A 144,179-nucleotide genomic window follows, 5' to 3' on the forward strand; every position below is an offset into this window, starting at 1 on the left:
GCGTATTTTTTGTTTTATGTTATTTTTATGTTTGCATTAACATAAAAGTAAGAATGATAAATGTTCATGTAAAATGTGGATGTGTACTTAATAAATGTTAATATAACTTTCTACATCAGAGTAGTGAACATAACAATTCAAATAGAAAGATCTAAATATTCTATAGTTACGCATTAAACACCTTAAGTTTTCAAAATATCTAGAAATTGCTTTTTGAAATAAAATAAACAATCTAAGTTTTGATGGATTTTGTGTGTATGCTTATATGAACGTGTATATACATATGTACATAAATATATACTTAATTATGTGTATATAATTTCTATATATGTATGTATATAAACTATATATATATATATATATATATATATATATATATATAATATAGATAGATAGATAGATAGATAGATAGATAGATAGATATCTCCAATTCATTTTACTACAGAGTATGGGTATTTTCTGAAGCTGCTAACAAAGACCCTTCTCCTTCTTCTAGCTGTTTCACTTTCAATATTCAGTTGCCTTAGTATCTAGAAAATATAGTCACCCATTTATTTATATTAGGGCTGTACCCCATGTGCACACATCATATACCCAATGGTGATGATCAATGTAATTCTCTAAACTAAACCATCACATATCTTCAAAAAATAATTTTATAAATTTCTTAGGGACAAAAGCAGAGGTCACATTTTGCCCATTCTTCATTTATATTTAGAGAAACTATGGTTTGATCAAACATTCAAAATATAGATTTAGACTTTAGCATTGTCCTGCTGAAAGGAGTAAGTTTAGTGCTTGTCACGTAGATAGATCTCACATGTAGACCTTTGACTCGTCATCTCTGGAATGGAGCTGAGAGATGGCAGAGTACAACAAATCATTTTTTAGCATTTTTCAGACTAAATTCACGTTAACAGATAACAAGAAAAAACGCTCTAGATGGCATGGCTTCAAAATGATGTTTTAAGATAGAATGGAGATAATATTCCAAATGGTTGCAATTTTTTAGACCTGATGTTAGAGTAAATAATACATTATTAACTGCAGTTAAATAATTTTTGAACACAGTAGAAAATTACAGGGTTCTAAATTTGGAACAAAAAAATACTAGTTCTGAATTATATGTCTCTCTTTAAAAACATGAATTCAGAATAAATCTTTTTTTCTGACATTTTAAGTTATTTCTGAACAATAAAAAGCATTATTTTTGCAGGTAGAAGTGTGACTTTTGTTTCTTTAAATAAATGATGTCCATTCAGTTAGAATCATGACTAGTATGTTTATTTAAAACTTTAGAAATGCTAAACATAAAATGATTTGTAAAACTTCAATCTTTAAAGTCATAATTCCAAGATTATTGATAGACATCAAAGCCTTACTATGACAAGATATATACATTATATGAAAGAAAAGGGAGGAAAATTATTTGTATATTATAATATCATGTATATATATATAATGCTAAGCTTCTGGTATTGTGTTTTCTACTGACTGTTATTATTTTCTCAAAAACAAATTTGTAATCTTTCTCTCTCTCTCAATTTTTTAATCTACAGAATGATATTGATGACCTTAAATATTGCTTGAGATTTCTTGAGATCCTTTCTTCTCCTCTGCACTATGGAATTCTGATAAGTTTAGTGAGCTAAGAGTTGAAAATTTCTCCTTACTATGTCAATTAGGAATTTGGAGGAATCATCAAACAACCTTTTCCAGGACATATTTCTTCTCCAAAAAGCAAAAATTGATTAGAAGGCTTTGTTTTTGACCTTCACCTTCTTACTTCACCACTACTTTTTTTTTTCTTTCCTCTTTCTTATTAAGAAACTAAGAAATGTGAGAGAAAAAAAATCTATCTGAGCACATGAGGTGTACAACTTTGTGTACAATCCTGCCTGATTTTCCTTAATCCTGGTTAATTTTCTATCATTATGATAACTCAATTAGACATTCCCCTCTAACAAAGCTAATACAAATAAAGATTCTTTTAAATGCCAAAGCACCAAAAACATGAAAAAATAATCAGTCATTTTTCAATGTCTTAAATACATCAATTCAATTCACTGACCATTTACTAAACTCATTATTTGTCTACAAAAATACTTTTTAAAAATATGCTAGGTATTTTTAAGTACCTAAGTGGGGCTTTTCTTCTCCCCCATTATTCTCAAGTTTTCAAAAGAAAAAACTGAAACAGAGAGGTAAGTTCTGTGAATGCATAAGACTAATAGAATCAATAATTGAACCAAGGAAAATTCACTTTAAAATAGTATTAAGCATCACTCTCCAATATGTATCTAATGATCTGCAACTCCATTTGAAATGAGCTGAAAATACCTAAACTTCATTTCAAAGAAGATATAACTTTGAACCATAGAATGAATATCCACATATTCATATTTGTTCTTATATATAATTATTCTTACATAAAGGAGACTTAAAATTTTACTAGTTCAAACTACATAATTATTTTTTATCCAAAGAAAATAAATAATTTACCACAACACATTATACCAATACATTTGCTAAAGTGAAGACTTACACAATATCAGCCTTTTTTTAAATTCCACAAATTTCCCTCCTAAACTTTAAATCACAAACTATTCTCTCTCTCTCTTTATACATATAGGGAATTTGCACAAAAACCTGTATACATCATACATAGAATTCTCTCAGACCATGTTTCTCATCTTCAGTGTTTTCCAAGAGAAAATAGCTTTTAAAATCACAAAATGAGAAATACTTATTCATTTAAATGTATGAGTAATGAATGACCTCTATAAAACAATCATTTGTAATTAAATATGAAAGTTTTCATATGTTTAAAGCTGTTTTTAAATAATCTATGATAAAAAAAACCTTTCCAACCAATAAATATTGGAGAAAAAAAGAAAATAAGTTACAGGATTCTAGAAATTACTTCACTCCCAGAAAAAAAAAATGTTGCTTTACATTTGTACATAAAAGAACATGGATTTTTCCAAAGAGTAACCATGGAACATAAGAGAAAGCAGAGGGGTCAGTAGGAAATTTAAAGTAATGATGAAGAGAAGAAAATACAAAGAAGTATATACCTATTTATATTTTAATTTTATGCTGACATATGTTGTCCAGTATCTTCTGAAGTTTGTAGGATACCTTGATTAAAATTTATTTTTCAAGAATGTATTCTAGAAGTTCAGGGACAGTATATTTTCAGGATTAAAATTCATGCTTCTTAAGTTAATTTTTTTTTTTAAAAAGCAGTCCTTAAAAGAGCTCACTTTAAGTTGTTCTGATACATGAAAAAAGATGAAACATAAAAAATCTTCTTTACTTCTTGTCAATTCTTGACATTTTCTTAAGAGATATTTCATTCAAAACTAACAGACAGAGGTTTAGTTCTACCAGTTATATATATATATATATATATATATATATATATATATATATATATATATATATATATATATAAATCAGGCTTCAGCAATCCTCAGTAGCTTGTTCTCTGATCTTACATTTTATCATCCTAGTAATTATAGTGTTATGCTTAAGAGACAACTACTGTTTTTAATTTTATAATTAGTTAAAATTATGTTTCCTTGTTTGTTTTCTCAAGAAGAAAGAGCGATGATATCCATAGATTTAAACAAAACCATTCTGCCATTATTAGCAACTAAAAATGCTTATTACTCTGCTAACCAGAAAGTTTCTTTAGCGCATCGAAACCATTCTTGAAATTCTGTAGTGCAGTCCCTACAACAATATAATTATCTTACTGGTTTACCACCATACTTCTTCACTAACATTTGGCCTTTTACTGATGAGATTTTCTGAAATTGATATATACAGTTTCTAATCATTTTTTGTCAGACACACTCATGCAAAAAAGGATCACATTTAATATATGATAACCAATGAAAAGAAGAGTGGTGTTATATGGTTTTTTTTTTTGGCTTGCTTTAATTTTTATCTAACTTAAAACACATTGGATTTTTTCGTAGTACGATTCTGAATCTAGCTACCAGGAGGCAGAGGTTCAGAGGGGAGCAGGATCAATTCAACTAATTTTAAAGCACTTGAAAAAAATAAGAGAAATTTCAATGGGATACTTTTGTTGCATTTCAGTTTCAGAAAGATCTCTCTGATCACAATATAGACAGAAAAGTAAGTACCTAAACTAAGATCAAGAATGATATATAACATGAATAAGGCCAAGTTTGAGAAGGAAAAAAAAAACTATTTTTAGTATTGAGAAGATTTATGACTGATAAAGGCAGGGGATGAGTGGCCAGACGACTTGCACATATTTATTTTAGATGACTCGAGATATTGAGGTACCTCCAGTTGATATGAATGGGCAAAACACAGGAAATATTGATGGAGGGTCAAGATGATCAATAAACTTCGGTTTGCTGAATATGATGTTCCTACAGAAAACAAGGCAAACAGCCCACCTTTGGGAGTTGATACAGTTTAATTATTAAGAACATAGATCTAGAGTAGAGTCAACTTCAATCCTTAGCTCACCTTTCAGTGTGTAACCTTGGGCAGATTCTTTAATTGCTTTGTACCTCTGTATCTTCACTGGAACAATATGCATAATCACAGTACATTCCTTATGGAGTTGTTCCCTAGATTAAATAAGATAATAAAGCACATATAACACCTCATCCAGTATTTGAACATAAAACGTACAAAGTATTTAACAATTAAAGCTACAGAAGCTTATATGAAGAGTCTGTATTTGCAACATATATTTTGGAAATTTAGTATATACGGGGCAACCATATATACATCAGGTTAGATGAAATAATCTAGAAAAAATACATAGAATATGAAGCAAAAGTGATTTTTCTTTTTTTACCTTTAAAAAAATAAAGAAATGAGCCACTGTAATATGTAAAAGAAAACTATTCATAAACAGGCACTCTGGTTGTTAAAGCATATGTCAACTAGTGTATTAACTAATGTCAAATAAAACATGATGTAAGTTTATCTGTACTATAAAATAGTTGGATTATAGGTATATTTTGAAAAGTGAGAAAATTAGGAGAGATTAAATTATCAGGTATTACTATAAAATATAAAGCTTCAAAGAAAAGTAATGGCATTTACTAATATAGAATATGCAAACCTATTAAGAGAAAGCCAAAGAATGTGAGCTTTAATTTGAAAGATGATGCTAAGTATGTTAAACTGAATATTTGTATCAAAGTCAGAGTCAAGTCTTTCTAACAACATAAACATATGCATGTACACACATACAAAATTAATTCCTAAATAGCCTAAATAATTATTTAAAAAGAAATAGGGAAAGAACTAGAAATAACACCAATAAACATCTGCTGTTAATTTTGAAATATCTTCTAGTGAGAGATATCTCCAAAGACAGAAACTAAAAAGAAAAAGTAAGAAATTTGACAGCACACACATTTTTATAAACACCAAGGACAAAATTAAAGTAGAAATATCATAAATATATGATAATGTTTCATTTATATGATATATAAAGATAATGTTTCATCATCTATTTATAACATCTATAACAAGTCTATCAGAAAGAAATTTTAAGCACAGGACACAAACAAGCAATTCATGCTATAAGGAACACATCAGAAAAATAGTAGAAACAATGCAACCTGAATCAAATATGTCATTTCTCCTGCCCAAAACATGGCTTTTCAAAGGATGGTCACTTATACCACTGTTAGAAGTAGTGAGAGTTATAAGCTATTGTTGTATAGTGGTACAAAAAATGATATAGTCAACAGGGGCCATTGGAACTGCTTACATAAAGTTTTAAAATGTCCTCCTAGCAGTTAACAATTAAGAAATTATCTTTAAGTTATGTTAGACTAATGTAATGTCCTATCTACATTCAAATAATTATACAATGAATTGCAAATAAATGTATATGGTTCTAGAACAAATGTATGAATGAATATTTGTGTTTGTATAGGTGCCTCCAACAGTATTTTATAGGTTTAATGAGGTAGATACACCTTTAAATTGTAATTGTATTAATTAACTATCAGCAAAAAAAAATCAAGATTTAGAAAATTTTAGTGACACTGAAAATGTTTGTTATTGTTTAAATTTCATATACCATTTTATTTATATTTCAATTTCATATACAATTATGAGTTTATATTTCATATACCATTATATTTAATATACCATTATGTCAATTCATAATGTGTATTTGAAAATATATCTAACAACTATTTTTTATCTGTATTTTACCTATTTATACATAAAAACTTATAGCAATATGTATGTGTATACATTTGTAAATGTATACATGTGTGTAATTCTGATTTTGGGGGGGTACCAGTGAATCTAGGGGTTCTTAATCACTGAGCCACATCCTCAGCCCTTTTTATTTTTATTTTGAGGCAGGGTCTTGCTAAGTTGCTTAGAGCCTTGCTCAAATGCTGAGGCTGCCTTTGAACTTGTCATCTTCATGTCTCAGCCTCCTAAGCCTCTAGGATTACAGCTATGCATCACTGCACCTGATTGAATTCTTACTTTTAAAATTTTCTAGTAAACACAGTTTCTTTTTTTCAGTCATAAGATAGAGTGATCATATTTAACAACAAATATCTATTTCAAAATATCCAGATGAGAAGATTTCAAATGATCTCATCACAAGAAAATGACAAATGTTAAGGTGATAAATTAATTACCCATATTTCATCATTGAATCATTGTATCATTATATATTATATATTATGTGTGTGTGTGTATTGGATGTGCACATTGCTCTACAAAAATATGTCCACTTTTTGTTCACTAACTTGAAAAATATCTTGAAATACTTTAGAAAAAAATTAAGAACTCAGTTTGAAATTCTTAACTTATTTCCTCTTGTAGCCACAGTCATTCCTCCAGTATGAAATAGAAGAGATTTAACATTTACTTGAAAAAATTTGGTCTCACCAATTGGTAGAGTGAATTTGAACAATAAACAGTTTAACTTTATGTAGTCCAAATGTAACTTTAAAAATACTCTGTATGTGCATTATTAAATAATGAATGGCCTCAAGAAGTGTCAGAAAAACATTATTGGAACATATATATTCTTTTGTATTTGACTAAGGTTGAATGTAAATTCCTAATGTAATGACGATTGAATTCTACTTTGCTTAACTTTCATTGACTCCTTGTCTTCTAGATAGACCACATCTGAATGATGACCGTAGTCATCTCTGGAAGTTAGGAAAATGTAGATACTTGAGTTACTTCACAAAGAATCCTAATAGATTAGAACAAGATTAACACTTGTAAACATGGAAGCAGTTACTTCTATAGATGTAATCATTTCATTTGCAAAACCAAGAAATTCAAAATGGTAGTAGAGTTTTTAGGCTACTAGTTTTAAAATTAGAATGGCTTTAATATTTCTATAAATATTCTTTACTAGATATGCTACAAATAGACACCTTACATATATTAATGAAGGTGTCCTATAATCATCTATTTTTAGAGGAAGTGCACACATCCTTCTTGAATTTCACAGTTTTGAGAGAATCTGTTCACAAAAGGGTAATTGAAGAGAATATTTTTTCTATAGAGTTGAGTACCTTGAGTCATTTTGATATGTAGTTAATATTTTCGATAAGAGTTATGGATAAAAAAGATTTTGAAACTTGCACAATGCATGTGAAAACTCTCTTTTTGGTGATACGCATGCACTCTAATGAAGGTTAATAATGTGTCTTTGTAACTATGTTTATTTTAATATAATCCTATCTTTAGACAAAACCATAAGAACAATGGCAATGACATCCCATAAAGTATAGTGCATACTGGTGGTCCATGTCTAACATTCACTTACCTTCTTTACAAAACTAATAGAGAACCACTTTGCCATTCAAATCCTTTTTCTGCCTACTCACAGTCATGTACATCTGAAGAAACTTGCTTTAATGACAGTTCTGTCAGCTCCAGAGGTATGGCCAAGAGATCTAAAGATAAGTCCATTCCTGTTACAAGTGAGTGATTCATAAGTGGGTTTATTACCCAATTTCAGCCTCTAAGATACTGTAAAATTTTACTAGGATTTTATGAAAAAAAAGTTTTAAAATTGCTAATATAGATTGTGTGAAGAGTTGTGCTCTTCCTTGTTTTATGTTATAATGTCTCATAGTGAATTCTGAAGTAAGATTGACCATGTTGCTACAACCTGAAGATACTGAAAATAACAAAGACAACTAAAGAACTGGAATTTTGAGAAGTCTTTTCAGTGTAAATAGCCAGCTTTAAAATCAGCATTACCTCTGAAATGCCTACAAAATTTCATTTATTTTTTAAATCAGTGTAAGAATAATTCTCATTAGTTATTGACCATCTTGAGCATATAGTTTATATTTGGGGAACGTTCAATTTAATGGTTCAAGGAAGAATCACCACAATTAAAACTGTAATATAAAAAATGCAGGTTTACTGGACATTGTAAAATTTGGGTTATTGCTCAGGAACAATTCATTTCCTTTTCCTTTTGTGTTAAACAGCTTTTCATCCTCATGACCAACATGCCCAACAAGAAAAATTTACAGGAGGAAAAGTTTATATTGATTCACAATTTCAGAGGTTCAGTCCAAGGTGTGCTGATTCAATTGTTGTAGGCCCTTGGTAAGGCAGAACATCATGGTGGTGGGGCATGGCAGTGAAGCCCTGCTGTGCTCATGGTATCCAGAGAGCAGGACACTCCCCCAGATCCACCACCTCCAGCTACAGCCTACCTACTTCCCATACAGTTAGTGCATTCAAACTAGGATAAACTGATTAGTTTCCAGTTCTCACAGTCTCATCATTTTAACCATTTCATTAACACAGGACCTTTGGGGAGAACATCTCACATTTGACTTCTCAGTGCAGTAAAAGTATATTTTTCTACTCCAGTGATTTGGGCTTGGCTTAGTAGCTTTTTCTGACCATAACATGTGTGCTTGTTGCAGGATGAGGTCTCAGGAGACAGTGTGCTTCTGTTTGCCTTCATAAGCTTTTACAATAAGAAGAACATCCCATGATAGACTGTGGTTCTAGAAAAATGAAAGAAATGAGGAGCAGATATAGACAAAGTAAATTGAAACCCAAACTAGATCAGCCATTCCTCAACTATATTTCCATATAAGTGAGAGATAATCATGTACGTTGTGGTTACTAAGTTTTAAAGTTTACTGAGAAGCATTCTTCCACTCGGTGATATAACTGGAAGTATGTTGGTTTTAGCATAATAGCATAAAATTAACAGGCAATAATAGAAATCTCTTCAAGATCAACATACTAATTTGGGGACTAGCTTGGAAAGTGCAATTGAATGCATTTGTCTGATAATCAAATAAATATCTATTGGTTTCAGTTACTGAAAACTTTTAAGCATTCCTAGTGACACTGAGGATATAAAATAAGTTTAGCACAATTCCCAAATCTACCTTATTAAAAAAAACCTAATATTACTGAACAATTTAAACAATTTATACAATCATGCACAAGAGAAGACTTAAGTCCAAATAATGTAATGATGATATTAGACAATCATGAACGATAATGGCTTGGCTCCATCTGTGATGCTTACAATTCAAAATCTTTGGAAAATAGTTGTTAAAAAATTTTAAATAAAAAAATCAGGATCTACTGTTTTAACACCTTAAAAAATATACTACAGAGAATGTGTTTAGAAAAATATTATGAAAATAAAGTGAAATCATACATTTGAAAAATGAAAATGGCATAAACTGTGCCAAGTTTAATAGACTATGCCATTGACATTTCTAATGGACACAAAACCACCAGAAGCCCCATTAATTTACTAATATAGAAGGGAGATGCAGAAGGGTAGAGCATTTCTAAGATTCATATAAAAAGGTAAAAATATTCAATTTCAGCGACTTGTATACCCAGAGGGGGGTTGAGTGTAATTTTTCATCTCATGTCAAGATGAAAGAAGAGGAAAACTGAATAAAGCAGAATTAGTTAGGTTGATTGGTGTGACAAAGACCTAAATCACAAATATTTAGTGAGAGAGGTAAAGAATTTTCTTGGTCTGGTTTGTGAGTTGTGGGACAAGTGAAGGGAAAGAAGATCACTTTCCTTATTATTATTATTAATATTTCTTTGGTACCATGGATTGAATTCAGGAGCACTCAAACACTGAGCCATATCCCCAGCCCTATTTTGTATTTTATTTACAGACACAGGCTCACTGAGTTGCTTAGTTCCTCACTGTTGCTGAGGCTGACATTGAACTCGCAACACTCCTGTCTCAGCCTCCTGAGCTACTAGGATTACAGGCATGCCCCACTGTGCCAGGCCACTTCCCTTAAATTTTAAGAACTCTTCTGTGTACTACAAACTCACTCTCCCTGATATTCCAATAAAAGGTACAATTATTTCATGTCATGTTTGATGGAAAACTGATATTAATTTGTATTATTTGGTGAGTTAGATATACACAGATGTTAGCCTTCATTAGGGTTACAAACACACACACACACACACACACACACACACACACAAATATTTTTAGACACATATATATGCCTTTTAACATAGCAATATGTAATTCAGGTAAGAGAATAATGTGGGTTAAAAAGAAAAACCAGGTGTTAAGTGCCTGATTTCCTACCTGTAACTAAAGTCATATTAATTTTCAGAGAATATCACAGGAAATTCCTTTACCTCCATTTCCTTTCCAATTTAATTCCCATTCTGGACCAGGGAACCTATTGAAATCCATAATTTGTTCTTTCCACAATCATTCCTCCTGATGTATTCACAACCCTTTACATTCTTTATATACTTTAAAAATAAATGGGATAATAGTTAAAGTACATTTTTCTTAAGGTACCTGTCATAGAATCTGAAAAAAAAGGGACAGGGGCAGACATAAGAATTATCATATTAAAAAAAATTCCAGGGAAAAAACAGAAATAGAATAATATATTATAATTTATAAAAAATCTTCTTCATAGTCATGACCTAGAAATGTCATTTTATTATACCTGCTGTTCTTAAATGTTGAGTTTTAAAGCATACAAAAATATCCTCCTATAAGCTATTAAATTGCCTTCAAAAACTCTGAAATCCTCTCCTGTATTTATTAATAGATGATATATACATAAATCACCATGTCAGGAATTAATGTTGCTTATAACAGATACAAGAGAAAGCTATGACACAGACAGAGATGAGGAATAAGGAGAGATGGTGACAGGAAGACCAAAGATAATCAGATAACAGAGAAAATCAGTGAGGCAGATAGACAGTAGTGAAGCATCTCCCTGAGGATTCCACTGAATTCTTGGGTAAAAGTACTGACCTTCTTACATACTAATAAAAATTATTCATCAAAATGTTTTTTAAAAATGCGAATCTAGGAATTTGAGAAACTTGTAATTGAGCAAAACATAATTATTTTCTTAAACTAATCTGATTATGCAACAGAGTGAGAACCAGGTACAACACACTCTGACAGAAGGAAAGAACTTTAGCTTTGAAAAAGTTTGAGAGTCATAGATAACAGATTTTTTTTTAAAGTTCTCTATTTGAAATCGATTTTTACTTGTTATAAAATTCACAGAAACTTCTGATGTAGTTTTTACTCTACCAAGGGATCCTCTGTCCTTGATGCTAAGAGAGTTTACTTCCTCAATTCTGATCCATTATACTTCTGTAATACTGTAGTGTCCACTCAAATGAACCTTAATCACATTACCCAGAATTCTAGCTTAGTTTCTTGTCTTCTTTGGTACTATATTTGCTTTGTCTATATGGAGTCGTAATTGCAGATGTTTGTCTAATTGCATTGGCAAATAATTATCTGTAGACATGAATTTATCTAAAATTCACTTGCCATCAGAATTTTTTTTTCATAAACAGGGCTATTCTATGCATAGTATTTTCTAGATAGATTTTTTGTTTCTTAGAGAAAGCAATTGCAAAAACTTGTAAAAACTTTCTTGACAGGTTATTGAGACTAAACTCAATGAATGTGGAAATAATCATATTAGTAATCAAATAATTATAAATATATTTATTAAATAATATAGTGATGGAGTATTTTATTCTGTGCAAATTCTAAGAATAAAACAATGTATGATATTATTAAGTTGCATAGAACATATTAAAATTGAATTTAAGAAAAACATGTACACAAAATATAACAGCAATATTAAACATCATGCTTCAAATTATATGGGTGTATTTACTTGACATATATATGTGCCATCGACAGAATTTATGCAAAAATACAAAAATCAATAAATTTTTCATGTGACTATGGTTAAATATGGATGCCATAATGAATCAATAATATTTTAAACTATTAATTATACAACTGTGATTTGATATGTATATTGATCAAAATATATAAAACTTAGCAATCACTTTTGGTTCAAATATTCCACAGAACATTTTAACTTTTAAAAATAGTTGGTAAATCTGTTCTTTTTCACTTTTTGATGATCAGTTTGTGAAGTGTGCTAAGGAGCTAAAGTTGTAGTTTAAATGGCATATATAATTAAGACTAATATGTCAATTCAGTGAATTATAAAATTAGTCAAAGATACAAATGCAACACAACTAAGCAAGATTGAAACCCCATAACTCCAGACCACAGTCTCAGGTATGCATTTATCCCCCTGTTTACAGCATACTGTCTTTTGCAGGTAAGCATTTCTTAAAGAGATATGAAGAAACAAAATGTTAAACATCCATGCACTTACCACATATTTATACACCCTGATTAGAAAAATAATGAAAGCTTTCTTATTTAGGCCAAGATATTTTTACTCACCCAGCTTGATATTTCCAATACTTAACTGTTAGAGTCAATGCTACCAGTAATGGTCTAACTCTAAAGAGGTACGTTTTTAAATTGTTAATTTCAAATAAGTTTTGTTTCTTAGGCCATGAATAATACGTCCAATAACTTAAATTAAGCATCTAAAATTCTATATGTAATACATATTTTATCAGCAAGCATTTGAAATCTAAAACAGGATAAAAATAATATTTTGCAAGACACATTGCAGTCAAAATGTAATAAATTAGTAGATGCACCAAATTTTATTGAAACTCCTTCTATATGAGATGCATTTGTTTGCCTAATCCAGTAAGTATCACTGTACTGAAGAATGTAATTCTAATTTTTCACAAGATCTCTTGAAATGTAGGTCAAAATTCTGAGATATTCTAACACATTAAAATTTTGAAACAAAGTACGTATGGATTGTATTATCAGTATAATAATTGCAGAAAGTAATACATATAGTTTACATGTAAGAAAATTACCTATACAATATACTGACATCAATTCTTTCAAAAGTGACACAACTCTTCCTGATCCAGGTTTGTTTGATGATTCTGTATTTATAAATCTTTTGGGACAATAGTTCTCTGATTCTATTTTGGAGTTACATTCTCTCCTCATTTAATAATAAAAGTAAATAATTAACTTCACTCAGTTAACTTATGCCAAAGTATTAATATATTTTACATTTAGGAGGAAAAATCAACAGAGGTAAACTATGAAAAATACAATTCTTTGCAAAAATTATGCTTTTAGAAATATAAGTAAAGCTTTTATATAGAAGTTGGTGATACAATAAGCTGGGGTTTTGTTTGTTTTGTTTTGGTACCAGGGATTGAACTCAGGGGCACTCGACCCCCAGCCCTATTTTGTATCTCACTAAGTTGCTTAGCACCTCACTAAATTGCTGAGGCTGACTTTGAATCCTGCCTCCGCCTCTGGAGCCAGTGGGATTACAGGTTTGCGCCACCACACTCAGCCACAGTAAGGGTTTTGTATATTATCAAATCAATTACTGCAGCTTGTCATAAGACAATTTGAAAAAATAAAAGGCATTGTTAGTCTGTTGTTCTAGAAAAATCTCAAATGTTTGCATGCTACACTAAGAAAGAATATCTAAACTGCTTTTAAATTTAGTATTGAGATAATAAGGCCCAGAGAAATGGCATTTGTGTTGGTGATAGAAAAGTAAAAGATAATAAAAGGAATATTATAATGCTAGGATCAACACTATTTAGAAGTTAAATAATTTTATTAAAATTAGGTATACAATGAAAACATGAAGGTTTCAAGACTATGATCTAGAGATATTATAAAAATATTAAAATGAATAATAGTTTCAAGAATAAGATATTGAAAATATTAATTTCAAACTGCTCATGCAGAATGTGACTTCCTAAAATGCACAATTTATGGAAAGCGCAACATTCTCTCATACCTCAAGCTGCTGATTGATGAATGGGTTTATTATTATTAGCAACATAAAAATTAGTCTTAAGATAGGGGAATCCTTTTTTAATAAACTATCAGATGTAAAAAACCTTGTGAAAGTTCCCCCTTATTCTTTTACACATGTAATTTTACTATGCAGATTTTCTTCTTGTTTCGTGAATAGGTAGAGTGCAACTTGCCATTTTGCTTGTGCAGATCAATGCACCATTGGTATATATGACAGAACTGTAGGCTGGACTCACACTTTGCACTATGACTTGTCATTTGTGGCTGCTGGGAATCTTCAAACATGGTATGAATGAGCCAGGAGATTATTTCTAGCCATCATATATCCTATTTGAAGCCATGCTCAATTGTCAGCTTGTAACAAGCTCTCCCCTGGAGCAGAACTACTCAGATAACCATAAGTATCCTAAGAGATAGTAAAAGATTTTGTTTTGAAACAATGTTCGTTGAGGTTGCTTATTTCACAGCAATTGCTAACAAATATGTAAATTGGGGTCTACAAGTGAGATACTCTCTTAACAAAACCCAAGTGTATGTCCTTAATTTGGGTCCCAAGCACCAGCCTCATACTAGACAAATGATGACAAATACATTTAAAAGTCTAGAACACTGGCAAGGGAAAAGTTAGCAAAAACTAAAAGGTAATGAGGTAATAAAAAGAAAAGTCTGAAAAAATAACATCTAGGCTAAGTAGTAGTAAAATATCTGGCAAAATATTGCTTCAGTGTCATGCAAAATAGCGCAGATATAAAAGACCATTTGCTTATTAAAAAATTATTTGGCTTTTACTAGCTAAATATGATCATTACTGCAAGAGGGAACTAAGCAAAAAGAAAGAATTGTTAGTTTTAAGGAGTTTATAAAGGCTTTTTCACTTCTGTTATTTCTACTCAACACAATTTCCAAATAGGGAGAGCAAATTTATAATACAATGAATTATAAGCTTGTAACATGCTTGAGGCATTTAAAAGATTTAACATGGTGTGAAGTTGACAAATTTAGCTGGAGGAAAAAAGATTTAAGACTCTAAAAAATATCATCTGATTGTAATTAGGCATGTGATCCAAGGTAAAAAATTAAAAAAAAAAAAACTGTTTCATTAAAATATGTGAAAGTGGCTTTTGATATAGGGAATATACTCAAACATACTTCATAGTTGTTAAGAGATTACTATGAATGGATGTAATGACAAATTGTATTACAAAATACTAATTTGTTTAAGTTAAAAAATTGAATCTGAGCCCCAAATTTCTACAGAAACTAATTTGGATGGAATATTGCCAACTAAAATCTTGGGACATTATTATAAAAAGGGAACATCAAATCAGTAGGCAAGTTCAAGATTTTATTTGAATTTAAAGTAAAAAGTCAGAAGACAATAAACCAGGAATCATGTAGAAGGTAGCTGATCATATCCCAATGATTTCATAATTGCTTCTTTTTTCTCCATTGTTTTAAACAAATGTGTATTGTCATTATTTGCTTCCAATCTCACTTTCTGTCTTACTTTTGCACGTTAAAAATATGCAAGTTGGATAAATATGACTTTTCTTTCACTGCCTTGAATCAAGAGATAGTGATCATAAGGACTTACATGTAATGAGCTTTATCTGTTCCTGGACCTAATAAAGTACATGAGATTATTAATTATCAGCCCAGTGCCTGAAATGAAAAATAATTTTGATGTTATTGAGAACAGGGTGAATGCATTTTAATGAGGGAGTAACTTACATTGGGTTCCTGGAAATATACTTAACAAAACTCCTAAAACTCAAAAATAAAACAAAGAATCAATAAGTGGGATGGCATCAAATTAAAAAGCTTCTGCACAGCAGAGGGAACAATTAAGAGCATGAAGACAGAGCCTACAGAATGGGCAAAGAACTTCGCCAGTAGCTCCTCCAATAGGGGATTCATACCACTAATATACAAATAACTCAAAAAATTTAACATCAAAACCACCACTAACAGCAATAAGAAACAACTCAATCAACAAATGGGCAAACAAGATGAACAGAAATTTCTCAAAGAATAAATTCAAGTTGCTAAGAAATATATGAAAACCTGTTCAACATCCCTACTAATAAGGAAAATTAAAATCAAAACTACATTAACATTTCATCACATGTCAGTCAGAATGGCAATCATCAAGAATACAAATAATATTAAATGTTGATAGGATGTGCAGAAAAGGGTACACTCATATATTGTTGGTGGGACTACCGCTCTCTTTCAGGTATAAACTGAGGAGTGAGATAATTTGGTCAAATGGTGGTGCCACTCCAAGTTTTCTAAGGAATCTCCATACTGCTTTCCAGTGTGGTTGCACCAATTTGCAGGTTTCACCAGAAATGTATGAGTGAATCTTTTCTCCCACATCCTCAACAATATTTGTTGTTACTTGTATTCCTCATAATTGCCTTTCTGACTGGAGTCAGATGGAATCTCAGTGTAGTTATTTATTGCATTTTCTAATTCCTGGAAGTGTTGAACATCATGTAAATGGCTGCTGCCATTGCAAGTTGAATTAGCCACCTTTGTCATGGAACATAATTTCATGTTATGTTATTTAGATGGAATGATGGTTATTTTGATGGGTATTGGAAAAGCTTCTTCTTCTTCTTTTTTTCAGCCACAAGAACAAGATTCTCAGTGGATCTGTTTCTTCCATAGATATGCTTACGCCACAGACCAACCCCTTTATGTGTGCCATTGAAGACACTTATCTATCCAGATTTAACCTCATTTTTGGCCATTTCTTTACCTTTGAGACTATAATCACACCCCACAGTACAGTCACACCCCAAGACCATAGTCACATTCCCAAAGTATAGTCCTGTCTCTAGACTGTAGTCATATTTCCAGAGCATAGTCATGTCTCTAGGCTGTGATCACACCCTCAGACTGTGGTCACACCCACAGACTCTGGTCACACCCCTGGGTTACGGTTTACACCTCTAGACTTTAGTTACATCTTTACCAGTCATGTCCTCAGATTGTAGATCCAGGTGGCAGTCACACCTTTACACTGTAGTCATACACTCCTAGGCTGTACAGATACCCCTATACTGTAGCTACACCCCTAGATAGTAGTCATACCCTTAGTCAGTAGCTATACCCCCATATATTATAGTCACATTCCTAGATTGGTAGTCACACCCCTAGACAGTTGTCACATTCCTAGATAGTAGTCACACCCCCATCTACTATATACATACTCGTAGATTGTAGTCATACCCGTATAGTCTGAACCCCTAGATTGCAATTACGCTCCTAGATTATAGTCACATCCTTAGACCCATACCCTTTAGACTCTATTCACACCCCCTAGGCTAGAGTCACACCCCTAGACTGTAGTCTTAACCCCTAGACTGTAGTCACACCATTTCCTGAAAATGCCTTACATGAACATATCTTTCTTCCACTTTTTTTTTTCTGGGAAACCTTTCTAAAATCTGTTAAAATGAATGACTCCCTCTTTGGGCTGTCATAAAACTTAATCAGATAATTTGTATAGAAATTGTCATTCACTGTAGTCAATTGCTTTTTTGTCTTTCTGACCCACTGTGTCACCTGTGGCTGTGAGCATGGCCCTGATATCCTCATGCTTGTTTTTCCAAGGACTAAGGGGGTAGCTGGCATCAAGGTCAGATTGGGGTGACTGTTGTGCTGAGTTACTTACAGAACAGAGATAACAGGTACCTCTTCCGACTGAAGTGCGTAGCGATACTGTGATTTCAGACGTGGGGGCTTTAGGGAAGGTAAAGGCTCTGAGTGCATCAAGGGGCCTGGTGCATAATACACGCACACGTAGAACTGATCGGGCTCTTAGACACTGCAAACTTCGTGATCTCTGAAACCGTCCCCACGTTGGCTGCCAGTGGCGCCTGCGGGACACCATAGATAAACTTCTGGGCGTCAGGCCATCCTCAGTGACTGCCACTCACCCACTATCGGTGCTGTCAGTGGGCCAGATACTCCACAGCCCTCTTCATAGAGACAGGATCTTTGTCCTGGCATGTTAAGGTGTTCTTCACAGAGTCTCAGGGATTACAAGTGTTACTTGGAAGAAGAGGAAGAGCAGTGGTGCCCCTGGGCAGCCAGTCACATTCTGGGTATGGTCCTGTGGCCAGGTACCACACAGCCACTGGTCCACTGGGCAAAGTCATGCAGAACCGCTCTGGCCGCCTCGCCAACTCTGGGAGATCTATGATCCTTTCAAAATAAAAAGTTGAATAAGGAAGTCAGGCAGAATGGTGGCTTTGTATGAGGTCTGGACATGGTTCTGTTGGGTATGGAGAGCCCTCCCTGGTCTGTCATCTCCACCTAAGCAAGTGCCTGAGGCCGGCTCTCAGGTGGAGGAGGAGGAAGGCTCTTATGCTGGATGGAGACTCTGTCCCCAAGACCTTGACGCACCTCCCCTTGACCTTTAGCCTCTGCTCCCAACTCCCCTTGTCACTGAGGAGTCCTTGGACCTTCCTGCTGAAAAGGAGACACTAGCTCCTGCCTGCCTCCCTTTCCTGCTGAGGTTTTCTCCGGCACTTACCACCTCTGACTTGGTACACATATTTTTTACTTTTGGTTTTTTTGGTTTCTATCTCTTCCCACTAGAATGTGGGCACGGCAAGAAGCGTGTGTGTGTGTGTGTGTGTGTGTGTGTGTGTGTGTGTGCACGTTGAGTCTGTCTATCCTCATGTCCTAGAACAGAGTTGGGCACCTAGAACACACTCAGCAAACGCTTGTTGAATGAATGACTTTCTGTAGAAAATGAGATCTTGAAAATAGCTGTTCCCTGAGAGAGAGATAGCTCAAATCTGCCCATCCTTGTACGAGAGCAAACCTGCCTTTGAAGCTAAGACCTTCTTCCTGTGTTCATACTTCAGAAAAAGAAGACGCTACTGATAATATCTGAAAGGAAGGAGATCGTCATTGTGCTGGGTCTGAGATGTAACGCCGTACAAATTGTTTTTTTTTTTATGCACCAGCCTCCCAAGCAGTTTCCAGAGATGGATTATCTTACTTTCCTTTTGGCTATTCTTCATGTACACAAAGGTAAAAAAAAATCTTTTTGTCTTCATTTAACAAATTAACTCGATTTTTGGTATTTCAGTGTGATATGTGCAGGATTTCTTTGATGATTTCTCACTTGTTCCAAGGACTAGAGGAACTGCCAACATGAGCAGTAGAAAACGGCCAGTCTTCCCAAGATCTCAGCTTCCTTCCTTCCTCTTGTTAGAAAGCTGAAGGTATTTATTTGGTATTCCATTATCAAGTCTAACTGAATTTATGTCATGTTGTATATTTCAGCTCTATGTGAAGAGACATTTTGGGACACGACTATTAAATTTGCTGAGAATATGACTCTAGAATGTATGTACCCATCAGTGGACATTACCCAGGTGGAGTGGCTTAAGATCCACGATGTGCAGAAGTCCATAGGCTTGCTCCACCCCATTTACGGTGTGGTCATCCATGACCCCTATGTCAAGAAGGTTCACCTTTTGAACTCAACGACGGCTCCCAACACTGTGATCCTCTCCTTTTATAATGCCTCTGAGACCGATGTCGGCACCTATTCCTGCTCTTTCCTGACTTACACACATGGAACTTGGAAAAAGACAATCCGTGTGGTTCAGTCAGGTAAGGGCAAATTTCGTTCTCCCTCTCCCCACCCCACAATATTGAATTCCACAATACTGAATTCTGTCAAGCCCAAGTGGAAGCTGCAAATGCTTTATCCTATTCTTGGGGCTTTCCCCAAACCCTTTTCCGGGCTGTATGATCTTACTGTTTCAAAGGAGTGATTCTGTGGACCAATTTCATTTCTTAGTGGGCGGTCGTTTCCGCGTGGAAGTGGCTCATTGATTTCAATATGGAAGCAGAAAGCATGGGCTCTAGGTGTCTTCATGAGAACACGAGCCTAGATTCGTGGATGAGGCCACACGTGAGTTCAGGAGCCGGCCCTTGGGCTAGGCACTCAGCACTGGCTTCAACCTCTGGATGGCTACAGGTCCTTGTATACGACGTCATCTGAGATTATTAGTGAATCCTGGCAGAGTTCAAACAGTGGCCCTGTCTTCCGCCCCTTCCAAATTCACCTAGACAGGACTCTTCCTTCAGAAGTCACTAGCTATCATGTGAGAGTCTAATGATGTCTTGGGATATTTTTGCTCTGTCCCCCTGTGGTTGTGGTTTGGTCCTTCTGTAGTGGCCACATAGAGTGGATACGCTTTACTGAGAAAGCTTGGGTGTTGTAGCCAGTACTTTTATATAAATTTGTATCAGTGGCACTCCCTCTCTCTCTTAGTCTTGGGTTTCTGAAATGGTAAATTGAGTTAATAACAGCACTCTCTTTGTTGAATAGTTTAGGGAGACTATAAAGAACTTGGCCCATGGTCATCAGAGAATAGAAAGTATTACTACCATCATTATTACTAGCATTTCCTGTGTTTTTGATACAAAATGATTAATGTTGACATTTTTATATATAAGTGACAGTCTAATTTTGAAACCATGCATTTCTTACCTGGTGACTTTCAAATCAAACTCCTTGAATATATAGAGGAGAACACTATATGATTTATTTTTAAGAGAGTCATGTTCTGTGCTTCAAACACACACACGTGTGCTTATTGCTTTGTGTATGTGTGTGTGTGTGTGTGTGTGTGTGGGTGTGTGTGTGTGAATGTTGCAGATAACTGAAGCCAGAGCTGCTCACATGGCAGGCGAACACCCTGCTGTTGAGCTACAACTCCAGGCCAAGCAAACCATGTTCCAAAGCATAATTACAGTATTATATGAGGAATATAAGGTATTGCAAGGAAAGAATGTTTATGTGCTTAGTTTCCCTTTCTCTTTATGTTTAACTCAGGACTAATTTTGTGTATATAGCTAGGACTTAAAGAGTGTTAATTGGCAACACCACCTTAATTACACACTAATTTTTTGAAAGATTCCATCTTGCCATACAGAACCCATTTGCTGCTGTGTGCAGACATCTGTTCAGTGCTGTTTGCAAGTATAGTCCCCTTCTGACCAGTCTTTCAAGTGAAGGTGTGGGTTGGTAAGGGTCTTGGGATTGCACATGGGGCCTGAGCCTCCAGGGCTGGAAGGAGATGGGCCCGTCTCCCTGCCATGCGTGGTTCTGCCTCTGAAATTTTAGCAACAAGTCAGGTATTTCGATTTCTCTTACAAGGCAACCAATTGAAAACAGGCAGCCTGGCCTTTTCCGAATGTGTAGGATGCAGTATGGAGCTGAATTGTCAAGGTTATTGCTGTTCCACGGTAGGATTTTTAGCATCATGTGTGAACAGCTTTGGGAATAGTCCTCTATTCTTATCATCTAAATTTGTTGTTCTTCTTATATTTTGAACAGGGTAAAAGAGAGCTCCCCGCCTGATGGGCTTTTTCATGATCAAGGGTGAAATATTCAGCTAGTTGCCAAAGAGGTACCAGTCCTCATCTGGCTCCATTCCTTGTGATGGTAGCTTTTTATATGTTGGTCTTGATCATTTTTATTTTTACAGAACAGTTGACATCGTGAACCAGTCAGGATCTTCCACCTCACTGGGAGATTTGAGGGCTTCCTTGTTTCAAACTGAGGATGATAGAGACTTTAAACTGAATATTAGTTGTATTTCAAAGTTTACGTTGAATATAACAAAGATTTTCCTTATGTGTTTTGTTCACAACATCCAGGATCTCTAATGATTGCGTTTTGGGGATAATGTCAAGGGGAACTGATTATCTATTTAACAAGAAAAACTAAAACTTGGAATCTGAAAATTCTAATTTCTATAACAGATTATAAGAACTTCAAATGGATGAAGGAATCAAGTCCCTGCCCTCTAAGTGTGTTGACTTCTGCTACTTCTTGGTAGCTTTTCAGGTGTAGGGGATTGCACGTGTCAGTGTTACACAGATCTTCTCCCTTAGCCCCTATTACACACTTGAGTGTGGGCATTTCTTTGATTTTACAAATGAGGGCACTGAGATCTAGTGGCCTTTCCAAGGCTTCAAGCTCTGCCTGGGTCCCACTGGGCAAAGTTGTAACTAGACATAAAGTGACAGCTTGGGGGACATGTTCCCCCACCTGGGCCCTTCCTGGGAATCATCAACCAGTGCCCACCTTGTACCTCCTCCTTCCCCTTACACTTTCTGCCTAGAGTTGGGCCAATTGAATATCTTATTCTGGATGAACAATACTGCTAATAAAAAAAAACATTCTTAAAAATGTGTGTTAGTTTAGGAATAGACATTTGTGAATTAGCAATGGATTTAGACTATTTTATAGTAATAACAGCTGCATGAATTTTAGTTAATTCATGGGGAAACCTGTTGAGGTGACTTAGGAGATAACATTTCAAAAGCAGCCCTTTTGTGCATGAGTAGTGATGGAAGTAGGGTCCTGGGGAAAATTTCTGCCTCCCTGAAATCTCTGGCCTTACTGGTCAAAGTAAAAGAAAATGTAGTTTCTGTTAAAGAAAACATAATTCTGTTTATGAAACTTACCACCAAATGGGTGACCCACTCAAATATTATGCTACTTAACTTTCCCACGGTACCTACTTGGTATGAGGTATCCAAATGTCATCTCATTTAACATTTGAAAAATACCATGGAGTGATCATGTTTTCCATGTCATGACTGAGGGCACTGAGATTCAGGGTCGTTAACCAAGACGTGGCACAAGACGTGGTCTCAGGATGGGGAAGTGACTCTCTCCCTGCCCCATCAACAAATGGGCTCAGGTATTTTCTATATTAAAAAAGAAATTTAAGACTATGTGGGCAGCAGAATATTAGATATAAACCTGGAAAGTTACCGTGACCCAGATCTTGATGTGCTGAATGGAGTTTGAACCTCTCTAATCTAGACCTTGCTGAACATTTTTAGAGAGAGAGGGACACAGAAAAAAGACCAGTTTGTTTTTCACTTCCAGCAAGATTAAACTGGGTTCAGGTTAAGTCCCAAGCGATCTGCTGGGGTGCCTCCTCTTACTGGGGGAGGCCAGTCTTTTGTTGTATTCAGGTTTTCACTTGATTGGATGAGGCCCATCCACATGATGCAGGACCATCTGCTTACTCCTAAATCACTGATTTAAACATTAATCTTATCCAGAAACACTCTTCAAGTTTACTCAGAAAATTACTATCACATCTATTTTGGAAAATCATATGGCATTAGTCAGGTTAAAGAATCACATATCCTATTATCCAATAATTCTACTTTTGATGTTTTAAAGATTGCTCCAATTGGGAGAAGTGCCCAACAATATTTGCAATAGTGACCATAAGAGAAAACAATTGGTAACAAGCCAAGTACCCATCCCCAATAGGATGGACAAAGACCTTGGCAGCATACATACAGCAGTGTACTCTGCATCCCTGAAAAGCACTGAAGTGTGACTCTGCTCACCAACAGGGATGAATCCCAGGAACAACGCGTTGACGAAAGCCAGCGTTACCGAAGGATACACAAGGCATGATTCCTTTCCTTTAAAGTTCAGAGACATGTAAAATCCAACAATATGTTATTTATGTGTGTCAAACGCAAATGGTGAAACTACAAAGAAAAGCACAGCTTAAAAGTGCGAGCGGGAAGGAGACAGAGTCAGGAGGGGCCACAGGTTTTCAAAGCTCATACTATTGGTTTACACTCACCTAGAGTGTTTTATTTCCCACTTGTCTCAAAAATATTTCATAACATTTCTTTCAGAACTACTGAATTCCGATAAAAATGTTGAAGAAAGATGTGATTCTGATTTTTGAGCAGTTCAAAAATAATTGTCTAAGTTAAGGATGAGATTCTCATTTGGATTTGGCCTACAGGTCAAAGAGAGGGAAGCTGCAAGAATAATTTTGAAATTTTATGATCCAAGGAAAGAAAAATGATAGTTTCAATTGAGAAGATGGGAAGTCAGGAGCCCACCACGGCTTGGAGGAAAGGAGAGATGTCAGCTCAGGAGCATAAATTGTCAAGTTGCCGCAGTCCGGCTGCAGCAAAATAACTGGGGGGTGACGAGCAACTTGTGTAGATTGATACAGCAGGAGTGGGAGCCGTTTACTGTAGGACAGGAGGGGTATTTATACATTGCACACAGCTTATCTTAATTAGCATAAACTAGATACAGCAGTCAACCAATAAGGAATCTCCACACTTAATGACTTGGTGGCGTTACTTCACAAACCACTCCCTCTGGCATTTTGCCAGGTGCCATCCAGACTTGTTTACAGACTCTAACATTTCTCTGGCAAAATGCCAGGCACCATCCTGACTTGTTTACAGACTCTAACATCAAGTAGCCTGTGATTGGCTGACAAAGGAACTATTGAACTAATAAATAGGAACTGGTATTGGAAATAAGTGGTTTTCCAGTGATTGGAGTGAGACTTGATGTTAAGAAAGAGGGTTGGTGAAGTCCTGTGGACCGAAGCTGCAATCCAAGTGGAGCTCGAGGAGGCTGGTGACCCTGAAGTGTGGAAGGGGTTTCTATCACACACAGAGGACACAGGGGAAGCAGGGAGAAAGCGGGGTAAGGAGAGCAGACGCGGAGCAGGTGTGCCACTGACTTGGAGCAGCGGACACGTTTAACTGGGGTTGCAGGGAGGTGGCCGTCTGTCCTGCTCCACACAGCAGGTGCTTGGTGTTGGCCACAGTCGCTCTGCTCGTGTGATCTCCTCCTGTGATCCTGCATACGTGTTTCTCCTTAGTGGCTCTTTAGTATCAAGGGCTCCAGAATGGATGGCAGGTCCGAGGAATCCCATGACAGAAGGGATTCTCCAGATTGTGCTGGCTTCCTGCTGGTTGGGGCCAGCACAGTCAGCCTTTTCCCCAACGTGGGTGTGTTGTCAGGGTGCAAAGATGGGATCTGGCTTGTATGCATGGGCTTGCTGATTTGGGGGACATAGACTCATTTATTAACTCACTCATCAAGACTTTACTAAAAACCTTTGACGTTCAAAGTAATATTTAGTGGTTGGAAGAAAGGGATAAAATTGTATATTGTAAATTATAATTTAAGGCAAATAGCAACAAGTATTACTGTGATTTATAGGACAGAATTCACTCTGTGTATGTGTGTGTGTGTGTGTGTGTGTGTGTGTGTGTGTGTGGTGCTAGGGATTGAACCCAGGGCCTTGTGCCTGTGAGGCAAACACTCTACCAACTGAGCTATATCTCTAGCCCCAGAATTCACTTTTAATTGGAAATTCAGAATAGATTCCCTGAAACAGTGAAATTGGAACTTAACCTCGAGGGAGGTAGGTCAGAATATTTGGACACTAAGATGGATGAAGTAACATTCCGAGAGAATTGCTTTAGAAAATCCTCTAGAAAATAGATAGCTTTGGGTCTAGCTTAACCAACTCTGGAAGATTATTTTCATTTTTTTAAAGAAGACTCTAACAATAACCCCAAACAGTGAAAACCTCTAAAATCAAATGAACACATAAGATGGATCAATAGATCAGTGAAGTTTCTTCTGGTTTACAATTCGTGGCTTGGTTTATTGCAATGTTGCTTCAGAAGGCATAGGAAGGCTGATGTATTTTGCACTTGTTTTTCACCATCTACCTTAAGATATTCGTGTGCTTTCCTTACTGCCTGGCTTGGCTTATCCCAAGTACAAAATGAAGGAAGAAAATGTACACAGATGACCTCCTTTGCCATCAGTGAAGGGGCAGCTGGGCCTGGAAGGTCTTTCCTGTCCAAAGTAGTTCCAATGGGAGACGAATGGGCCATGGAGGAGCCCCCGACTTTCCTGATATGGGGGTCACCAACAACACACTCCAGCTACACTTTTGACTTTACTTTTTATCATTTCTCTCTCTCCTTCCTTCCTTCCTTCCTTCCTTTCCTCCTCCCCTCCTTCAGGAATGAACCCAGGAGCACTTTACCACTGAGTTACATTCCCATCCTTGTTTTTTTGTTTGTTTTTGATTTTGAGAGAGGGTCTCACTAAAGTGCTGAGGCTGGACTTAAACTTGTGATCCTCCTGCCCCAGCCTCCTGAGTCTCTGGGATTAGAGGTTTGCATCACCACGCCCAGTTGTTTTTTGACATTTCTGGATGATGTTGCATTCTTTATTTTTATTATGCTTTTGTCTTTTTAATTTTAATTTTAGTTGACAGATATAATGGAATGTATTTATGGTGTATAGTTTGATGTTTCAACACATGTGTACATATGTTTTGTCCCAGTGTGGATTCATTGAGTTGTGACCATCCTAAGCATCTCTAGTGCTTTTAATTTTTTAAAAGTGGGATGGAATAATGAAAAAAATGCTCTAGATCTATGGTTTAAAGAATGAAACCATAAACCCTTCTTACGGCCCATCCTAGCAAGCTCAGAAATAAGTCATAAAAGTTTTCCCTTTTCTATGTTTATGTGCTTGTGTTTATACATACATATATAAGACTAAAAAAGCGTGTGTTAAAGGATACCTTTCAGTAGTTTTTCATTAAAAGACAAAGAGGAAAGGTATTTAATGGTGCCTATAAGTAATAGTCAACTGGTGAAACAGGAACACTTTAAAGGCTTGGGAATTGCAGGCCTTAATGAAATAAAATAGTGTATAGGAAGCCAGATAATAAAGAGCATTTTAAGACCCACAGAAAGCAAGGTTATGGTCCCTGAGCTTCTCAAGGGCACAGTAAATAGGAATCAGAGTGAGATGGTGACGATGTCCTGTGCCAAGGCTGTTGTTATTGACTTGCTCTCCCTGTGCCCAGCCTGGGAGGAGACACTCCAGCAGACGTGTCACCCAGGGGCACAACCCTCTGGCAGCTCTGTGGCCAAAAACCAAAGTGGGGAAAATTACAAGCTGACGTTGGTGATTGTAGCCGACACCTGAATCAATGTACATGCTCAGGTCCAGGTGTGGGTTTTGGAGTGACGTCTGTCTGGATTCTTCAGTTCTTGCTCCACTTTCTCTGTCTCTATGCTTATGAGAGAACCCCGACTTCTACACTCATTAACGGTAGCAAAATACAGAAAGGAACTCATAATTTAGACTTGTTTGAATGCACCCAGGCCTCCTAGAGCAGGGGACGGAACTGGCTGTGATCTCTGCTTAAAACCCTTGTGTCCACTGTACAAGACCGAGCCTTGTTGACACATCTATTAGTCCCAGGATGGCCGTGGGGTAGGGCACACTGTGCTGAGTTGCTGGAGAAGGAGCCTCGGCCGGGGGAGTCTTGCCCAGCCCCCACATCCTCAGGGGCCCCTGAATGTTTCTCAGCTCAGCCGGAGGCTGTGCGGCTCTCGAGTTTTCTGCTTTTAACTCTCAGCGATCAAGACACCTCGCGCCTCTTGCACTGGTTTCCACCACAGCTGCTCTTCACCCAGCACCCAAAGGTACTGCCAACCACAATCTCTGGAAGGCGTTTCCTCTGCAGAGTAGGTGTCCGTGTGTGGGCGCTCTGCCTGAGGACGGTGGAAATGTGGCTTCGTGCCTGAGCAAGAGCTGGCATCAGACAGTCGTGGGTGTCCACGCGGGTCACCGTGGAACATGTCCATCCCACGCCCAGTGCGACGGGTAGGCTTTCCTTCTCTCCACGATTCGTGTCATGCAAGCTTGAAAACTACAGAGGGTGGGCATCCATCTCTAGCACTTTCTCTCAGAAACTTCTCTGTAGGATGAGGAGCAGGTGTGAGTGGCCTTCCTAGAAACCTTAAAGGAATTTACAAATGGACACATATTTGTGACTGAAAGTTAAAGTTTGCATTTTACAAAATAAAGAGAGCTAGATTTTCGAATGTGCAAACAAACAAGAACATAAGTAGCTGAAGAAAGAGAGAAAGTAGAGTTTTCAGCTTACCCTGCTTGGGCTTCGGGGAATTTCCCTTAGAGCCAAAGCTGCCCCTGACAGTTGTTCAGCATCTATAAAGAGACTCGGCTCCTAAGCTCTGCTTTTGATGCAGGTCTTTGTCTTTCCTGGGTTTTATGGGGAGTGGAGGCTGCAGGCAGGATGACTTTCCCTTTCCTTCTAGAACATGGTAGGAGACTATTTGTGAAGACATTAGAGATTTTGAAGCTGTTAAGAATTTTAAGACCATCAAGTCAATCCTTCAGGGATCAATGCAAAATTACTCCCCCAGGCAACATCACTTCTACTTACTCTAGAACCGTTTTAATTAAATAACTCAGCTGATGGGGCTGCTGGCACTTCCCTTGAGAGATTATTTGCAATCCAATAAATCTCAATGTGAGAAAATTTCCCCTGACTTCAGCTATTTAAGCAACTTACATTAAAAAAAAAAAAACCTTCATTATCTTCCAAGAGAAAAACTCCAATGTTTCATAGAATATTGACAAAAGAAGGTTTCTGAGGACAGAGGTGCAGTATACAGCATTCATGGCACTGGCCCATAAATAGCTATGTGCATCTTACCTGCTGAGTTCAGTGGTGTGCTGATTGTGGCCTGTAAGAATGAAGTCTGGTATGAGTTCTGTATGTGAATGCTCCATTTAACTAGCAGGATACGGAAGAAATGTAACATTCTCATTTCAGATGACTAGTTCCTAAGCACAAATTGTCCCATTTCTTGGCAGGTCACATGGATTCTTTATGCTACCAGCACTGTCATTTCAGAATAGCTTAGAGAAGGGTGTGTGTGTGTGTGTGTGTGTGTGTGTACACATGCATTCTGGCAGGCAAGGTAATTTCCTTCATTTATTAAATAAAGAGCATTTACTTATAGAAAACTTTAGATCCTATTCCTAATTTATTCCATGAATGCATAAATTCATTGTTCCTTACAAACTGGATGCTACAATTGGATATATACTCTTTTCATTTAAGAAACAGTCAGTAGATTCAATTATCATCTCTGAGACAGAGCTTGGGTATATTAGTGCATGTCCACAAATGAGACCATTTAGTGTGTCCCATTAGCTCGTGAGATCAGATTTCTTAAGATATCTCTTTATATTCTTTTAAGAAATAGAGTTGTCCATTTAAATTAAATAAAGGTCACTTATTTAACATAGGACTTGTAGCTTCCTTATTCTATTTTTATTAAGTCCTAGAAATGGTTTCTAAAAGAATGAGCATTTAATAAGATGGAAATATTTCCAACTACAGGTGTTAAATTTCTTTCAGCTGCCACAGTGTTTGAATTTTGATTCTTAACATAGTCTGACCTTTATGATTTTAGTGAAAAAAGAAGAACTAATCTTAAGGGAAAATCATTAAGCCCTGTTCCTGAAATGATACTTTGGAGTATAGAATTCACTTTATTAGATGAATGTTGACAACAGTAATTGAAACACTTGTGTGAATTTTGTGAATCCTTTCTAAATTAATTAAAGAGACATTTATTTTATGCCATGAGGAAATGAAGAAAAAAGTAGAAAGGTCTCTGTTTTTGAGAAGTTTATAGTCTCAAAGGGGAAGTACCCACCTATATGCCATGTGAACTTGTGACCCAGGTGACCATATGGCTGGGTGGAAGCTGGTAGAGAGTACAAAACAAAGTTTGGGGAATTGAGAGGTGGCTGCGATTGCTCCTACTTTGTGGAACCATGACCTACAAATCGGGGTAAGTTTGGGTGGGTGGTGGTGAAGGATGGCAGGAAGAGGGGGGGTCCAACAGGAAGAAGCATTATCAGAAATATCACATACAAGGGAAATTCTCTGAACTTGGGGCATATGAAAAACACATGGGGTTAGAGGCCTGAGAGAAGGTTGATGGATGGGAGATCTAAATTTTGGATTTCACCCAGTGGTTAGTGGCCAGGTTGGCCATGTCTGGAGTTCTTACCCTAGCCACAGCGCGTAGGATGATAAAAGGTGAGAAAGCAGAAATACCGGCAAGAATAGGGGGGGTCTGGAGTCCCCAGTGAAGCAGGGCCGTGTCCCGGGCGTGGCAGGTGATGCGACCTCCACAGTGTCCTCACTCACCTTCCTCAGGAAGAAAGCTCTCCCCAACTTCCTCCTTTCCATTTTCCCTTCTCTTTCAGCAAATACTAATAGAATGTCTGTCAGGTTCTGGGGAGCTGTGTGAGGTTGGGGGCACTCAGAGCAATATCCCAGCCCTGATCTCAGGCCTAAGGCCAATGACAAGGCCAGTCGTGCTTGTTGAATGACTGTGGAGGCACAGGACAGTTGATGGTGATGCTGGGGGTGGAGGTGGCTTGTGTGTGTGTGTGTGTGTCTTGGAAGGATGGTGCTGGGAGGAAGGAAGGGGCATTCAGGAAGCTTCAGAGACCCAAAGACTCTTGAGTTTACTCAAGAGAAAGGAGATTAGAACTTCCTGGGTTAAAGGGGGTTGTGCTGTCAGCCGGGGGACAGTCCTGCTGGGTGGGGGACGTGAGCATGAAGGGCGACGGGAGTCTGGTGTGCTTGGAAATCTGAGGCTTCAGAAAGCTTGAGTGGAAGTTTGTTTCGTGGTCATCGCTGCCAGGTAGTGACCTTGGAGGGGTAAATAGAAGAAATTTGGAAGAAGCTCCAAATTTTTGTTTGAAGAGGGGAGATTGAGAACCCTGGGTTTGGAACCGCGTGTGCATGACAAGCCCACCTTCTTACTTAGCTGCGTTTCCTTTGCAGCAGAATGGGTGTGAACTCGGGTTCCCTCTAGTGACATTTTTTTGTGCCACAGCTCTTTTGACTTATTCTTTAGGCAGTGGGGCGCTATTAGGGAACTTGACTGGGCAAGTGAGTTGCGATTTGGAAAGCGTACTCAGGCAGGAGTCTAGAAGGGGGATCAGATGCAAAGGAGACAAAGGGAGATCGAGTCAGGAGGCTGTGGCGGGGGGTGAATTGTGTCCCCACAAAATCATATGTTGAAGTTCCAACTTGTTGTATTTCAGAATGTGACTTTTTTGGAGGTAAGGTCTTAAAAGAGGTAATTAGGTTAAAATGAAGTCATTAGGGTGGGCCTAAGACAACTGCACGGCTGTCCTATGTCTCTGGGGCACAGAGAGAAAACCAGGAAGACGTGGAGAGGATGGTTTCCCGTGAGCCAAAGGGAAGCCCTCCAAGGAAAACAGTCCCAGGGAGCCTTGAGTTTGGGCTTCCAACCTCCAGGATTGTGGAAAAAGTAAGCGTGGAACCTTGTTACGACAGCCCTCTTCACTAACTCAGAAACTTGTTGTCTGGGCTTGATGCTATCAAATATGTCATACTCACTTGGTGGGGACAGTGCTTGACACTTCCAAGACACACTCAACAAAGCAGCAAGAGCCATGAGAATCATCAGCATCAACCCTGATGGGACCTGAGGAAGGTGCTGGTTCCATTCGCACTGAGGTGGAACAGAGCAGCCTGCTGTGTGTATCTCCCAGGAGGCGAAAAGCGTTCCCCCAAGGGGTAACCTGTGTTCAGCACATCACGTTTACAGAGGGGTTTTGAACATCAGGGGGATATCAGATTGATGGCCTTGCTCAAATGTGAACAAGATTGGAATACAGCCAGTGGGGAGGTGTCTATTTGAGAAATAAGGTAGGAGAGAAGATGATTTGGGCCAGGATGGAATGGTGGGGACAGAGTACATGTTTGAGAAAAAAAAATTATAAATCAGATTGAAGGACCCCAAGACTGATTGGAGTAGCGGGTAAGGGAAGAGAAGTTCAGAATGACATCAGTTCCTCTACAGTGCCGAGAAATGGGAGGGAACCAGTCTGGAGAGGGAAATATGGCTTTGGATACCTGTGAGTAAAAGTTGGAGAAAAGTATCTGAAAATCTGAGGAATGTCATGGGGTTCTCCTTTGCCATCTCCAAGGAAATTCTAAGAAAGTGGTTAGGTGTTGTTTTTCCTTGCAAGATCGTGATGCACTCCCCAAACTGTATTGTATTCGAGATGTTCTGACTGCCAGAACATACCCCCAGTTTTCTAGATGAAGTGGGTGAAACTTTCTGGCCTGTCTAGAGCTCCCAATTGGATGGCACCCGTTGAAAAGATACTTGTTCTGAAACATGGTGTCTGTTTGCAAATCCCAGATGTGCCTCTTTCAAATAAACAGGAGGTTGCCTGTTTCTGGCAAGAGGATCTTGCCCATTTTCTAAGTTAGATCAAGGGCTCCTCATTTCTTTTGAGCAATGTACGTTAGTGGTTCTAATGGGAATTTGGGGATTCTCTAATAGTTTCCTTCACAGAGAGGAGAACAAATAATTCACTAAGTGTCCTTGTCAGTCTCTCTTTATTCACTGAAACATTGCTGTGGTCTACACAGTTTTCAAAAGCTATCAAGTTTCTTTCACTCATTTTGTCTCCTTGATATGTGGGAAAACTCTTTATCATTCACCTGAGTGTCTTTCACGGATATTTTTCAGATTCTCCTTTGGCTTGTTGCTCATTGGCAATTCTGGGCCTATGACTCTTCCCATTTGAACATTCTTTTGCAGTTTCTGGTGACACCGCCATCTCACTGTGGCACTTTGACTTTGCCATGTAGCCATGAAGGGTTTTATTTAAAGCACCCAGCCCTTTAGATCTGTTAGAAAATATGTCTCTGGACTTTCAAAATATGTTTTTCAGTATTCTGGGGGTTTCTTTTGGGATTTTTTTGCCTTTTTAACTATACTTTTTATTGTTTAACCAGAATATTTGCATTTTATTATAGTTTCCATTTGTAACTTTGCAAAAATTTCCAATGAACTCTTTCGACTTTGCCTTCCTAGTCAGAGTTGCCTGTAGTCATTTGATGGCGGCAGGTACTTCAGAGGGTGTGATGTGTGTATTTGCTCCACTCCGTCATGTGTGTAAAATTCAACATGACTTTATTTCTGCGGGTTCAGTCACACAGTTACAAATGTAACCTAAATGGGGTGAGTCCCAGGCTATTTCAGAGAGGGATTCAAGATAGAAGGTAGTAATTTAAGTAGCCTACAGACTTTCCTCGTTTAATTCTTCTGTCTGCCCCATTTTACATAATACTTCTCTCCAGTCTTGTGGTTTGGGGTAGGTGGTCTGCAGTGTGTCACAGAGGCTAGTTTCCACCTTTTAAAGACTTTGAGGTTTTGTAGGAGCTGCTGCTTAGCTCTGAGCTGAGCTCTCCTCTCTAGGCAATGTCTGTGGTTTTGAATTCTGACAGCTCACTACTCTGTTGTTGATCTCTATTGACTGACCTTTCTGCATCTGAATTGGAGAAGTCATTTATACCAAAGCTGTCCCTTTCTGCAAGTGTCATGATCTTCAGGCCTCTGGTACTCATGAAGATAAAGTCATGAATTTCTGTCAGCCAGTTCTTGGATAAAAAGGCCAGAATGTTGGCATAAGGCAGGGATAAAAAGAGAAGGACTTTTTAGCAGCTGGTGCTGAGACTTGAAAAACTGTGAGTTGGGAAGAGGGATAGGTTCCAACCAGTCCAAGCCTCAGTCCTCCTGGCCCCCAGCCCCAACCTTGCCTTCCTGTAACCTGACCCTACTCTCCACATCGCACTGCACTTTACTCTTTTTAAAAACATTTTGAAGCTGTATCTGCCCTTCAAAACTGCTCTCGTGCCATTTTTCTCAGCTCTGGCCACTTCAGAGCTGTTTGAGGATGAGCTGGGTGGACTGTGAAAGGCCCCTTTGCCATGAGTTGCTCTCAGCACTGACTGTCCTCAGAAGGGCCGGCCCACAGTTTCCTGGATGCTTAGGGTTAGTGGGGAGTTGAAGTCCACCCTGTACCTCCGGGGAGGCCGCAGGCCCCTCATCACTGATGTTCTGCGTAGCCTGACCCATTAGAGACCTCCAGCAATCGTCCAGGCCTCACTTCCCGACACTGAGGACTTTCCCCCTCTTATCCCAGGCCTATTATTAATGTTTGAAAACTAACAGCTATCCTTTTTACCAAGAACAAATCAAAATCTTGCAATGTATTTGCCACCTGTCCAATTCTATTCTAGACACCTTCTGTTTTGCTGCTTGGTGTGTGGCTCAGTGATTCATTCATTGAATGGTAACTGGTCATTTTTCATGGGTGGATTTCCTGTGTTTGAAGAAGCTGGTAACAATGGGTAATCAAAACAGTGAAGTTTTTTTTTTTATTATAAAGAAAAAAGGCTTATTTTGGTGTGGGGGTCTGGAGGTACCAGGTCTAGAGGCTGCCTCTGGCAATGGCCTTCTTCAATGGCAGAGTCCCAAGGCAGCACAGAGACAGGGAGCAGGTGCCCATGTGTGTCCAACTCTCAAGATTTTTGGTGGTCCCTAAGTGTAGTGATCCAAAGATGGAAGTGGGAGTGTTTTTAATTTCTATGAAAACAAACAAACAACAATCCAGAAAAGCAACAGAATATCTCAAAGAAAAAATATCCAGACTAAAACAAAGCATAACAAAAGTCTGGAGGAAAGGAATCTCTAGGGTAAAAAGCCTAAGAATAAGTAACAATACCCCAGAGACAACTTTCGCCAAACGGCACTGGAGAACATTCAGAGTGTGTAGATTTGCATCCTTGACTTTGATGTATAGTTACTTAAATTGGGTGAAGACAGGCAAGGCACCTTGGTCATGTTCCCAGAGTGACGGGACCCAGGAAGCGCCCGTGAGTCCCCTCCAGGCACACGCTGCTTTTCCTGGGTGCACACTGTGGAGGCAGGGACATCCCCTTTCTGATGGCATGAGGGCAGTAGAAAGCAGGGTGTCCTTCTTTGATTCAGAAGCCACCCTTCCAGGAGGCACCCACAGTCGGGTGGCACAGAAGATATGTCCTTCTGACAGATGGCCGCGAAGCGAGAAGGTGAGGATTGCGCCCTCAGAGGAGGCAGCGCCGGTCACTTGCGAGCAGGTTTCATGGTGAATCAGTGATGGCTCCATCACAGTGGGGCTATGTAGGTCTTGCTCATCTTTAGAGCCCATGAATGTTGCCTCACAGCCTTTTCACAGTAGACCCCTAGGGTTGAGTTGTTTAATTGGGATTAACTCACCTTGGTGTGAAAACTAAACCACTGGGGTGTAGGGGCAGCCTTGGGTTGGGTGCACCCTTCCCTGTGCTGGGATTGTCTGGGAGCATCGCAAGGTCACCTGGCATTGTCTGGTTCATCAGGCTGACAGTCCTGACTCGGTTTCAGGTTTGAGTGCACAGCTTCTTGGAACATCTGCAGAGTGAATCTGAACGACTCCTTTCTTCCTTCCCCAGCCTTCCCCTGGCTCCCTTAAATGGAGGGAAATCAGTGGATTAATTATTAGGCTGGAGACTCCATTTTTGATATTTTTCAATGATTCTCCCTCCAAAAAAGTTGTATGAGAAATTAAATATAAATTATGATCATTAAAAATAAGTTACACTGATTTCAGGGAATATCTGATGTTTTGGATGATGAAACAGAGATGAAAGTAACATTCTTGGAAAAGTGAGCTCAGACGAGAGAAATTAAAATTGGGCAGGAAAGCATGTACCTTCTGCTTTATTAAAAACATCCACAAGTCTATGGAACACCTACCCCCAGTAGGAGACCGCTGTGAAGGAAGAGGAAGTCCAGGTTAAGGTAGGAGCTCAGAGCGGGGTGTGGGGGGTGTGCGGCGTCTGGAGGAGCTGTCTGAGAGTCCTAAGGGACTCCACAGGGCAAGGACGATCAGCAGGATGGGGGGCATGGAGGAAGGGGTACCAGGAGGGGGTTCAGAGGCCTGGAGAAAAGTGTGTCTCCTGGGAGGATCTGAGAGTAAGCCCAGGGGCCTGGTGAGCATGAGCCAAAACTGAAGTGGGGAGAAGCTGGGCCCTTAGGACTCTGGGCACATGCTGGATCCTGTCCTGAACGTTCTCGGGATGCACCGGATCTTAAGCTAAAGACTTACAGGATCAGGTTCATTTTGTTGGAATTTCCCTGGCTGTGTTATGGAGACAGGTGGAAGTGAGGTGCTCATGCATGGGGAGAATAGTGGTCTCCCTGGGGAGAGGTGGTGGTGAGATCTGCTCAAGGGGAAGAGCAGAGCAGCAGGAGATGGGAGGTTACTAGGAGGGATGAAGAAGAGACCTACAACTCAGAGTTGAGTTAAAGGAAGGAGTGGTCAAGGAAAGAGTGAAGACCAAGTTTTGATCTTGGTGGCAGGGCCTCTGGGATGCTGCTTGCCATGACAGAGATGGCCACAAGGATATCATGTCACTGAGTTCAGAAGGCCACATTATTATTTCAACATCCCTTAAAGCAAAGTTGAGAATAGGTGAATGCTCACCAAGCACCCATAGGAAGGAGAAGAACCTCCTGTGTTCTTACATACGAAAGAACAGAGGTAGGGTTCAGGGGCTGGGCTTGTAACTCACGGGTGGAGCACTTTCCTAGCATGCATGAGGCCCTGGGTTTGATCCCCTAAATAAAAAAGAGTTAGAAAAATAAAGAAATTGATAAAAAGTTTGGTTTCTCTACTTAGTGGATTTATATTCTAGCTAATGAATGTTTTTTTCCACAATAAAAGATGAGGATAAGGTCTTTAGTACAATGACTCATCAGAAAGTATTATTCTGTGGTTCAGCTCTTGTCTAAACATTAAGAAAACATCCTTTTTGTATTACTCTATGAATCAAACACATCATCGTTTCTTGCTTAGACGATAAATGTTTGGAGTCATAGCTTTCTGGAAAACATTTTATTTCATACAGATTAGTCTGACAGCTTATTTTTTACTTTTTATTTTCAATTTTTTAAGGAAGACATATTTCATTTTCAGGGTCCAAACTATATTTTGGGAAAGAGAAAGTGGGCATGAACAGATGGTGCACGTCATACTAAATTATTCCCTAGGGCTGGCATGCTCTTAAATTCTATTATTTAACATTGACTTTGTTTTGTTTATCTTACGTGATTTTTAAAGTAGCTATGTGCCAAATTAATCCTTTCTTCTAACATACAGCCAGGCTTGTACTTTTGTGAGTGTATTTTGCAAGGAAATCACCAATCACCATCTTGGTGTTATCCCTGCTTGTTGGAGCCACGGGTGATTTATTTCTATGCATCACTTAGATACCTAATTTAGACCAGTGAGTAAATTGTTTTTGCTGTTGAATACAATTGCAAAGATCCTTTGTTCTCCTATTATTCTATAGCAATAAGCTTCTGCACTGGAACGGCCTACTGTGATAAACCTCACCTTGATTGAAGCACGTCAGGGTGTATTTGTAATTGCTGGACTGGCTGGATACATCCTGTGATTAGGCTCAAATACCCCAATTTTATGGCTTTTTGTTTTGCTTTGCTTTTAAAAGGCAAACCCATAAATGTGATAAATGTAATTCCAAGATAATGGAGTTAGGAAGGCATTACTGAAGGCAATTTTAGAGGAAAACAGAGAGTGTAAAATGATGACTTTAAAATATTTAAAATTATGGAGGTGGACATTAAATTGCAGACTTTGAAGGGAAGTGTGGACGGTGGAAAGGAAATGGAAGTCATTCCTAATTCAAAGAAAGAATTTACAATGAGATAAAAGAGCCAGGGAGAATGGCAAACACTGAGTTTAAATATTCAAAAGGAACCATTTCAATTAGTTTCTTCATTTAAAAAAATGGCATGTAGCCATAGATAGGACTTATTGATTCATAGGAGGCAGATTTGTCTAGCTCTGACTAACTGTGATCTCAGGGAAAAAAATCTGTAGCTTTTATTTATTTCTTCTTTGCTTCTACTGTTCACAATTTTAATGTGGCTCTTAGATGGGTTCTAGCAAAGGGAAAGCCACAGCACCACAAAAAGGACCCAGGGATTTGGGGTTAGTTGCATTACCATTGGATTCATTCATCGGATTAAAAATACATTATATAGACTTTTTGATCAATTACTAAAATGTCCACGCATTTCTGTATATTTTAGCTTTTTCTACTAATAAATTAAAAGCAAGTGGTAGCAGTTCTCAACCCTATCAGATCCAGTTCTCTTTCATGATAACTATTGTGTAAGTCCCCTTAACTGTTTTGAACTCCTATTCATAGGGAAGAAAACTAGCTACTCACATAATTTCAAAAGAGTAAGTATGTGATCTAAGCATGATATAAAGAAGAGATAAGAAGGCAGCCACTTGTGTTGAGATGGTTTGTATTTTAATGTGTCAATGTCAGCACTGGTACATGAGAAGGCAAAACGAAGAGGAAAAGTCGTCCACCTCAGGATCCCTGTGAACCAACCACCCAGCTGGAGACCCCGACGCCTTGAAGGGTGTCGTCACAAATGACGCTCTTTCTGAAATGAACCACTCCTGGTGGCAAGTGCCAGTTCTGCAGAGTGAAATCTTCCCTTGATTTAAACTGAACAGGAGAATTCCTGGAATGGTCAGGATATGTGAATACCGTTTAAAAGCATTTTGTGGACTTTTTCTCATATCATTTTCTTTCAGATGAGTCAGGACCTTTTTCCATTATTATTTATACTTCCTTTGAGGGCTGTTAGGTTTGGCTCAGAACTCAGACTATTATCATAAATAGCGTAGGCCTTCAGTTGATGGTGTGCTGGTTTCCTCAGAGCAGGGAGTTTCTGTTTTGTTGGGAGAGACAGAGTGACAGCTGAATGCACCTGAAATGGTTTTGGTTGTCATCCTCAATTAGAAGAAGGGCCAGAAGTCAGCTCTGTCTTGCCCTTTCTTCTTTTTCCAATTTCTTCCAGTAGAAATGCTTTTGTAAGAGAGCAATCTTCAGGACTTGGCAAAAAACACTGAACTCTGTAGCTCTTCAGTGAGAAAATTGGAATCTGGCAGAGCCTTAGCAAAGAACTGCCAACCACAGGTTCAAGTCAACTCTGAAAAGAAATATTCTCCCCTTGGCCCAAGATCACAGTGGACTTACTGGCATAGGGGATACATTATAAGTTTCTTTTCTGGTGGTGCTAAAAAACTTGAGTGAAGTCTCCCCTGTTCTTCCTCAAATGGCCAATGGATGCAATCAAAGAAGCTCTCAGAAAACTCAGAACTTGCCAAGGGTCCCAGGGCTGTTTTGCATGCATCACAAGAAATATTGTATAGAAAAGTAGAATATCAGACCCAGAGATCCTCATTTCCTGATGTAATATATAAAAACCAAATTCTTAGATAGTATTGCAAATACTGAACATTTTAGATGATTGCTCTGGAAAAAAAGTGCTAATATTGATCATAAAGACGTTACTTTCCAACCTTTACAAATATTTGTGGGAGATCGGATGCATGTCCCCTGCTCACTTCGTGTCCATAAGGCTCGTTAGGAGCAATGGAATGATGGAGAAGACTGGGGTCCAGCATTTCCTCCATGCTTCTCTAAGAAATGTCTTTCTTTTGCTCTTTTGTTTGTGGTGGTCTGTAATTTTCCAGTTCTTCTAGCCTGTCTGAGGTTTCTCCCATCTCTCTTTGGCTGTCCCTTGCTTGATAGCATGCACACTGGACATGGATTAGGACACCTGAGCCCTGAGTAGATTCTCTACCCACAGCAGCTGCTGCCTGCCCGTGAGCTCTTGTTTGCAAAATGACCTCCACCACCTTTCCTCAACTGCCCCTGGTGCTTAATCCATGGTCAGAATTTAAATGGTGGATGCAATCTGCCTTAATAGATTTACTAAGTTTGCTCTAAAGCTTTGTGCTTTAAACAACAATTCACACTCTACTGCATAAACGTAGATTAATGAAACTCTGGAGTTGCTTTTGGCAGTTCTTGCTTTGATAAAAGTACCACATTTTAGAAAGTAAAGTGTTTATTTTGTTTTCCCTCTGTGGCCAAACCAGTCCTTTCCCACAGTGAGAAATGAGCAACAGAAATTGCCAAATCATCCTGTCTGTGATCTGTGACAGTAACAAATGCCTTAGGAGCATTTATCTCCTCAATTAAGGACTTGCTTTGTTTTCCAAGCCCTGACAGCCCATTTTCTAAAACATCCCATGATCCTTCTTCCCCCCTAGCTATCCCTGATACTCTCAGGATGCCTCTCCTCCTCCCCTGTCTTCATGAAGGTCGGGGTAGAGCCAGGGAAGATGCCCAGCAGGTCCAGGGGAGAGGCTGCTGGTGGCTGCCTGCAGGCCGGTTGGGAGCGAGGAGGATGGCATGCTCCACCCTCCTTGGATCTCCATCTGCTGCTGGTGCCGGAGGCAGCCCCCCCACCACCGCAGGTGGTCTTTCCTGCTGCCTCTATTTATAACAAGAGAAGCAACATTTAAGTCTGGGATAACCTCACTCTAATTAGGAAGAACCAACCAACAAATCCAACTGTCCCCTAAATACCCTCTAGCTCCCAGCTGCTTGTGCTATGTCCCACCCTGGGGTTTGGGGGACATAGCCAGAGACTGCGTTTCTCACCAGTGGCTAGGGGCACAGTCTGAGTCTTCTCTGGCCTGTTTCATAAAATGATGTGACAATGTAAGTGTCCATGTTAAAACAGCACGTGCAGAGTGTGCGCTCAGTAACAGATAGTAAGTACCATCAGGTGAGGATCCTGTCTCTTACAGAGTGTGGGAGCTGAGACCTCAGCAATGGGATGACAAGCATTCCAGCCCTTGGGGGGAGGAGCTTTATGTCCAAAAATTTAAAGAAGTTCGTGATCTAGACATTTCGGTCACAAAATTTATGCAGTTTTATTTACCCTGTCTTGGATTACAGAGGAAGAAGATGTGCTTATAAATACACAGAAAGACAGAGGAAGAAGATGTGCTTATAAATACACAGAAAGACAGAGGAAGAAGATGTGCTTATAAATACACAGAAAGACAGAGGAAGAAGATGTGCTTATAAATACACAGAAAGCCCGGAATGGGTTGCATTGGAAAAGAGGCTGGCCACTCTCTTCAGCATCACTGATTTTGTCTCTAGATTTGGACAACATCCTTCCCATAATAGGGCTTCACCATTTTATGTTAAAGTGAAGAAATTAAGAAGCACTTTGTGTGGCTTCAAGAAAACGAAGAGTTTGTTGAACTCAGTTGAACAAAAAGTTAAGGTCACAGCCCAAATAGGATTAGAGACATCTTTTGGTGGGCAAAGGTTCTTAGTTTAATATAATTATGACCTATCTCTCTAGCTGTATGGGCAGATCTGATTATATATTAAAGAGTGTAAAAATTAAGTGACAATGTTTTGGACTCCCTTCTATGTCATTTCCCATTCAATTCTTATTCAGAGGCACACATATTTTGGCATTAGGCAAAGCATAGATACCATGGATAATTTTTTCTGTATATTATATCATAAAAATTCCCAATGTTGACACACTGACATCTTTATTCCTCATAATTCACTTAACCTTATTACATTGCTGGACATTTAGATTATTTCCAGTATTCACTATTTCAACTAATGCTTGATAGCCATCTTCACATATATAATGCTTTATTGAAAAGTATTGCTTCCTAGGATTGATTTGTAGACCTTTCCTCTAATGTATAAAGAACAGAAATTGAATGCTGACTAAACATATTATTTCCTTTTATTTTACTTCCGTCCTCCCCATCTCTCTCTCTCTCTCTCTGTCACACACACACACACACACACACTCACACACACACACACACACACACACACACACAATGTCCTTTTAAACTAAGGTTAAGAGACATGGACACTCCTGCTTGCTTTTTTCTTCTTGCTGCTCTTTCCTTGATCGCTTCCCTGCTGGACAGATTGATGATCATAGCTATCCCTACCATGGTCACATTCACACTGGTTTTTCAATATTGTTGTATTTTTCATTTTAACTTCATTATAGCTTGAACTAAATAACTTCAGCCTCTCCTCCCTCCGAGAGTTGTGAGAAATATTGTCCATCTTTCTTTGGTTTGAACAGCACCTGGAGCTTTTGTAGAGAAGGTATTAAAGCCATAAATACTGTGGTGGGGTTGGTGCTCCAAGGGACGCAGTATCAGGAGGGACAGTTTCTGGGTGTGTTTCCCTGTGGCAAACCTGGGAATGAAGCTCTGAACTCCTGCAGAACCTGGTCTCACCCACTGAACTCGATAGGATGTCCTCTTGGGAGGTGATTCCTCCGCCATCTTTCCACAAAACTGAAAGTGCTTGGTATTACTAAGAGTGGGCGTGCTGCCCCCAGGGACTCAATATCCAAGGCCAAGGAGAAATGGCAACAAATAAAACATTTATTTGTAGCAGGTCTAGAAGTAAAACAGAGGAGGGGGTAGTTAGGCTATCTTGGGATGAGTAATAGAATATTCATCCACGGAGGTGCAATCACAGTTGAGTTTACAGGTAAAGAGCAATCTTCCTGGAGTGAGGAGACAGGAGTACAGGAGGGCTCTCGGCAGAGGGAAACTGCAGTACATGGGAGCTTCTAGTAGGAGACAAGACTGGCAAAAAGGAAGGAGGAGAAGCATGAAACGTTTTTGCTAAAGAACACGTGCTTTGTCCTGGAGTAGCAGCGGGGAGCAAGGAACTTTTAAATAAAGATGTGTCAGGATCTGATGCACATTTCAACCATATAGTTTGGGTTGCAATGTGGATTGGAGGGGGAAAGGGCTAGAATCAGAGCATTCATTTAGATAACCATTTCAATCGTCCTTAAAAGAAACGGCTTACAACTCTCATGTTTTCATTCCTTTTGGTTTAGAAGTCATACTTTCTCCTCTGCAGATCTCTCTGATACTGCTTTTAATTCCTGCAGATGAAATAAATGGAGTTAGCAAGTTGTTATTGATCATAACCTATACGCAAAGGTTAACGTAAGCTTTTTCCTGAGGTTAAAAGAAGCACAATTTACGGCATGACCACATGGAAGCCTTCAGAACATGGTGAAGTATCAACCAACAAACGCATATTTTAGAAATTATTTTTGCTTGCAAAAAGCTCATGATAATTAAGAAAAACAAAAAATCTACAAAAATTTAGACAACACAGCAGTTTATAGTTTGCAAGTGTGGTCATTTCTTACACAACGGTTATAGAAAAGTGTGAAAAGAAAATTAAGGCTATTGGGCTCAGTGGCAGAGAAATGGCTCTGGGCAGGGCCAGGGAGAGAACTGAGAGCAGCAAGACCTTGGAGACTAATGGGGTCAGACGGAGTCAAAGAGGGAGATCTCAGCTGACTCAACCATGTTATCCTGAAGGTGACTGGAAGGCCTTGGGGGCCTCCCCTCCAGGTCTGACAGTAAGGCATGGTGCAGTGCTCAGTTCCAGGTAAAACTGGAGGAGTTCCAGCACCGTGTCTGCCTTGAACTGCATTCTCCAGAAACGGGGCTTTGTAGGACAAACGGGGAAAATATGTTTTAGGGATTATTCTCAGGAAAATCCACGAGGGTCACCAGTAGAAAGGGAAGGAGATGGGGCCGGGCCTGGAATTCAGCCAAGTTCAGGTTGGTGAACTTCAGCCTGATGGGGGTTCAGGCAGAGGACTCTGAGAGTGCCCTGATGAGCGGAGGGAACCCTGCTCCTGCCAGTCGCGGGGTCAGGTCTCTGTGGGTGTGTAGATGACTGGGAAAGATGGGTTCCTTCAGCCTCAGGGGGCCTTCCAACAGACACGGCAGGTGCTAGCAGTTGGGAGAGAGCAACAGAAGTTGGGGTGCCAGAGAAGGATGAAGGGATCCCAGGGTGTCCAGGTAGCCCTGGGAGCACCTGCTCAGTGTTCCCATGAAGCCCAGCCTCTTTTGGTGCAGGGTATTTGGGGGCTCATTAGGAAACCCCAAGCTAGGTTCTAGCCTTCCAATTCTTCCCATTCATCATTTCTTTTTCCTCTACAAGGAGCACACATGTTATATGGAAAGCTAAGCCCCCAAGAAATCCTGGCCTTTCCTACCTCTGGCCTGTTCAGCACCAAATGCTTTGCTAAGTGAAGTGGGCACCTATCCATATGTTCAGGGAGAGCTCTCCAAGGGTGAATTTTTAGCTTGCTTTTCACAAAGTGTTCTCTGTATTGCTGACTGGAGATCTATGCAATGCTCAGTGAGACCAGAGGGTCTTATGCTCCCTTTCTTTAAAGAAAGTGTCTTGTATTTCTTGTATGTTCTTTTTGCAGAATTTTTCAGAAATTGTTGCAGAAATTTCAGGAAAAATTAGTTTAACTCAGTGTTAATTTTGAGTAAAAGTAATTAGTTAGCAATCAGATTGGAAAGATTCATGAATCCTGGAGAACAGTGTGATAACTTTACGAAATCATTTGTTTCCATGGAAGCTGATGTGTGCAAGCCCACACCTATGTGTGTGCACACCTTATGGATAGGTGTGTCATTTCTTTGTTTTCTCATTTTAACATCATACTGATGCCTTCATCATTTTTCAAATTTCATCAGAAATGCTACCTATTTGTTCTCTGTTTGTTCTCTCTTGTATTTCCAAGTGGAAATATGAAATAAATATGATAAAGTAGTTATAAAATGAACAGTGACATGGGCAGGAAATGTGCAAAGAGGAAGGGAATTGAACTTGGACTGGATGTGCTCGATGCACATAGGTAATCGGGTGTCTTGAGTTCAGGGACCTAAGCAGAGTTGTTTCTGGTAAATACTTCCATTTGGCCAGAGAACCTTTGCTAGTGTTGGTGAGCCCTGGTCAGCATGGCCACCCTGCGGAACTTACAGAAGCCCATTCTGGGGTCTCTGTGGACTCCAGCACCTCTGCGAGGAAGTCCTGGAAGCTCGGTGGTGCTCCTGCCACTTCATTCTTCTGGAAATTGTCATCTTTATCCCAACCACCACACTGGGGTCTCTTCCCTAACTCAGAATTTTTTCCTGATTTTTCTTTATTTCAATAACTGCTGTGATCTTTGGGAATGAATGAATGTGTGAATGTGGAAGGAAAGAAAGAGGAAGCCAAGAGATGAGATTTCACTGCTGCTGCTTGTGATCCATCCTCCTGCATGAGTCTCCCCACCCAGGTCACAGGCACACCCAGCTTGTCAGCCTGTTGCCCTGCACACACTCACCGGGAGGCTTCCTGTCCTTCCACTTGGAAAACAGTCAAATGGACGACATCACACAAATGTGTTGGTGCCTGCCTGGAACGGAAATTGTTGTGTGCATTCCAGCAAGGACAAGGACAGAAAGCAGTTTCTAAGTATAGGATTTAGGTTATCAGAACATAAGATACCTAGGAACTGGGGCTTCCTTGGGGACTAGTTTGCTTCTGTGAAATCCAGCCCCACTGCAGGGGAAAAGAAACCTCTGGGTCTGTCTCAGCCGCTTTGTGGGTGTCAATGATGACAGGACTGGTTCCTGTGGCCCTGCAACCCCCTGCCTAGTGTGAACATCTCTGCCATTCACCAGCTGGTGACTGATCTGTGGAGATCAGTTGGGGTAGCACATGTCATGCTGGCTCATAGTAAGGATTAATTTCAAAGTTTGTTTTACTTTTAAAATATATTGAAAGTGTCTTCTAAGTGTCTGAGATAACCTGCTTAATGTAGTCTTCAGGGACATAATCTACCCCCTTGATGGGGATGCTGGCTCATAGTAAGGATTAATTTCAAAGTTTGTTTTACTTTTAAAATATATTGAAAGTGTCTTCTAAGTGTCTGAGATAACCTGCTTAATGTAGTCTTCAGGGACATAATCTACCCTCTTGTGGGGATGGTTAGAGACTCTTACTCAATGTATCTTTTTCCATTAAGAACTTACTATGAAGAAAGTCTGCATTATCTGGGGGCCCTGCTGGTAAGAATTTGGTAGGAAAAAAAATCAATAGTCTTGGGCGGTATTGTCATCTTTTAGCTTTATAAGACCTCAGAAATATACTATTTAAAATTTGTACATCCGATTCATTAGTTGTTTTTTTGGTTGGGAAAACCTCAGAATTGCTCAAAAGTCAGACTTTTTTTCATGGGCTTTAGCAACTTTATGGTACTGGCTTAAATGAAAAGCGTTGCTCTAATTGTGTCAGGGCAGAAAGACCAAAACTTACTTTTGCACAATTAGAACCTGAACAGAAGTTACAGTGAGAGGATCCCAAGTGTCGGGAGCCCCCAGGGAGCTGGCTTGGGAAACAGCCTGGGCAGTGCCCTGGAGTGGCAGGTGCCGGGAATCGTGAATCTGCCCAGGCTGCGTGCGAGTCTCTTGCTCTTTTGTGCGTAGACAGGTGTGTGGCGTTGTGGACACACTGCACATCTCCACTGTGTATGCAGGTTTGGGGCTGAGTCTCTCTCTGCGTCCGGGACGGCCCTCCTGATTCTAGTTACTTTCTTTCATTTAGACAAATGTCCCTGCCTGGCCTGCCCTTGTGGCAGCTTTGTCAGGCTACTTTATCTCTAGACTGTGCTTTCATCCTTCCAGGTTTATCTGTGCCTTTCAGGCAAGCAACGCTTTAGCTGTTTTATCTTGTTTAGTTCCTTTACCTTTTATCTGCACTCTGCATGAAGGATGGAGACGGCAGCACATGACAGGGGGCTGCTGATTCTCCTAGCAGGGCGGACTTGCTGCTGCTGACTGGAGCCCCCAGACATCCTGAAACGTGAACCTGGACCATCCTTGGAGGGTGAGGTCCTGACGCCTGGATTGCCGTAACTAGGCGTCACCATCTGGGTGGTGCACACAGCAGAGATGCACTGTCCGGCAGTTAAGGAGGCTGAGAGAGAGTCAAGGGGAAGGTTGTCTCAGGGCTTTCTCTGTTTCTGCCAGGTGCTGGTAATGTTTGGCATTTGCTAGATGTAGACAGAAGCACCCCCAGTCTCTACCTTCATCTTCTCATGGCCTTTTCCCTGTGCCCTGCCCCTGTGCTTTTTTTTTGGAACTGAGAATTGAACCCAGGGTGCTCAATCACTGAGCCACGTCCCAGACCTTTTAAAAAAATACATATTTTATTTAGATCCAGGGTCTTGCTGAGTTGGTAAGTGCCTCACTAAGTTGCTGACGCTGGCTTAAAATTCACAACCCTTCTGTCTTAACCTCCCAATCTGCTGGGATTACAAGTGTGTGCTTCTGTGTTCAGCTGAAGTTTCCCTTTGTACAAGGAGATCAGGCACCTATGCCAGCATGACCTCATCTTAACAATTGCAACAGCCCTATTTTCAGATTAGGTCACATTCCCAGAAACTGGGGTGTGCCATGTGTATGTAGGGACATGTTCAACTCATCCCCCAATCTGGTCATCATGGAACGCTGCAGCTTTTTAGAGAAGTGTCATCCATTGTGTATCTATGCCCCCTTTTCTTATCCACTCATCTGCTGATGGACACCTAGCCATCTGACACTATCTCTGCCTCCTGTGTTTAGCATGAGCACATCACAGGGAGTTCTTAGCAGTTGGCACGTGTGTGGCTCGGCTTCCTGGTCGCGGGCCGACCTACTGAAGGTTACAGGCTCTTATTTGTTCCCATTTTGTTCTGCTTGGTGCTGCCGCTGACTTCTTCACTTTTGGCTGTCATAGGCAGAACTCTGAGGGAGTCAAAGCAATTCTGGAAAAATTTAGGCTGCCCTCAGCACAGCCTCCGTACTGCATGCCCTGTGAGCTCCAGAAGTGCCCCTTCTCCACGCTCTGGACCTTGCTTGTAACTGCTTTATTTGCCTGCTTATTTTTGAGAGCTCTGTCACAGGTCATTTTAGAATGCTTCCTTAATCATTATGCATTATAATTAATCACTATGCAGTCAACATTTTATTATGCATTTATATGGGTCATTCTTAAGAGTTTTTGGAAAGGTTCTCAACTGAGCATCTTCATCCTCTGGGCACGGCTGGGAACACGTGAAGCCTCTGTTATCATTCTCACTCCAACTGGGCTGGTACAGTAACAGCGCTCCCACAGAAGGCTTAGGGCAATTCTGAGCTGTTCCACTTGTAGTCTGGTTTGAACTTCATAAGAACATGTTCTTGTTCTTGTTTCAGAAGCTCTGGAGAGGCCTGTCAGAGAGGGAATTAGAGATTTGCACTTCACCTGCACAGGAGAAGTGGTTGACAAGTGAAAGTAGATAGGGTCACCCAAGGATGGTGTGTGGAGGGGGAGGGCAAGGTGACCCTGGGGCATGGCCACATTGAAAAGGACCAATCAAGGAAGTACTCAAGAGGCAGTACAGGGAGGCCAGAGGAGGGGAGAGGGACAGGAAAGCCTATGTCACCAAAACCAAGGGTGGGTGGACTGTTTTCAGGAGGGCCACACAGCTGGTGCTCAGGGCCAAGGACTTGGTGACATTTGCAGTGTTGACGAATGGTCAGATGGGTGCTAGATTGCATGAGGTCCTCGTGAGAAACCAGGGGCCAGAGCCAGGGGAAGAACCCACTCCTTCCAGAAAGTCAATGAAAAGGGGAGGAGAAAGAGGGGTGGATGGCACCATAGGGTCTCTCAGGGCTGGAGAGAGACCCTACTCAGAGGTGAAGAAGCATCAGTCCACTAGGAGGTAGAGGCTAAAGACAATGGGAGGCTTCCACAGGGGCAGGGGTTCTGGTGTGGAAACCCCGTAGGGCTCTGAAACCCAATGTTTTCCTCTGGTTTTGGGTTCTGCTATTTGCCAGTACTGCACCTTGGAAAAGTTAAAGTTCTATTTTCCACCCGTGAACCAGTCCCTTATTTTGTTTTCCACAGGTGTTCTGTTTTCCACCCGTGAACCAGTCCCTTATTTTGTTTTGTTCCTGGTAGTGCTGGGGATTGAACCCAAGGCTTTGGGCATGCGAGGTAAGCACTCTACCAACTGAGCCATATCCCCAGCCCTCCACTCCCATCCTATATCACCTGATTATATTGTTTTGAGCATGAGCCGTGGTCATGGGTGAAGGTGTGTACAACAGCTTAGTCTCCGTCTTCCCAGACCTCATGGTGCAGCTATTACATCTTTTATTATGGAAATGACAATCATACACCAATGGGGAAAGAAGAGCATCGTGAACTCCGTGCGCCATCTAGGTGAACCGTCAAGTTGGGACCCATGTGATTGCCTGTATCTCAAACCTCCTCTTACTCAGTTCTTATTACATACTGAACCTCCACCTCACACCTCCAGTTGTCCTCCCAGCGTCCGTTTTTCAACTCCATGCACTGGAACTGGTAGATACGTCTCTCCCCTTTAGTTCCCCCCCTCCCTTCTCCCTCATCTTTTGTTTAGGGTTTTCATATCCCATGCACTGCTTTCCCATGGGTCATTCTGCACGTTTCTCTGCTCTCTGTAAACTGGTAGTTAGACTTCAGGACTTGATCAGCATGCAGTTGGATTATGTTGGGGAGACTGCTCCTTACAGGGTGGCTCTGTGGAAACATGGGTGTCTTTTTCTGAATCTACACATACTGGTGACCTCTGTTTGGAACATAGCCATGAATTCACTCTGGCATTGCAAATACCATTTAAAACACAATTTTAATATTTATAGTTATTCTGGATGTAAATACCCTCGATCCACCCAAAGATACAGAATACTGCCTACAGAGTGAAAGTGCAAATTAATTCTTTATTCAAAAAATATTGAGTTCTTGGGGCTGGGGATGTGACTCAAGTGGTAGCGCGCTAGCCTGGCATGCGTGCGGCCCGGGTTCAATCCTCAGCACCACATACAAACAAAGATGTTGTGTTCACCAAAAACTAAAAAATAAATATTAAAATTCTCTCTCTCTCTCTTTAAAGAAAAAATATTGAGTTCTCCTCTACTCCAGGTGAAGCATGGCTCTCAGCGTTAAGAAAAGAGAACTGTAAAAAGGCCTGGCTTGGCCCGGCACCAGGGTATGTCTCTGTAATTCCAGAGATTCAGGAGTCTGAGGCAGCAGGATTACAGATGCACGAGGGCTGAGGCATGAGGCACAGGTGTGACCAGGAATGTGTGGACTCCTAGGACTGAGAGGTGCTTGAGAAAGGGGACGAAGCACTGAAATGACTTTAGGAATGATCGACTGTCATGCCAGAAAAGTCACATGCAAGGTACAGAGTGTTTCAGGATGTCGCCCCGCAATAAACTCATGTAAAAATAACCCAGTCCACACAGCTGAATGTAGGTGTGGAGTAAACTGGAGCTGTTACTTTCATTTCTGTTTTCGGCATGACATTAGAATCCACCTCCTCCTTCCCTCTTCAGTAGGATAGTTGGGTCCCTGATTTGGATGGACTCACTTTTGAACTCCCAGTGTGTCAGGGTGATGGTCTTGTTTGTGGGGGGGCTTCCTGGTTGTTATGTTCGGTGTCATCCTTGGGTAGCCTTCCATCTAGCCACGCAGGAGGGCCAGGTCACCCGAGAAGCCACAAGCCACATCTGAGGCAGGGCAGATTCTGCAGGCCTCCGTGGGTCTTGCTCTTCATCTGCCACCACCACTTAGTCACTCAGGTCATCCGGAAGGGACCATGGGGACCATTCTGTTTTTCCAAACCCACTGCCTGTCCTGGGTCTTCAAGCTCTAGTGTGGGTCTGTGAATATGTGGGCCTGGGTCCTTATACAGAGCCTGTGCTGTGACCTCCCTGCACCCTGCTCTCACAGGGCCACCTCCATCTGTGTCCCCAAGGCCTGGGTCTGTGTCACTGGGGATCCCCCCTTGCTTTATGGATCTATCCTCTGTGAAAATGCAGATATTCCTGAGGAGAACCTCCACTTTGTACCTGAGTCAACAGGTGTGGGTAGCTTCGTGGGAGCAGGTTTGTGGGAGCAGGTTTGTGGGAGAGAGGTGGGTGAAGACGGCTATTGCGTAGGAAGAGAGAAGCATCCAGAGGGAAGAAGAAAAGCAGTTGTGAGAGAGAGCCCTGAAGTCAAACAGCAAATCCACACCGAGGACCTGTGGGCCGCTTACTCCCAGGCTCCTGCGGGGCTTGCGGACACCCCGCCATTTCCTGTGTGTCCTTTCATTCCCCAGCACAGGGTGCTGCTGTCCGACTCAGCTCGTCTTCCTGTGGCCCCTCGTTCCTTCCGTTTCTCTCCTCTTTCTTTCCCATCTTAATTTTCATTTCCCTTTTCCTTTCTTTGAGCTTTAATTTCCTTATTCTTTTCCCCATTTTTAAATAAATTTTCTCCCTCTCCACCTTTTCCTTCCCTTTTCTTGTGTTGGTTTAAAACTTCAGAAGAAGCTTTTCGATGTGCTTGTCATGTGGGTGAAGTGTTAACTCGGGTGCACAGTTGCATGGTCACAGACTGAAAAACCGAGGGTTGCGGCTTCTCTTGACGTTCTGACACCTGAACCACTGGCTGAAGCTGACTCTCAGTGGGGAGTGAACTGTGGTACGCAGTTAGCGTAAAGATAGTGAAGTGTCAGATAGTCAGTCTTACTGTGTGTCAGACATTCCTTCTCTGAGGCTCTCACATGGCGGCCCCGTGGCCCATGCCTGGGATCCCAGCCACTCCAGGCCTGGGCGGCAGGAGGGGAGACCACATCTCTAACTGTGCTCTGTCTTTTTCTTCTTCTCTTCCTTTTTATCTCCTTCCACCCATGGCTCCTCGGTTGTTGTCACTGTGGTTCCTGTTGTAAGTCAGAGGCTTCTGGCCACACGGATGACACAGATGATGGACACCTTCCCCTTAGTGTTTCCTCTGTTGCCCATGAGCTCCACGACCTCACCCCTGCTCAGGCCTCCTTCCCCTTGAGATGTCAGGTCAAAACCCTGGGCCGCAGCAGTAGCCATCAGAGGAAGGAAGGTGTGATCCCTGCAAACAGGTACACCTGCTGCTGCTCTGCCTACCAGAACTTTGAGAAATTATTCCTTCAGTTCATTCTCTCCATTAGGTTCACAAACTTCTTAGTCTCAGGACCCGTTTATACTCTTCAAAATTATTGAGGCACGCACCCAAAAAGCATTTGCTTACACAGGCTGTAGCTATCACACTACAGTGCTAGAGGTTGATGCTGAGCACAATTCCAAACACATGCATGTTCAAGCACACATCCGTGGGCTGTCAGAGCCTCTGGCCGAATCTGCCGTATACTTGGGAGAGATCAAGAGTGAAGAGAGTCCATTACATCTTAACATTACTTTGAAAATAAGTTTGACTTTGCAGATTTCCAAAAGGGACACAGGGATACCCCATGGGTACATAGAACACACTAGGACCTGTTACTTCAGGTATTTAGGGCAGTTCCTGAATGCTTGTGCTGGAAATTCCAGAAATGGTATTGGGAGTGGGAAGAATATTGGAGAACTTCATGGTACCAGGAATTCACTCCATGTGTAGTCTCTATCAATATTCTCCCTCTCTTGTATTGAGGCACAATATAAGCATATATGTCTAAAAAATCATTTTATGCATATATTCAATGAAAATGATTTAGTACCTTTTTAAAAAAAATGTTTGTAGTTGTAGATGGATAGAATGCCTTTATTTGTTTATTTTTATGTGGTGCTAGGGATCAAATCCAGTGCTTCACATATGCTAGGCAAGTACTCTGCCGCTGAGCTACAGCCCCAGCCACTAGTACCTTTTTTATAACCACTAAAAGCCTAGTTGGTATGACTCTAATCTTGAAATTTTGATACTCACAGTGGATCCTGAGTCACTGGCTCAGCATGACTGCAGGAGTGTTGTGAAGTTCAGACTCATGATAAAATCACTAAAGAGAAAAGTGCCAGGGGTTTTGGTTATATTTCTCATTATCTGGTTAACCAAGAAACACTGCAAGACTATGTGTGAATGTCGAGTCCTCTTTTCTGACTACCAGCATTTAAGAAGTTCCTTTCTCTTGCAAAAATGCATATAAAGTCATCACTTACCAAGGGTGAAACTCCATTAAATAACATCGCCAACCATTTTGATAGAACTTTCTGGGTGGTTTCCACCTCTGAGTCCAACAATGTGACTACCTAAGTCTAATCACTTGCTGTTTCTTTTCAGATAGTTTTGAGACAGATGCACCATTGAATTACCACATCGTCTCAGAATATGGAAAAAATGTCACACTCAACTATCAGCTTCAGATGGATGGGCTGGTGCATCAAGTCACCTGGGAAAAGATCCAGCCCTATCAGATAGACCTCCTAACCTGCTGCAACTTGTCCCAAGGGAGGAGTTACACCTCAAAGTTCCCCAGGCAAATCCGTAGCAACTGCAGCCAGGGCAGCAGGAGCAGCTGGATCCTCATCCCGAACGCCACCGCCTCGGACTCGGGGCTGTACCGCTGCCTCTTCTCTGCCCACTCTGGAGAAAATGAAACCTTCGTGGCAAAACTGACCATCACTAACGGTGAGTGGGCCGTGTTTTCCAGGGGCAAAATGGGAAAAAGCCAACCACTGAGGATGGGTTGCTGCTGTTCTTTCTGTGGTGCCTGCATTCATTTAATGAGAAGCTACTGTTCAATCGTGTTCTTAATGGTTTAGTTCGGGCACATTTATCATTATTCTAGGATTCAGGATCTTTTTATCTCACTAATCCGTTCAGCACAAATTGTACAATAAAAAAAAAAATTTCTATTTTTTTCATCTTCCATGTTCCTGAAATCAAGGAAATCAAAACCAAAAGCGTGATGTTACGGGCCCTGTGTTTCAATCTCATTACTCCTACCTCACCAGATTCTATTGATATATTTGTTGCAGGTGATAGGGTGGTATTATCCCTCGGTAACCCCAGCAGTAACGACACAGTGCTAGGTCACGTGTAAGTTTATCTCGGGATGACTGGAGGCACGAGCTAGGGGATCATGCGGTTGCTGCTGGGCCAGAGCAGAGTCTTTTTTCAGTTGGTTTCAGACCTGAACACAGAAGCACCCTGACCTTGAGGCTCCCTGAGCTGACTTTCAGGGTCTGCATCTGAGTGGTCCCTTGCTTTCTTTAAAACCTGTGCTTTTGGCCAGTTTCTTGATCTTGGCTTATGTTTGGACATTTGGAGCCAAGGCTCCCTAGGTTTTGGCTACGCCTTTGGCCTCAGATGACACTGTAGGCTGATAGTCCTTCCTGAAATGGAACTGAAGGAGAAAGGCTATTAACCACAGCCTCAGCCACTGTAGGCTGATAGTCCTTCCTGAAATGGAACTGAAGGAGAAAGGCTATTAACCACAGCCTCAGCCACTGCACCTGCTGAGGCCCTTGCAATGAGGAAATGGCTGGAGGAGAGGGGATTTCCATATGCAGACACTCTGTTTATTTATTTATTTATTTGTTCTAATCAGTTATACCTGACAGCAGAATGCTTTTCAATTCATTGTACACAAATGGAGCACAATTTCTCACTTCTCTGGTTGTACACAAAGTAGGGTCACACCATTTGTGCAATCAGTCATACGTGTACCAAGGGTAATGAAGACCATCCCATTCCACCATCTTTCCTATCCCCTTGCCCTTTACCCTCCCCACCCATCCCTTTGTTCAATTCAATTTTTCCACTTGTCCCATGCCCCACCCCCATGTGAATTAGCATCCACGTATCAGAGAAAACATCCGGCCTTTGATTTTTTGGGATTGGCTTACTTTGCTTAGCATGGTATTCTCCAATTCCATCCATTTATCTGCAAATGCCATAATTTTATTGCTGAGTAATATTCCATTGTGTATATATACCACAGTTTCTTTATCCATTCATCTATTAAGAGGCAGCACACCAGCCTCCTCTGTCCATCTCGAGGATTGTGGAAGCCTGGCATGAGATACACATTGAACTTAGAACTTAATGTCAAAGAACGGTGTTAGAATATTTTGGAGAGGGAAAATGAGCAGAGTTTCCACATTTTAAATGTTGATCGTATTTCTGTAGACATAGACAATAGTTCTTACTTAAAAAAATCTTGCATTACAGAAATAGTTTTTGAACCTGGCCAGGAAAAAAAAAGTGAAAATAGATACTAACTTTTTCTTAAAGACTAAGGAAAGAAAATGTTCTATTCAGAAAAAAAAAAGTCAAATTCATTAAAAAAAATTGGAAATAAGGCCTTGTCCATTGTGGGCTGAAAAAGTAATTAGAAACATCTTAAATCACAGAGAAAATGAAGGTAAGAGATTTTTAGGAGATAGTTATTTAACTTTTACTAATTAATAAACCTGTCTTTGATTTGTCCAAATATGACTAAGATTCTTGCAGAAAACTCTTTTTGTGTGTGTAAATTATAAACAATTTCAAAAATCTGCCAATGAAATAAAGGTGACAGTGTAATGATGGGTCCTGTAAGGGCCCATGAGTTTTGAACAGCTGCAAAATGGCTTTTTGACATCCAATTGACAGATTGCAAGAATAACAACTGGACTTATATCCATTAGTAGAAAAGTAAAATTAATGAAGATGACAGCTATTGACTGTATGTTTTGGCTTAATTCTTTTTTCAATTATTATAAGTAAAGACCGAATCTAAAAAAACCAGTCTGAAAGCAAAATAGGTCATTTGTGTTTTGTCTGGTGCAATTTGATTATTTCAAGTCCTGAGGCTGTTTGGTCAAAAATCAATGTAGAGATTAAAGCAGAAAGACAGGTATAAGATTTGGAACAGATTTAATTTATTTCAACTGTCCAGGGAAAGGTGATTGTGACACAAATTTTATAAAGTGCCATACATTCTTTTGTTAGTTCCCATCAACTTCTTTCATAGGACGTACTATTGGATCCAAAAGAGAAATTTTTAAGACTTAAATTTACACACACACACACAAATATATACACACTCCCCTGACTGCTGCCTGCCTGTGTTTATCAGACAAGGAATCATTTAGTCAGAGGTCACCCAAAAGATTTTGTATAATCCCCAACCAATAACTATATAATTGCCAACCAATACGTCCTATATCCAGGCCTTCCTGTGATTTGTGCAGAGGAGGAAGATGGCAAGGTGTGAATTGACTTGCCTTCGACTTCCTTCTCTGAGTGGAAGGAAATGCCAACGTCTTAGCAACACCACTCAGGGGCTGGAAGTGTATGCAGTAGTTCCAGATTGACCTTTCTGAACTTGAAACTTGACCAGAAGGGTAAGGGGGGGGGGAGAAAATGTGGGTTTACTGACAACAAACCAAAATTATTTTTGGTCTTTGATAGCCTCCAGATTTTTAGTAGTCATGAGAGAGGTATTTCAGGTAACTCCAAAAGAAATTATGGAATCAGGCTATTATTGTTTAAATTGAGCTTATTAAGTATAAAAAGATTGAGGATAAAATAAATGAAATTGGCTACCACTGAAGGTTTCAAGAGGAGACTAGTTTTGAATAAACTTCAGTTCACATACTTACTCACATACTTCTGTGATCTTCTTCCACCTATGAGGCCATGTGACCAAGCCACCATGTGTCAAATGAGGTGTGTGGTGAGTGGAGCTGATGAGGGAGGATATGCCGATCATGGAGGGGTGAGGGGTGAATAGGGAGAGGGGGCCGTGTGGGTGATGGCAATCAGATGAACAAATTGGCAGAGAGTCCAAGTTCTGGGTCAGTGTAGGATGAGGTAGGTTAAATGACATATTGACTTGGTGAAATTCTGGATTTGTGGAATAGTCAAGGAAAACCTTTGCTGGTTCTTGAGCAAAGATGGCAGAATAGCTTCAAGGAAGAGTGGGTTGTCTCTAAGTTTCAGAGTAGAAGACTTCCACCCCTTTGGTTAGGTTTAATCCTAAGTATTATTTTATTTTTGTTATTATTGTAAATGGATTATTTTCTTCATTTCTGTTTTTGTATTATTTGTTGTATACAGAAATATAATGGTTTTCTATTTCTAACCTGCTGCTTTCCTGAATCGTTTATCAGTTCTAGATGTTGTATATGTGTGGTCTCCAGAATTTTATACAGATGTGATTATGTCATCTGCAAATTACTCGTTTTACTTCACCTTTCCTATTCAGATGCATTTCCCCTACCCCCATGTCTAATTGCTATGGCTAACTCCGGCCTCTAGGTTTTCATTGAGTACAAGAGCTGAGACTGGGCACTCTTGTCTTATTCCTGATCTTAGAGGAAAGGTTCAGCTTTTCACTGTAGAGTCCTTTCACATGGGGCCTTTATTATTTTGGGGTAAGTTTCTTCTACACCTAGTATAAGAGTTTTTGTCATGAAAAGATATTAAATTTTATCAAATGCTTTTTCTACTTCTTGGCTATGGATGGCTTGGTGAATACTACTGAGTCTAAGACTCTGTCCTCTTGAGTTGAACTATGAGAATGTTGAAGAAGAAATAAATTTCATTTCTTCTTTTATTTTGTTTATTTCTTTGGTCTTTAATTTCTGCTAAACTTGACCCAATTTGCTCCCCGTTGATTTGGATTCTAGAGCAGTTTCAGGTTAGAGGTAAGTTAATTTTTTTTTGAATTTTTAGGATTTTGTTAATTCACAGCCTTCTTTCCTATTCCTATAAATTTAGAATTTAGAATTTAGAATAGAGCTGCTATACACTGAGTTGATGGACACATCCATTTCCATGGTACAGTGTGATGAATTTCAGCCTTTTATAATCTTTACCTATATGGAAAATAAAACATCCACAGCAGTTAATTTATATGATAGGACCACACAACCAGAATCCCATAGCAGCAGTGACACTACTCATAATTAGAATAGCTTCTACTGAAACAGATCTGTCACAAATTTCAGCCCAATTTAGTTTGCTTTTAAAATTCTGGATGATGACTGGGTATCCAGATGTAACATACTGTTTTCAACATCACAAGTGAGTTGATTCCTCAATTATGGCCTATTAGGTCATTGTACCTTTCAGTTGCCTCTGCCCAAAGCAGGGTTTTTATAAGGCATTGCATTTAAAAAAATGCAACTGGTCAGTTAATTTTCTTTATAAGCCCTACATACGGATTTATTTTTTCAAATGCACAATTCCATGGAATGTTTGTCTATAGTCATTTCTTATACGTACCCTATTTGTAGAGATAAATAAGATATTGAATTGAATAATAGTGACAAGTTAATATCAGAGAGAAGGAATTTCTGAAAGGTCACACATTAAATTGATTTGATAAGTAACACTGTTGAGTATATATAGTAATGTATACACTAGGAATTGCTATTCTATAAGTGGGTCTTTGTCTTTAGATTGAATATCAATCTGTTTTCATGAAGTTTTCTTCTCTCTTACAAGAGTTACAGGTAGAAATTTAAATTCAGACAAACATACTAATTTTCTGTACCCTTAAAATCTGTGCATGGCCACATTTATTCAAGAGCCTTTCTAATGACTCCAACTGCAAAATTACCATTTATACTTTTTTGTAATGCATGGAATTTTCATTCTAAAAACTCCAGGGAATTGTTAATAGCCTGTGACTGTCCCTTAGAGCTTTATTAGAAACTGAATGTGGGTGAGTGAGTAGTTTTCTCCAAAGGCAAGAAGAAAATTACTTAACATGTTTTGAAATTGATTCTTCATATAAGATTAATGGCATTTTCATCTTAACAAAAATTTTCATTGTATAAATTCTAATTCATTTAATCAGATGAAGATTGCTAACTCCATCTGAAGCATTTCAAAAATTCTTGACTTGATCCTGAAAAATATTCAAAGGCAACATAATGGTTTTGTAGAGGACTATGTTATTTAAAAGATAAGGACATGAAGAATAAGCATGGATCTGTCGTTCTTAGAATTATGTCTTTGAACCTCAATTTGTATCTTTTAAAACTATAATTTACACTGAAATGATTCAGTAATTCCTAAAAGTATTTACTCAACAGAGAAATATGTTTTCCTTTAAAGCTTTTATAAAATAAATATTTTGCCATCCTCATGGACCACTCTTAAATTTATTTCCAGAATAAATTCAGTGCACTTCACTATTTTTTAGAACTCTGAAGTGGCAATGGTGCTCAGTGATTTATTTGTCATAGTGACTTTTTATTTTATTAACTCACAAGAAGTTATTCCTTTCAAAAGTACAAAGTTGGAATGTTAATGTTCTCCCTGGGTTGGTGGAAAGGTAAACAGTGTTAGCAATATTAAAAGTGAGAAAAATGAAAAAACACCTTGTCATCATGATGATGGGCGTGGGCAAGGGAAGAGCAGATGTAGTTGTCAAGACCACATTAGCAAAGGATGCTCAAGGATCCAATGTGCCCATGACCCCAACTCTGAGCTAGGTAGAGAGTGAATTTGTGCATATAGAAAAAGGCAGCTCACAAAGTATAGGTGTTTGATGTTAATGGGCCTCAGTTTCTTCCATCTCATCTGGTACAGTTAGATAGACTCTTTATTCTTCATTCATGTGTGTGTGTGTGAGTGTGTGTGCGCACTCGCGCACACACACATGCACACGTATATGAATTAATAAATCTGTGAACATTTGTTAGAAGGAGCAACAGACTCATTATTCAACCTGCTGTGGTAAACAGTCAATCAATACGTGTGATTTACACCCATACTTAACACATGCATATATGCCAACTCTAAAATACTTTCATCATTTTATTTTGCTTTTAGGTTGACTGCTGTTTTGCTTCCTAATCCAATCAAGGAAGGTATCTTTTTTGAAATCTCATCATGCGGTTTCTTTTAAAATCATTGGCTCTTTTATAAGACGAAAGATCAAAGGGGAAACTGGACTCTGGTGTATAAAGCTTCAGATTTAAATCATTACCAGACATTTTGTTTATTGTCAGGTATTGGTTTGTATATTTTTTTTTTAAAAGCAACTCGGTTAACTTTTATTTTTTTTTTTTTTACAACTGCTTAAAGTTGGATAGAAATGGAACATTCAGAGGTAATGTTCGTTCAGTCCAGTGTTTTCTGTGTATTTCATGTTCTGAAAATATCTGTATAACATTCACAACAGGCTTACACACAGGTGTTTATGGTGGCATAGCTACAGTTTGGATCTTGAACTTCCCCCTCAGGCCCATGTGTTAACAGCCTGGTCCCTGGTTAGTGCGACTTGGAGGTGATGGGACCTTTGTGAGGCAGGCTAGTGGGAAGCAGTTAGATTATCAGGGGACAGCCACTGAGGGGAGTGGTGGGATCCCAGCCCCCTTCTTCCCCTCTCTTATTCCCTGTTCATGCAGTGAACACTTTTGTTCCACCATGCACTCCCCGCCATGCCCTGCTCCCTCTTCATAGGTCCCAAAGCAAGGGTGCCACTTGATCATGGGCTGGAACCTCCCAAACTGTGAGTCACAACCACCTTTTCCTCTTCACAAGTTGGTCATCTCACATATTTGTGTCAGTGATGGGAAGGTCACAAGAGCCGTGTGGTTTGAATTTTGATGTTTTCTAAGGACACCCCAAAACAGTTATAACTAGCAGCTGCAAGAATTGTCCTGGGGCTGTGTCTTGGCCACGACTTGATGAACATATGTGTTGTACTTCTATGTGTGCCAGTGGCTATTCTAAGAATTTGTGCATAATTGCTTCCTGACCTGTCACAACAACTCTGATGTATCCATGTTTCACAGATGAGGAGGTGAGATCCCGGAGAGTTCAGGAAATTGATCCAAGCTTACCGCCAGGGAGTAGAGGGGCTGGGATTCAGAGCTGTGAGACTGGCTACAGGGTCCCTGTCCTTAGCCACAGATCTGTACTTCTACTCCAAGCAGAAGAAAACTGTCATCACTGTCAGCAGCTGGTGCCTGGAGGGTCACAGAGCCTCGTGCCCTCCTTCCAGGAGGTCTGTGCCCAGGTTTCAAGCTGGGCCGACACAGAGCAAGTGCGGGCCCCGCAATGGGGCTCCATCTCCCTAGGTTTTCTTCCTGCACAGGGGCTTCAGCTCACTCTGGTCCGCAGCCTCAGGCTCAGGCACTGTGTGGGGAGCTGTTCTCCAGACCCTGCTGTTCTTTATTCCACGGGTTTCATGGATGTCAGGGAGTCAGGTCACATGGGATAGGCTTTCCACATGGTCTACAAGTGACTCAGACAGCTTGGGTCTATGGAGCAGGTGCTGGTGCTGGTGAAGTCAAGTCCATGCCAAGAACAGATTAGGAAATCCTGTGGTTTAAATGTGTCACTCCATGTTCAAATGTTGGAAACCCAATCCCAGTTGACAGATAGGACTCTCTCTCTCTCTCTCTCTCTGTCTCTCTGTCTCTCTCTCTCTCTCTCTCTCTCTCTCTCTATATATATATATATATATATATATATATATATATATATATATATATATATATTAGTCATACATGGACACAGTATCTTTATTTTGTTTGTCTATTTTTATGTGGTACTGAGGATGGAACCCAGTGCCTCACATGGGTGAGACAATCGCTCTGTCACTGAGCCCCAGCCCCAGCCAGACAGATAGGACCTTGAAGAGGCAAGGAGGTCAGGAGGGAGGTCTTCATTGAAGGATGAATGCCCTTATGGTGGAGTGGAGTTAACATGGAGTGCGTTCCTGAGAAAAGGATGAGTCTACCGCTTCCTTCTCTCTCACTCTTGCCCTTTCTTGCCCTCCCACCACCCAAGGGAGGGCGGTGCAGCACAAAGGCCCTGGCTGGACTCCAGCCACCCTGGTGCTGGACCTCAAGAACCATGGTATTAGTAGCTTAAGAAGGACTGGGACAGGGAACTCTAGGAGGAGCCTCTGGGCATCAGGAGAGTGGTGAAGTCTCAGCCCCGACATGACTTCTGGGCATTGTGAAGCACCTGTGCACCCCTTCACCGGAGCCCCCACTAGATTCTTCCCCTATGGAAAAATCTGCTCCCTTCAGCGAATGCCAGGAGTCTGCTACAGGTTCCCTCACATGCCCCTCCTTCCCTCTTCAGCTCCTCTTTCCTTCTTTCCTTAAACCCTGCTCTCCCTTTGCTCTTGTACAGTAGACCTTGATTACTTAATGACTACTGCAGCCAGAGCTGGAGCGTGTGGCTCCACAGGATAGTGAAGTCTTAAGTGTAAAACCTTCCAAGACAAACCAGAGTTTACTTCCTGTAATAACATATTCTGACCATTTGTATTCTCTCCCATTTATATAACTTCATATTCTTCAGCTAAATGTGTCAGTAGTATGGTTGCCTATTGGGTGTCTTATTGCAACTTGCAGGTGGCAGGTTGTTTATCTTGATAGCATCAGAACGTTTGAAAATTTCCTGTTGTATCCTTGAGGAGAAGCATAATAGTAACATTGTAGTATAGAGTTAGCCTGGCTAAACAACAGGGATATTAAACCATATGCTGCGGAAATAGAATCAGAAACAAAATCTACTCCCTACGAAAGAGGAAAAACTACTCCACAAGGTAGAAGGGAAAGAAAACAGTTTTATTATTGAATAAAAAAACATTGAACCAGAATGTTACCTGCATCCCGGGAAGTCTACTAAGAGATTACAGGGATGGAAAGAAATCTCACTGTTTTTATAGACAAGCAAGTAGAGCCCCGTGCATGCATGTCCTAAAGGTAAATAGTAAACAGGCTTCAGGAAAGGGACTTGAGGGCACCATTTGTCATGCACAGTTCATCCTGGGCTCACCTGGTAATGGGGGTGGCCACCTGTGTTAGCTGAATGGCTTTACCCACAGGGAATCCAAACATCTCAGTCTTCCTGAAGGAGTGGTTGCCATTCGGGGGCAGAGCCAGTGGATTCCAGCCTCCCTCCTTCCCTCCCACAGAGACTGGGATGATTCCATTTCACAGGGATGGCTCCCAAGTCCTTGAGAAAGATTCTTTTCCATTACAAAGTTGATGAGAATGTCCCTTCCATTTTAAAAAGATTTACATGCATTTCAAAGAGTTGAAGAGACCAAAACAGATTTGAGTTTTCTAAAATTAAGGCTACAGAAAAGGAAAGAGTGGAGAAATCAGCAGAGGAACAGGGGTCAGCTGCCAGAGCCCCTCTGGAAGGTGCTTTAGACTGCAGCAGTGTTTCCCAAAGCCAGTTCTGTGGTCACTGCTGTGGAATGTTCTGGAGTGCCTCCTGAAAAACAGATTCCCAGACCTTGTCTCCGAGTCTGCAGATGAGAGTGATGTACGTGGTTGATTCCACATGATCATCAACACTTTACACTGAGTCTTGACCTGAGTGGGAGACTTGTGGAGTCTATTCCTGTGCACTTTTATTTCTAGTATTTTAATGTGCAATTATCTGAACATGCCTTGGCAAAAATCAGGAATTAGAAATTAGACAAATATATAAAAAGAGAAAAGGAAGTAGACGCAACCCGACCTGTTCTTGGTCCACCAAGGAGAATGCCTCTTGTGGGAACTCTCATCTTTGGCTCAAAACCTCCCTCAGTCCTGATCAGGATTATTTGCCCTTGGGAATCTGGCTTTCTGTTAAAATAACTTAACAATAAACTCAGAAAATTGACAAAGAAAGAAATCCCCTGTTTAGTAAGGTAAAGAAATATGTTATCCAGTATGAAATTACTTCATATTGCTCCTATAAACAAGGTATATGTATCATGTGTGTATATATATATATATATATATATATATATATATATATATATATATATATGTTTATATATAAAAACTATATTATAAGTAACATAGATGCATAACGTATGTGTTCTTACAGTAATGTAATGAAAGTGTTGCTTTAAGAAAGGTCATTGGTATCAAGAAACAATGAAAATATGACTTCTCAGTTGGGTTTGGGTCCTCGAGGCCCTCCCTTGTGGGTCTGGAACTTGCTAGGAGGACTCACAGGACCCAGCACTGGTGGATTTCAGCAAAAGGATCCAAAGTCAGTGAAGGAGAAAGATGCACAGGGCCAAACGGGAAGGATTGACTGATACCCCAGAAGAAAAGCCCGTGCTTAGCATACACCAGACTGACGTGGAGACCCTCTAAGCACAATGAGCTCCGTCAGTCCAGCAGTGGTAGGAAGACACGATGAAGCCGGGTTCCCACATGCCAGCCAAGGACCAGGCTTGTGAACAGGCTCTTCTGGGGACCGTACTCTGGGGCCACTATAGGAAGTCTTCTATGGGTGCTGACTCACTAATGAAGTGGGCAAGACATGCCCAGTTCTTGACATTCTGACTTATGGTACATTTGAACAATGTGTGTTTACAAGCAACGAGGCGAGTGTGCAGAAAGCGTAAGACTAAGATGTACTTGGGCAAGAAGGTGAGACATCTCATATAATAGACTCAGTCATGAAATTTTTCTCAATAAATATACAAAATCAAAGATGTTTACCCTGCTTTTGTCCACGTGCTGACTTGAGCACCCTCGCCATATGCCAGTCACCATGGAGCACCCATCTCATGGTACAGCGTGGTGACATGGATGGAGCCAAGATCGCTAATGCAGTCCTGCTGCCTTGTGGAGGTACAGCGTGGGCCCTTCTAGACTGTGTGCTTCTCGGCTGGCAGAGTTCCAAAGTGCTTAAGCTGGTTGGGAAATTGTTTTACAGCAAGAGAGGCAAACTGTTAAGAGAAATTGCACTTTAGGTTAGAAACCTGCTCCCTTTGGGTTGTTCAGTAATTATCAGATAATTATTTAGAGTCTCTGTTTCTTATGTTCCCCAGTTAAAATCTGACAACATTTTTCTTTTGGGAAAGAATATTTGTTATTTACTCAGAAGAAAGATTGGAGGTTGATGTCATGGTTTCTGAAAATCATTTATTCCCTACAACCTTCTTGCTATAAAACAGGCTAAAGTTTCTGAAATACAAAAAGCATATAACTGATTTACACAAAGACAAGTGACCTTTGAAAACTTGGGATATCACCAGGCCCATATTCATCTGATGCATATTTTATTTTTGATGCAACGAACTTTGGGCTTTCGTTATTTCTAGTCTAAGATTGTTTTATGTTCATTGATGGACACTATCTCTTTCCTTCCCCAAGACCTGAATCTTACTGCAGGAACAAGCATCCTCCATTACATGACTAGTTCAACACAACATCTCAACACAAAACAAACGAAATTATTTATTTAACTCTAATTGGGAATGTGTTCATAGAAAATGTAAGTGTATATGTAATGTACACTATTAATAGTTTATGTTATGTGCTGTTTAAAATATTTAAAGGACGTCTGTGTGTTTTAGTTCAGTCCCCTAGTGACCCTTGGGTTTTATTTCATCATCATCTCACAACTGCAAAGATAAAGAGACTGAATGTCCTTCAATGAGATCTTCCAAGGAAAGAATTAGAAGACAGGACAAGGCCCCATCGCTTCCCTCCTCCGTGTCTGTGTTTCCAGCCAACCGAAGTCTAACGGAGATGAGTTTGGATATTTTTCTGCATCATCCAGAGAGTTAGACTGGGAATGACCTTCTCCTGCACACTCTGTCAGCTCACACCTCTCCAACCTGCGCCTGCACCGCTGGGTGCATTCCATCTGGACAGAGAATGAGAGCTAACATTTCTTTCTCTTCTTAATGAGGCAAGAAAAGAGTAGTTGTAACTGATATTTTCCAGGACTTATCAGGGCTGGTTAGAGCCTTGGAATGCATGAGTTCTTCTGGCTTGTTTTCTGGTCCAGTTATTTAGGGTATTAGTTACTCAGTGTCTTCACTCCCTAACCCACCCGTCTCCAATAAAGGAGGAACCCCAGGCATTAGGGCTGCTCTGCCCGCCTGGCTCTGTAGGAAGGGCCTGGCAGCATTTCTATCATGAACCATTTCTAAGGTTTATAACTCAGCCATAAATACTTGTCACCAACAGAAACTTAGCCTGGAGGGTCACAGGCCTGGAGTAAATTATTCATTTATAAATTTCACTGACTTGCTTTAAATTGTTTTAACTGTATTTATCTTTTGTGATGGGAGGAGAAATAATGGCTTTATGGTTCAAGACATTTTTGTCCCCCTATGAATCAACGAGCGTTGGGATGTAAGCAAAAAGTCAGCAAAAATGTGGCCACTGGAAACAGACAATGATTCTCCTTTCTTCAGAGAAGGGCTTGAGGGCCAACATCATTCAACCAAAGCTCTATTAACAGAACTTGGGGGAGAAAGTGAACGCTATGAGCTATTAACTCCCCAAAGCATCCCTTCCTATTTGCTTTTTCTTCTTCCACATGAGGACCAGCAAGCTGCATGGTCACCAGAGTCTGACAGGGCAGGCAGGGGTGGGAAATGGCTCTGCCTCGGATGGTCCATGTTCCCGCTCTGAGGGGCTGAATCTGCACCACTCCTCCATGCTTTTACATTTATTTCTTAAGGGTAAATACTAGTTCCATGCTTTTTTAAGTCACATAGGACTTTTCAAAATAATATAAATTTCATTCTCTATCGGTATTACCAGTTAATACGCCTTGAAATAGCATCCATGTAAATACTGAATGAATAAATGATCTGACTCCAGTGGTCACACATTGCTAGAAACAGTTAAAAATAGGAAACATTTCAAATTGAAACATTTGAAATTTGGATTTATAACTGACCAGTTGTGATACAAATGGTCACACTTTCAAGTGGATTCTACTTCTGAATTCATATAACTTAAAGCTTAATTAAAAATATTGTCTGCATTCTTAAGCATTCTGTCTACTTCTAAGGAGTTCTACATCCTGCTCTATTAAAAACAGTCACTAAAGTTTGGTAGAATGTTCTGTTTTACACTCAGACCTTTAAAATTTTGTCCTGATTTTTCCTGATTAAAAAAGCAAGATACCTTTTAGAAAAATTTGGAAATACCAAAAAGCCTAAAGAAAACAATTGCTTTAAAGTTTTTAAAAATTGTCAAAGATTAAATATAGTAAAGGTGTATAACATAATGGCTTGATCCATGTCAATATTGTGTAATGATTACCATAATTTAATTAGCATATCTCTTACCACCCAAAAAAAATGCTGCACACTGGGTCCCCTCAACTTGCTCATCTTACCACTGAACGTCTGTACCCTCTAACATTTCCACCATCTCTGCACCCTCAGCTCCTGGAAACCACTGTTTTCCTATTATTGTTTTGAAAATTCTAGATGACACTACAGGTGAGATCATGTGGCATTTGTCTTTCTATGTCTGGCTTATGTCACTTAGCATAATGTCCTCTAAGTCCATATATGTTGTCACAAGTCTCAGGATTTCATTGTCAAAAAACACAAATAATCCAAATGAAAAAAAATGGGCACTAGACCTGAAAAAAAAAAAAAAGAAGACATAACACTGGCAATTAGATACATGAAAAAATGGTCAAGATCACTACTCATCAGGGAAAAGCAAATCAAAGCCACAGTGAGATAGATACCACCTCATCCGGTTAGGAGAGCTGCGATCAACAAGACCAGAGATCATCAATGTTGGTGAGAGTGTGGAAGAAAAGGAAGCCATCTACCTTGCTGGTGGGAATTTAAAGTGCGATACCATTATGGAACATGGTATGGAGGGGCCTCAATAAAAATAGAACTACCGTATCACCAGAGCAATCGCTCTGTTGGGTGTAGCCACAAAGGAACACTGTCAGTGTCTTGAAGAGACATCTGTATCCCATGTTCATGCAGCATAATTCATGATGGTCAGCTAGTGGGTATAGCCTCTGTGCCCATCTACAGACAGTGGATGAAGAACACATGGTTTATAGACACAATGAATAATATTCAGCTTATAGAAGAAGGAAATCCTGTCCTTGCAGCAACACTGATTAACCTGGAGGATATATGCCAAGTGAAGTGAGCCAGGCACAGAGAGAAAAATACTGCATGGTCGATCTTTTTTCCATGTAGAATCTAGGTTAAACAAATTTAAATCATAAAAAAGTTTATTATTTGTCATTGTAGTAAAGCTCCTAGATGACTGAGGGGGTCTAGACAGTGAGTTCTTGTCATGGAAAAACCTTTAGGTACATGGTGGCGTAGGAGGGAAGAGGTGGTCTGAGGACAGGATGGGCGAGAGTTGGTGGAGAAGCATGATTTTCCACTTGTGCTGGGTCCAGACCCCTGCAGTCACAGTCACAAGTCTTCCACTTTCCGTCTCAAGAGGGAGGGAAGCTGTTCTGTGCTCTAGCCCACGCCCTTCCTGTGTGGCAAGATGGGCAAATCTGCTGTCCCAAAGAAAGACCCAGTCTGCACATCAGTCCCATTCCCGCCAGCCATGGGGACTGATGGGCTTCTCCTCAGGGGAGGTGCCCCACAGGTGTTCTGTGGGTGGCGATGGGTGGGGTGTGCTGGGCCAGGAGGACCGGGCAGAAGGCTGAAATGGTATTTGACCTGTGTGGGCTCACGCTCCAGAGGTGACGTAGCTGTAGGATTAGTTCTGCATGCTTTGGAACGTCAGCTCAATAGAGTCCTACCACAGCCCCATGGTGTCATCAGAACCGGGTCATCGCCACCACTGGAATAAAGAGAGAGGCCCATGCAGGGAATGTAAAGGACGCCTCTGCTGGAGGACCTCAGCTTCACCGTGACAGGCCCAGAACAAGGCTCCAGACTCCTGCGCCACTTCAGTCCATTTCTGGGAAACTTGGAGTCGGAGTAACATGCTTTTCCTGACTTTTATCATCAACTCAAATGTAGTTGAAAATATTTTTAAACAAAATTCTGTGGGTTAACATTAAAGTTACATACTGTTGGGTGTTGAGCGTAATGAACACGTCAAACATAAAAATTGGCCTCCCTAAGTAGGCTATTTTAGTAGCTATTTTCTTCTACAAAAGCTTTTGTGCATGTGATTGGGAGCTTTTGGGAGTGTGTATTCTACAGATTCTATTTCTTATGTTGTCGAATCCAGCTTAACAAGGAACAGAGACAAACCTGTGAGGAGTCAGAAATATTAAGGAGGCTTTAAAAGAAAATTGTTTTTTTTTCCCTCAATCCAACCTATTTTTACTGTATTCTCTGTTCTTAATATTCCATCCTGATTGATATGCTCTTTCTTCATTTTCCAACCTTCCTTTTGTGGCATTAGTTGGGTCCCTAATTTCTACTGTAATTTTGTTTTTTCTCTTAGGTAAAGCTGATAACCAATATCTCCTCTTTGTGGCTGGAGGGGTAGTTCTGTTGTTTGTTGTGGCAATCATCACCATCACCATCTTTTCTTGTAACAGGTGAGTAGAACAAGTACCCCAATCTGGTTTGCCCTGAGTCCCTGCGTTGTTACAGGTTCTCTATTAATAACCCCACAATTTGTAAAATGGTCTCAGCATCCACATGTATTTCTTTGAATAAGGCTCTTACTCAAGGGAGGAGGCGTTAACATCGGAAGCCAAAGCCAGAAAGTCACTCCCTGAGGGATGGGTGGAGCCGGAAGCCTGCCTGTTCCCCACCTCTGTCCCCTCCTCCAAGGAAATAGCTGCCAGTGAAGGGGTGTGTGTGTGTGTGTGTGTGTGTGTGTGTGTGTGTGTAAGAAAGAGAGGATAATGCCTTAACTTAAGCATTCATCAGATATCTATTGTGCAAAGTGGTGAACGAGATGTAGGGAAGCTCCCGTTCTAATAAGCTGACAGTATAACTTAAAGTGGTAGCATACTTTCTGAACAGTGGTCTAGATGCTACTGTTAAGAATTACTGAGGAAGAAGAGCGGGAGGCTCACCCCAGAGTCAGTGGGCAGCCATCCTTAATCAGCAGCAGCTTCCTGCTACTCATGGTGTGGCGCAGGGGATTTTCTTAGCCAGCCCTTTCTTCTCCAGACTCTCCGTGTCTGCCGACCCATTTGCCTAGCACTGGTTGTCCTTCTAGAATCACACTGGGTTGGAATTATTCCTTATACTATGGGCCAACAACAGTGGTTGGAGTGTGTGTTCTACAGATTCTACAGGAGTCTGTGGGCCAGGCTTGCTGAGGGATAAAGGGACCATGCTTTGCACATCTCTCTCTCTCTCACACACAGGTCTGTAATGGCACAGATGTGCTTGTTGCTGTGCACATTTACATCTCTGCTCCACTCCCACGTCATGTGCAGCTCCTTAACAGGGTCTCCAGGAGGTTTCTGCATCTCCTCTGCGTGTCCTTGACCTTTGCCTCTTCTGCCACACCCCTGCCCTCTCCAACCTGCCCTCCTATTCTCAGACCAGTCTCTCTAAACCATTCCTAGTTCCTCTTTTGTCCTCCTCCTGATTAACACTTTATTACCCTCCCAAAGCAACCAGAGTAGTCTTAACCTCATCAGCCCAGTCACTGAAGGTGCTCTGCTCTCTGACTGCAACTTAATTTTTGTTCATAGTTTCTACCTTCTTTACTTTCTCTAAAATTCACAAATTTTTATTAAAACTATGACATTTATTCTTCAAGCACACCCACTCTCTTTCATTTGCTAGGCTCCCCAAATACAGTTTCCCTGTATTTGCCCTTAATCTTGTGCATTATAACAGGCAAGACACCAGTCCCCTCTGCGAGGGCTGATTTGAATCTCTGTCCTTGGGATAGACATGATGTCACCATCCAGAATCATCTTGCACTCCTATCTGCTACTCCTCACATCCTGCTTTGTATTTTAATTGTATTCGGGCTTGTCTTCCCTACTGTGGTATTCATAATGGCAGGACTGTGTTTTGTTTATGTTTTAGTGTTTGATAGCATTCAGCAGCTAATCTTCCCAAGCAGTGGAGGGTCAGTGATCATCTGCCTAATTAAAGGGGAACAGGGCCAGTCCTTTCACCTTTCTCTGCATCGTGGCTGCCCTGAGTCTTTCCCTGACCAGAAATTAGCAAGTGGAGGCAGGGCCCGGGGTTAGTGTCCTAGAGGGTTTCTCTACTGCCTCACCTTGGCTGATGAAAATGCAGACAGGGCAGAGGGAGTCTGGGGGAATAGGCAGCGTGACTGAGAGAACACGGGGTGGACAGACCTCTGCAGGGTCACAGATGTTGGACAGGACAGGCTTTGCTTCATGAAAACACTTTGCTTTCACATGAGTAGTTAAACTAAACTGTGGAGTATACTGTCCCTCTTGGGTCAAGGCGATGGGAAGATTAGTGGACGCGAGTGTCTAATCAAGGGTGACCTCCACAAAGGAAAGGGCACGGTTCTTCCTGCCTTGTCTGGTCTCCCTTTGTGGCTGTTACTTTGGTTGGAAATGTTTTGGAAAATGACCCAAGTGTTTCACCAATGACCCCTGGACCCTGTCTGACCAACCATTTGAGATAATGCCTCAGCCTCAGATGTGCAAGTCTGGCTTCAGAGGGGATGCCCAGTCACCTGCTCCACGGGCACTGGAAACGGTTCCTCTGTCCTGGGTTGGTAGGGGTCAGAACAACAACAGTAAGAATGGAGCATGCTGGGGGTGCGCAGTGCAGGTGAGCACCAGGAGAGCCAGCTTGTGCTCTGGGCACGGACACCTGTGTCCTGGGAAGAGCTTGAACCCTTAGGGAAACGTCAGGCACTTCTCTGCAGATTGCTGTCAGTGCTATGCTTATGATGAAGGTGGCATCTGGTTTTCCTGCTTTTCCTGCCACCTTCCTGGTTTCAGCATTTCATCCCAAGGAGAAGCCTTAGTCCCCGGCAAATGGGAACAGCTGGTCAACTTAGATCAAATGGTGGTGTTTACTACCTTTATTTTACAGACAGAGGACTGATCTTTTGAGATGCAAAACACTCAGCCACTAGATAGCAGAGCACAAGTTACACAGAGTCTGATTCCAAGCCCAACCTTCTCTTTCATTCATCATGTTGCATGCTCCAGGCTTATTTCAACACACAGACACAGCGATCCGTCTGGGAAAGTTAGCTGTGTGTTACGGGATAGACTTGTGCACCATGGTTTAATTAAAGATCAAAGGTCCTAGACCTGTGCCTTGGCTTTCTCATCTGTAAACAAAAGGTAATAATAGTAGCCTTATGATAGATTCCTTTGAGGAATAAATCATGTAATTTATACAAAACACTTAGAAATGAAGTTTGCATGTTGTGAATTTACACAGAGAGTAAGTAAATTAAAGAATAATCAACATAAATAAGGATAATAATAAGTAAATTAATGTCTATAGAATAAGATGAAGACTGTTAACATAGTAGAATTTCCAAATTACTAGAAGAGATCATTAGAATCAATATCCACTTCTGAATAACCTTTCCTTGAAGAGTGACTATCATGTTTTCAAGATTTTTAATAAGGAATTGAGATCTCATCTTATGAAACACAGAACAAAATAAACCTCTATATTTTTGCATGGAATCCACCTCTTTCATTGTTCAACAGGAATCTTTGCTTTAGGGAGATGGAACAGAGGTTGACTTTCCCCAGAATAACTGTCTTCACACTTGGATATGTTATTTCTCCTTTGTTCAACTACAGTAGCCTCTTCTTTCCTTCTCTTGTGTTTGTTCTTTTAAGATTTCTCCAGAAGTTAGGTTTCATAAGCGTCATTGGAACTGTGGAGAGTTTGTGGAGTACTGTGGTTGCAGATGGTTGCTGGCCACATCAAAGTGACTCTGAGAGAAGGGAAGCCTCAGAGTTGGGTGGGAGGGTTGAGGGCTGATGCTACCTGTAACCAGCCATGTGACTCTGGGCAAGTCACCCTTTCTCTCTGCACCTCAGTTTCCTAAACTGTTAAGTTTAGAATTTTGATGAGATCTGAAGAAAATCATCCATACAGGTTATATAGAATAACACCTGGAAGATTTTATAACACTGAGCTCTGTTAGTGCAGTCACCTAAGAAGTTTCACTGTTGGCTTTCAAACATGTTTTAATCATGAAAATCTCTAAGTCCAAGATTCCATGGAGAAGGGTGGAAGCCCTTCTTACGTGGGTTATCAAGGAGAGTAATTACCATGGACACTGCTGGACAGCTATGGAGTTGTGTGCACCCTCCAGGGAATGTGGGAGAGGTGTGCAAAGTGAGTGTCAGTCACTAGAATGCTGGACAGATATGTGTGGAGCACCTGTGGCTGGTCACAAGCACATATTCAGTAGTGCACGTGGGCTGGGGACACGCCGAGGGGTACCATGCTGGATTGCAGCATCTTGATGTTTCCTGTTGACTGTGTGTTTTAGAAGGAGGAGGAGACAGAAGTCCACCCCATTTAAAGAGTCCTGGGATACAAAGAGTAAGGTGAGTTCACCTGGAATTGTCATTTTCCTCCTCTTTTATGCTTTATAAATATCTTGTAAAGTCCGCCTATTTTGCAGTTATGGATCTTATTTTTTGTTTTATTTTTAATAACCTGGCAATGCAGTTGATAATTCAAATATTGATAATTCAAGTATCAGCTTATTTGAGGAAGCACTTACTCTCTGTGCTACTCTATTAATACCTTTTGACACTAAGTTTTTTTTTTATATCAATATGAATAAAGGAGCAATTACACTGACACAGTAAGAATCAACCCTGTGCATTACCGAAATCCGCACTAGTTTTCTAGGGCTACTATTACAAAGTACACAAGCTGGATAGTTTGAAACAGCACACACTTATTCCCTCATGACTCTGGAGGGTTGAAGTCCAGAAAGAGGTGTGTGAAGACTGGTTCCTTCCTGGGGTGAGATGGTTCCAAGCTTTTCTCCCAGCACCTCCTGGTGGTTGCCTGCAATCACTGGCTGTCCATGGCTTGTATACACATCCGATTCTGCCGGTCTTCACCTGGGGTCTCCCCTGTGTGTGTCTGTGCCTCTCCTCTTATAAAGAAACCAGTCATCTCGGAGTAAGGGGCAGCCTCCTACCCCAGTGCATCCTGATGTTCACGTCACTAATTTTATCTGCAAGTATCTTCTTTCCAAAGAAGGCCACATAATGATGTTTGCAGAAGGATGTGAGTTTCAGGGGGACCCTATTCAAACCAATAAAGAGCATAACATTATTTTGATGTCATAAAGATATTGTGATGATTAAATTAATCTAACCTACATTCAAGGCTCAGAAGCAAAGCGTGCATAAAAAAGGACATAATATATGATATTTGTTACTATTATTACCTTTAATTAATTATGAATTAATGAATGCTCAAATTACATTATAAACCTAAAGAACTTTCTTGTGGGTTTCAGGAGTCTGATGAACTATTAAATTTTCCATCTCGCTCTACTTTGCTACTGCGCATATTGTTTGGTTAAAGTAATAGAAACTTTGGAGTTTGTAGATAACAGCGATGCTTAATTTCATGTTCATTGCCTCCAGCGTATGTCAGATATTGCTCTCTTGTGCACATATTATTCTGTTTATTAAAACTCACAATCCAGTGCTTGTGTTAGGGTTTCACACACAGCATGAGGGTCTGATAAGGTAGGGCCTTGGGGAGGTTATTCATGGGTGGAATCAGTGCCCTTGTAAGAAGAGAGGCCGGAGCTCGCTTCCTCCTCTCTGCTTTCTGCACAAAAAGCCTGGACACAAGGAGAAGATGGCCACCCACAGATCAAGTAGGCAGCCCTCGCCACACATTTGGTTTCGGATTTCACAGCTCCAGAACTGCGAGAAATAAATGCTTGTTGTTTAAGACATTTAGTCTGTGCTGTTCTATTACAGCTTGCCTGAGTTGACAAAGGCAAACATTTTGTCAAGTGCTATCCAAAATCACATTGATTTCTTTTTGCTTTAATTATTTGCACTCGAATTCAACACGGCTAAAAAGTCAAGTACTTAAGCACCCAATATGGGTGCTTCAGACTTCTTAATAATCTGTCAACTTAAAATTTTCTGTTATTAAGCAGTTACTCTTTGCAAGTCAGATGTGTCTTTCTGACTGACTCACAGCTGGCTTCTTGGCACCAAATGCAGGCTCCAGTGGCGCGGCTCCTCCAGCTGTTGCTTGGCACACAGTGGACGCTGCCCGGCCAGGTCCACTTAATGGCTTCTTTCTCTTGTTCCTAGCTATTTGCCTGCTAAAGTCAATCCAAAGGAATATTTATTGTTATGAATTTTGAAGAAAGGAGGATGCTTTGGGACTATGTTAGGTATCCAGTTCTTCTAGGCTTTAGAATAATGGTATTTATTATATTGAGGACAATTTAAAACTTTGATAGTAAGAGGGACTGTGAGAGATGAAGAAGATAGACCTATTTGATTATTTTGCTATTCCTCACAGGTGATGTAAGTAACAAGGCACCTGGATTTTCCTTCTGCTTTCTTCTTGCAAACACCAAAATCATTCTAACTTTTGAAACCACTCACCAGAAGATCTCTCTTGCTTCTCTTTTCTCTCTCTCAATTTTGCTCTTTCTCACACCTGTATATTTTGTCACATGTGCACATTCATCTTGTCACATTTGCACATCACTTGATTAAAGTAGAGAATATTATTGGTTATGTACCATCAGCTTGAAGGAGAAAATTTGTTGCCTAGTTCTTTCATTGTGTTCAGTTGATTATTGTTAAAGCTAGGACACTGTGTACTCTAAGAATAGTGATTAATTAAGGCATCATTCAGTAGACATTGATGGATGCCAACTATAGGGAAATACCAACCTACTTTTGCATCTAAAAAGGAAATTCATAGCACAATACAGCATTAAAGATCTGGATTATGTTTATGCTTCATCGTATTCGGAATCCTATAAAACAAGAAAGTGATTTCTAACAGAAGTTCTATACAATGGAGGGAGTGTTTTAGAAATTACTTGTAGTGGAATTTTGGCCTACATTATGGTTCAATTGAGAGATTTATGTTGAATATCTTTACTAGCTGATGAAACATACTGAATGATTGATACCATTACTGTTTATTTTGTAGGCGGCCAACAACTACAGAAGACCCATCTCCACCACTCAACCCATGGAAGACACAAGAGAAGACATTTATGTCAACTATCCTACCTTCTCTCGAAGACCAAAACCTAGAGTCTAAGCTTTTCTCTTGATATCAGCTAACTAATGATGACTATTAAATACATGGATCTTTATAATTTCTTCCTACCACCCAATGACTGTCTTGATTCCAGTTGACTAAACTTCTTTCATTGGTAGAGAAAACACTGCATGACCTAGAGAACATCCTGAACAGGAGTGCTTCAGGACACCTGAGTCATGTTAGCTCATACATAAGGGAAACTTGCTGGATCACGCAACAGAGGAGCAGGGGAGACCAGACTTGAGTGAGCTTTACTTACCAGGGCTCTAATGTTGTGTCTAGATTTAGACATGGCCCTAAGCTGGTTCAGATCCCCTCCCACAGCAGTAGATGCACTTGTCTGGCTTTGGCCTAACTCCCATGCTGGCTTTTCTGTGTGCTTTCAAGATGGCAGCCAACCACTGAAGTCATTTGTGACCCTGTTTGCATTGGATGAAGTGTTTGTTTTTTTAACACAGCAAACATATTTGATTATTTGCCTATCATTAAGCAGGCATTGTGGTCATTAAGGTGAGATAGCTTACCTTAATTAAGGGATCACCTGTGAGAGCTGGAGGTGGGGACAAAGTGCATGAAGGGGCAATTCAGGGTATTAAAGAAGGAAAGGAACCAGGAAGCTGTGGTTGTTACTAAATGTTGACTGCAATGACATTTCACTAAAAAGTGAAACCAGATTAGTTCTCTCTCTCTCCTCTCTTCTAGAATCTTCTGCATCATCCATAGTCCAGAAAAATACCTGGCAGCAGAATGACTGAAGTCAGAGAAAGATAATGTGACAGGGTTACCATTTTCTTTTTTAATAGAAAATGAATTTATCTCTGAATCCATGTAGAATTCTTACCACCATCCTGGGCCTAGCCTAATGAGCAAGTGTGATAGAGGGTCCAAGAATAAATAATGTAAATATTTTAATATTGATTTTTTTTTCTTTTTGCTACCTTTGAGAATTATTTTTAATATGCAAATTCTCTCAAAATGGCCAGGAACCTAGGCATTAAGTTCTCTAAAAATAATTTTGTGTGAAACTTGAATACATGAAGAGAGAACATGGTTGGAAGTGGTGCTATAAGGTTGTAGGGTAGAAATTTGAGCCTGGAGTCGGGAGAGTATGGAGAGGAAACAGGAAAGGAGGGAAAGTCATCGGGGAATGAAGTACAAAGGGAAATGTGGGCTTCACAGTTTGGACATTTACCCTCGTTTTTATTATCACTGCTTTAGAACTTCATATTTGGATTCATGAACCATTTCCATGAGTTTATCAGCATAACCCAGTGGAAAGGCCGTTCACCAGAAAACACTCTAGCATCATATTTATCCAAGATGCTAGGGCCAAATCCCTGAGTTCACATTGTGAACCAATTTAGCACCATTTATAAAATAAGCTGTTTCTTTTTCTCAAAAAGTTTAAAATGATCTGGAAGATTCTAATAACCAAATTCTCATTGATTAATACAGGTGAGAAGTAAAATATTTCTACAGTCTTAACATGAAGGACTATAAATCCCTTCAAAAGAAAATAGCTACTGGAGTGACAGGCTTTCATGATGAACCACTTATGTGTGCTAGCCCCCAGGATATCTGAAACTCATCTCTGTCTCCCTATTTTTTAATTTTTTAAAAATATCACACTCAAAATATTTATGGGCAATATTTGCTTTCCTTTAAATTTTCTATTGCTGTGATTCAATGAACTTCTAGAATCTACTGCAGTGCTTCTGAGGGAAATTTCATATCTTCAGGGTTGGTTTACATATTATATTTTTCTAGATTCAAAGCACTAACTATGTTGTAAGATGCTGTTAGAAAAAGTCTCATTTGGGGTGGTAATCCCAATCCCAAATCAGGGACGATCCTGCCTATTGTTCTTGTTTGATGAAGTTATATGGTTACCTTAATTAGAACACTGTTTCCAGTTATTTCAGATTTTCCATTTGTTGGCCATGCAAATGTTTGCCTTCATTTATTGTATTTTGTTGTTCTGAATGAATAAAATGTAGTGCACCATGATCATCAGTTTCATTTGCTATCAAAGAAGAGTAGGGAAAAATATTTCTACAGAATAAAATTAACCTTCAGAGTTAAAAATGCAGAAATGAAATTTTTATATTCTGAACAGTTTGTAACATCTATCTCAAAGCAACATTCTGTGTGTTTTATATGCAGTGGACCAAAGAACTATAGGAAGTTTTTTTTTTTAATCCCTTTTCTCTCTCCTTCTTTATGGCTTGATAAACCTCCATTGTGTAGACATAGGACATTTTCTTTATCCAATCATCTGCAGGTGCGCACCAACACTGGTTCCGTTGATTGGCTTTTCTGAATCTTGCTGCTATAAACACTGTGATGCATGCACAGCTGCAGTGTGCTGCTACCTTATACAAAGGAGTGGGATAGCAGGGTCAAATGGTTGTTTTATTCCCAGTCTTTTGAGGAATTTCTATAGAACTAGAAATATTCATAAAATTCATATGGAAAAACAGAAGACAAGAATTGCCAAACTAATACTGGCAATAATGGAGATGCTGGAGGCACCACAAAACTGATCTCAAGTTATGGTTCAGATCTATAGTAACAAAAGTAGCATGGTGTAGGTATAAAAACAGCCATTAAAACCAACGGACTAGAACAGAAGACACAGAGACAAATTCATATAGATACAGTTCCATGACAGGTGCCAAAAACATACACTGGAGAAAAGACAGCTTTTTAAACAAATGGTGCTGGGAACACTGGATATGCACATGAAGAAGAGTGAAACTGGATCCCTGCCTCTCAACCTGCATGAAAGTAAAAAAAAGTGCATCAGTGACGTAGGAATTAATGCAGAAACACTAAAACTGCTAGAAGAAAAAGGGTCAACACTCCAACATATTGGGGAAGGCACTGACTTCCTTACAAAGATTCCTAAATCTCAAGAAATAATACCAGGAATCAATAAGTGAGGTAGCATCAAATTAAAAAGCTTTTATATGCAAAATAAACCAGAGTGTAAAGAGAGAGCCTACAGAATAGGAGAAAATCCTTGATAGCTACTCTTCAGTAGGGGATTAAGATCCAAAATAAATAAAGAACTAAGAAACTTAACACAAACAGCAATCCTCCCCCAAATAACCCAATCAATAAATAGACAAATGACCTCAAAAGACATTCTTCAGAAGAAAAAGTACAAATGGCCAACAAATATATGGAAAAATGTTCAACACCTCAGCAATCAGGGAACAGCCCATTCAGACTGCACTGAGATTTCGTCTCTCTCCAGTTACGATGGAAGCCGTCAACACAAACAATTATCAATGCTGTCAGATGTGTGGAGAAAAGGAATGTTCTTTCAATGTAGGTGGATGGCGTGTTAGGACCACCTTGGAATGGCTCAGGTATTGGACACTCTGTTCAGGACACACACTTTCAGGGCTGATATGTCCCATGAGATAACCAACACCTTGCCACACGTATGTTCCTTTTCATGCTTGTTAAGCTCCTTGTTCTGGATCTCTGCCTTTTTATGAAAACAACACAACTATTTCCTTTGGCTCATATTGATAGGGTATGTGTTTCTGCCACCCTTTAGTTTTAAATTATGTGAGTCTTGCTGCAGTCTGGCTGGGCACAAATCACGAGCCACTGAAGCAAGAAAAACTTTATTTCTGAACTCCACCAGCACACTCCACACATGTTCCCTGGAAACTCTCCCGAATGCCATGCGGCTCTTCCAGGAACCACCAACCGGAAATCCCTCCTCTGGCACTTCCCCAACCAATGCGAACTCTCAGGAATCCCCACGAGAACTCCAAAGTAGCGCAAGAACTCCAAAGTAGCAGGCTGAGGCGGACACCAGGGATCTAATATACACAGCTTAAAATAACCATTATCATCTCAATGGCTTGCTGGTGTAACCTCTCAATACTCCATTCTGGCAAAAATGCCATGCGTCATTCGGACTCAACTATGGCTCTCAGCATCTCCCCCCTTCTGTTTAATTAAGCACCAAGCATGTGGCTTAGGGACCATGCCTGTTAGGCTGTCCAATACTACATATGGTTCTTACCCGTCATTAGATGAGCTGACCTAAAGGTGTCAGTCTCCTGTCTTAGGTTGGTACCACTGCAATTGAAACTTACCCGTCACTGACTACCGGTCCAGCCTACAGCCATACTTGTGGATAGGCCTTTGCACCAGTGGGGGGGGTGAGGTTCTTTGTCTCACCTCTGTTGGCCCCCAAATTTTAGACCATCACTAGCAGAAGGGAGGAGGATGCAAAAATGCCAAGACACCAAGCCAACTGTCGGCTCCTTTGGAAAAATTGTACCACCAGTGACGCCATCAGCAAAGATACCCCAGCACTACCACAATTTGCTGCACCAACAGATAGTTCACAATGCATACAAGTGATACATAGTCCAGGCAAGTTCTGTAAGCAGTTTAAAGCAGAGGAATCTATCAATTTGTCCTTTCCTCCCAAAGTAAATCGACTCCTTGATTGAGCATCACTTGTTGAGTTACATTATTCATTGATGCATCAGTTTATACAGTTTGTTGTGATATCTATCGAAGAAGCTGTAATTTGGTTTTATCTTTGTCTTCACCGGCACTGGGATGAAGATAGGAATTCTGGCAATGATGGCTAAAAAAAAATTATGTAACATTCCAGCAGGTACTAAGAAAACAATTTTCTGAACATACATTATCCTGAACAGAATTATTAAATATAATGAAAAGGAAAGGTGAAAGTAAACAAACAGATCTGTTAACCTCCTTATTTGTTCACATATTAAAATAATCCTCAACAGCTGTTTACCCAATTTAAATTAAAACATTTAAATCATGTGAATAAAAAAATTCAGATCCATTTTTTCATGAGCGCTCCTCATATATGATATATGATAATATGCACATACAGACATACAACACAAAACAGAAGTTTGTGCACACATAACACAATAATACAAACATAACATAATATTAAAGGCCTTGTAGCTTTTCATAGGTGAAATCTCCATTGCAATGTTTAAAAACGCCACAGTCAAAAAATAGAACTGATCAGAAAACATTAACCTAGGTCTGTACAAGCTCAAAAAATAAAATAGAACCTTATGATTTGGGAAAAGGCAATAATAAAATAGATATTGAAAAAAAGCATCCTGGTTACCACCTGGGTTTGACTCTTCTTTGGATATCCCATCCTTTTTCCTGTAACTTGCATATGGGTCTGAAGGTATTCCCACAAGCAAGCCTCAAGGTTTTTTATATTTGAAATAGGCTTTAATGGTGTTCATTATTCATTAGCCTTCAGGTGTGGGAGAACCACTGTTGCAGATGTAAGAATAGCCAAGCTGGAGCTCTGGATATCAGCTGTTATAGATTTGAGTCAAATCATCTTCTTTTTGGTCTGTAGAAATTGCTTTGGTTAGTCTCTCTGGAATCCAAATTGGCTGCTATTCTCCCTGTGGAAACACACAAACAGAACCCCAACTCCAGAAAATCACTGGGTCAGGACCTTTCCATTGTCCTTTAGATTATCCTTCCAAAGTACCTTAGGCTTATGTACATTTTTTGGATACATATGCCTTTCCGCAGCACTAAGCCCTGATGAATCCAAATTTAAAAAGTTTAGAGTAAAAGGGTTATTTTAAGTATATCTTTGGGGGATATATACCCCTTTCCAATTCCCTATTTTTGTTTTAATAAGTACATTTTAATAGTTTGATGAGCTCTTTCAACTATGCCTTGTCCCTGTGGATTGTATGGGATTCCTGTTATGTGAGTAATGCCAAATGATGAGCAAAATTGTTTCAAAGAGGTAGAAGTATAACCAGGACCATTATCTGTTTTTAACTGTTTTGGAACACCCACAGTGGCAAAATTTTGTAAGCAATGAGCTATAATATCTTTAGTTTTTTCTCTGGCATGAAGAGAGCCCATCAAAAATCTGGAAGAAGTATCAACTGTAACATGCAAATATTTTAATTTTCCAAATTGTGGCAAGTGTGTGACGTCCATCTGCCAAATGTGGTTAGGTATCAGTCCTCTAGGATTGACTCCAAGATTAACTTGTGGTAAAAAGGTCACACAATTTTGACATTGTTTTATTATTTGTCTAGCTTGTTCCTTAGTTATTTTAAAATGCTTTTGTAAAGTGTTAGCATTGACATGGAACCTTTTATGAAAATTCGTAGCTTCTTCTAGTGTAGAGAAAATATGTATGTCATGTGTAGTTTTATCTGCTAAATCATTGCCCAGACTAAGGGATCCAGGCAATCCTGTATTTACCCTGATATGCCCTATAAAGAATGGATCTTTTCTGTCCCAGGTTAGGCTTTGTATGGTGGAAAACAAAGAGAAAACAGTAGAGAAAGGGGAAATCCTACCAGCATCTTCAAGGGATACTATAACATTAACTATATACTGACTATCAGAAAATAAATTAAATATAGAATCTTTAAACATCACATAGCTTGTAATACTGCATTAAGCTCTACCTTCTGAGCTGATTGTTTGGGTACTAAAAATGTAAAAGTTTGATCAGGGGTAAATACTGCTGCTGTAACATTATTTGACCCATCAGTGAATATATTTGGAGCATTCATGATAGGTGTTTTTCTTGTCATTTTTGGAAAAACTACAGGATGTGAAGACCAAAAAGACAATAAAGGATTAGATGGTAAGTGATTATCAAATGAAACATTAGATTTACACATGATTATTGCCCAAGTATGTAACTTATTAGCTAACTCATCAATTTGATCCATAGTATATGGAGTAATAATTTTATAGGGAGAAATTCCAAACACTCCCTTCGCTGCTTTTATTCCTTTGAGTATTAATTGTCCTACAGCCTCAGGATACCTAGTAAGAATAGTGTTAGGAGAATAAGATAAATATATCCACAATAATGGACTTTCTTGCCAAAATACTCCTGTAGGAATATTTTTTGTTGGTATTACAATAAATAATAAAGGCAAACTTATATCAATTCTATCCAAATGCATATTTTCCATATATGGTTCAATAATTTTTAATGCCTTTCTTGCTTCAGGCGTTAACATTCGGGGTGAATTTAGATCTGACAGACCTTTTAGGATATCAAATAAAGGTCCCAACTCTCCTGTTGGTATGCCTAGATACGGCCTTATCCAATTTATGTCTCCTAATAACTTTTGAAAGTCATTAAGTGATTTGAGTTGATCTACTCGTATTTGAATTTTTGGTGGATGGACCATGGTTGAGGATAATAAAATTCCTAAATAATTAATTGGAAAATTTAATTTTACTTTATCTATTGCTATCTCTAGATTATAATTTTTTAATAAATTTGTAAGTGTGGCATAACATTCTAGCAATGTGTTTATATCTTTGTGTGCTAACAATACATCATCCATATAGTGAAATATTTGTAGTTCAGGAATTTGATTTCTAAGTGGCTGGATTGCTTTGTTAACATAAATTTGACACATAGTTGGGCTGTTAGCCATCCCTTGAGGGAATACATTCCATTCATATCTCTGATTGGGACCTTCATGATTTAGTGCAGGGACAGTAAATGCAAAACATGGACTATACTCAGGATGAATTGGAATTGAAGAAAAAACAATCTTTAATATCTATAGCTAAAACATACCAGGTTTTTGGCAAAGCAGACAATTGAGGAATCCCTGATTGAGCAGGTCCCATAATAACCATCTCCTTATTAATGGCTTTTAAATCTTGCAATAATCTCCATTTACCAGATTTCTTTTTGATGACAAAAATGGGAGTATTATACGGAGATACAGAAGGTTGTATATGTCCCTCTGCTAATTGTTGTTTGACCAGGTCATGGGCTGCTTGTATCTTTTCTTTAGTCAGGGGCCACTGAGGAACCCATACTGGTCTTTCCAATTTCCAAGTAATTTTTATTGTCTCAGTGACCCCTTCTGAAAACCCAATCTATGTCTATTTATTCCTTGATCTATTTGAATTGGTGCTGCTATACCTTGTTCTTGTTCTCCTAATCTTTTTTCTTTCCTAAAACTGTGTCTAGTCCTAATAGTGGGTGTATTTGGATTGATGTTATTTGTTAATGTTAAACCTAATTGATGTAGGACATCTAGTCCGCATAAATTTAGAGGAAGATGATCCAATACATATGACTGTATAGTTCCTTCACATCCTTCAGGATCCTTCCAATCTAATTCCATTGCACTTCTATGGGGATTAGTTGCTACTCCTAGGCCTCAAAGCGTTTGAGTGGCGTGTTGTAATGGCCAATGTTTTGGCCATTCTTGACGAGATATGATGCTAAGGTCTGCACCTGTATCCAGTAGCCCATTAAATTCATGTCCTTGAATATTTAGTTTTAGCATTGGGCAAGAATCTAAATTTAAAGACAGCATAGCCCAATCTACACCTGTGGAGCCTAATCCCCTGGAACCTCTTTCTATAATACTACTGGAAAATTTATCATGTAGGCTGGGTATTATTAATAACTGTGCTATTCTATCTCCTGGTGACATTACTGATATACCCTTTGGAGAACTAGCTATAATTTTTATTTCACCTTCATAATTGGGATCAATTACCCCAGGACTTATCATAAGTCCTTTTGGAGTAGAAGAACTGCATCCTAACAATAAGCCTACTGTTTCTTGGGGAAGAGGTCCTTTTACTCCTGTGGGAATGATTTGAACTCCCATCTCTGGAGTTAGTGCTGCTCTGGTGGAGGCGCAGATGTCCAACCCTGTGCTCCCTCTGGTTCGTCTGATGAGAGATCTCATGGAAATAATGTGTTCTGGGCACTACCCTGATGGTGTTGCTGGGTTCCTCCATGGTGTTTCTGGGTTCCTCCAGTGCCCCGTATATTTGTGGCCGTGGGCCCTGGAGCATTGGGCCCCCCTGTCCGTTTTTTGGCAATGGAGCTCGATGCCTTTCACCACGATATCATGGGTAAACACCTGGTCCTTGTCCATTTTTTGATAATGGAGTACTCTCTATGGTGGTTTGAGAATGGCATTAATTAGCCCAATGTCTCCCTCTAGGACATCGTGGGAAAATACCCGGTATTCTATTCCTTTGATACCTAGCTTTGTTAAACCCTCCTTCTATGGGGCAATTCCTTTTAAAATGTCCTGTTTGTTCACAATTGTAGCATGTTTTTTGCCTGGCATCTAAAGCCTGTTGTACTGCAGCTGCCAAGATTTGCCCTTGTTCATTAATATCTCTATATAATTTAATATATGTGTTTAAATCTCCATGTTTCCATGGTCTAATGACCTCTCTGCACCAACGATTTGCTTGCTCAAAAGCCAGTTGTTTTATTAATGGCATTGCTTGTTCTGTATCCCCCCAAACTCTGGCTGTTTGAATAAGCCTATCTACAAATTCAGCATAAGGTTCATTAGCTTCCTGTATTACCTTAGATAATTGACCTTGTAAATCTCCATGTCCTTGTAAAGTCTTCCATGCCCTAACTGCATCTGCAGCAATTTGTGGGTATACAGCAGGATCATATCTAATTTGTTGCTGCTGATCCTCATAAAGTCCTTTTCCTAACAACCATATCTAGATTTCTCTGAGGATAACTGGCTGCTGCATATTGCCTACCCATCTACGTGCAAAATTCCTCATTGGCTATCTTCCATAACAAATATTGTCCTCCATTTAGCACAGATTTACACATGGTAGCCCAGTCTGCTGGCGTCATGTCCAAGTTGGTAATGGATTCGACCATGCTTACAGTGAAGTGTGCTTGAGGACCATAGGTTGTTATAGCCTCCTTTAACTGCTTCACCGTTTTGAAGTCTAAAGCACGGTGAATTCGCTACCCTCCTGCCTTCTTACGTACAGGGCATGCTAATCTTTGAGGTCCTGTCTCAGGATCCCTTCTATCAACTACAGGGGTTGAGGGCCACTCAGCTGTCTCCATAGGTGGAGCTGTTGTTGAATTCCACCCTCTGGTGATAGAATGGTTTTAGTAGCAGCCTCCTGTTGTAGCTTTTTCCCTATTAGCCCCTTTTCCTTTAAATTTTCTTCTGTCTGACTAGCTCAAGAGACCTTCTCTTTTGCTTGATCTAAAATGTCTTTCTCCATGGTCTGAACCTCTAACAATTTACTTAACACTCTTTCGGTTTGTTTTCCGAACTCCACCAGCACACTCCACACAAGTTCCCCGGGAACTCTCCTGAACGCCACACGGCTCTTCCAGGAACCACCAACCAGAAATCCCTCCTCCGGCACTTCCCCAACCAATGTGAACTCTCCAGGAATCCCCGCAAGAACTCCAAAGTAGCAGGCCGAGGGGGAAAGCAAGGGTCTAATATACACAGCTCATAACCATTGTCATCTCAATGGCTTGCTGGCATCACCTCTCAACCACTCCATTCTGGCAAAAATGCCATGCATCATTTGGACTCAGCTATGGCTCTCAGCAGTGTCTTTCTATGTAAAATGAATTTCTTATGGACAACCTATAGTTGAATCTTTTTTTAAAAAAATCCACAGTAACAATCTGTCTTCTAATTAGTTAATAGTTAGACCATTCAACTATAAGTGATTATTAACATAGTTGGATAATGTCTACCATGTTTGTGACTGTTTTTGACGATCACACCTATTCTTTGAATTTATATCTTCCCTTCTGTTTTCTTCCTTCCATAGTTTTAATTGTGCCCCCCCCCCCGCATGTAACTCTATTTTAGTGTCTGTCATTAATTTTGGCAAGTCTGTAGACACTATTATTTCAAATATTGTCTTCCTACATTCTCTTTTTATTCTCTCTCTGGGATCTGATTATGTGCTCGTTTTGAAATTATTCCATCGTTCTTGGATGATCTTTCTCTTTTCCTGCTTACCTTTTACGTTCAGAAGTTTATAGTGACCAGTCACAACCGCTGATCCCTTTTGTCAGCTGTGCCAGGTCTAGTGATGATCCCAATGAAGGCAGGGTTTGTTTCTGTCACTGTGCTTTCATTTCGAGCAGTTGATTCTTATTTCTTCTTAGAATCCCTTTCTCTAGCTACGCTACCCATCTGTTCTTGCTGGTTGACTAGCTCCTCCACAGAGCCCTTAACATGTTAAGGATAATTTCCTTGTCATCACCTCTCTGGTTCGGTACTGGCTTTGTTTCCTCACATCGTAGCTTGTCTTGCCTGTTGAGCATGCTTCACAGTTTTTTCCTTGAAAGCCAGACCTACTGTATGGCATATTCGGAACCAAGGTGGATAAGACTTTAGTTTGCAGACGTACCTTAACCTGACCAGATGCTGGACTGAGTGGAAGTCCATCACAGCTATAGGTGCTAAATACTTTCATGTCCCTCTAGTGTCCTTGTGGCTTTTGTTTATGTGCTTGGTTTCTTTTCTCTCTCTCTCTTTTTCTCTTTCCCTTTCTCTTCTGGCTTCCCTACCTACTCCCTGCTCAGAGAGACTTTCTGTTCCAGTGCCTTCCTCTGTAATTCTCTGCTGTTGTCCTGGGACCCTGTGGCCGTTTGGTGAGTCACCAAAGTGGAAGGAGAGCGTCTCTAATCTCATAATCAAGAATCAGGCTGTCAGTGGGCCTGAGACTGCAAGTTCTCTTGTGCTGTAGCTTCCACCTGCCCTTCACTTGCATTCCAGTGCATTCCCGTGAAAGCCTAACCTGTTGACTTATGATTTTTTTTTTAATTTTATTTTTTCTTTCTTAGGTGGCACAGGAGAGCTGCAGGGTCCAGGACTTGGTGTGTGAATGGGTGAAGATCTTTTCCCTGGTGGTAGGCCTTTGTTACTGAGAAGCCGCTTGGCTTATTTCCTGAAGCTTCCCCTTCCTCTGCCAGAGCTGCGAGATTTGCCCTGGAGCCTTGTAGTGAGAACCTGGTGGGTGTCCTGGAGGGGAAGCTCATGCAAGTGGGGAGACCCTTCAAGTCTCTAGAGTTCACAAGAGGTTTTACTCATACTCATGACCAAATGGCAGCAGTTCAGCTGACTTGCCGGTAAGCGCTCCTGCAGCCTGGGGTTCCAGTGCTCCATCTCTCCACAAGCAGAATGCTTCCTGTATCTCTCTGGATTTGTCTGTCACTCCAGAGTTTTGGGGTGCCTGTGTTTTCTGGGACCCCTCCTTTAATAGGTCTAAGAAAGTCACAGATTTTCTGTTTTCTTGCTTTTGCTTGACGTGAGCTCGGCAGCCATGTCTTACAAGCTCTTTACACGTTGGCAGTGGACGCGCAGGTCCTTCTCCACGTACTGGTAGGAAGCGTGGGTGTGCTCTCTTGGTTCCTGAGCAGTCTCATTGCCCTGACTTCTTGACACTGCACTAGGATGGCTGGACCCTGTCCCATTGACTTTCTAGTCTGTGTTGCTCCTTGGCCCATTTTTATGAATGGGCATATTATTTATGGTATATACAAATCAGGTACATATTTATTTAAAAAATAAGTACAAAATGAAATATAGGAGACAATCTAAAGATTAGCATGGGATCATACTCAGTTTTCCTGATTATGTTTAGGTCAATATTTTTATTATAAAATTTTCTGAGTCCAAAAAGAAGCAAAGGTAATAAAAAGAAAATTTGTCAAACGTCACAAAATAAAATATGTCTAGGGAATACAATCAACAAAAAGTAAAGCAGATGTAGTCAGTAAAGCTCACTCACCACTGAGCACCAGATTTCAGGAACTGTTTTTAGAATTCTACTAAAACAAAACAAACAAAAATGAAAGTCATATTGCAGCATTTTACTGTATTTGATATTAATTTATTTTAAGGTTTAGTTACACAAAAAATAAATAAGCATTTGAAGACTTCATGATAGAAGGCAAAGAAGTGAGAGCATGGTCCAGAGTCATCCTAGTTTTCTCACTACATATGGCTGTATAACATAATACTGCAAAACTTTACAGACTGATCATTGAATGATTTCTCCTGAAACTATACCCTACTTAATGGGAGTAGTGTTAAAGTTGAACATTCCTATTAGTGTCAACTAATAAACCACCAGAAAACCTAGTGCCCAAAATATGTCACATCTCTTCCAGATTAGGAAAAAGCATGAATAATAACAAGCAGTAAGAATCACATCATGCAAGCTTCAGGGAAATGTGGTGTCCGTGGAGGAGCACAAAAAGACAAGTGTGATCTACTCTTGTCTTGGGTTCTACTCAAGAGTCAATAGCGACGATCTGAACTAAGAGATGTCATAGTATTCTGATATACTAAAAATAACATTCTAACCCCAACTCACTAACCCACTGAAACATGGTCAAATATAGCTTCCACTGGGATTGTTTGTTTCCAATGTCCAACACCATGCTCTAATGTCTCTAGGCTGTAATGTCTTTTAGGTCCCTCTGCATATTGCATCTGGGCTGAAGGGGTCGGAGGCACAATGTCCCATGAAGCCGGGAGTCACGTTCTGCTGGTGAGTAGAGTGCGCATTGTGTCCTCTGTGTAATGTAATGCATGTTTCACCTGAGATACCAACTCTCACCCCAAAGCAGTCTAGGTTGTGCACATATTGAAGACATCAGTGAGTATTCCTTACCACTGAATTCCTAGTCATGTCATCTGTAAATTCTAAACTTAAGACAGCCTCCTTCACTTTCTTTTCCCAGTCTAATCGTGCCCTTTTAAATGGAGAAAGCTGTCCCCTTCCATTGCTCAGATAGAGGGTCAATTAGGTATGGGGAGCAGGGGCCCTACGGGAGGGTGCCGAGTAGAAGATTTTAGATATATTACTTATCACGTTTTATTTATATTATACTTCGGAGAGTGAGGTGACTGGTTAGAATGAAGTGGGTTATTTCTAGGCAGCAGCCTTAATATTTATTTTTTTAGTGGAAAGTGTATCAAACTTCTTCACTCGGCTCTTCACTCAGCTCCCTGAATTGTAATTAGATTTGTTTTTAAAAAATAGACACCTTGAAAACAGCACCTAAAAATAACATTTCATAGATACTGGAACAAGAAAGGAATTTATTAAGCCAAGTGGTCCTCAAAGGACATTCAATGAACAGGACTAGGTTACATATACCTCTCCACAGGGTGAGCTCCTTAAGGGAGGGATCAAATCTTACTTTTGGATCCCTGCGGCACAAAGATTAAATTAATGCTCTTCAAATTGAATTTTGAAATAGTATTTCCTCCTTTGACCGCCTCACAATGGAAGTTTGATTTATTCAGAAGAGTATTCTGTATTTGGAATCGGCCTCTGTAATTCACATGTGTGTAGGAAGTGGCATGAGTGAGAATATCCATATGTATATTGGTCTTACATGTAAGTTTGTGTTAAAAGAGGAAAAGAGGATTTTTTAAAAAAATGATTAAAAAATGTATAGCATTCAAACAGCAAGAGATGATTGGGAATTTCATTAGACTATACTGTGTAATAATTTTCTGTGATTAAAACCAGTCTATTCAGTGGAGGAGAGGAGGAGAAATTCAGAGAGAGCTCTGAGAAGTGCATCAGGAAGCTGGTGTGACAGTGTCTCCGGCCTTCCTCACGTCCCATCTCTAGCCATCTCTGTGTCTCCTGGGGCGGCCACATGCCCTTCACCTCAGAACTACTCTTGATATTGAAGTATGTCAAAAGGAATTAAGGGAGGAAAGGACACAGACTGAGAGAGGTGGTAGATGCTTATTCCATGTACTGAAGATGACAAGAACTCAGTAAACAGCGACTGGCCCTTGAAATCAGCGCCTGATAGCCTCAAATACCTACATATTGGGATAATTCATGTTTCCACGAGTGTTTAAATATTCAATCCAGTTCTTGTTCCACATTTATTTTAATAATTCATCATATGGATACCAAAATAAGATAAACTTTTCTAGCTTGGAAAAGAGAGAGCTGATTTTTTTTGTACATTGCAAAAATAGCAGAGTAATTGCTTTGGGGCTGTGCCCTGTGACATGTATTTATTAAATATCTCCTTTGATGTCAGCTCTAAGCCTGTATAGACTTTTACACTCTTTTCAAAGACACATTTTTCAGTAAATATAGTCCTTGTAATTTTAATAGTGACAAAAGGGAAAAGAAAATCCACCAAGTCCATATCACCAATTTGTTACAAATGTGGCATAAAAGTTCATATTCAGAATAAACTGTATTTTATTCGGCATCAGGAAAGCAGGGCTATTTTCATTCTCGTTGCCACTCCTGGGTATTTTATAAACTTCTTCTGGCTCAGGGGATGGAAAATCCCATACATTGTTCATGACTTTGGTTGGACCCACCCACAGGAGGACACGTTAACAGGACCGAGTGCCAGATCCAGGGTGCAAAACTGAGAAATCCATTGTCTAGTGTTAGAGGGGTCCCCACTGTCTTTAAAGGCTTGAATCTCTAGGAGGAAAGAAACTTGTAAAACAAATTCATCTAATAAAGTAATCAGGAAACCCAGCCAATGCTGTTTGAGAAATGGATTTTGTAAATGTACTTCTAGGCAGGTCTAAATCCCAGGGACCATGGTTGATCACAGGATAGAACATAATAAGGGAAGCCACATATTGCTAAATCAGTGTCTAATTGCATGCATTTACCAAATATTTATTTTCAATATTTTTCTTTGGTTATTAAAGAGTGAGTAGAGTGTTGGAAGCAAACCCATTACCTAGTTGTATCCCAAAATAAAAGTCACTTACATTCTCTGGCTATCTCTTCACTAGACAATAATGTGTTGGTCTCTAATGTCACCTTCAACGTAATATGCTATGATTCCACCAAACCAGATTCAACATAAGAGAAGTTAAATTACATTATAAGATAGGGTTGGGAAAACACTGGAAATACATAATAAATTCTCAGTAACCTTACATTTAATAAAGGGCTTTCTTTTACTTTATTTTGAAAATAGCAAGCTAATAAGTGAAGGAATGAGTAACATTTTAAAGGTCAGCAGAGTATGATTGTCAGAATTCTGTTTAATTACATAGTTACATGTCATCACATAATAACAGAAATGTAAGAAAATCATTTAATATTACAGTGCTAGCAATATTAAATAACCCATGGGTTTTGTAAAACCACCAATTTAGTTGTTCAAGGTCTCAACCATGCAAAATGTTGGTGTAAAGTAATATTTGGAACTGCTTTATCTTTTTTTTTAAAGTGGTGAAGCAAATTTTGATATTGAACAACTATAAATTTTTCTCCTTGTTTCAATATCATTTGTAAATTTCTTGGAATTATATAAGAATATAAGACATTGAGAACAATAGATTAGGTTTATCAATTAAGGACTGATATATGTATATAGGTATATACATATATATGTATACTATAAATTCAGAAGAATGTAATTCTTCAACTATGTATTTCATGTATTTTAATCAAGGGGAAAAATCACACAGACATCTTTAAAAATAATTGAATTTCCTAATTTTATTATTGCCTCATTATTATTTTCTGTTCTGCCAGAAATTCACACTTAGGTTCCAGGGACAGCTATTCCTTTGCATTTCATTCCAAAAAAAGTGGCTCAACTAGTATTTAAGTACAGAGTTCCCCCGGCTGTCATTTATTTGGAATAAATTAAAACTGAAAAGAAAGTGTGCCCGATCATATATTTTCCAACAGAAGAAAATTTGTAATGGGCATTTTATTTCTTGATAAAGGCTTAATTTCCAATGCCATTTTAATCAAAATGATCATCAATATTTAGCCAACCACAAATGACATCCCTTTATAATGTACAATATACTATTTCACAAAGTATACATAAATTAATTAAATAGAGCTTTACAGAAAGCAAACATATATAACTTAATACAGTTTGGAGATTCCTAGAGATAAAAATTTTGCCAAGATAAGGTAATTCTATGTGGATCTAAAAAGAAAAAAGATAACTACAGTGGAACATAAGAGTGGGTCAAAAGCAAAATGTGTGTGTGTGTGTGTGTGAGAGAGAGAGAGAGAGAGAGAGAGAGAGAGAGAAAGCTGGGGTGCAGGATGCTGAGGTGAAGCAGCCACTGCAGATCCGGGGAGGTCTCCTGTCCTCTGTAGTGATGACATCACTGGCCTCCATGTCAGGGAGCGGACTGACTCTAATGTACCGCCTGGTGTAACGGAAAGATAGAGTGGCTCCCAACTGGAAAGAACCATACACTCCATTACATGGGGCTCCTCCCAAATGTGGAGCTGTAGCCCCCCTCCTTCCATTCTTCACACACACACACACACACACACACACACACACACACTTTTGGCAAGTGTTAAGCATTGTTTCTTGAGCTACGCAATGGATTTGTGAATCTGAATTTGAATCCCTGAATTACTATTTCTTATTGCCCTGGATTATCTGCTTCTGATTCGTATTTACTCTCAAGGGTACTCCTATCTTTTAGTTCTTCCTTTTACTCCCTTTTCAGCACCTCTGTCAAAGAGTCAGTGGTTGGGACCACCACAGAAACCCTCTCAAGGTGTTTTCTTAGAGAGAAATTCTACAGGGACTTTGAAAGATTAAGTCATATCTCAATCTTCTTCTTTGCCTGAATTCAAGTTTTTAAACTTCAGCTGTGTGGTAAGAAGCAATGCTTTTGAGACCGTGGGTCTCTGGGGGGAATTAGGATTAAGTTCCAAGGATGGCACCCTGCAGAATGCCGCGAGCCGCCCTGCTCTGCTGGGTGCAAGGTTCTGCATCTACAGAAAGGGTGGGTTTCATGCTCAGTCCCTCATCACACCATAGGTGGGAAACAGAAAGGAAGTTAATTGTAATAGCTACTAAAAGTGGGCCCCAAATAATGATTAAAAAGCTTATATCCAGTTATTCTCCTGACAACCAGGATGTGGAATACAGACTTGGGAAATAAACATAGAAGATACATTAAAAGAAATCTTTAGTATGTAAATGGAATTTTTAAAAGGAATATTTCTATAATAAATGAATTTTTTCCTTTCCATCAAGTATTTACAAGATATTAAAACCTTAAATCAGGGGAATATGTCTGAAAATTACAAGTTAAATATGTTTTCATGTTATTTAGTAAGTAAACTAATTTTAACATAGTTCTTATTTATACAAACTTCAGTTAATTTAAATAATTGCTTAGTGAAGTTTATAAGGAAAATTTGATGTGTAAGGTATTTTTTTGTGTGTAAGGTATTTGTAAAAAAATTCATCTTTCAAACTTCTTTTGAGAATGAAAGATTGTGAAGTTCTCATGAAAAAATGTAGCCCTGATTCATCAATTGTCTAACAAAATTATGATAAATATCATAAATAATGACATCCTAAAGTGCTGTGGAGGGATAAATATGGCAAATAATAATCATAATTAAAATATGAAGAATTCGTAGGACTGAGAAATACACACTCCTATTTAATTTTTTTTTAGTTAAACTATTACTTTAGGATAAACCAGAAGAGAGAGAAGAAAGGAGGTCACAAAAGGGTGTAGGAGGTATTGAGGAGTGAAGCTGATCAAATTATATTTTTATATATGACTAATATGCCACAGTGAAACCCATAATTTTGTATAATTGATATGCACCAAAATATCATATATTGATCTGCAAAAAATAAGTTTGAATGTTAAATAAATAACTGGATAACAATTTGAAAGTAATAAAGCTTATGCCAGTCATTCACAACCTACAAGGTTAACGTAATGTTCCAGAAATTCTCTTTAGGGATATAGCTGGTAGTATGTTCAAAAAGAACAAGAACAACTCAAAGACTTAAAAGGACAAGGCTTATTTATTATGAGACCTCGTGGCATTTCTCAACTCCCACTATGTCTAAATGGGAGACAAGCTGGGGCCAAGGAAACATTTTTGGACCTGGAGCTTGGACCTAGGTTGTTTAATTTTTTGGCACTGAACAAATTATGGGTTTCAACTCTCTCTTGAGGGAAACATAAAATGAGACTTTTATGCTGCATCACCTTTAAGATGGCCTTAAGAACTGGCTAACATTCCACCTGTTTCAAGAATGTGTCCAGCATCTCATGATACTTCCACGAGTGTATACACACTATCTAAAGCTTCTTCTTTCAGAATGATGGTACAAATGGTACAAGGTAATAGTCTTAATTGAGAAAGTAGGATTTGCCCAGTTCCACAGATTTAAAGGTGGGTAATCTTGAGTATGTTTATGAAGATTGCACCCATGAGGTTGCTGATGTCTTCCCACATGTTTAGACTCTCACCAGGCTCACTGATAATGTATCTTCACAAGCTACCCAATGAGGTTGTCCATGGAGAAGGTTTTCCATGGGGACCCATTCTTTTGTGTTAAATTTTTTTCACAAATGGAAAGAGGCATATTGGCTGGCAAATTGCTTGACCACCTCCCTGTGGTCAAGGTGTAATGCAGCAGTCATGTCTTCTTTCAGCAGCACACTTAGCAGCAGATGGCACTAGAAAAGAAGGCCACACCATAACATGAAGCTAGGTCAGAATGCTAGGAAAGTAGGGTCCAAGTGTTACTCTGGACGTTTCAATGGACTCTTTATTGTTTTGTTTTACCAAAATTGTCCTCCTGAATAGTGACCACCCTCGTTATTCCTTCCACAGGAAGTTTCATAGCCTGCAGATACATTTTTTATACATTTCATAGGCTAAAAATTCACTTGTGTGGCATATCACCCATTGTCATAACTACTAATGCATACCCAGAGGCAAATTTTTACTTATTTTTGAGAAGGTGGTGTTCCAGAACTTATTTAATTAATGATTGATAAAGTAAATAGAAATTCCAAGATATTGATAGACATGTTAGTAGAATTGGGGAAAATGCATAATCTTCACTTTGGACAGTTTTTAATGTAATTTTTTTGTGTGAAACATGAAGTATTACAAGGCCTAAAGCTCACCCCCATTGAATATTGCCTGCTGATTGTGCTGTTATGATGGTCAAATCTGGACTATGTTATAAGAATATAATCACTGTAGCTTGTTTTCACTATAGCAATAAAGGCTGGCTTTTGTAAAGGTTCCAATAATCAAGGGAGTAAGGTACTCATGCTTTTTTACAAAGTTTTCTGAGGTATTGACCAAAGACTGGGGCTAGACGTCAACCTTTATGAAATATTTTTAATATCTACTATAAAGATACCACATGCAATAAACTGGATCAGTAGAAAGCACTACTAACAGTGTTAAGTTGTTTATCAGTCCATTGTGTCTATGTTGGACAGAAGATATAAGTGACTGGCCATTTTATTGGTGATAAATGATTTTCAAACATAATTGCCTGATGAAGACACAGAAGAATTATACAAGATACCAGGACTAGTACTTTAGATACTGTTTGGTGAAAGAAGTGTGGCTTAGTTTTAATAAATAGATTTCACTTTATTTTACATGCTCTATCAAACGGCATCTTCCCTAATATATAGTAAATATATATTTCATATTTTGTCAAATTCAAATTGTAGCAGTGGTCAAAACATTGATTCATAAATATTTCCAACCTGCATAAATAAATTAGCTCTGAGTGCCTATCGTTTGTTCAATAAGTAAGTGAAAGATCTGTTTTATTCTCCCCTTTCCCCAGAATAATGAACCATGGGGTCAAGGTCATTTTGTTCTATTCTGCATTTTAAATGGAATGTCATGTGTTGGCCATGTGTACTTTATAATCAGAAGAAAAAAAACTAGGAACATAAAAACAAATCCCCTCATCTAATCCTTCTGTGAACTGTGTAGGTATGCTTCTAGTCTTTCTCTGCCATTAGAAGAGACTTCACTATGTACCCTGAATTCCTTCATCATTGGTCTTTTCCAACCAGGTGTAAAAATGGTGCCAGCTTCACTCATCTGTACAGATCTGGGAGAAACCCCAACTGAGTCACTTTCAAAAGGAGCCCAAAGATGTCTTTGGTTCATAGCAATCCCTCTCTTGTAACAAAAAGCCGCATGTATATTAAAGATACAGTATCTAAAAGGAGAAAGACCTTGAAAAATTCAGTGGCATCTTCATTCACAAATGTATGAGCTCAGTGGAATTGAGCACACGTCCATGGGCATTCTGTCACTCCAGTGGAACTGATTCTATGAAAGTCCAAGAGACCAGTACAAGCATCTTGCCATCTTTGGTTTTGTAGATGATTTATCGGCTTGTCATTTGTATTTCAATGACAGTGCCTTACATCAAGTGTATTAGGTTACTGCAAATTCTCTCTCCATAGCAGTTTTGACTTCACTGTAATTGTAAATATATTTTGAGGAGGATGCTAGAATAAAGCTCTAAAAAGGTATTGTGAGGAATTTTATAGTATTATTCTCATTGTGATGACATTGTGCTAAAGATTTGGGAAGCCAATTTCTCTTTCACAAACTCTTTTGGTGACATTATTTTCAGAAAAAAATGGCCCAAGGTTGCGCCTGATCTTTGGTGCCTTTTACTTAATGCTTACTGGCAACGATCAGAACCAAACTGTGTTCCTGAAGGAACTTCATGCCGATGTTTGTCTCCCACCAAAGAGACACAAGAGCAGACTCGTGTAATTAGCAGAATCCCCCTGGACTCGCTGTCTGTGCTTCTGGCACATTAATAAAGCTGAGACATGATCCAGGACCCCTGAGGGCCTTTCCCCATAAGTCCCTTGTAGAAACTTGTGGTTGTCTGAGCAACAGCTCGACTGAGTGAGCCAGCCAGAGCCCCTGTGTGTTGGCCGCACTAGGAACTGTGCTGAAGTGGTCTCAGCTGGGAGCTGCTCTGGTGGATTTGACCAACCGGCATTTCTAAGGCAAATGCCATGTGCTAAAGAAATTCAGAGATGTTAACCCCGAAGGCTGGAATTTCAGGAAGGCCGTATCCTTGAAAGAAACCGGTCATCTGCTCCTCTGCTGTATCAGCAAAATTCGCAGTGCGGGGTGTTTGGGTAATATTTTTCTCTCCCTGAAAGCGTAGTGCAATTATTTTTTGCAGCCACATTAACTCTTATGATTAGCATCTTGATGGGGTTTTCATACCTAGTGACTGATTCAGAATCTAGGTAGTGGCTTAAGTGCACGTTTATCAAGGAGGAATGAAGACCATTTTTACTCAGTAATGATTCATTGAAATGAATTGCCAATCAGCTCTTAAGCTATGTTTAGGGATAAAAAAGATTCTAGCAGAGATTAGCAAAAATGTACCCTTTCTACACAGATAAACCTCGATAGTTTAACATATTTTACTATTAAGAAAAATAATCAAGTTTTCATCTTGCCTAATTGGACTTGCCAGTTTTTTAAACCCACCCAGGAGTCCTTGAGAAATAACCATCTTAGAAACATAGCGTCTGATGACTCGGGCAGAATAATTGCTCTTTTTACTTTAAGACTCAGGACAGATATACCAATGTCGATCTGAATTAGCCAAACTTCCTCAATTCACACAAAAATCGCCACTTTCCTTTAAACCTTACAAGTCTATTTAATGCAGGGCTTAAACATTTGTATGTGATCCACTTTCTCTTATAATTTCAGACAAACCTTGTCCAGCCCAAGAAAAAACAAAGCCCAGTCAGTGCTGGTCACACAATAAGTTACAAGCCCCCAGTGGCTGTGGATTGTCATCTACAAAATTTTAGATCTCAGTATCTGCAATCCAGGACCTGTTGTACTCTTGACCACAAAACAGCTGAGTTCTTTTTTAAGTGTTTTCGTTTCTTTCTCGAACAGTTTCTCATGTGGAGACTCCTTGGTCCTCTGAGGGTAAATGGAAGCTGGTCAGTGATCACACCGACTCTTCCTCGCATGGCTCAGGTGGACAGCAGAGGGGAGAAACATCGAGAACAGCAAGGCCACATGGACCAGACGGCGAGACGCCGCCAGGGGTGGGACAGCTGGGCTGGTTCTCCTGCTTCCCAAAGCATTTCCCTTCCACATTTACACCTGCCTGTCTCACAGGAGCAGACTGGACTACCTAAATACTGTTGCTAAGGAGAAGCTGTGTTTAAATAACACTATTTTAGAAATAGCTATTCAATATAACGATCTGAGTTTTAATGCAACGAATTGTAGTTTTCAACAATTTAAGTGAGCATACCTGTCACCCCCAGCATGTTGTATATATACTTGTGGTAGATAGATGGATATAGTGATATCCATATCTATATTTGTCTACACACACACACACACACACACACACATGAGCTACAGGGCCCTGCTCAAGAGAGAGTGCTCTCATTTCATCTTCCCTTAATTGTCATTGGTCCTAGTTCTGTGTTAACTTAGAGTTAAGATGCCACTTGTGGAGCTCACTGGATTTGTCCCTGTCACAGAGTGGGTCATGGCTATGTCCAAGGACAGACCCTGTGCTCAGACAGGAGGACTGAACCAGGCACTGGAGGGGCCCGTTCCCAGGCACAGCCCAGTGCGGGCGATGTCCCCCAGTGACCAGGCTTCCGCTACTATCAGACCCAAAGAATTTTGCTTAAATGACTGTTCATACAATTTGGATTCTATTTTTGTAAAACACAGATTCCCCCATAGAAATTCAATAAATAAAGGACTTAACCACTGAATCAAGGAAGCGAACTCCAGTTTTTAACCTTCCCGTGGGATTGGGCGAGACCTGGCCCGCGTCAATTGGTACTGCAGGTGGTCTTCCAGGAGGCGGAGGGTGCAGTGACCCTCAGGCAGGTCCAGGGCAGACTGTCACCGTGGCCGCTGGGTGTCATTGGATGAGGCTGGCGCTGTAGCTGAAGCCATAGCTGCTGGACCGCGACAAGGGCTGCTGGGTCTCCTCGCTCTGTTCAGGGGCATAGCTGGGAAACATCTGGGCACGCGACATCTTGGAGGCACCAAAGTCATGACCTAGAAGGCAGGAAAGGAGAGCCGTGCTGAGAAGCAGATTCAGCAGAGCAAGGGATACTGCAAAAGCCAATCACACAGCAAGACTCCAGATCCATGGAGATGAGCTACCCGTGTGGAAGCCGGTGAGAGTCTGGAGACCTCTGTGTCTCCATCTTTCATGAGTTAAAAGTCTTGTAGTCAGGGAACAGGGTTTCCCCAAGTGTATCCCTCTGAGAGTTCTGGATGCCAGACAACTAGGTACATTCTGTAGGGATCTCAAACTTCTGTCCATTAACTTTTGAAAGAAAAGCGGGAAAGCTTTTCCCCCCAAGGCTGCTTTTGATGGAGAGCCTGTTAGGGGTTTTCTTGGTTGGGTTGTCCCTGTCACTGAAGCATGGTTCACCAAAATGATAAGCCTTGATGGTCACTAAAATGGCCTAACACTTGGATCTTATGCAAGTATATTTAAAAAGGCTTGGACTGTTCAGAGATAGCTTTGTGATGAGAACATGTCAACTGCAAACCCAAGTGAAAGTGGTCCCTGAAAACGTGTCACAAGGTCAAAATGTGTGGAGAGAGTGTGCATGAGGACGTTCCCATGTACTTCCCAGTGGCTGCCTCATCCTTTCTGAGCCAGTAATTATTCTTCATGCTTGAGGATGATTTGTGCTACTGGAAACATTGATCTAGCAAGGCAGAGTTTAGATTATACTCAAAGGAAGAGGTGTCTTCCATTTGATTTGTATGTTCTCCGATCTCTAGAGTGAGAAACGCAGAGAAGACAATCTGTTCGCTCAGGAACATGGAATGTCTCATTGTGGATTCAGTGTCTCTGTCTTCTGCAATGTCATAGGCTTGAAGCCACTGTCATGTGTGTTGATGCCTCAAGAATATCCTTGCTGCATGGGGAACTTGGGATTCAGGGAGGACACCAAGGGAATTGGGTAACAAAGGGCTAATTAAAACTGGTAGAAAGAACGGCCTAAATGTTAACGTTGTGAGAGAGAGAACTCTTTCCTTCTGGATAAAAACATTTTAGCTTCACTGTTTGCTGACCCTCTTGCTGACCCTCTTGCTGACTGAGCAGGGAAATCACAACAGACAGTCACTGGCAGATCTGGGGGAGGAGAGGGTGGGGGCAGTTCCTCCTTCCCCTCCTGGCTCACACCTCCTGCAGTGTCTTCTGAGCTTCCAGTACCTTCTGCCTCTTCGGCTCCTGCACTTTCTCTCGGTCTCCTAGGGTCCTGAAGCCCCTTTTCCTCCCTGGGACCCTCAGGTCTGATGGTGGCCAGGCCTCCCACTGTGAGTCCCTCACAATTCCCCAGGTTTCCTGGACTTTGCCCACAGCTCTCCAAAAGTCCTTTCTTAAACTCTCTTCGCATCTCCACTGAGTGTGTATTCCCTCTCCTGCAGGACCTTGGTGCCACAGTGAAGGAAGAACAACAGGGCAGGGGTGGACAGAGCGAGAGAGGGCCTGGAGGGCTGGTAAGGGAAGCTTTAGGGGTGCGAGGGCTGGCGTGGGGACAGGATCAGAGGGGTTAGACCAGGAGAAGTCAGGTCAGGATGCCTGGGGCTTTGACACCAGGAGCATCTGGGGCCTCTTGTACTGTGTGGCTGGTAGCTGACTGTAAGGTACTCACTTCTCTTTGGGTTTCTCAGTTTCTTTATCTGCAAATTCTAGATGCTAATAAAGCCACTTAGTTTGTATGACCTTTAGACTATTAAACCAGAGAGTTGATCCATGCTAAGTACTGCCATTCTGCTGAAGGGATCCAACACCATGGTGGTCTCCATACTGCCCTCCAGGGCAGCTGGGGATGGCCTCTCTCAGGAAGTGACATTTGGCATGACTTTATATGGACAAGTTCTGATACACTGATTTGATGGGGGAAGAGGCATCAACATTTTAGTGATTTTTATCCCCATATCTTAACATTTATATTCATAACCAGTGATATTCCATAGTTTCTCTAAGTGGGAATCCTGGTATTTATCAGCCTAAAGCAGCTAGACAGTATGATATTAAAACTATATTCCTGGCCTTGGTTCTTATTTATTTATTCTTATTCCTATTATTTTTAAAGTTTTAGAAATATCTTTAACTCACATTACTTTGTGGGCTGAAAGCTAAAAATTCAATAATTCACTTCACCAATGAACACGTTTTTTTTTTTATCCTAGAATGTTGAGACTAACAGGTGCATCATGCAACTAACAGTCACCAATCATGGACAACATCGTACCAGACCCTGTGGGAAAGGCCCCCTGTGGAGAGAAGGCACCTGCCTCTCTGGTTGGCAGGCTGCTGGGGAATGAGGGTCAGACCAAGAGCAAGAGACGGCACCAAACCAAGAGTCCACAGGGCTTCCCTGGCGATTCCCAGGAGGAAGCTGGCGGAGCTTACGGGAGCTGCGTCCCAGAACCACTCAGGTCACGAGGACAACCAGAAGGACTTCCTTCCTCAGAGTGCACACTTCCCCACCACTGCCCACACAGCCTGAGTTCTGCTGTGCGGCTCTGGGCCTCGTGGTCCTGATGGGAAGAGCACCCTCTCCAGAGCAGAGCCACAGCGTGTAGGAAGACCTGGGGCAGCCCGGCTGCATCCAAAGTTGGTTCTCCTCCTCCTTCCGCAGAGTGGGACCATCTTCCCGTCACTCCTTCTGCCCCCCAATACGCCCCCAACCCCCTGCCGGCTTCCTCCACCATCTCCCTGTGCTGTCTCTCACTGGTGTCTTTCAAATGTCATTCTGTTTCAAGGTCAACCTTGTCCTCTTCACCTCTTCTGTGAGTCATTTCTAGTCTAATTGGAAATGAATTCATGATTTTTCTCTCTTCAACTGTTTATTTACAGACAACTTACAAATTATGCTATTTAATGCTTATCACAAAAACAACACACTTCAATCAGAACAGAATACATAAAGGCTTTACAAATGGTGCTTGATTTTGGCAGAGTAAGTGTGCGAACAAAAGAGAGAAATAATTAAGCATTTTCTCAACATTCATTTGAATTCTGCCCTGAGGCACTATTGATGAAATGGAAACAAAAATCCACTCCCCAAGCTTAAATCAACAACGTGAGGAAACAACTTTGTTCGTCTGTGATGCCGAGATAGCAGCAATTGCTTCCTGAACTTTCCCCTCCAGTCCCCCTTAAAGACAAATGGTTGAATCTGGACCCCACGGGAATCTGAGGGGAGAAAATTTGTAATGGATTGTTCTATTTCTTAATAAGGGCTAATTTCCAATGCTGTTTTTATTAAAATGATCATAAGTATTTAGCCAACCACAAATGACATTTGTTAACAATCATGACTCTATTTTAAAAGTCCTCTTGAATTTTGATTTTGATTGCATTGTGTATTCATGTTTGTTTTAATAGAAAATAACATTTTCTACTATATTTTCAGGTAATGTTGACAATCTGGGAAAAAAAAAAACAAACACAATGTCTTTACCTGGTGGTTTCTTTGAAACATACCCCAGCCTGCCAGCTTCTCCATATAGTACGTACACAGGCCCCAGAAACATAATCCCATTCCATAAATAAGGAAATCTACTGGATACAGAGTCTTTTGAAACATTCACTTTATTGTAATAGAATTATAGGAAATCACCCCAACCCAAGTCTGGGAACTCAAGAGTGTCATACAAGAAGGGCAAAACCACCCAGCCTCGGAGGAGGGAAGGTGCCCTGCTGTGCTGTAAAGCATCCAAAGTGGTAATGCAATTGGAGAGTTGCAAATGTGGTAGAAAAGAGCAGCTGCACTCTGTGCAGAGAAAACAATCAGGCAACCCATGAAACAGTCTCCCTCCAGAGGAGTAGGGAGGTCCTGGGCCAAACAGAGGCCTCACTGAGCAGGGCATTCTGGTGGGTTCTGATTTTTTCTACTCTTTCTTCACATGTCATCTAAGGAAAATACTCTTTGTAGGAAGTCAGGGGATCCAAGACATAGAATATGTGGCCATAATTGGTAAAGGCAGTGGACCAAGTAGAGGTGTTGCATAATTCTCTGTGTGTCTTATTAATTTGCTAGGTCTGGGGATGATGAAAGTGTGCTGTTCCCTTGAATAATAAAATATAATGAAAACACAAAGTGCAAAATAAACAGGAAGAAATGATCCTCAGAAGGAAGGGAAGTGCCGAGCGTGAGAGCGCTGGCCACCACTGGTCCTGGAAGGTGACAGCAGAGACTGGGTTCCTTCTTGACCAAGAGCTCTGGCCACCAGCAGGACTGGAGCAGGCCTGGACAGGGAGGAGGCGGCAGCAGGAGGGTCTCTGGGGTTCTTGCTGTAGTGTGTTGGGGGCAGTGTGGTGTCCATGGAGCACTGAGCACTTGCATGCTAACCTTGCAGCTTGGAGAAAGCTGAAGTGAGACCAGGGGTAGCAGCAGTGCAGGGCTGGCCACAGTGTCTGAGCAGACTTGCCCCGTATTAATTACATGTAGAAACACCAGGCACACTGCCCACATCCCTCTGTAACTGTATTTGAATTTTACTCAGTTTTTTTCAAGCTCTAACTCCTGCTAGACTCTGTTTTCTTTTGGTCATGGTGCTCTCCTCTCATGCTTCTGAACTCCCCTGGGGATTCCAGAGGTCAGTGGCTTTGTGACCTTGAATACTTGTGTTGGGGTGTCCAGGTTCATTTCAGTACACTGGAACCAAAGAGGAGCTACGATCACTGGTTTCAGTCTACACAGGGAATGATTTGTAGAGTCACAATATAACAACCACTATTCACTGAGCACATATTTTGGTCTAGATTCTGTGCCAGGTACCTTAGAAATACTATTTTCAGAAATCATCTCAACCCCAGCAGGTGAGATTGCATTCTATGTGCCAACGGGACTGGGTTCAGGAAAGCCCTGATGGCAGGTAAAACATGATTCTGAGTGTGTCCATGATGGTGCTTTTGTTCAATATGAGTGCTGTAATCAGTGCGCCAAATAAAAAATTAAAAAAAACCCTGTCTCATTGAGGGTGGGCATCATCCAAGCCTTCTGGACAGAACAGAGAGGAGGGGGAAGGCAAGTCCTCTTTCTGAGCTGGGACATCTGTCTCTGGCCTTGGATGCAGAGCTCCTGGTCCTCTGGCCTCCACTGACTTAGAGCACCGGCTGTCCCGAGCCTCCAGCTTGCCGTGGGCAGGTTATCAAATGTGGCCTCCATAACCACATATGCCCATTCCTATAATAAAATGCCTCATCTACCCACTGTGTCCTGTGGGCTCCACTTCCCAGGTGAACTCCGACTAGCCCTCAGCGTCTTGGTTTATATGAGGGAAAAGCAAAAGGAAGACCTAGGGGTGCTTCACAGCAGGCCGAACAAGGTGGGAAGGCACCTCTGGGTCCCGCATGCAGAGGTGGACACGCTGCCCTGGACAGCGGCTCAGTCACCAAAGACACATGCTTTAAACACAGGTCTCACTGCACAATTCACAGGGGAAGAAGTGGCAGCTTTCACAACCCAATCCCTAAAGACTTGACCGGAGTACCTCTGAAATAGTGAGGTGGTTGAAAAAGAACAAAAGCCATTCAAAGGAGCAAAGCTATCTTGGTTTACTAGGGCTGTCCTACAAAACACCACAGGTGGCCACTCAACAGGGAACACTTATTTTCTCACAAGTCTGGAGGTCACAAGTCAGGGGTGGTCAGGGGAGTTTCCCTGAGGCCTGTGAGTGAGGTTTCTCTTTGGGTTGCAGGTGGCTGTGGGCGTCCTCAGGCCTGCCCTTCTGTGTGAGCAGGCCAGTGTCCTCCTCTCCTTTCTGAGAACTCTGGTGTGTTGGAGGTTAACCTGCCCCATGATCTAATTCTACCTCAGTTAACTCTTTAAGGGTCCTGTCTCCAAACACTCACTCTGGCAATTCAACCGATGTGTTTTAGGGGGACACAATTTAGAGTCCATAACAATCTATAAAAGATAGAGTTGGGAATATAGCTCAGAGCTAGAGTATGGATAGGCTTAGCACATGTGAGGCCCTGGGTTCAATCCCCAGAACCATGAAAAAAAATTAACAGTGGTTTTATGTTACAAGGTTTCTAATATAAAGTGTCAAATTGCATTGTACCATACATTTTTCTACCTAGTAGATGTAAAAGAACTTACTCTCTTAGTGTTAGATTGATCTGAATATTATTGGATTTTTAAAAATATTTTTTCTCAAGTTTAAATATGAACAACTGCATCTTGTTTAGTTAATTTCCTTTTGCTGCATATTTTTTTCTGGTAGTAAAATCTTAGTATGTTCTGGGCTTTATGTCTTGATATCAAGTTTTCATTGCAAAAATATTAAAAATTTCTTATACTGTCACAATTTTTTTCCTGCTACCTTTAGCTCTTTAATTAAACTTGTTTAATGTCCTATGCAGTGCAGATGTGCTGGGAGCAGGGCGGATCCCTTGGTATCTGTGTGCATGGGTACACACACACACACACACACACACACACACACACACACACAGTAATACCCACCACAAATCTCGTCCATGTAATCTGCCTTTGTCCTTTTTAGAATTTTTAGGCAGTTCTCTTTTCCTAGTGTTGAAAAGTTCATGATAATATTTCTTGGTGTATTTGTTTTCCAAAAACTTTATAAATTTTTTTTCAATCAAAGAACAGATGTCTTTCATTTGTAGGAAATATTTCTAAATTATTATAATTTTCTATTAATTATTTAGCTTCTATTTTCTCTGTTCTCTCTTCCACCTCTGTTTTCTTTTTCTGGGTCATATATTTATATGTTCAAAAGGTGTATTGATCTTATAATTTTCTAATCTTGTTGTTTTTCACTTTCTTTTTAATGTTTTTATTAGAAAATTATAGTCATGCATAATATCATGGGTCATTTTGACGTGACCAGGCTGCATGGGATATAGACGGCTCCACTTCAATCCCCTCACGTTCTCCCTCCCCCGTTCTCCTTCCTCTGCTCTATGGATCATTCTTCTATCTATTTGTAGTTTTTTAAAATTAGTGCTTTATAGATATACCTAAAGGTGAAACGCACTGGGGCATATGCACACATGCACAGAGCCTAACTCCGTCAGTTCCATCCCACTGTCCCTCCCTTTTCCTGATCCTCCTCCCTCCCCATCAATCCCCTTCCTCTCCCCCACTGATCTCCCTGCACTGACCCCCTCTGTCAGTTCTTTTTTTCCCCATTCACTGTCTTTTTCTGCAGCTTTATTTTGGGGAGATTTGTAATTTGCTCAGACTTACAGAAATAAAATTCTACCACTCTTTGATTTGCAAGAGCTCTTCTTTCCCTTCTCATTTTCTTCCTACTTTCTCTTTTCTTTAATTTACTAGCAGAGTAAAAAATTTACTAATTTTTTAGCAGACATAAATTGCATACATATATCTATTAATATTGGGACTTCTACCTACCCAGAGACCTTTGTTTATCTCATAAGTGGACATCTAAGTATTCTTTCTCATATCCTTAAACAGAAAATTTTTGCAGGAAAATACTGCACATCATTCAATTTTATGCAGTGCTCAGACCACAGATATAAAGAGACTGGTGGTTTAAAAACACTAAAAAGTATCAGATAATGATGTAGCTTATTATACTTTGATTTGTTTTAAAGATGGTTTAATTTGAATCAATGAAATTACGTTTTAATACTCATTTATAAGTTCTCCAGAATAAAAAGAGTCTTATATCTATTATTCTGGTTGAAGTAACTTTCATTCATTCCTGTTGCCTGCATTTAATTTTTCTTATAATCTTATAATTATCTACTGGGATATTAATTTTGTACCTCTGAGCTCTCTTTATAAAATTTAGCTGAACTCTTTACTATTAGCAGATATAGAATTCATTTGAGTATCTGTAGAATTTATAAACAACCCATGACAGCCAGTAAAATGGCAGATATTAAATAGAATCATCTGAATTAAAACAACATAGACAGAGAATACATGAATGAACATCCACTAATTGATTAGCAAAGGGAATGGGAAAATATTCTATAATGAAAAGTGCAGGTATCTAATTTTAAAATTATAAATACTAAGTTGCCATTCTCAAAAGTTCAGCTATAAAATTTGAATATGGTGCTAATAAAAGTAAAAATATCTACTGATTTATCTTTGTTCCCATTTTTGAATCTATTATTAGACAGTTTCAGCAACCAAGGAGTTAGTTGGGATTATAAAGTACAGAATTCCCAGATCTGAGGTATAAACTGAGCTATATAACAAATTTACCTCAATATCACCTTAATGTCCTATAAATTGATAATAGGAAGGATACATATCAACTGATAGTTCTTAAGATTATATATTTAGATAAGAAGTTCTTATCTAAAAGCTTAAACTAATGTAAGATAAAACATTTTTGCATGACAGTAGGACTTCCTTACGTAATATATTCTCTTTTCACATTTTTATTGGTGCATTGTAATTGTGCATAATGCTGGGATTTGTTGATGCACACAATATAACAATATAATTTGGCCAATATTACTCCCCAGCACTTTCCCCTCCTCCCCCCACCCCACCCCTGTCCTTTTTCTCTATTTATCTCCCTTTGATTTTCATGAGATCCACCCCCATCTTTCTTTTCCTTTTTCCTTTCTAGTTTCCACACAAGAGAGAAAACCAAAGACCCTTTACCTTCTGAGTCTGATTCATTTTGCTTAACATAATTGTCTCCAAGTTCATCCATTTTCCTGTAAATGACATCACTTCATTTTTCTTTATGGAAGAATAAAACTCCATTGTGTATATATGCCACATTTTCTTTTTTTTTAATTTTTAATGTTTATTTTTTAGTTGTAGTTGGACACAATGCCTTTATTTATGTATTTTTATGTTGTGCTGAGGATCGAACCCAGGGCCTCGCACATGCGAGTGTTCTACCGCTGAGCCACAACCCCAGCTCATACCACATTTTCTTTATCTATTGGTCTGTTGATGAACACTAGGCTGGTTCCATAGTTTGGGTATTGTGAATTGTGCTGCTGTACACATGGCTATGCATGTAGCACTGAAGTAAATGACTTCAATTCTTTAGGATAAATACTGAGCAGTGGTTTAGCTGGGTTATATGGGATTCCAAGCCTGGTGTTTTTGGGAACCTCCATACTGATTTCCATAGTGGCTATACTATTTGCAGTCCCACCAACAATGTAAAAGTGTTCCTTTTTCTCCACAACTTCTCTAGTACTTATTTACATAATATATACATAGAGAAATTATAGATGAAATCATTGAATGTTAAATAAATTTACACAGGAGACATTTTTTATGAAGTTCAGAATGAACATGAAGAATATCATGAAATGGTTTAAAATTTCCTATCGGGTTTTCATATAATGTAGCACAGTTTTATTCTGAAATAGATGTAAGATTATGCTTGCATTTACCCTAGGAACTTCTGAAATAACTTTGAGGATATGTGTCAATTTTTTTTTTAATTTGACAAAGGTCTGAGTCTCCATCTCACTTTCTAGAAGCTCAACATATGCTTCCCAAGTTGTAAAAGTTGGCCTGGGGTTTTCCCTTTCAATAAGTAATTAGACTGCTTTTTCCAGAGATCTAGGAAGTGTTATGATCACCACAGACAAAATTCTGCCTTATATTTGCAAATATTTAATGTGCATAATAGATTCATAAGTGGTTCCTTGGCTAGACTTCTGAGGTCACAAGGCCTGTAATAGTTATGACTTTCAAATTCTTTATATTTCACCACTATGAATTTGGCCCTCATTATGTTAGTAATGAAACATGAAAACCCTATTGGTGAGCAGTAGCAGACAAGATGGGGAGATAGAGAGGAGACAAGTCACAGATATTTCATTCTATTCTAAGAAGAGTAGATTTTTTTTTCTTGGAAATGACCAGAAGCTTTTGAACGAGTTTAAGAAAGTTGAGTAGATTGTATTGGAGCTGACGCCTGAAGTCTCTCTCTGTGATATCTACAAAGAGGCTGTTCCACTTCCTTCCCACCAAACAGTATCTGATGGATAGAATCTCCCCCAGATAGAACCACCTCTGACAAGACTCTACAGAGATAAAAGGAAGCATCTGGATTTACAGGCATTTCCTGGCCCTTACTGCCAATTCTTCCCTCTGCTCCACAACTCATCTGCCATCCTCCAGCATCAAATAAGAGGGGACAGAATTGCTAGTAGTGGTATGGACAAGGATGGGCCAGTGGAGTTGGGTGTGGTGGAGTGTTGAGCGAGTTCGTCTTCACTGAGAAAGCTCTGTAGGTATTGATCATTGGATTCACTGGTCTAAGTTCTGAATCGCACAATTAATAGATGACAGAAGAATTCCAGAGCTTAGAATTCTGAAACTCAGTTTTCCAGCTGGTCGCACTCACTCCAGAGTGAATATTTCAATATGTCTTTACTAGTGTTGTAAACACCAAATAAGACAAGTGACCTGCGAGTCATGAAAATGGAGTCCAGGAGGGTAGGACAAAGGAGGAATTCTTCTAAAATTTCTTAGTTTTTATGCTTATGCTCTTCTAGGCAAGTTGAACAATTCTTATTTGGCAAGATTCCATTGCATCTAGCCCACAACAGTGAAAGTCATTTTCTTGACCATTTGCCAGTCATTTATTATTATTATTATTATTATTATTATTATTATTATTATTATTATTATTATTATTATTAAATGCAGGGTTTCACTAAGTTGCTGAGGAACTTGCAATCCTGGTGCCTCAGCCTTCCTAATAGTTGGTTTTACAGGTGTGCACCGCCATGCCTGACTACTCTTTAATTTTTAGTTAACTACTTTTATTTTACTGTTATTGTAGTGGAGAACATATTCACAATATATTTTTTGATTATTTTTCATAGTAAGTATTAATGTGAAAGCCTAATAAATGTATATTCAAAATAACTGCCACTTTACAACATCATGTTATCTGTACCTATGTTACCTGCTCTGAGCACCTGCAGAATAGGAAAGAGATGAAAAATACAGACCCCGAGGCCTGTCCTCACACTCGCCAGGACACTTGGGTCATATGTAATCATATATTGAGTAGCAGAGTCCCATGCACATGATGTTGCTCATCATTAAAACTGATTAAGCACCAACAGTGCACCAGGAAGTGTCAGACATTTCACTTACGTTGATTTATTTAATCTCCCTGATACCCCTACAGGATACCATGAAAGTTATGGTCAATAAACCAACTGCATTATTCCTGGAGTTTTGTATGACAACAAATTGGCTAGTGCTGCAGAGTCACTCTCTGTTCACTGCTACAGTGGAAGGGAAGAATATTTTGGTGGAAGCCATTTATTTATGTTTACCTAATTAATAATATGTACTTAATGAAAACTGGTAAATCATAAAAACTAAATTTTTATAAATTTTAACTAAGTCAAGGACAGAAGCAGTTTGTTTGCTTGAGTTTTTTTGCCTCTATGTCTGCACACAGTCTCTATCAAGTTTTCGTTGTTAACAATAGCCACCTGACTATGCCATTAGGTACCAGAATTTGTGGTTCCTGTCTAATTTTGTACCCATCTCCACATTCCCCCCTTAAAAATTCTGGTACTGGGAAGTTTGGCTAGTCCTGCTGGGAAATGTGTCATGTCCTGGAAATGTCCCTTTCCATCCCGAGAGCCAGGCCAAGTCGAGGAAACAATGGAGGGCCTGAACCAGAATGTCCAGGTAAGTACTATCTTGAAGAAAACTAACTCTCTCTCTCTCTCTCTCTCTCTCTCTCTCTCTCTCTCTCTCTCATGCACTGGAGACTAGAGCAACTGGTATTTTCTATGGAAATGACTTCCCTGCATGTATGCTAAGTTCCTTGGAATGCTGGTCACAATGGGATTGAAAAAAAGCTCTTAATGTTACTGCTTCTGAAACCTGACCTATACGTACCCCTTCCCTGCAGTAACTGTCACCCCTGATCCTTCCCTGTGAGCGGTTTTCAGTAACCTTATGTCACGTGCCATCTCTGGTTGTCCTCTTTGTCTCTCAGCCATCTCTGCTGCCCTAGCACACTGGGCTGTACGTGGGACAGGGACATGTAAGGGTTTATGATCTTACCTATACTATATATGAGAATAAGTGACAGAAACCTGGAGAAAGAGTACATTCAGTATTCTTGAGCTTATTATATTTTCAAGTATATGTTTAATAGTCCTGAGAAAATTAAGCGGCAGTGTAAGTCATTCGGACGAGCCCACACTAGCAGCTTTGAAGTCAAATGGGCTTTTTTGTTTGTTTTGGTGCTGGGGATTGAATCCAGGGGTGCTTCACCACTGAGCTACATCTCTAGCCCTTTCTATTGTTTATTTTGAGACAGAGTCTCAATAAGTTGCTGAGGCAGATCTTGAATTTGAAATCCTCCTGCCTCAGCCTCCTGAGTGGCTGGGATTCCAGATGTGCCAAGTGCTTCTGGTTTGAAGGGTAGTCTCAAGCATTCTCTAGCTGTGTGTCCCATGGCAAGTTCCTCTGTCACACGAAACTTCAGTTTCCTCTTCTACAAAATGACTTGTGAGAGTGTAATGAGATGGTGTTTAAAGTTTCTAGTACAAGCTATTGTATTTAGTGGTTGCTTATTAAGTGGATTATTATTATTATATGAGTATGACCTTATTTCCTCCAAGCATGCGGGACTAAAAATGTGATACTTAGCAATGAAAATCAAAGAGAGAAGTTTGGGTGCAGTTGTGAAGGAAGTGTCTGCCTGACCTGAGACGGGACCTTTGGTGCTGCTGCCACTGCCAGGCTCACAGACCACACAGCCTGCAGACCCCGGCTGAGTCATAATATGGAAAGTTGAAATGGTTCCCAGCAGGGTGAGAAATACAACTGAAGTAGAGAAAGCGATTCAGAGCACACTTTGGAGTGTGACAAACTCAGGATTGAGTCCTGACTGTGTAACTTGGGCCTTTTGTTCCCCTTTATCTGTACAATGAGAACAAACTGTAATTGTCCCAAACCTTGAAGATTAAGGGAGTATGTGATTGAACCAAAAGAAAGAGTAAAACCCAACATATTGTATTAAAAACTCCCACTTTCTTACTTTTTATTAGAAAATTTTGTCTGAATGTTTAATTTACTAAACAATGAGGTCTGGATAAATTGAAGAATTTCTCCCCCCCCCTCCAAACATAAGTGAGGTGCAAAGGTGAACTTTTTTGGAGATCTGGGCTGGGAAAGCCTGCTTTAGTCAGAATTTTTACCCCCATGACCAAAAGACCCGACAAGAACAATTAGAAGAGGAAGAGTTTATTTGCTGCTCATAGTTCTAGGGGTCTCAGTCCATAGAGGGTTCGCTCCATATCTCTGAGCCTGAGATGAGGAAAGACATCAGGGTAGAAGAGACAAAAGTGGCTTGGGACACGGCAATCAGGAAGCAAAGAGATTAAGCTCTGCTCCCCAGGGACAAAATATAGACCCCCAAAGCATTCCCTTAGGGACCAATCTCCTCCAGCCATACCACACTTGCCCACAGTTATCACCCAGTTAATCCCTGCCAGTGAATCCACACACTGATTAGATTCAGGCTTTCAAAACCCAGTCACTTCACCTCTAAAATTTCTTGCACTGTATCACACACGAGCTTTTGGGGAACACCTCCATAACAAAGTCCAACAGCTGGAAATCTTACAATTGCAAGTTTCTCAATCACCCATTGACAGTGAATAAAGGGGATTCTGAAATGAACAAACCTGTGCTTCTCCAACTTGGCATTTTCCATTTGAATAGGAAAGAAGGAGCAAGAAATGAAATCTTGGATGTTACTGAGAAATGGTGTTTCACAAAAGAACACATCATTCTCTTCATTCATATTTGCTATTTGGGGAATGGCACCCACCAACCTAACAGAACAAAGAACTGGACACATCTATTCCCCGTGCTTCCCATCATTGTTTCTTTCCCCTGCCGTCCGTCATCATATTCTGGAGAGTCTACCTCCTTAACAACTTTTGGATCCATCTCTCTGATTCACAACCTCTACCTGGACTTTCTCAGTAAGTTCATGGCTGCAGACATCTAACTGGTTGTTCTGCCAGAGTTCTCACCTTCTTATAATCTGTTCTTTGCTAAAGTGATTAGGAAAAATGCAAGCTCCCTTACTTAGTACTTAAGGTTTTTAATGGTGGTGCCAAGAGTGGAATTTTGGGGTCCTTTAGTTAACACCTATGTTCAGGCCATCAGTTTCACTCCTTTTTAGCCAAAATCTATATAGAAATACAGCTTATGTTGTGCACATAGTGGCACTTCACAAATCTCCCAGGGTTTCCTTCCAACCAGATTTTTACCCTTAACCAACTCTTTCACGTATTCATACATATATTTCACATGTGTGGACATTTCAACTAAGGACCCTTTATGGGCTGAAATGTGTTTACTTTATAGCCCCCTTTCTTTCTGCTCTCTTCCTCAGATCCTTTTCTCTACAGCTCCATATGAAACCACATGTAGTTCTCAGAAGAAGCATGTTTTTTTCCTATAGCAGGGCTGCCTGAGTTACCAAGGAATGTCTACCCTCACGCTCACACTCACCTGAGCTTCCATGGTTACAGGTGGATCCTTATATTTTGCTTAAGAATTCCTCAAGGAATCCAGGGTCACCCCTCCCTACCAGCCTCCCCACCATCCTCCCCAGCTCGGGCCTGGAGCACTGAAATGTGTTCTCTTAGGACCCCTGCAAACACTGTCTTATCTCTTTACTTTTGTATTTCCTCCATGAGACTCCACTGAACTTGAAGAGAGAAAGCTTATTTACCTTTGTGTCTTTGGAGCCTTGTAAAATTCCAGGCACCCAGCAGGCACTCAATAAATATTAATGAATAAAACTATGAAAAATGTATGCAGCTGCTCACTCCTGTGTGCACAGACACAGAGTCAAACACAGAGAGACCACAGCTGTCTCAGCTCTGGTCTTGCACATCTGTGATCATCATGAGTTACCTGTTGAGTCAAAGTAATTTAATTATATGACCTGCTCCTGACTAATGAAAAATGACACTCCTTTAAAATATGAAAATCTAAATAATAAAAAGTTTAATGTGATTGTCAAATGCATGTTCTTGGTGTAAATATAACAATAAGGAAATGATTATTTCTAGCTTCATTATAATACACTGTTCAAACCAAGTGCAACAATTTAGAAGATTTAAAAAAAAACTACACAGATGTGCATTTAATGAGAAAATGAGGAAACAAGACCTATGCTGTGAATTGGTTAATAGACAATTCTCCACCAGACTTTTGCATATCTGCATGATTTTTGTGTGCAAAGTACTCATTGTCTTTGTTCTGAGTTATCTTTTCAAGGATATTTATAGGACTATAGGATTCAAAATTGTTTAGTGCAGTACAAGGAAGATAATGTCTCTCTCTAGGGCAAAGATTAGGTTGGATTATTTCCTATATAAAATGTCAGTGTTTCCTAAACTTGTTGCTCTCCTGCAATACATGTACAGTGCTATCTGACCCTCTTTGTTCTATGTGGTAGTAATTATGAATCAGAAAACCATTCCAAATGCTGATACTCTGGTTAGTGCTGTTGCTGTGAGTAGTAAACTGTTATTGTCTCTGATTCAGGAGTCTCATGTACTCTACTAGCATCCATGGCATGGTGGCAAGCTAACTTACTAACCTGCATGTGGAGTAAAATCTCAGACCCTTCACAGTTCTTGACAATGTTAGTAAATAGTGATAGTCAATGATTGTCATGCTAGTAGTATTGCCTTTCAATTTTTTTTTGGATTTTACATTTATTAATTAGTAAGACTCTGCTAAACTTTAGTAAATCTTTTCTTGATCTGAAATATACATTGTCTTTATGAGATAATTTACACAGTGAATAGTGGAAAACTATCCACTCAGATAGTTTCGTGTAGAGAGGTGAATAACTTCAGGATACAAGACAAAGAGAGTGAATATGGACATTGTTATGTTCCCCAGAGAACAGAAGACTCGGTAGGTGACCCACCTTACTTAAATTTATAGGATTGAAAAAGACTATTAATTCCTTAATTTCAAGTCAAGACAGTTCAATCACCTGAGAAGAGTTTTTCAATTTATTTCTAATAAGGCAAAAGGGTTTTTATTGTGCTATTGTCTTGGTGGAGAGAACTTTTTTTCAGTGATTAAAAAAAAAACAGTAACATGCTGTCAACATATAGATAAAATCATAAAAATATCACAGGGCCTATTTGACTTTCACAGCAAAGAAGGAAACAGGAAACATTTATTTTAGAACAAACACAAAGCAGAGAAGATGAATGATACCTGTGGTTTGAGAATCAAGCTTTTATCCTGTTAGAACCATTGTTGAAAAGAGCACATTTTAATTCTGAATATGGAAAATTGTTCTTGAAAATTTGCTGCCCCTCAAAATATCTCTGAGAAGTTGTTGTCCTTTTAGAGATGGAAAATAAAGAGCTTACAGGGTAAATAGCCTACAACTCAGGATGGCTGACTTTCAGAGAAGATTCATTGGTGAGTCTCTCTCTCATCAGAGTTCTTTTGTTAAGGTAGTTTCTTTTTGTGCCCTGTAACAGTTGAACTGAACTGAAAAGATGCAGGCATCTTGCATCTTGGAGTATCCTGCCCCGGGCTATCAGAATGTGGAGGAAAGATGTGGCTCACACAGGACGTGTGAAGGAGGCAGGGGCCTGAGCAGCAGGCTGAGAATCAGACCTTCCTGCCACACCCCATGACTCAATTACCAACTCACCTCATGCTTGTAGACTGTCTCCACCACAGTGTGCATTTCCACGGTGTGGCTGACACATAATTCAAAAGACAACTGTGGCAGTGTAATAAATGAGTAGCCACTGTTTCTGTTATTCTGATTTTTAGAAAATTTTGAATGATTTCGCTTTTTAGTTTAATAACAATTGATTCTGGTGATGTTTAAACATTGCATCTAAATGTTTAAGTTTTTAATTTAACACTAAATTTCTAAAGGGAAAGAAACATGGTACAGAACCAGTGAATTGAATGCTAAAGGTCTCTCCTACTCCCCACTCTTCCTGCTAATCAATCCATGCATCTCCTTTTGGAGGAAATCTCCTGCAGAGAGGTAACACTGTTCTCTTTTGAAATGAACTGAAGTGTGTATTACGGGTAAAATTCATCAGTGACTTGAAAAACTGTGCATGGTATTTGGCCTTTTACTTTCTACTGACCATTAGTATTTTAGGAAGGTTCAAATAAGGTCTGCATGTTTAAAAATCTAGGTAGCAGAAACATCGAAGCATGATCACTTTTATTCATTCCCAGGATATTCCTGTGGGAATTAGTGCCGGATATTAGGCGGTGGTTTAGACCACTGCATGAATATTGTCCCCAGAAGCCAAGACATGGAAACAATCTAAATGTCCATCAACAGATGAAAGGATAAAGGAAATGCAGGTGCACTGGATATACACAGAGCAGAATATTATTCAACCTTATAAAAGTAGGAAATCCTGCCATTTGCTACAACATGGTTGAGCAGATTATGCTTCCAGAAATGAGCTAGACATTGAAGGCAAATATTGCATAATTCCACTGATATGAGACTTGTAAGAAAATAAAAACAGAGTGTAAAATTCATCTTGTCAGAAGCTTCGGAGAAAGAGAACTGGACATTCCCTGGTCGACCAGTATAAAATTTCAGGTTTGCAACTTGAATATGTTCTGGAAATCTTTTGTAAACACTTAACAATACTGTGTTGTGCTCATAGAAATTTGTTAAGAGGCTGGGACTCATGTTAAGTGTTCTTACAATAATAATAATAATGATAATAATAATAATAATAATAGTAATAATAATAGACCACTGTCTGAAATCTCATGAAATCTCAGGAACTCTATATGGTGAATGGATCTGGAGAAGGGATACTGCCTAATATCTGTGAGTACTTGTAGAAATATTCCTTTGCTCTAAATAAATAGCAAACATTCCTTAATATCAATAACAATGATAGGAAATAAACCCCCCACTATAAATTCATAAGTTTGGTTTTCAATGTATTTGTTTCAATTCACCCTAAGAGTCCCGTAAGGACAAGGACAGATTTGCTAGTTTTGCCTGGGGCCCATATCACTGTTGGTGGTTGAGCCAGATCCCAGACTCTAGCTCTTTTCTCTCCATGGGGGTCCTTTAACACTCTGGCCTTGAGGTGGCTCTAGGCTTTGTCTTGGTTTTGGGGAGCCCTCAGTAGTGTAAAGGGGATATTTTTAGGCAGAGATGGTCCCTTGATGTGTGAACTAGGCAAAGCTACAGCTCTCAGTTATTCAACACTAACACAGATATTGCTCTGGAGGTGTTTTGCAGGTAAGTAAAGTCTATAATTAGAGAGATTACTCTAGATAATCTGCCTGGCTCTGATTCAGTTAGTTGATAAGTCCTAAGAGTGGTGTGAAGACTCTCCTGGGAAGAAGTTCTGCAGCCCAGGTTCTGCTCTGACATCCCAGCCTGTCCTCCCGACAGCCTACCTTGTGGGTTTCAAGCTCCTCCACTGAGCCCACACACTCATACGGGCCAAAACTTATCTCCTGTTCTCAATGCTTCTCTGCCTGGATGCTCTCTGATGTACAGTGGTGTCCACTGCCACCCGACACACCCACCAGAGCCGTCCCTCCCCAGGAGGCACTGGAACTGCCTTGGAGCAGGAGGCAAGCAGAGTGGTTCTGCGAGAACTGCGGCTGCAGGGTGGCCCTGTTCATGGGCCAAGAGGGCCCGAATCTAGGTGGAGTGCCAGGAGACGGGGGTTTTAGGTGCTCCTGGTTCAGGGACTCTAAACTCAAGGGAATCCTGCAGAAGGCATCTGGGGGAAGGTGCTGATGGTTTTTGTTTGTTTATTTGTTTTGTGTCAACAGGACTCTATCTGACTTTTCCAGCTTTCTAAGAATGTTCCAAACCTCAAAATTTTGATTTGGAAAACTTTAAGCCTAGCTAGTCAGTCTCCGAGATGGTGGCATTCAAGTGGCCAGAGGATGCTTGCATTGCACCTAGCAGGTGGCTACAGGGAGCCTGGACTGAACCCAGCTGTTATAAGACTGAATTTCATCCTTCCCAAAATTCACATAGAAGCCCAGTCCCTTAATGTGGCATTTAGAAAGAGGGTTTAAGAAAGGAACTTAAAGTCAAATTGAGTCATGAGGATGGGGTCACAGTCTGTAGGACTAGTGGCTTTATTGAAAGGGACAGATTTATTTCACTGAGCACCCACAACAGAAAGGCCATATGTGGACACAGTGAGAAGGTGACTGTCCCCAAGCCAGGAAGAAAGTCCTGACCAGAGCCAGACCACTCTGGCTCCCCGATCTCAGACCTCCAGCCTCTTGAAATGTGACAAAGTTAATTTTTGTTATTTAAGGGACTCAGTCTCTGGTAATTTGTTGTGATGTTAGGACAGCCTGAGTAGGTCAAGTCAAAAGTTGACTTTGGTAAATAAGGGGAGCCATTGCCACTGATTTTAGGGCCAAAGACCCTGAAGGATTATTTTTATTATTGTCTTCTTTTTTTTTAAAGAGAGAGTGAGAGAGAGGAGAGAGAGAGAGAGAGAGAGAGAGAGAGAGAGAGAGAATTTTTAATATTTATAATATTTATTTTTTAGTTATAGGCAGATACAATATCTTTGTCTGTATGTGGTGCTCAGGATCGAACCCGGGCCGCACGCATGCCAGGCGAGCGCGCTACCGCTTGAGCCACATCCCCAGCCCTATTATTGTCTTTTTATAATGATGAAGAAACATAGAACTTTTTCACTAAATACAGGTAGAGCACATCTGGAATTATGGACAGTATGGTCACCTGAACAGTCAGCCCAAGATAAACATTTATTGAACAGCTACCACACTGTTCTTCATGAAAGAATAGCAAAGAAAGATGAATTGGGCTGGAAAATCACAGAACTAAAACCAACTATGCAAGAAAAGGTAGGAGGGAGCACCTGTGATAGTTTAATATGATTATTTTTTAGTGTTCACTGAAATTATGAGTCTACTTACTACTTATAAGGGTCAAAGTGCATTCTGTTCTGTGTACGTGAAGCACCAAATGCAGAATATTTTCCTTTGGAGTTTTCTATGGATAGCTACTGATAGACACTGCTGTGAGTTTTTGCTTAAAGACTTTTCTGAAGTTACTGCTGGAAGACTGCAGTGATTTGGGTTTTTTCTTTTCCTGGGCCCTACACCTGCCTTGGATTCAATAGTAAAGAAAGTGTTTTTAAAAACAAGGAATAATAGCCACCTTACCTTTTAGGTTAGGCACCGGCATCTTTACACGGGCAATGTGGGGCATTCTTTGTACAGCATTTACTCTGGCAAATGTTCCATACATACCAGTTGTTCATATTCAGGAAGGCATCCTGAAGTAACCAACCTTGGACCTTGCTGGTCATAAAACACAACCCTTTGCTGCAGATCTGCTGTAAGATTGTGTAGCTAATCTGCCAATTTTTTTTTTCCCACAGGCACTGTGGTCTCTTTACAATTATATGTATGCTCACAACTTATGTTATGCACAGTTCCTTTTATTTGGAAGAGGAACAAACTGCATGAGAGATACAAAAGGGCACGTTCTATTGGCAGCGAGAAGCCCAGGAGCATCTGCTGTCTTTACACTGTCCAGCAGATCAGGAGTTTGGAAAGGCGCCTGGCAACACCACAGGCCTTTCGTGTCTGGAATTTGATTCTCCAACAGTACAAATTAGGAGCAGTGGGGTGGGCACAGCCTCCTCATGGGTCATGAGCCTGCATTAAGTTTTGAAAAGCATTACTCAGTGGAGGATGAATCAAGATACTTTGCAGGTTTCTTACATTGTCATTGGTAGAAATAGATCTGCTTCTACTCCTTTTCTCTTAAGGTCACAGTGTTTTAGTTTCTGAAAACAGCCATATGGACAAAAAGTAGTATTTCTATAAATCCTAGAGGATATTAGAATGTAGGATAGACAATGCAATTGGATAGGGTTACAGTATAAAGCTTATTTTTTAGGTGAGTAAATGTATTTAATAAATGAAATGGAAAATGAAACCAAAACACAAAAAAAAATTAGTCAAATGTCTAAAACCTCAAATTAAATATACATGTGTTATCTGTTTGTGGTTGTCTATTTGTCTATCTGGGCATAAAGATAAGATTGAACCCATGAAATTACAGTTTTAGAGTTCACAACTGAAAAATATTAGAAATTTCATGGCATTCAATCAAAAATACACACACAGAGACAAAAATACGGTCATTATTAGGATTTCTGTCACCTGTAACTTCCTTTGCTTTTATTTAAGTGATATATTCCTGCAGCTGTATTCTTATCTCAAAGGATGACCTTCACCCAGATAGAGTTAAAACACGCCTCGGATTAACTTTCAGGTGTGTCAGACCTTATCAGTAACCCAGTGAATTGCTTCAACACAGATTTCAGCACGTACCTCCATCATCTAGTATTGCTTCTTACTTACTGTTTTTTCCCCCTCTGAAGAGGTTAAAATCACACAAGCGGCACAGATTTGTGCAACAAGTGACATATTACAGGATAAAAGCAGTTACTCTGCGGTCCCACCTTGTATCCCGCCTCCTTTCCGGGCATCCCCCCAGGCCGCAGGCTGGATCTGGCCTCCGCCCTGCTTTCTCCCGGGGGGGGGGGGGGGGGGGCGAGCCCTCGGCGGACTCACCACACAGCACGTCTTCACTGGTCGGGTTAGGGTGGACACTGAGACGGCTCGGTGCCCCTTTCCTTCTCGTGGGTGTTGGGTTTGACCACAGCGATTTCATAAAAATATTAGAGAAGAAGAAGCGCCTGCCCGTCCCTCGGTTGCCCTTTGGCTCCCGGGCGGCTCAAATCCGGCTCTTGCGCGCCCCCTGGAGGCCCTCGCGTTCTAGACCACCGCGCTGTTCGCCTGGGGCTCCCTTCAGGTGGCCCATGTGATAAGATGTGTTGATTACATTGCTTTTAGGCTTCATGATGTTTTCACATATAATTGCTTCATTTACTTATAAAAATAGCATTGGGAAATAAGAATGAGTTTGTTCCTATGTAGCACTTGGAAAAGCTTGAACCTGGAGTGACAGGCCTGACTGTCCTAGGATTGTCAGCTTCCTGTGAGGCTCAAGACCCAGGTGGCCCGATCCCTGGCTGAGTCACCTCCCTGCATCCAGGCTGAGTGTCTGACGGCTCTGCTGCACACCGCAGGCCCTAAGCCCTACAAACAAAGCTTTCCTGAAGTTCACCGTCACGCCATTCAAGCCCAAGATGAGGCCCAATGTAAAAGAGATGCAGTCTTATCTAGAAGTCATCTTCAACTGATTAATAAGTATAGAAATGTCAGGAGCAGCTCCTAGATATCCCCAAGGCGCTGGAGGGTGGCTGCCCAGCCTTCTCAGAGCTTTTTCTTAATCATGGTTCCTAAGATCCCCAGGAGGACTTCAGGACGCATACACACCCCCCGCCACCACCCCAACCCCAGCACAGCTCTCAGTTAATCACATCTCCATTCCCCAGCAATTGGATATGCAATTGGATAAGCCTATTTTTTTTATGTGAGTAAATCTGTTCAGTGAATCACATTCCCATTCCCCTGTTACGGTCCCTCCACTGCCACCTAAACAATGATCGACCTGAGGACCACGAATCTTGGAACTTCCCAAGCCACTTCACGTCTCTCAGGCTTCTGTTGCTTCAGGATCTGGAATAAAATAGTGCCCTCAGCACAGGTACAAGTTCTGAAATCATGTCAGCCTGAGGCCGAATCCCGGCCTTGTCATGGTGTACCTGGTAAGACAAGGCACCTCTCCTGTCACTCAAGCTTAGCTTATTTCCTGGGCTGCCATCTTGCAAGTTACTCCTGCATGTTCCACGGTTAGACCAAGGGTATGGAATACTTCGGGGATTATCCTGGTTAGTTATTCAAACTGGGTGGTGTTACCTCCATCCACACAGTCCTTCTAATGGCAGATGTTCTGAAGAGTTGTCCATCAAATAACATCTGGACTTTGCCACCCGACCCTTGAGAGCTGACAGCCAGTTTGCTGTCAATATCTCCATCAGTGCTGTTGACAGCTATCTCATCTAGGAAGCTTGAAGATTCTTAAAATTTGCTTGATATTTCACTCTTAAAATTTTTTTCAAAGATATACTAAATGTGATATGATGTATGATCACCCCAAAAGGGTCTGTGACGGAGGATAAAAGCTAGTACCACCACTGTCTTCCCTATAAGTTGGGGCACACCTAATCAATGGCACCACCGTGCAGGGTGAGAGAAGTATTCGCAGCGGATGGAGTTACGCAAGATACAGAATGAATTCATTTTTCTTTTACTCTGCTTAGTTTTCCTTTGCAGCATCATTCCTCTTTGACGTTCTATTCAACATACTCTAGTACATATACACTTTTTTCATTTGTTTCTCTTTTCCTCTTTGTGAAAGTGTGCTTCATGAAGACAGAAACTTTGTGTAATATACAGGAGATTTTCAATGAATATTTATTTATTTCAAGGTGTAGCATAGTTGAGGCAATTTCAAGGGCAGGAGGATCTTAGGAAAGTCAGGAAATCTGTGTTTCCTTGTGACTTTGCTGCCCAGTAATGAGATTCTTGTCACTCACAAATTTGGCAAAAATAAGGACTAGTTGTCTGGGATTCAGGCATGCATGGTAATCATCCTAAGAGTTTCCAAAATGCAGACTCATGGGCTTTCTCCTGGTTGTTCTGATTCAGTAGGTCTGGATGGAGGTCCAAGGACTTGCATTTCTCACAAGTTCCCTGGCAATGCTGGTGCTACTAATCTTGAAAGCACATTTTAAGAACTACTGCCTAGAAAATGTCTAAATGCTATAAGCTCTAATAGTTTGTGATTGAGAATAACAGTGGTCATTATCAATACACTGCCAGCAAAACTAGGTAACTCGGCACTTCTGATAATGAACAAGTGTGCCCATGATGTATCCATCAGCATCTTTTGACCAGGTCTGCATAAAGTTTTATGTGAATTCAATATTGATCCTATTTTCTATTTGAATACATGATGGACTTCATTGGATAGTCTTTACATTTTAGAAATTTATAGAGCTATAATGGCAAATGGATTCCTGAATAAGCTTGTTATTTGATATAATGACTATATAGAATAACCAGCCCAGTGGTGTGTGAGTCTCTGATTAATTGAACCAAAATGCATTTGACTCATGTAGCTTATTTCTAGTTAGGGTATCAGTTGCAAAATTTATGTTTTTTATCTATTATTCTGCTGGACCCATGCGTTCTAAAGGAAATAATCTTATTTTCCTTCTTAATAAATATGGGGTAAGCTCATTAATCACACTGAGATTGATGTGGCATTGAGTGCAGTCACTCCAAAGCATGTTCACACTGAATGTTTGACTGTTTCACATCATTAAAAGTCTAGATGCTGCAAAATTTAACATACATCCCAAACCCAATTATAGAAATAACATGTTTCTGAAAAAATTTTAAGTATTTCATTCAGTTGCATTCCAATTAGAATTTCTAGGTAGCAAAGCCAACTAAGGTAACATAAATAAAACTATTTCTCTAAATTGTGTAGATATCATTAATGACATAATTTATTCTACTAGCTATAAATACAACAAATAATTATCTTTGGCTGGGGTTTCACCAGGCTTGAAGACTTAAAAGAGCCCAAATATGGTAGATGTTTAACTGGATATAATAGAAATTTTGGTTTTAAACCTGGAAAGAGGCATGAAGAATTATGAATAAAAAGTAAGCAGTAAAACACAAACCTATTTTTTTTCTTTTAAGTATAAACATATGAACACATATGTTTAGCTTCAAAAACCAAATAAATAATATTAAATATAAATTGCTATGGTATTTTCCCCTTACTAATGAGGTGAAAAGCTCGTTTGTAAGGACTGACCATTCAAATCACTTTTTTTATGGTTTATTCACATTTTTGGACCCTAAAAATTTTTAGCTAAACCTGCAAACCTGCAGTCAAATTTTCAAGAGAAAGTGTATTGCCTATTAACTGACCATTCTCAAACATTATCATATGGTTCCTTTGAACTCTGTGGGATTTGTTTGGGAGAGGATTGGTTCAGACGCACATGGCCCATTTGGCTGTTTTCTTTTCAGGCTAAGGTTTATGGAACACTGAATGAAGAACATGCAGAAACAGGTTCAGTCAAAATTATGGCACCATCTATTTTGCATGCAACTCTGTATATTTCAAAGAGGACACGTCTAATTCGTACTGCAAAGGCTGTACCTCTTGAATCATAACACCTCATTGCTCATGTCTGTCTTGCCACCTCTCTGTGGCTGTCGGGAGCACCTTCCTACCCTTGACCTTCCGTCTCCACCCTCCATGAAAGCATACACAGGGAATAAAGCCACCCCGGTAAGTTCTCATGCACTTTCTCCCCCTGAGATGAAAATACTTCCCGGGTGAGGAGTTGATGTCTCAACAGTATATATGCTTCCATTGTAAGCTGCGGGGCAGGAACGGTGGTTCTTTATGTGCTGTGCAACTCCTGACTCACCGGGGCACTTAATCATCATAAATTGTTAGTGAGTGGGTTTCGAGCTCTGCATAAGCCTCCGTTTCTGCATGAAATTGTATGAAGCACAGTTTGCTCAGAAGTGCTGCCCTTGTTTCGGCAGTGCAAGGACTCCACCTTCTTTTCTGGGCAGAAACTTATCTCAACTCTTCCCCTATTGCTAACTCCCTGTTTAATTTTCATGTGGTCCCGCAGATGCTCCCTTAGGTGGACACACTTTCCAAAGACAGAGTCAGAGCACACTTGACACAGCCCCAGGAAACATTGACAGTCCTCGGTACCGGCACCTGCAGAGCAAGCAAATCTGGGTGTTCCTAGGAGGAATCCAATCTGGGATTTCCTGAGAAAGGCCAAGAAGTAGTGTGGGGTACTAAGAAGTAGTGGAGGGAGGTTGAAGTGGTTTGGTGCTGAACCTCATTCTCTAAGGCCACATTTGGGCCAAAAGTGAAGGCAGAGGTAGCAGTAACGAGGATCTTGTCCCAAAGTGTTCACAAGAGCATACATGAACTCAGATGAAGAACAATTTTGTGAGCATACATTGCAAATTTTCTAGTGTATAGACTTAAAAACTGTAGACATTCATACATGTTTAATAATTTTCATAGAATCTCTTTAAAAAGTCTGTTTTCATCTAAAATCAGAATTAAAAGGAATAACTGAATTACAGGTCTATCGTCATGTCAGGAAATGGAAGAACTTCACCATTTGTTAATATAATTAAAAGGAAATTTTCTAAATCTCAACCAAAAAAAAAAATCTCATTTGCTTGAGTAATTGATCTGCTTGGAAATCATAAGTGCATTTTGGGATAACACACTAGGATTTAGAAGTCTTACACTCATTCCTTGTCTGGATGAAAGCAATCTCTAAATCAGATGCCCCCAAGTCCCTTCATCCCCCAAGCGGAGACAGTGGAAAACAACATCTGGCCCAGGTCCTTCTTCTCTTTGGATTGTTCTTTTTTGGGATCTTCCACTCCAGAAAAACAACCTCAAAATTTTGGGGTATTTTTTGGGAAAACAGTTCCTTTTTCTGGAACTGTTAGGTTGAGTTAGAGCTGTTTTCAGTTAGCCACATGACTTTTGTTTTATATGCAAGCCAAATTCATGTGAGATAAATAAACAAGGTGCAGTCTGTGTAATTTGCTGTAGGTCCCTCCGCTAACTGTTGTTTGACCAGGTCATGGGCTGCTTGTATCTTTTCTTTAGTCAGGGGCCACTGAGGAACCCATACTGGTCTTTCTGATTTCCAAGTAATTTTTATTACCTCAATGACCCCTTCTGAAAACCCACTCCATGTCTATTTATTCCTTGATCTATTTGAATTGGTGCTACTATACCTTGTTCTTGTTCTCCTAATCTTTTTTATTTCCTGAAACCTTGTCTAGCCCTAATAGTGGGTGCATTTGGATTGATGTTATTTGTTAATGTCAAACCTAATTGATGTAGGACATCTCGTCCCCATAAATATATAGGAAGATGATCCACTACGTATGATTGTATAGTTCCTTCAAATCCTTCAGGATCCTTCCAATCTAATACCATTGCACTTCTATGGGGATTAGTTGCCACTCCTAGGCCTCAAAGCATTTGAGTGGCTTATTGTAATGGCCAATGTTTTGGCCATTCTTGACGAGATATGATGCTAAGGTCTGCACCTGTATCCAGTAGCCCATTAAATTCATGTCCTTGAATATTTAGTTTTAGCATTGGGCGAGAATCTAAATTTAAAGACAGCATAGCCCAATCTACACCTGTGGAGCCTAATCCCCTGGAACCTCTTTCTATAATACTACTGGAAAATTTATCATGTAGGCTGGGTATTATTAATAACTGTGCTATTCTATCTCCTGGTGAAATTACTGATGTACCCTTTGGAGAACTAGCTATAATTTTTATTTCACCTTCATAATTGGGATCAATTACCCCAGGACTTATCATAAGTCCTTTTAGAGTAGAAGAACTGTGTCCCAATAATAAGCCTACTGTTCCTTGGGGAAGAGGTCCTTTTACTCCTGTGGGAATGATTTGAACTCCCATCTCTGGAGTTAGTACTGCTCTGGCAGAGGCGCAGATGTCCAACCCTGCACTCCCTCTGGTTCGTCTGATGAGAGATCTGATGGATATTACCAAAAGTTCTCTATAGGTTTAATGCAATGCCAATCAAAATCCCACTGGCATTTCTTGTAGAAATAGAGAAAGCAATCATGAAATTCATATGGAAAAATAAAAGACCCAGAATAGCAAAAACAATTGTAAGCAGGAAGTATGAATCAGGCAGTATAGTGATACCAGACTTCAAACTATACTACAGAGCAATAGTAACAAAAACAGCATGGTACTGGTACCAAAACAGGCGGGTGGACCAATGGTACAGAATAGAGGACACAGAAACCAATCCAAAAAACTATAACTATCTTATATTTGATAAAGGAGCTAAAAGCATGCAATGGAGGAAAGATAGCATATTCAACAAATGGTGCTGGGAAAACTGGAAATCCATATGCAACAAAATGAAACTGAATCTCTTTCTCTCGCCATGCACAAAAGTTAACTCAAAATGGATCAAGGAGCTTGATATCAAATCAGAGACATGGCATCTGATAGAAGAAAAAGTTGGCTATGATCTACATACTGTGGGGTCGGGCTCCAAATTCCTCAATAGGACACCCATAGCACAAGAGTTAATAACTAGAATCAACAAATGGGACTTACTCAAACTAAAAAGTTTTTTCTCAGCAAAAGAAAATAAGAGAGGTAAATAGGGAGCCTACATCCTGGGAACAAATCTTTACTCCTCACACTTCAGACAGAGCCCTAATATCCAGAGTATACAAAGAACTCAAAAAATTAGACAATACGATAACAAATAACCCAATCAACAAATGGGCCAAGGACCTGAACAGACACTTCTCAGAGGAGGACATACAATCAATCAAAAGATACAAGCAGCCCATGACCTGGTCAAACAACAATTAGTGGAGGGACATATACAACCTTCTGTATCTCCCTATAATACTCCCATTTTTGTCATTAAAAAGAAATATGGTAAATGGAGATTATTGCAAGATTTAAGAGCCATTAATAAGGAGATGGTTATTCTGGGACCTGCTCAATCAGGGATTCCTCAATTGTCTGCTTTGCCAAAAACCTGGTATGTTTTAGCTATAGATATTAAAGATTGTTTTTTTTCAATTCCAATTCATCCTGAGGATAGTCCACGTTTTGCATTTACTATCCCTGCACTGAATCATGAAGGTCCTGATCAGAGATATGAATGGATAGTACTCCCTCAAGGGATGGCTAACAGCCCAACTATGTGTCAAATTTATGTAAACAAAGCAATCCAGCCACTTAGAAATAAAAAATTCTGAACTACAAATATTTCACTATATGGATGATGTATTGTTAGCACACAAAGATAAAAACACATTGCTAGAATGCTATGCCACACTTACAAATTTATTAAAAAATTATAATCTAGAGATAGCAATAGATAAAGTACAATTAAATATTCTAATTAATTATTTAGGAGTTCTATTATCCTCAACCACGATCCATCCACCAAAAATTCAAATATGAGTAGATCAACTCAAATCACTTAACGACTTTCAAAAGGTATTAGGAGACATAAATTGGATAAGGCCTTATCTAGGCATACCAACAGGAGTGTTGGGACCTTTATTTGATATCCTAAAAGGTCCATCAGATCCAAATTCACCCCACACGTTAACGCCTGAAGCAAGAAAGGCATAAAAATTATTGAAACATAAATGAAAAATATGCATTTGGATAGAATTGATATAACTTTGCCTTTATCATTTATTGTAATACCAACAAAAAATATTCCTACAGGAGTATTTTGGCAAGAAGGTCCATTATTGTGGATACATTTATCTTATTCTCCTAACACTATTCTTACTAGGTATCCTGAGGTTGTAGGACAATTAATACTCAAAGGAATAAAAGCAGCAAAGGGAGTGTTTGGAATTTCTCCCAATAAAATTATTACTCCATATACTATGGATCAAATTGATGAGTTAGCTAATGAGTTAAATACTTGGGCAATAATCATGTGTAAATCTAATGTTTCATTTGATAATCACTTACCATCTAATCCTTTATTGTCTTTTTGGTCTTTGTATTCTGTAGTTTTTCCAAAAATGACAAGAAAAACACCTATCATGAATGCTCCAAATGTATTCACTGATGGGTCAAATCAAACTTTTACATTTTTAGTACCGAAACAATCAGCTCAAAAGGTAGAGCTTAATGCAGTTTTACAAGCTTTTGTGATGTTTAAAGATTCTGTATTTAATTTATTTTCTGATAGTCAGTATGTAGTTAATGCTATTCGATCTCTTGAAGATGCTGGTAGGATTTCCCCTTCTTCTACTGTTTTCTCTTTGTTTTCCACTATACAAAGTCTAATCTGGGACAGAAAAGATCCATTCTTTATAGGACATATTAGGGCACATACAGGATTGCCTGGAGCCCTTACTTTGGGCTATGATTTAGCAGATAAAACTACACATGACATACATATTTTCTCTACACTAGAAGAAGCTACAAATTTTCATAAAAGATTCCATGTTAATGCTAATACTTTACAAAAGCATTTTAAAGTATCTAAGGAACAAGCCAGACATATAATAAAACAATGTCAAAATTGTGTGACCTTTTTACCACAAGTTAATCTTGGAGTCAATCCTAGAGGACTGATACCTAACCATATTTGGCAGATGGACGTCACACACTTGCTAGAATTTGGAAAATTAAAATATTTGCATGTTACAGTTGATACTTCTTCTGGATTTTTGATGGGCTCCCTTCATGCCGGAGGAAAAAACTAAAGATATTATAGCTCATTGCTTACAAAATTTTGCCTCTGTGGTTGTTCCAAAACAGTTAAAAACAGATAATTTTCCTGGTTATACTTCTACCTCTTTGAAACAATTTTGCTCATCATTTGGCATTACTCACATAACAGGAATCCCATACAATCCACAGGGACAAGGCATAGTTGAAAGAGCTCATCAAACTATTAAAATGTACTTATTAAAAAAAAAGAGGGAATTGAAAAGGGGTATATATCCCCCAAAGATAAACTTAAAAAACCCTGTTTACTCTAAACTTTTTAAATTTGGATTCATCAGGGCTTAGTGCTGCTGAAAGGCATATGTATCCAAAAAAATGTACATAAGCCTAAGGTACTTTGGAAGGATATTCTAAAGGACAATGGAAAGGTCCTGACCCACTGATTTTCTGGAGTCGGGGTTCTGTTTGTGTGTTTCCACAAGGAGAATAGCAGCCGATTTGGATTCCAGAGAGATTAACCAAAGCAATTTCTACAGACCAAAAAGAAGATGATTTGACTCAAATCCATAACAGCTGATATCCAGAGCTCCAGCTTGGCTATTCTTACATCTGCGACAGTGATTAACCAGGATGGTTTCTTCAATATCTATTTTATTATTGCCTTTTCCCACATCATAAAGTTCCATTTTATTTTTTGAGCTCATACAGACCTAGGTTAATGTTTTTCTGATCAGTTTTATTTTTTTACTGTGGAGTTTTTAAACATTGCCATGGAGATTTCACCTGTGTAAAGCTACAAGGCCTTTACTATTATCTTATGTGTTGTATGTTTGTGTGCACACTTGTGTTTTGTGTTGTATGTCTGTGTGTGCGTATGTCCATATATCATATATGAGGAGCACTCATGAAAAAATGGATCTGAATTTTTTTTTATTCACGTGATTTTAATGGTTTAATTTAAATTGGGTAAACAGCTGTTGAGGATCATTTTAATATGTGAACAAATAAGGAGGTTAACAGATCTGTTTGTTTATTTTCACCTTTCCTTTTCATTATATTTAATAATCCTGTTCAGGATAATGTAAATTGTTCAGAAAATTGTTTTCTTAGTACCTGTTGGAATGTTACGTAATTTTTTTTTTTTAGCATCATTGCCAGAATTCCTATCTTCATCCCGGTGCCGGTGAAGACAAAGATAAAACCAAATTACAGCTTCTTCGATAGTTATCACAACAAACTGTATAAACTGATGCATCAATGAATAATAACTCAACAAGTAATGCTCAATCAAGGAGTCGATTTACTTTGGGAGGAAATGGACATATTGATGGATTCCTCTGCTTTGAACTGCTTGCAGAACTTGCCTGGACTATATCACTTGTATGCATTGTGAACTCTCTGTTGGTGCAGTGAATTGTGGTAGTGCTGGTGTATCTTTGCTGATGGTCTCACCGGTGATACAATTTTTCCAAAGGAGCCGTCAATTGGCTTGGTGTCTTGGCATTTCTGTATCCTCCTCCCTTCTGCTAGTGATGGTCTAAAATTTGGGGGCCCACAGAGGTGAGGCAAAGAACCTCACCCCCGCACTGGTGCAAAGGCCTATCCACAAGTATGGCTGTATGCTGGACTGGTAGTCAGTGACGGGTATGATCTAATTGCAGTGGTACCAACCTAAGACAGGAGGCTGATGCCTAGAGGTCAGCTCATCCAATGATGGGTAAGAATCATGTGTAGTATTGGACAGCCTAACAGGCATGGTCCCTAAGCCACATTGCTTGTTTTTTAATGAAACAGAAGGGGGGAGATGTTGAGGGCCACAGCCGAATCGGCATGACGCATGCATTTTTGCCAGAAGAAGTGGTTGAGAGGTGATGCCAGCGAGTTCTCGCGGAGTTCCCGTTGAGTTCCAGTTGAGCTCTTGCGGGGATTCCCGGAGAGTTCCCATTGGTTGGGGAAGTGCCAGAGGAGGAATATTTCCGGTTGTTGGTTCCTGGAGGAGTGGTGTGGCATTCGGAAAAATTCCTGGGGAGTGTGTGTGGAGTGTGCTGGTGGATTTCAGAAATAAAGTTTGTTCTTGTTTCAGTGGCTCATGATTTGTGCCCAGACAGACTGCGGCAGCAACTAAAATACTGAAAATACCTGTTTGCAAAGAATCAAAGGTAGGTGCCAGGTGGCGCATGTCTGAACGAACCCAGGGACTTGGAAGATGAGACAGGAGCCAGCCTCAGCCACTTAGCAAAACCCAGTCTCAAAAAAAGAAGTGCCCCTAGGTTTAGTCCTTAGTACCAAAAAACACAAAACAATGGTAAAACTTAAGTGGACTTTCTCAAACTAGTAATGAATATGTTTTGATAAAAACAAAAACAAAACCCCCACCATGTAACTCCTAACATCCACTTAATGAGAGCTTACTATTCCCCAGTACAGAGGTGAGGCCACAGGTGGGAGTCCACCCATGAGGCCAGCATCGGTAGCGGGGGAACCAGAAATGAGGCAGTAATTCTGGAAATTTCAGTCTTGAGGTGGATTAATCTCATATTGTTATTTATCAAATTATCACAAACTCAGTCTTAAGATGAATTTATTGTGTTGTCACTGCCGAGGCAGAAGATAGAGTGGTCTCTCTGGACAGAAGTCCAGGTCTCAGCCCAGCTGTGCTGAAGAATCTGCCCCTTGCCTGGCCTGCTCTGGAGACTGTTCTCAGTTGCTGGCTTACAGTCCGTCCCATGGCTTTTCACTTCTGCGTCCACATTATCCTCTCTCATTATTGTAGGACTTCTTTTAGGGCCACTTATGAGTTTATCTGGGGCCCCCTTGGGTGATTCAGGATCGTCTCATAATACCGATATCCTTGAATTAGTCACGTCTGCAAGGTTCCTCTTGCCATGTAAGGAGTGTATATGGAGATTCCAGAGATCAGGGTGTGCATTTCTTTGGGGGTGTAATCCAGCCTACCACCATAGCTTTAGGAATGAAAGAAAAATAGTGCTGAAACATTGAATTTACACTGGGCTCCTTCCCACCCAGGATGGAAATAAATGCATTTTGACCTGATAGGAAAACTCCAATGATGTTTCTGTGGCCACAAAACCAATAAGACAGTCATCTCAAAAGTCACGAACTGAGCTCCTTAGAAAGAACCTAGTGTAGGAAAATGTCCCATATATCTTGAACAGATTTCGTCGCAATGATGCTGAAGGCTGACTGGGCCCCATCCATTCTCAAGGCCCCAGCAGGCACCCCGCCACCCCTCTTCTGTTGAAAGGGAAACGCAGATGTCTGCCATTTGAGGGAGAGTTGGGCTCAGGTGTGCCTGTTTCCAGAGGAGGCTGGTGTGCGCCCTGCAAGCTGAGTGGAGAAGGCTCCCCCTTGGCATGGGTGGGCACCAGCAGGTCAGACAGGAACTGGATAGAGCAGGGTGGTGGGAAGGGGAACTGTGACTCTCCACATCTCCTCCGTCACAGTCAGAACTCTGGGCTGTAGGGCCTGTGGATTTGGGGTGTGTGCCAGTGACCCCTGGGCTCTGGATTCTTCAGCCTCAGATGGAGAGGCCCACCACTGCCTTCCTGATGTTTTGGGGGCCTTTGGACTTGAGCAAGGGCACCAGCACCCCTGGTTCTCCAGCTATCAGGTGGCTGATTGTGGGACTTGTCAGCCTCCTCGACTAGTGAGTCACCACTCCTTACATTTCTCCTCTCTCTCTCTCTCTCTCTCTCTCTCTCTGAGTGTATCTGTATGTATGTATGTATGTATGTATGTATGTATCTATCTATCTATCTATCTATCTATCTATCTATCTATCTCTTATTATTCCTGATCCTCTCTCTGGCAACCCTGACTCAACTATGATAGTGACATTTCTAAACTAGGTGGAGAATTCAAGGGCTCAGGGCCTGATTCAGAGAGGCCAGTTTAAAGGATGGGCATGTGATATGAATCACTGTAAAATAAGAGGTCTCATGCTTTTCAGAGGTCACTTATATAAATTTATAAGAAAATAAAAGCTATCATTCTGAAACTGTTATAGAATCAAAACAGAAAATGTCTGGAGCAAATCTGCACATGAACAAAACTTCCTTCCAAAATTACCAGTTTTGACAAAATCATGGAGCACGGCTTTCTTCCCACTAGATATGTATACAGATGGAGTACACTGAGTGAATCATGTTTAATAATAGTACTTAATATCTTTCCCAGAAACATAATGGGTAATTTCTGAAGCATAAGTGATTTCTGAAAAGAGGAACTAAACAGAAGCAAAATGAATGTAGAATGATTTGGCTTCTTTGTTAAAAGCAATTTGGAAATACAGTCAGGAAGAGCAGAAACTCTAATTGTGATTTAGAAAAAAATTTAAATCCCATTTAGTGAGAAGCCATTTGGTAAGTAGAGTATCTAAAAGAAAATGTTAAAATACTTTGAAATTGAGGAATTCCATAGACTAGTGGCTGTAGACTTTTTTTTTTTTTTTTTTTTTTAGTGTTTCAATGCAGTGGAAAAAGGAAGCCAAATTAATTAAATAGCCCCTATTTTTATGGCTTTATAGAGAATACCAAAATTTTAAAAACAATCTAAAAATAGTAAAAAATAACTCCATAAAGAGAAGCCAAACTGCAACCTTTCTTTCCCGCTGATTTCAATTTGTTGCCTTCAGATTGCGGATGCCTAGAACTGATTCTCACCCCTCAAAAGACAGCTATTATAATTACTTTTATTTGTTTTTTATATTAAAGTCAAATGTCTTGGAGAATCAAGTTATGCGGTTAAATGGAGAGGGTTTCCAGCTGATGGCATCTGAGACTGGACCCGCTGAAGTGTGAGATAGCTCTAATGGAAGGTCTCGGTCATCCAGGGCACCCGAGAGACAGCCTGCTCTCAGGGGAGAGATGCACCTCGGGTTTATCAGGCCGAGTCTTCCCTAAGTGACGGGCCAGTCCGAGTCCTCCAACACTGAATTCTGTATTCAAGTCCACTGCATTTATATTCCATGGCCAAAACTTGCCACAGCCGTCTCATTATAGAATTTACTGCCTAGGGACTTTGTCTGATCTTAGATGCTCATCAGGAAAATATGGGCCATTTTTGAATAATGAAAAAGAAGAACTGAACCTTCCTTCCTATATGGCAATTGATGGAGAAGCACTTCATTCTTTCCCCCACTTTTTTCCAAGAATGGCTATTTTAGTGCTTTCAGAATAATACGTGCTTTTCATAGTCTATGGTCTGCGCTAGGTCACAGGCAGATCAGAGTTGGTGATGTCCTTTGCCTACCAAATGAGCTCAGATGTTCTCAACGCAAGCTATAGATAGGATCTCTCCTTTCTTACCTAGTTTTCAGAAGATTGATGCAGAGAGCCAACTTCTTTAAAAAAATTAGAATTTCTAATTTTGTGAAATTCTAATAAAATATGAAAAAAAAAAACTTTAAAGGAATTTAAACTGTCCAGTGAAGAAGTATTCCCTTTTGGCTCGCCACTCCAGGTTCTTGTGTTTTGGTCGGTGTGTTAGTGATCATAGTGACCCTTAGGAGAAATAACAAAAATGGTGGTTGGTGGAAGTGAGGGTGAGCTTCTTATGTCTGAGGGCTCAGTCACTATGTTGAATCCTGTTTACCAGCCTGTGACTTGCCCCAAAACACTGTAGTTCTGTTTTGGACATTAGTAAACAGATGATAGCACAGTCGTGCTTCCACCCACTGCTGCCCAGGGGTACCTTGCAGAAGACCCCAGTGAGGGGTGTCATTCCCAAACACCCCTCTGCTGCCCAGGGTAACAGTCCAAATGAGATGACGCTCCATAGCCGCTCCCACAGTGCAGTGCTTATCTCCATAATCTACAAACATAGCCAGCAATAAGGAGGATGTCTGTTTCTAAATTTTATAATAATGGTAACATCAGACTGTTGTTTCAACTGATTTAAAAATTACCCCAAAGAGAAAACAAAACTATATTTTCTCCTAAAATGTTAAATCAACTTCTGGTATTTTTTGATAAACCTAAAGTTTCGTAGAGATTTAAACATATATTTCAATGTGCAGAATGATATACAATGAATATAGCAAATTTTTAAATTAAAATGATTTTAAATGATTATACTGCATTATTAATGCATGACTATTGATATTGCATTGCACACAATGTATAATCATTGTGAAATAAAACATAGATACCGAACACTGCACAAAACTCAAGTCTAGCTTAATGAAATATTTTAAATCATTATAACCTGGATGATTCTTTGGCCCTTATAACTTTCATGCATCACCCAGTAACAGAACTCTGCCCTCCACCCAGAGGCCCCTGTCTGACATAATCAGCTCCCTCCCTCCAAATGACCTTTCCCTTGACTTTTACTGTAATGTAAAAATATATAGCAAAGAGTCTCTGAATTCTTTTAATACAAAATAAAACTAAATATCCATTTGATATCAGTACAAATAGATCTAAGTCTTTATACCTCTCTATCTATCTGTCTTGTTTTTTGCAGAGCTGTGGATTGAACCCAGAGCCTGTGGGTGCTGGGCAAGGGGTCTACCACTCAGCTGCCCGCGAGCCCTTGTCTATCTGACTACAGCACCATACAGATGCTTCCTATTTAAGTTGGAACTATAAGCTCCTCGGAAACTCAGTTTCCAAGAACACAGGAGATGCTAAGTTCAGAAGTTCATGTAATCACATGTGTTCCTGTACCACACCCATAATGGTCCAACAGGAACAGCACCCACTCTGTGTGCACTGATTTTGGTCACGAACACACAGGTTTCTCAAACCTGTTCCCCTTATTTCCATCCGGATGGTCTTTATCTACATTGTCAAGTGAAGCTGTGTTTATATATGTTCTCCCTTTCTTTCTTCTAACTCTCATTATATGGGTGTTCTAAGCAACCGAGTACTTTGGCTCAGAGTTTATTTCTTTGGTATCTTAAGAATGCTTGTCCATTTTCTTTTGGAATAGTATGCTGCTGTATAAAGGTCAGACAATCTGAATTTCTCACACTTAACATGTCATATGCCTCCAAACACAGATATTCAAAGGATTTATATTTTCTTTAAAGTCTAGTAATTTCAACAGAAAATATTTTAATGTTGGCCATTTTGAATTTATTTCTGTTTATTGTTGTGAATCTTATTTCAAACAAAAAATATGAAATCATTATTTTGTTCAATTTTTTAAAATTTGGAGTCATTTTATAAATTATTTTTTGCTACTTGCTTTCTTTTTAATGCTTTTTTAAGAATCCTATTAACCAAACATTGGACTTTTCTTTAACTACCTTCAATGTTTGACACTTTTTAGTATTTTTATCTCTTTATTGCACTTTTGTTTAATTTTTTCCTCCTTTTTGCCTCTTCTTTTTCATAAGACAATGTCTGTTTTATGTTCTCATGTTCTTTTACTTTTTATTTCAAGAACAGTTTCTCTTTTTATTTCTAAGTCTGTGGTTCTGTCACCAAATTCCCAAGTTTTCTAACACTAATCTAAATTGTTCCTTCATGTCTTATGTTATCGTATAACCCCTATTTTGAAGGAGAAAATTAAAGTTTCACTTTTCAGTCATGATTTTCATAGGTTTCAGGCTTGATGATTTTCTGTTTATTTTTGTGCTAATTTAGTTTCTAGAAGCCACGTAAGGAAATGGCTTAGCAACTACTTAACTTCTTAGAGATCACTGTGGGGTTAAAATACTTGGTGACTTGGTTTCTAAGATTTCCTGGCTCCTGCCTTCTTCCCTCTCTCCATCACATAATTTCTTAAATGCTTCTTGTCATTTCTAGTAAAATGTCCTACACAGATGCCATGTTCTTAACATCTCATCAACACATGGTGCAGGAAACATGAGCACACACACACACCTTACTAACCATTCAGGGGAAATGAGTGCTCATCGCCTGGTGTTCCAGGGGTGTCCTGCTGTAGCTTAGTGGTCACCAACAATTGGGCAATGAGGGTGCCCAGTCACCTCCAGCCAGCGGAGCGTCTGCCGTCTGTTCTCTGCTGATAGACGTGTGTGTGGTTGGGGAAGCTCACCTAGAGATCAAGGGAGGGGACCACTGCACTGTCACCTGCCTCAACAAACGCTTGGCAAAAAATGAATTAAAGGGAGACAGAATGGAAGGCTTGGTGACAGACAGGCTCCATGAGGAAGTAGAGGGACACTCGAACCTGACGCTGGGGAGAATGAGCTCCGTGTCCCTCTAAGAGCAGCCACTGGAGAAGCCAGAGTCAGACAAGAAGAAAGAGACGCTATGCCTGTTCACGAGGGACAAAATCATAATGCCACTGGGCACCGGGGATAAGAGAGAGCCTTACCAGAAGGAGGTGATAACGAATTTTCAGACATTTGCAATAATAGGTTCTTATTTAAAATTTATTCTGTATATTTTTTAAAAATTAATATGTTAAAAGTTATTTCCTGCTGACTCTGACAAAATAGGAAGCCCCTGCCTCTGTTTTGTGTGTATTCTGCCTTAAAGGTGCGGGTGTTTTTTGTAAAGGGTAACGCCATCTCGAGATGCCCTTTCAACCAAGGCAACTTCCTGACCACTTCATGGATTTTCTGGATGAGAATTTAAAAAGCTGGTTTTAATAGGCAGCCAGGTGTGTGAGAGTAGCTACAGTGTATGGTAAAGCCAGATGAATTGAGTAAGAATGCAGAAATTCAAAAATAGAGCCACGGATGACTTCCGTGTTCCCTGTTGCTGGTTTCATTATTGTCATAATTGGTCTGCATTTTCCATGGGCAAAGTTACCAGACTCCAGTGTGGTGGCACTTCACTCCCATAGAGAGGGTACAGCCCTTTCCTCAATGCCAACAAGTAACTGATGTTTATTATTTTTATTTTACTATTTATTATTCTTTATTTTATTATTTATTATGTTTATCTTATTATTTATTATTTTAATTTTATTATTTTTATTTATGTATTTATTTATTTTTGTCTTCCTTCAATCAGTGAGCAGTGCTATCCTCTTGGGGTAGATTTTGTGCAGCTGTAAATTACTGGCTTCTAATTCTTTCATGATAAATACAGGTCATTTTGTAAGTAAGGTAAGAATTGGAAATTAATTACAACGAAATTGCCAGATTGACCAGTGCATTTTCCAGAGCAAGCCATAGCACAGCTGAGTCAGGTTATCAGTTAGAAGCTGTTTTCAAGAATATTACTAAAAAAAAATCCCTCAATGAGGCTCATGATGCTTCTTCTGCATACTTTTCTCTTTATTCAGGACCTCTCTCTGAGGGTTGTCATGCAACATCAGAGAGCTTCAGTATCCTGAGAGACTCAAAAAAACAGATGTAGGAGGGTGGCGAGCAGGTGCTGCCTGGTCTTTACGGCCACCCAGAGCATGCGATTCTGTGGCTTCCCTGTACACTTGTCCAGCAGGTGGACGCACACTCAACAGGCACATTTCCTAACCATTCATGGCAGGGGATTGCCAAGGAGCCTAGTCTTTCTCTGAGCTTTACTTAGCAGCAGGATTGGTGTGTTTTTCTTTCTTTCTTTCTTTCTTTTTTTAAGTTGTAGATGGACACAATACCTTTAATTAATAAATTTATTTATTTATATGTGGTGCTGAGGATGGAACCCAGGGCCTCACACGTGCTAGGCAAGCGCTCCACCACAGAGCCACAGCCCCAGGCCAGGACTGATGTCTTTTGAAGTTGATTTGGGCCCTGTATTGCGCAGAAAATTCTCCACTTTTAAGAATACGTGTGCTGCAACTCACCAGCTCTCCCAGAATCACAAAATGCTGTTATGATGGGAGCAGTCTCGTGTTCTTGGAAGGCTCATAGGCGGGTGGAAGCTGGAGACAGAAATGGCTGTCCTTTATGCCACATCCCTGTGTTGACACTTGCATATTTAAAGACTAATTAAGACTGGGGGAGTGGGTAAGGAGGTCACGGCTCATATCACTGCAGACAGTCTCTCAACAGCAATTTTTCCATTTTGTGGAACAGCAGGACCTGGGGTTAGAGAAAGTGCTGTGTGTGTGTGGACCCTAAAGAACTCCTACAAATGAGCCAGGCGCATTTGTGTGTTTCGAGGACTGACATCCTGTTCCTAAACTGACCTTGAAGTCACAGGAGCTGCTGGGAGCCATCTCTGCCTCATCCAATAATTGGGACTCAGGCCACAGGCAGCTTTTGCTGCACTGTCCGCTGCCCAGATAATTGCTGTGGCATTTCGTTTCTCTCTTCTCTGAAGGAAATGCTCAGGCTGAAGGCTCATTCTTCTAGAAAGCGCTCCAGGCCCTCAGTTACAGGATGATTGAGGTTCACAGTTCAGTGGCCTGTGCTCGCTCTCAGTCTCTCTCTCCAGGGTCAGATTTCCACAGTTTGATTACTCAGAGGCAAAATAAATGCAGCAGATCCATAGAGCTGTTTCTCTCCACATGCTGGGAGGTGGTTCAAAGCAGGTGGAGCTTCTGCTGAACATTCTGTTCCTCCTGCATCCTGGGATGCATGAAATTCCCAGCGAGCCTATCACTGGGTGATCTGCTTTTGCAATGAAGGACACACCTCATCAGAGGGCCTGGCACTTTGCATAACACTTCCTAGGTGCTTAGCAAAAGTTTGTTAAAAGTACACAGACGTTGGACAATCAGACTCTCCTTCTCACATCAAGCAATGCTATCCCAAGACTTCTGTCTTCTCCACCTTTGCTCTCTCTGCTCTCCCAGTGCATCACTGTTAAACTTTGCAAAGTGTTTTTCTGCAACATTTATAGAGTTCCAAAATATTTCTAAAAACTTGAGCTATATAGGACCATCCTCATTCCTCTATCACATAAAAGACTGAAGGATTTCTACCACCATAGTGAAATGTTCCGAATGTCAAATTTGAAGGGTGATGCATTGTAAAATGAAAACCACCTGGTGGTTTTCTCTTACAGGAGAAAGCAGAAAATCAGCTTGTCGATGATCATGTTCGAGAGGTCACTGGCCAACCAGGGATGAAGACCCAGTGCCGAGTGCCCAGAGTAATGCCTACCCTTAACATCACAGCTGTCAACAGGCTACGATGAGTGTAGTAACAGAGCAAAATGTTACTCGAGGTATTTGGAGTAACTATCCTCAAATCCCACTGTGCAAAATGTGACACACTGTCAACACTCTTTTGTCAGTATTCCTAAGCCACCTCATATAAAGGAATGGTAATGCTGGCTTTATGACGAGAAGGTATAATAAAGAAAAAAAAATCTTGATAGATTTGAAAATACATCTAATTGCTCTGGCCAGTGTTTCAAGAACTACGTTGATTAGAAGTGGTGAAAGAGGGCATCCCTGACTTGTTCCAGGTTTTAGAGGGAAAGCCTTCAATTTTTCTCCATTTAGAATGATGTTGGCCTAGGGCTTAGCATAGATAGCCTTTATGATGTTCAGATATGTTCCTGTTATCCCTAGTTTTTCTAGTGTTTTGAACATAAAGAGTGCTGTATTTTGTCAAATGCTTTTTCTGCATCCATTGAGATGATCATATTATTCTTTTCTTTGAGTCTACTGATGTGATGAATTACATTTATTGATTTTCATATGTTGAGCCAACCTTGGCTCCCTGGGATGAATCCCACTTGATCACGGTGCATGATCTTTTTGATATGTTTTTGTATTTGATTTGCCAGAATTTTATTGAGAATTTTTACATCTATGTTCATTAGAGATATTGGTCTAAAGTTTTCTTTCTTTGATGTGTCTTTGCCTGGTTTTGGGATCAGGGTGATATTGGTCTCATAGAATGAGTTTGGAAGTGCTGCCTCTTTTTCTATTTCTTGAAATAAATTGGAAATCTGGAAATGGAACCACCATTTGACCCAGCTATCCCTCTCCTTGGTCTATACCTAAAGGACTTAAAAAACAGCATACTACAGGGACACAGCCATGTTTATAGCAGCACAATTCACAATAGCTAAACTGTGGAGCCAAACTAGATGCCCTTCAGTGGATGAATGAATAAAAAACATGTGGCATATATACACAATGGAATTTTACTCAGCATTAAAAGAGAATAAAATCATGGCATTTGCAGGTAAATGGATGGTGCTGGAGAAGATAATGCTAAGTGAAGTTAGCCAATCCCCCCAAAAAACAAATGCCAAATGTTATCTCTAATATAAGGAGGCTGATTCATAGTGGGGTAAGGAGGGGGAGCATGGGAGGAATAGATGAACTCTAGATAGGGCTGAGGGGTGGGAGGAGAAGGGACGGGGCAGGGTATTAGCAAGGATGGTGGAATGTGATAGGCATCATTATCCAAAGTACATGTATGAAGACACGGATTGGTGTCAACATACTTTATGTACAACCAGAGATATGAAAAATTGTGCTGTATATGTGTAGTAAGAATTGTAATGCATTCTGCTGTCACATATAAAAAAATACACACAAGGTCATTGGGAAAGCAGTGGTCCTTTGTCACTCTCACTATTCAGCTAAGGCTTTTCAACCCTTTGTCAGCGATGGAATAAGGAGGGACAAGAGAGGCTGGCTAAGTGCAAGGCCTGCGGTTTCACAGCTTCTCAGCAGAGCTGGGGGAGGTTCCTCCGTGTCATTGAATGTGGCTTTTGCTTTCAGTCCCATTGAGTCTGGCCCTTATAATCCATACCGGAGATGTATTTTTTTTTAGGGAATAATGAAAATGTCGTTTTTTTCTTGACTCCTTCTTTCATTCTCGCCTTTTATGGAAAAGATGTAGGGAAAGTGCTACTTCTTCTAAGAAATCTTGCCTTTTCTCTCGAGTGGTGAAAGAACCTCAGGAAAAAAAGGGCTTACATTCTGTTTCTGTACTTGTCAATGAAATCATTTAATTTGGATTTTTTTTTAAAGGTAAGAAAAATTTGACCATGAATTCCTTTCTCAGAACCCTAGGTATCTTAAGTGCCCTTCTGCAAGAGCAACTGTATTTAAAGTGAAACATCTGCCATCATTAGGTGCCCGAGCTTCCCTGATCACAAGTTCAAGGTGGGTGCTGGGCTCGCCTGCAGTGCTGCGGGGTGGGAGCTCCTGTGAGTGACAGCTAACTGCCTGTCAGTCACGGAGCTGCCTTCATTATCCCCCAATTCCCTCAGGTTTGGATTGTGTCATTTCCTCAAAGGTGGGAGGAAATACTGCATGCCTAGAATGGTGCCTAATGTTTGTACGTGCTGAATTTATTTGTGGAACCTATTTTAAATCAAATGAATGTCTCTGTGTTTGTGTTACCCTTCCAAAAATCTATAACCTGAAGGTCATTGCCAAAGTTTGAAAACTCACCTGAGAACTATAAATCAACATCCCGAGGAATCAGTGGGCCTCTGTGCTCTGTTTGTGAATTAGTTTGTAAAAATTCAATTTCTCCATCCTCTAGTACTATTTTCTTTATGAGAAAGAGGAGATTTAGTACAATAAAAGTAAAATTATGCGACAAGGAACAGTTCCTAATACGTTTATATATTTATTTCTACATTTCTTAGAAGATGACTGGTTGTAAAGTTGAATATATTGCTTGCCATTAAGCTATTCATCATTTTCAATCAGGTAATCTGGAGACTATTTTCAATGGGGACCAGAAATTCTTCTTTTTGTATAATTTGCATCATTTTGAATATTATTTCCTAAAGAATTATTCTCCAAAAGGATCAAGGGCAACAAAAATCTGAGAAGCAAGTAATGTGTTATAATTACAAGGCCTAAAGGACTGAGCAGTTATTCTTGATGAGATTGCCTTACACTAGGTTCTGGCTCACAGCAGGAATGCAACCCTGCTTTACAGTCTATCTTGCTAAATGTGGAGAATGGAAATCTAAATATCTTCCATAGGGATCTTTAGAAATTCAAACATTCTTACATAGAGTATGCTTTAATTAGATAGCACAATTGATTATAAATGCTTCCTACATTTTACAACTTAGAGGTTCTCAAAAATACAGCACCTTTTAAAATTGCACTGGTGCCTCCTGCTTCCTGTGCTGGGTTAGGAGGCATCCTCTCCTTAGAGAAAATCTCCCATCTTTGCTAGTGGAGGACTTGTGAGGGCGCCTGCACCAGTCACTGGACTCTGAGGACCTTGATCTTGTTACTTCCCTGAAGCGACCAAGGGCAGTCAGCTGTGCCTTTTTGGTAACATGCAGGAGAACTCACAGGGAGGAGAAGCCTTTACATTTTAGAGACAGTGGAGTGTACCCTCACACGCACGCGGCCACCCCTCATGGGTTCACGGGTGTGGGGGACTCAGGGACAGAACAAGTGCTGGATATTTGGGGCCAAGAAGAAACAATGTTCAAAACTGTTCTGAACACAAAGTTCAGATAGTTCCCACTGAAATCTTAGTGGTTAGCTACGGTTGAATTTGGGAAAGAAAACAAGTAAATATATTTAATCTGGTTGAATGTGATTAGTGAATTGTCACAAACTTTGGCAGAAGAAATGTTGCCAGTTGTTTGTAAAAAATTTTCACAAAATGTAATTTTTGGCAGTGTGTCCCATGTATTCAGTTACTTACCACCACAGTACAAAACAGGACTACAAAAATGTCAAACAGCAATTTCTCATCTTGTGTTGTTACAAGATAGAGACTATAGTGGGGTTTCTATTTGTTTTTATGCTAGTTCTCTCTCTCTCTCTCTCTCTCTCTCTCTCTCTCTCTCTCTCTCTCTCTCTCCCCACACACACACACACACACACACATACAAATGGCCACAAATCCATTCTATTAAGGAAAAAGTTGCTCTGTGAACAAGTTACTCTAATTAAATGAATAAATAAAAATCCAGAATGGGGGTGGAGCTAAAATTTTACGATCATCATTTTTCACAATTTGTATAAACTCTTAGATTCTTAGGATCAT

At 40.1% G+C, this 144,179-nt stretch overlaps 1 protein-coding gene across 1 annotated transcript; it reads left to right on the forward strand.

Moving 5' to 3' along the window:
• Positions 1-19,245: 19,245 nt before the first annotated feature.
• Positions 19,246-75,385, forward strand: LOC143640426 (CD226 antigen-like). Its single transcript, XM_077108246.1, has 6 exons — positions 19,246-19,309; positions 19,565-19,897; positions 52,783-53,130; positions 68,622-68,718; positions 72,603-72,660; positions 75,272-75,385. Exons 1-6 carry the CDS (start codon positions 19,264-19,266, stop codon positions 75,383-75,385), a joined length of 996 nt encoding a protein of 331 aa, XP_076964361.1. The 5' UTR covers positions 19,246-19,263.
• Positions 75,386-144,179: the final 68,794 nt, after the last annotated feature.

This window comes from Callospermophilus lateralis, unplaced genomic scaffold, assembly GCF_048772815.1.
Source record: "Callospermophilus lateralis isolate mCalLat2 unplaced genomic scaffold, mCalLat2.hap1 Scaffold_246, whole genome shotgun sequence".
Lineage (NCBI taxonomy): Eukaryota > Metazoa > Chordata > Mammalia > Rodentia > Sciuridae > Callospermophilus > Callospermophilus lateralis.

Excerpts from the sequence above, each read along its gene's own strand:
- LOC143640426 (XM_077108246.1), top strand. The coding sequence starts at position 19,264 with ATGGATTATCTTACTTTCCTTTTGGCTATTCTTCATGTACACAAAG. Across the intron at positions 19,310-19,564 it reads TATTCTTCATGTACACAAAG|CTCTATGTGAAGAGACATTT; the intron begins GTAAAAAAAAAT and ends TGTATATTTCAG. Across the intron at positions 68,719-72,602 it reads ACCATCTTTTCTTGTAACAG|AAGGAGGAGGAGACAGAAGT; the intron begins GTGAGTAGAACA and ends TGTGTGTTTTAG.